General features: G+C 46.2%; 7 protein-coding genes across 12 annotated transcripts; 3 read left to right on the top strand and 4 right to left on the bottom strand.

Annotated features, from left to right (window-relative positions):
* Positions 1 to 2725: 2725 nt before the first annotated feature.
* APTX (aprataxin) lies at positions 2726 to 13939 on the bottom strand. 6 transcript variants are annotated; one of them, XM_031507316.2, is made up of 8 exons: positions 13832 to 13939; positions 12241 to 12377; positions 11493 to 11539; positions 9755 to 10066; positions 8334 to 8393; positions 4957 to 5183; positions 4028 to 4131; positions 2726 to 3730 (listed from the first exon to the last, which is right to left on the bottom strand). In XM_031507316.2, the coding sequence occupies exons 2-8, from the start codon at positions 12368 to 12370 to the stop codon at positions 3576 to 3578; spliced, it is 1035 nt and encodes a 344-aa protein (XP_031363176.2). In that variant the 5' UTR covers positions 12371 to 12377; positions 13832 to 13939; the 3' UTR covers positions 2726 to 3575. The 6 variants fall into 6 exon arrangements, with proteins under 6 accessions (XP_031363176.2, XP_021392793.2, XP_021392794.2 ...); XM_021537118.3 differs by lacking the exon at positions 13832 to 13939 and adding an exon at positions 13564 to 13802; XM_021537119.3 differs by lacking the exon at positions 13832 to 13939 and adding an exon at positions 13489 to 13551.
* A 93-nt stretch (positions 13940 to 14032) lies between these two features.
* On the top strand, positions 14033 to 22487 carry LOC110474047 (dnaJ homolog subfamily A member 1). Its single transcript, XM_021537113.3, has 8 exons — positions 14033 to 14312; positions 14424 to 14601; positions 15667 to 15771; positions 15868 to 16095; positions 17446 to 17560; positions 19245 to 19360; positions 19927 to 20027; positions 20795 to 22487. Exons 1-8 carry the CDS (start codon positions 14181 to 14183, stop codon positions 21011 to 21013), a joined length of 1194 nt encoding a protein of 397 aa, XP_021392788.1. The 5' UTR covers positions 14033 to 14180; the 3' UTR covers positions 21014 to 22487.
* A 6620-nt stretch (positions 22488 to 29107) lies between these two features.
* SMU1 (SMU1 DNA replication regulator and spliceosomal factor) lies at positions 29108 to 36654 on the bottom strand. Its single transcript, XM_021537101.2, has 12 exons — positions 36536 to 36654; positions 36168 to 36378; positions 35908 to 36060; positions 35142 to 35252; positions 34676 to 34804; positions 33593 to 33712; positions 33099 to 33215; positions 32782 to 32909; positions 31858 to 31984; positions 31341 to 31508; positions 30918 to 31070; positions 29108 to 30453 (listed from the first exon to the last, which is right to left on the bottom strand). Exons 1-12 carry the CDS (start codon positions 36559 to 36561, stop codon positions 30355 to 30357), a joined length of 1542 nt encoding a protein of 513 aa, XP_021392776.1. The 5' UTR covers positions 36562 to 36654; the 3' UTR covers positions 29108 to 30354.
* A 26672-nt stretch (positions 36655 to 63326) lies between these two features.
* B4GALT1 (beta-1,4-galactosyltransferase 1) lies at positions 63327 to 90022 on the bottom strand. Its single transcript, XM_021537120.2, has 6 exons — positions 89690 to 90022; positions 77567 to 77802; positions 70366 to 70553; positions 68782 to 68904; positions 67201 to 67305; positions 63327 to 66631 (listed from the first exon to the last, which is right to left on the bottom strand). Exons 1-6 carry the CDS (start codon positions 89958 to 89960, stop codon positions 66496 to 66498), a joined length of 1059 nt encoding a protein of 352 aa, XP_021392795.1. The 5' UTR covers positions 89961 to 90022; the 3' UTR covers positions 63327 to 66495.
* Positions 90023 to 103270: 13248 nt separating this feature from the next.
* Positions 103271 to 105492, top strand: SPINK4 (serine peptidase inhibitor Kazal type 4). The gene is made up of 4 exons (XM_031507453.2): positions 103271 to 103337; positions 104281 to 104315; positions 104627 to 104739; positions 105438 to 105492. The coding sequence occupies exons 1-4, from the start codon at positions 103271 to 103273 to the stop codon at positions 105490 to 105492; spliced, it is 270 nt and encodes an 89-aa protein (XP_031363313.1).
* Positions 105493 to 112861: 7369 nt separating this feature from the next.
* HEMGN (hemogen) lies at positions 112862 to 117833 on the top strand. The gene is made up of 4 exons (XM_021537103.3): positions 112862 to 113019; positions 115284 to 115377; positions 115797 to 116068; positions 117222 to 117833. Exons 1-4 carry the CDS (start codon positions 112938 to 112940, stop codon positions 117329 to 117331), a joined length of 558 nt encoding a protein of 185 aa, XP_021392778.2. The 5' UTR covers positions 112862 to 112937; the 3' UTR covers positions 117332 to 117833.
* An 11149-nt stretch (positions 117834 to 128982) lies between these two features.
* Positions 128983 to 129852, bottom strand: FOXE1 (forkhead box E1). Its single transcript, XM_021537102.2, has one exon. The coding sequence runs from the start codon at positions 129850 to 129852 to the stop codon at positions 128983 to 128985; it is 870 nt and encodes a 289-aa protein (XP_021392777.1).
* Positions 129853 to 133455: the final 3603 nt, after the last annotated feature.

Genomic DNA, 133455 nt, shown 5'->3' with positions numbered 1-133455 from the left:
CTGCTTCTTACTACTATTGCAGTTGCTGAACCTTAGTTTCATCTCAACAGCAGCACAGGGTCAGCTTTCCCTTGATTTCTGTTGCCATGTTCCTTTGTTTTCTTAGTGATGTGTGTAATCTTGAAATATGCTCAGCTTTAATTACTGTCATTACAGACACATTGAATTTGCTCTTTTGAATTCTGTGGGGGCTCCTACAGTTACCAGAAATGGAAGCAAACTATTAATGCAGAAATACGGAGTTAACTTTAAAAATGTCTCAAACTCTGAGCAAATATGGCTGTATGGATGCCCCTTTCTCTTGTTAGATATTTCTCACCTGTCTGCTGATTAGCTTCATTAAACACAAAAGGAAAATAAATCCATCAAGTTCAGTAGAAACTTTCAAGAATAGATCCACAAGTAGTGTGGTTCATTGAAGCAATAGATTATAGTTCTTGTTAGATTACCAGTGATAAATGCACTTGCAAAATACAAGTGTATGGTGCTTTGTAGAAGTGTTCCCAGGTATGCTCCAATGGTGTCACAGTCACAGATCTTTCCAAAGAGACATCCATGCTCTGGAGAAGAGACAAGCAAGACCCTTGATTTGTCTGCAAGGTGGTTATGTTCTTATCCTCTGCCTTGGAGGCTTTCAAATAATAAATTTATTACTTTTGGGAGTAACTGCAACTCTTAATATGCATTTACAAAGGAAGTTCTCTCCCACTCCTCTCCATTTACAATTGCAAAGAGAACAAAGGCATTGGGCTGTTCATAAGGGTGAAACAGAACTCTTGCACCATGGTCTTTTCCATCTGGATGGCTGCAGGGGCAAGGGCATTTGCCCTCCATCTGATAACCTGATACCTGACCAGCCCATGTTAATCCCTTCACCACTTACCTTGTGGCACATGCATGGAAAGTCCTCTACCACATCTTCCTTGGGTTTAGGCCTCATTCCTATAATATCATAGAAGACAATACAGCTCTTGAAGAGATATAATTACAGCCAGGGATGGAAAGGAGATGCTTTATCATCACTGGCTGATGAGTGTTAAGGTTATGCTGCTATTCTGAAGCTCTCTTGGAACAAAGATGTCATAGTGGTTGCTCTCAGTCTTCTGTATGGACTTAACAGCTGTAGAGGAAAGATTGGAGGAAGGCTGTGGGTCCCCTGCAAAGCCACACATAAAGTAACTTGTCACAAAATCTACGTTCTCTGTTCATGGCCTTGAGGCTACCCTTAGAGGTGGCTGCCCCTTGTTGGCTTCAGAGAGCTTGTGCCCACTGCTGCCATTCCTGTGGACCTTTCCCGTACAGTGGTGACCTCACACGGTGAGTGCTGGACATGCTGCCATCCCTCCTCCTGGGGTCAACCCCGGTGACAGTGGTTCTGGTGATGCTGCTGAGAACATCATACATAGTCTTGTCCCTCTGAATTATGCTCTGCATTTGAGTGTGTGGCAACTGTGACTCAGCTGCACACTGTCCCCAGACAGATGGATTGCAGGGGTTTATGCTTCACTCTGACCTGCTCTGAGATGTATTAAAACCATAACTCCCACCCGGATGTGATGGGCCATGGGCCATAAGCAGCACATTTCTCTGTGAAGAAGCATGGCTTCCCTTTCTGGGCTGTGTCTGCTATGTAGGAAGACCACAGCTCTCTAGCATTTGGAACTGACTTTGGTTCAAATTAGTTCCCATTGCAAAGCATTAGCACTTTACCTCTGCAGCCAGCTGAAGGCCAATTTGTGTCAAGACTGAATTCACAGGCTGGTTGTGCTATTGTCATTGTTCCTTACTCTCTTAAGTTTTATTTTGTAATTTAAGGCATATTATTACTGATGTTAGCAATAGCTGAACTGTGCTGGTGTTTTAAATTAGGCAATGGCCAACCTTTCACCTTACTGTACCCCATTCTGGTAAAAGATTAATGGTTTAAGAAAAGATTTCGCACAATGAGTCATAGGAGAACAATAAATACTTTAAACACCCAGAACAGTGGGAAATGGCAAGGTTTTGCAGAATAGTTTTGAAACAAGTAGAGAACACAAACAGAAATCTTGCATAAGATACTGGACACTGCATTTGGCAACATTCCAAATGTTTTACTGAAATTAATTAAATCAGCTAAAAAAAAATACTTTAGATGAACTTAGCTCATGTGAAAGCCATATCTCTAAAGCTTAGATTACCACCTCCAAATGAAGAATCCTACCTACTGAACACGCACAATAAACTCAAAACATATTGTACCTTTAAGTTGAAGCAAGCAGAAGATTGTCCAATAGTTATTGAGTAGGCAGTTATTTCGACATTAGGTAAGTGCAGACTTAGATATTTTGAAAATATTTTAGCTCTACTGCTTAGCTAGAACTGGTTGTGCTAGCTCTGTGGATTCACCACCCAGCACCCATCTCTGCATAAGCATGAAATAAACATGATCTTCTGTGGATCAGCTTCTTGCATACCAGGTTGAAAGAACATATTTTTAGGGACAACTTTACAACAGCAACATCTTTATTCTTTTCCAACAACATCAACTTCTTATTTGCCCCATTTGAGTGGGTACAGCAACATGCTGCTGCAGGGGGAAACAGAAGAAGAGGACACCCTCTCCCCACAGAATGTGTTACTGTTAGCAGCATTTTGCTCTGTGCACTCTTACTGAAAGCCATTTCACCCAGAGAGTGTCTTAAAGCTGAGCTTAAATTGAAAGATGAACTGTACAAACCAGATCCGGACTGAAGAGATTTTTTATTAGTACCATCCTGCTGCTTCTGGAAGTTCACATCTTGACAACAATCAAATTATTAGAGGCTCACTAAAATCCTGAGTGGAGAAATAGCGTGAGATTAAACCAAATAATTTCTGTACCAACTTTAGCATATGCAGACAAGCAACTGCACACCTTGATAGTTTTATTACTCTGGGAAGCAGGAAAGCTTGTAATTGTGTATTACAAATATATTTCACAAAAAAAATGTTTAAATACATTCTTGTACCCGAAAGAGATTTTTGGTCCACTTAGAGCCTGGGCAGTGGCCGTCCCTTAGCTGAGCAGCACTGAACTGTCAAGCCTTTCAGTGGCACAGCAAAGTAGGGGTGATCAGCTGCTGCTCCTTCCTCTGCACTGACAGTACATTCTGTCAGCCACACCAGTGCCTGCAACATTAACACGTAGGAGGAACTTCAGTGGTAGGCAGAAAATGTCAAGAGAAAGACCTCCAAATCATTGTTTCTTTCCTTTTTCAGTAGAAACCTACATCAGGGCTCAGTTCAGCTTCCAAACAAAGCACTTCTCCCAGACTTCAGTTCACTTACAGATTAGTGTGGCTGTACCACAATAAAACTGCAATCAAAAAAGCTTCCATTTCAGAAGTCACTTTATTTATATTTTTAGTAGGAAAGAAGAAGAGGGCTTAGGTTTTTGTTGAAGCTATTACTAAATTAGTATGCTGCTGTTTCCAAGCCACTTTTTTCCCCAAGTTACATTTGTCATTCTAGTTAATAAACATACATTTCCATTAACATTTTGTGGTCTTTGTGTTGAAATCAGAAGACAGATTGAAAGATGATTTTTTGCAAAATCATTTTGGCCAATGTTTCTGAAGATGTTCCTTTAACTGTGGGATTGTGGACAACTGTTGTTTACAGCAATGGCATCTGAGGGGAAGTTTGAGAAGTTCAGAGGTATGGTCTTTCACCATCACTTTTCCCTTGCTTCTTACCATCTCTATGACATCTGGGGATAAAAATAAAAAATACCATAGGTATTGAGACCACGTAGCATCATGAAACACATGACACCGCAATCTCGGTGCATTTGTTTGCATGCACATGTCATTGCTGCATTCTAATTTAAACCAGCCACAAAATTTGTTGACTTTTACTCGGTGCTACTCCCCAGTATCTTAAACTAAATAATACCTTTCACTTACTGCAATAAAATGTACAACTTGCACATTTGTTTGGAAGAAAAGCCCAAAACAGAACCTGCAAGCAGGATTATGTGTTATGAAATACTTTCTCTAATCATTACCTTGAGAGTTTAAGAAGTAGTCTGTAGTAAAAGAATTCCAGTGCTTTTTGGTTTTCAGGGCCGGAGAATCAAAATCCTGGCTGATTACATGCAAATGTAGGTGACTGAAAAAAATATAACATAGATATGAGAAAAAAAAGTCAAAGTTGTTTTGCAGTTTTATCAGTTGCAAACACGATTCAGCAGGGTGCCAGCCTTGTGGGTCAGTCCTGACCCTGTAACAAGAAACAAGAGTCTGTTCTGGAAGCACTGTCTCTTGTCAAGCATTTCACTTATAAACAGTCAGGGTCACTAGTCCATTATATTCCATTGGTCCCTCACTGCAGTTTATATTCCTGCTAGTTTCCAAAAAAGCAGAGACAGTAGTGTTAGCAAACCACAGGTATAGTAAAGGTTTAATAATAAACCAAAGTTTTATTATTTCTAGAGTAAGTGAATGGGACTTGATCAGTGCTCAAAAGCTTCATTCAAGAACTGGAGAACAACTGACTGCAGTATCCACAGACATTTGGACACTCTAAGGTGTGGACTTGGACACAAGATTCAAATCCTTGCTCAGTATTAGGCAGGACTTGACAGGTCTACAAGTCAGTCTCTAATCTCATGCTGGTGTGCTGGTGGCCTGGGAACGGGATGCCCCCAGCAATGGCAGCAATGCTTCTGTCACTCAATGCCTGGGGCTGGACCAAAGGCATCCATAGCCCCAGGCACCAACCTCTGCTAGAGAAGGCATTCCCCCCCATGCCCAAGATGGCCATGCATCAGGATCTACACAGTAGTGTGGGGAAAAGGACTGCACACCAAGCTGTCTGTAGTGTTGAGGAGGATTGCTGGTTCTCTAGCAATGCTAAATCTCCTCATGGATTTAGCCCCAAATCTGTGTAACTGGAAGAACAGCATGTCCACCATATGACTCCTCTAGGTCTTACCTCATGCTGGGGATAGCATGGTAACCCAGTCTGAATTCAAGGCTGTCTCTGGCAGGGCACTGTTCAATCATTTTTTGCCCAATGGCATGCATATGTTCCAGGAGTTCAAGGTGGTCCCTGGTGACTGACTTCAGGCTTGAAATAGGGTCCCATGGTAAGATAAGCCAGTGGTAACGCGCTTTGGGAAATTTATCCTTAATGACTACGGTCTTTTCATCTTTGTAAACCTTGCAAAAAATGAAATAACTAGATTACTTTCTGATTAAATAACTAGATTACTTTCTGACTGAAAGTTAAATATATTATTCCTATAAGTATGGAGAGATGCTATCCAATGAAAACTTGCTGGAATTCAGCTGCTCCAGGATAAGTACCCTCTTCCATAACATATATTAGGCACCTATGGAGAGGTGTTCCAGCATCCTTTTTCATATACTTTATTATAAGGCAAAAGCTTTCTAATCTTACTTTGCAGTAAGTTAACTATAACTACAGGGGTATATGAACTCTTCAAAATCACCTGGACTGAGATAGCAGTGAGGCCTAGGGAACGCCACTTCCATCAGGCTATGTTCAAGCTCTGTAGTCATAAACAAAACCAGTGTGCTAAATACAGAGTATGTCAGAATGCACTAGGTAGGTTGCAGATTTCCAGAGTGAAGCACCCATCTCAGATGTGCTACCAGCAGTGTGCTGTGGACCTCCACCAGCATTATTAAGATAAAAATATTCAAGTTACTATTTCAGTTTGTCCTACCCAGTATGCTGCTTTGTAAGATCACTCACAAGAAGGAGAACAGATTCCTGTCTATCATGTCCTTCTTCCTGTTTTTATTTTGTTTTGCCTTCTACAACAATTCAGCGCAGCCGAGGAAGAGAAATGGTTGGGAAGCTTGTGGACAACAGTGGGAAGAATCCAGCAATAAAAAGCCATCAGTCAGTGTATTGTGTCTCTGGTGTCTTAGCAGTGCACTGGCTGATAAGAGATGGATGATGTCACCTTTGCTGATTATTCTTGTATGTTTATATACAGATCAGTCTTACTCTACAAGAAAAAAGATCTATGAATACACAAATCATAGGACTGACTCCTTAGCAGCATACTAGTATCTGCTCCTGCTGCCAGTAGGAACAGGATCATGTTCAAGCTTTTTCAGAAAAAAGAAATATTTCCATTTAATATTTGATTAAAAAGAAAAAATAAGAGTTCTATTGTTTGTGTATTCAGATTGAAACTACAACTAATAAACAAACAGTTATTTGTGTCTAACATTAAAAGAACAGTTTTAAAACCTGCTTACATTTTGGGTCAAGAAACCCCTGTTTTGGTAAGTATATAGCATTCTGCTTCAGGGATAAGAATTAAGTTTCATGTTTAAGAAGTATGGAAGAATTTCCATGGTTTTATCATCCCCTATACATAGACTCATTTGAAAGTGCTGGCAATTATAGGACAACGGGCATGCAGTTCTCCTGTAAATCTATGCAGTTCAACGTTTCATGCTTGTATTAAAAAAAAAATCAATCGAGAAATAGGAGCTTCTGTTTAGTTATCAGCTAAGCAAGGAACTGGTTCACAGGTTGGGCACAAAGGGTTACAGTGAATGGATTGACCTCAGACTGGTGACCTGTCACTGGTGGGGTTCCACAGGGCTCCATCCTCAGACCTGTGCTCTTCAAAATTTTAATAAATGACCTGAACATAGGACTGGAAGGAATAGAAAGCAAGTTTGTCAATGACACCAAATTGGGAGAAACTGTCAACTCCCTTGAAGGCAGGAAGGCCCTGCAGAAAAACCTGAACAAATTAGAGGGCTGGGCAGAAGTTTAACAAGTTCAAGTGCTCAATTCTGCATCTTGGACAGGGCAACCCTGGACATGCAGAGAGACTGGGGAGCAAAAGACTGGAGAGTAGCTCCATGGAATGGGACCTGAGGGTCCTGGTCAGTGGCAAGCTGAACACGAGTCAGCAGTGCCCTGGCATCCAGGAGGGCCACCCGTGTCCTGGGGTGCATCAGGCAAAGCATTACAGCCAGGCAAGGGAGGGGATTGTCCTGCTCTGCTCTGCACTGGGGCAGCCTCAGCTCAAGTGCTGGGGGCAGTTTTGGGTGACACAATAGGAGACTTAAAGCTCTTAGAAAATGTCCAAAGAAGAGCTAAGAAGATGGTCAAGGGCCTTGAAAGGAAGCCATATGAGGAGTGGCTGCGGTACTTGGTCTGTTCAGCCTGGAGGAGACTGAGGGGAGAACTCACTGCAGCTCCACCTTCCTTGTGAGGAGAAGAGCGGCAGGCTGATCTCTTCTCTCTGGTGACTTGTGACAGAACTTTAGGAAATGGCCTGAAGCTGAGTCAGGGGAGGTTTAGGCTGGATATCAGGGAAAGGTTCTTCACCCAGAGGGTGTTTGGGCACTGGAACATTCCCCCCAGAGAAGGCCTCATGGCACCAGGTCTGTCCGAGTTCAAGAAGCGTTTTCAGGTACATGGTGTGATTTCTGGTGATTTCCTGTGAGGGCTGAGATTCAATGATCCTGATGGGTCCCTTCCAACTCAACACACACTATTGTGGATGACAGCCTGGTCAGGGAGAGAGAAATGGCAATCGTTTCTCACAGTGGCTTGTGAGAATTTTTAGGGAGTAGTAGGAATGTGAGAACTTGTTAGTATAAACAATCTGCAGGTGGTGTTTTTCCACTGTGTTTTTCTGTTCTTCTCAAGGACGGTGTGTGAGAAAGTTGTTTTCATTAACTAGCCAATCAAGTAGAATTTATCGTATCAGTCTATATAAACCAGAGAATCCTATGTATTAAAGCTCCTTTTTTCTCCTCTTGCAATTTTGTCTCTCATCTGTTCTTGTGTCACTCTTAATTATCTTCAGCCTAATGGGGATCATCACCTGAAGGGGCCCAGTGAGGCCAGGGGTTAGATCTGTCAGCTGACATAAAAGTGTAAAAGTTAAGAATTTGCTGGAAACCAGGAAACTGCACTAAGAAATCAGACAGCACTGACTGCTGCAGAATGGGAACCTCTGTGGCTCACTCAGCTTCAAATGATACCTCCACTTCAGTTGGTTTCCCTGAGGAAACAAAGCAACTGCATGGCTTGCCTGCTCTCCCTTCAACCTTTTTGAAATCTGTTGGCCAAATCTCACAGTACAGAGATCTCAAAGATAACTAACACAATAAGAATCTGCAAAGTTAGTAAAGGAGAGACTCACAAGCTAATGTTACCACAGAGAGAGATCCAAGTACATTTCAGCCCTTATGCAGGACTCCACTGATTACCCAGATTGTTAAAGCTAATTGCAGAAGGAAAAAGAATAAGAAAGTAAGCTCATTTAGCTTTGCTAGACAGGATCCACTGTAAAGTACAAGTCTCACCTGCATTTTTGGATCTTGCATGGAGCTCTTTAGACCCTGACTCCAGTGTCCTAAATGTTCCTATACCACAGAATTGGAAAAATAAATTATAAGACCATTCAGCATCCAATTATATACTTCAAAGGATTCAGAAAAGAATATTTATTTGTAGACAGCAGTACAATAACAGCTTAATGACAGCACAATTATTTCCCTTCTATAAAATTCCAACATACCTCTCCAACTGCCCCCAAAAAGCTACTGTTGAAAACTTTTAACAAGATACTGTGAAGATGTAAAGTTCAATCTTCCAAACACTGGAAATTCAACAACAGGGAGATATAAATGTGCTTAATAATTTGCCTGCACGTGTCATGGCACAAGGCCCTCCACTTCAGGGATCACAATAACCAAAGAAAGAACAAAGATGTCCATTAACTCTCCTATCCCATACTGCTCTGCAAAGAACAAAGTAGTTGCAGTGTGTGGCCTTATTCTTAGATGTATTTATTTTTTTATATTGTCCAGTGGCTAAAATAATAAAGGCACAGGAAGATCAAGGCAACACAAGCTATTTCTTAACTGGTTACTGAACACCTAATAGGTCTGTCTTGAGTGCACCTTTTTCAAAACAGATGTTTTCACTATTCAGAACAGTAATGATATTCATATTCTTACAAAGGAATATGTTCAAACCTTATTATAGTGCTGGCAGGGAAACAGTGTAAGTTGTCATCTCCCTGCTCATTCCACCACAAATCTAACCCTAATATAACTCCTCAAGTCCACAAATTAAATAAATAGTTAACTCCAGCAACCTGAGAATAAAATTTTGTCTTAAGGGGTCATTTATGTGCCTTCTCCTCCAGCACTGCAATAGTTCCAAATGCATTAAGGACTTTTATTTTGTCCATGGTCACAGGGCTAAAAACTCCCTTTCAAAGATTCTGGCTGCTAACATTCACTAATATAACCATGGTTCTGCCATATGAAGTGAACAAATAAGGAGGAGAAAAAAGCCCCATGCAATTACAAATAAATAAATCTTAAAAACGAAAGGCTCACATTGTTCAGTTCTCTGTGCACTTGCTTTTAGATAACCACTCAAGAGCCAGGACAGTGTCCTTGGGTGACTGCAGCTAAGTGGAGCTCACGTGGACAGTCCTTCTAGCAGAAACTGCAGCCAAAACCAGAGATTAAATCCTCACTTGCTACAGGGAAGCCCCCTCACACACACACACCTAACCTTCAGGTCAGGTTAGAATGGGTCCTAAGTGACTTTCCCAGGGTGTAGGTGATGTCAGGATCTTTATACTTTGAGGACCTGTGTTCACCAGAGATGCCTGCCACCAGCAGAATGGACAAAAGCAAAAGACAATGTCTCCCCATGGAGGCGACAACCCCAGGAGAAACAGCACAAGAATTAACACCAGCACACTTGCCTTTTGGCTCAAAGCTCCTTCATGTGTAGATACTTTGGTATTGCTTAGCTTTGGATTTGTAGAACTGCCTTGTGTATCCACCACCTCCAACTTCATTGTTTTTCTGGGCACAAGCTCTATATCATCATTCTCACAGGAGTCCTCATGTGGCATCTTGTCTGCTTTTGAAACAGTTTTCCCAGACTCTTCGGCAAATTCCACCACATAGGGGTAAAGATTATTTACAATATGCAGAACTTGGCCTGGCTTCATTTTTACCACTTCATCCTTGCCAATATTCACAAGATCAACACTAGTTGGGTTGACCCCTATCTTTGGTAGACAGGAAAAGGAAAAAATAGTAGAAAATTATGTTGTAAGTGGAATCGCCAACTTCTGCTCAGTTCTCCTGGAATACCATTATCCTAGAAAGCAAATGCATTCTGCATTCATCGCCCAGCCTGCCCACATCAACCCACTTTAGCCAACCAGGCAGTGAAGCACTGTGGACGTCTGTTTCTGTCCCAGTCTTGCAGTCACAGCTGTCAGCACACAACCTCAGGGCCTGCCATCAGAAGGAGCCTGGGTCTGCAGCAGCTACACAGTTACAGCATCACTTGTGCTGCACTTCCCTCACAAATTAGACACCTATGAAACAACTAGTTACAACTGTTACATGTAACAACTGTAACAACTGTTACATGAAGTAACAACAGCAACTATTTCTGAAGAGCAACTGTAGTTTTAGCAAATTATTTTTGTGCAATCAAACTGTGTTGTAGGCAACCTACAGAGATTGCTTGACAGATGGATTTTGCATCATCATGTAGGTGACCTTACAAAAATTAGGAGTCTTCAGCAAAATGCTTTTGGTTAATGTATATGCACAAAACGGGTTTTAGGAAATCAGCTCTCTTCTGTGACTGATGAACTCAGAGTTTTTGCTAGCTTTGTCACTGCCATACCTGCATGCTTCACAAGACAGTACTATACCTCTCACTTGGAATTCACTGCAATGAAGCACACACCTGATTCCAGCCAGGATCTCTTTAGTCTACAGCTATGCAGTTTCCCTCAAGTCAAGGATGCTTCCCATCAGTGAATAAAGTATCAAACAACTGATCACTGGAACCTTGTGCCACACATCTCTCACCTGGGGAGCAACTCTTCACACACACAAGCAGCAGTACCAGAGACCTTTCCCTTCCTATTCTCTCAGAGACTGGGTTTTGTAAAGTGTGAGGGAATAGGCCTGCCTCCATCCATCTGGTAACATTCCTGCAGGGCTGTCTTACATCCCATCCCTTCCTATAAGTAACCACATCTCTGGCCCTATCAGTCCACCAATAAAAATGTTCTACAACTGCATAGTCCCATTAACACAAGAACTTCAACCTTAAACAAAGGGCTGCCTCAGCTTATGAAGTTTAAGGCTCAGGAAAAAGATAAGCAAGTTTAGTAGAAGAAGTCCAAAGTCTCTCAAATGCAGCACCCAACAGAACTGATTGAGTACTCACAACAGCATTCCCTGATGCTACAAATCTGGCTGTGTTAGACTGGAATGTATCTGGAATGAATAGTGCAACCTCTCACTGAGGTGCACAAATAAGAAAATACACTTGCTGTAACTTCTCTTGGTGATAAGAAAACTTCAGGTCCCTCAGACACCGTGATTAGAATCACCACTTGGAGCAGTTGTGGAGTTAAGTACAACTGTCCCAGTACCAGAAATATTGGAGATCCATGCATAAAAACATACCTGTTTAACTGTGACATAACCCTTGTTACAGTCTGCTTTTAACTGAACTGGAAAAGAAAGAACAAAGTGTCACAAAACCATGTAAATAAAAAGAACTCTGCTGAACCACCCAGTCCAGAAAACACTCCTCTTTTTGAAGAGCCATATCTTTCTGGAGCTAATCTTTGTGAATGCATGCCAAGAATATTTCTGCCTCATCTCTTCATACCTCTTCTCATACCACAGGTAAAACAGAGTCAACCCATACACTGAGCCAAGGGTGGAATTACTTTGGAACAAAGGTGGATTCTGTTGATATTTATACATATGCTTGACATTCTAACCAGCCCACTGGGACAATAAGGCATAGAGCAAGACTGTGTCCAGAGGCACAGAATATAACACAGGGAAGATGTGCAGTATTAAATAAGTGATAGGTATTTTCATATATTCTCCAAGATCACATTATTTTACATATTAAATAATAATTATGCTAAAAATCAGTTGGTGGAATACTAGGGAGAAGAAGTGCTGCTCATGAAGTGAGCAGTGAAACACAATTGTGGGCCTGGGAACTCACAAAAAGCTTTTGTATGTGGAGGCGGACGTCCTGTCTCTGATTTTGTAGGCCCCAGAGATCCCCATAAGTGCTTATTAAAAAGGCTTGATGACTTCAAGAAGCAGGCAACACTGCAGAACACACAGAGGAACAAGGCACGCTCAGTTGCTGCTGCACGTGGAAAGCAGGATTTGAGCTAAATCACCTTACCTTGCTGACGTGAACACTTCTTATCTGTTATCCCAGTCTCTGGGCCACGCCCAATTACCACAGGTTCCAAGTGTGGCAGTTTCACCCGCTGAGTGCATTTCTCTTTGCTCACAAGCCAGCACATACGCATCACTGTGCTATAGAGCAAAATAAACAGTGTGTTACCAACACGCCACTTTCTGATGGGCTACCTTGCTGTGGAACATGGTCCATGAATTCTGCTACCATTAGGTTAGCCAATTCTATTAACTTGGTTCAAGTTTCTGAAATGCAAAGCAAACCATGTCACCAGCACTTGCATAATCCAAGAGCAGGTTGCTGTTTGAAAGGGCAATACTGTTTTCCTTCCTACACTACCATACATTCTCACATCTGTGAACCATATATAGGAAAAATCAATTTTATTGACAGTTCCATCTGACAGAAGAGCCTAACCACAAAAAACGTCACTTTGTTTCCCACTGAATCAGAGTTCACCGAAGAGATTAATTTAACAACCAAAATAAGAGAGAGCAGCAGAAGACAACACATGATGAGAGAGTTGTGACAGCTTCATCCAGCAACAGTCAGCACACGGACCATGCCATGTAACCTTCAAGCTTACATCAGTTTGACCCTGGTAAAGATCCCTCATGAGCTCTGCACTGGAGAGCTCATGCCTGCGGAAAGCAAGGCTCGGTCCCCAGTCTAACGCTGGCATGCCACACACCCATCCCCACGGCACACGTCCATCCCCACGGCACACACCCATCCCCACGGCACACGTCCATCCCCACGGCACACACCCATCCCCACGGCACACACCCATCCATCCCCACGGCACACGCCCATCCCCACGGCACACACCCATCCATCCCCACGGCACACACCCATCCATCCCCACGGCACACACCCATCCCCACGGGAACATGCCCATCCCCACGGCACACACCCATCCCCACGGGAACATGCCCATCCCCACGGCACACACCCATCCCCACGGGAACACGCCCATCCCCACGGCACACACCCATCCCCACGGGAACACGCCCATCCCCACGGCACACGCCCATCCCCACGGCACACACCCATCCCCACGGCACACACCCATCCATCCCCACGGCACACACCCATCCCCACGGGAACACGCCCATCCCCACGGCACACACCCATCCCCACGGCACACGCCCATCCCCACGGCACACGCCCATCCATCCCCACGGCACACGCCCATCCCCACGGGAACATGCCCATCCCCACGGCACACGCCCATCCCCACGGGAACACGCCCATCCCCGTGGGCCCCGTTCCCATGGCAACGCCTGACCGACCCCTCCCCCTTACCGCGCGCGTGATGTTCGCGCCGCCGCAGCCGCCACTGCAGCCAATCAGCTGTGGCAGCGTGTCTCCCACGTGACTAGAGGGAGGCGCCCGCCGCGGCGCGTAGCTCCGCGCAGGCGCACTGGGCCCGCGCACCCGGGGGTGGGCGCTGGGCCCTCACAAAGGGGCAGTGCCGGCCGGCCTTGCGGCGGCGGAGCCAAGTCTGCGTAGGGTGAGGGGGGTAAGGCGCGGAGCGTTGCCGGAAGGCGACGGCCGGGCCGGCGCTGCGTACCCGGTGCTACTCAGAGCCTTCGAGGGCGGGAGCGGCCGACGGCGCAGGCGCAAGGCGAGGCGGACGCTGGGCAGGGACGGCGCCGCCCACGCGGGGCGGGGCGGGGCCGCGCTCCAGATCGGCGGCGGAGGCGGGCGCAGATTGGCCAAGCGCCTTCCCCTCCTGAGCAGCCATTGGTGGGCCACTCGCCCGGGCCCTGCGCGCGGCGGGGCAGGACTTCCGGGGCGGGGCCGGCTGCTGAAGCGGCGGGGCTGCGGGCCCGGCCCGAACTTTCCAGAAGAGTCGGGATCGGAGCTGCGCGGAGTGGGATCCGCGACCGCCGCCCCGGGACCCCCGTGCCGCCACCGCCATGGTGAAGGAGACCACCTACTACGACGTGCTGGGCGTGAAGCCCAACGCATCCGCCGAGGAGCTGAAGAAGGCCTACCGCAAGCTCGCACTCAAGTACCACCCGGACAAGAACCCCAATGAGGGCGAGAAGGTCGGCGGGACGGGACGGGCCGGGGCGGGGGGGGCCGCGCGGGAGGGGTCGGGCGGGAGGCCCGCCGGGGGTGCCGCGGGTGCCTGAGTGCCGGTGCTGTTCTTTCTGCAGTTCAAGCAGATCTCGCAAGCTTACGAAGTGCTGTCGGACCCGAAGAAGAGAGAGCTCTATGACAAAGGAGGCGAACAGGCTATCAAGGAGGGTGGCTCCGGCGGCGGCTTCGGGTCACCCATGGACATATTCGATATGTTCTTCGGCGGTGGAGGAAGGATGCAGAGGGAGAGGCGAGGTAACGTGTTGGCGAGGGTATCAGATTCTCTGAGGGGAATGCCTTAGATGTAGGAGTTTAAACAGAAATTATAGACTTAATCTGAAAATTGGAGAAAACTCTTGTCCCTTAACACCTGAAACACCAAGGGAGGGCCCTTGGTTGGTGTGGTGGTAGTTGGGTATCCCTGTGCACTGTCCCCTGTTAATCGCTAAAGCAGGTGTGTTCGGAGTACTTTTAGCTTGAGTGTAAGCCCAGCTGCTAGTAGACAAAATAGGAAATGGAAGGGTAAAGTAGCTTAAAATGGTTTACTAATTAAGTTACTGTAACTGTAGTATCTAAAAGCAACTATCTAAATCAGATATCAAGATCCAGTTCAGTCTGTGAAATTTTTCTGTGTTCCTGCACTGTGCAGTGGAATTAAGTTGAAACTGCGGTAAAATGCTACCCAGAAGTTAAACTCCAGTTTAATCACGCTGGGAAAAACTTTAAAGCTGTTAAGAGCAGTGCTGAGCCTGTCACCTCTTAGTGAAGATCTGTTGAAAAGATGAAGAAAAAATGTTTTGTATCAAAATGTTAAGAGTGTCAAAGTACTTGTAATAACCCAGAGCTCAGCATCATTTACAAAACTAGGCCTACAGCAGCTGAAGTGCTAAGGAGTTCTTGAGGGTAAAAATATAATTGCTTATTTTTGCTTCCAGAAGGTCACCTGGTGAGAGGAAGGAAGTGCTGAAATGGAGATTCCAAACAGAGTCTCTGCCTTGTTTGTAGATCTTTTTGGTGACTTTGTTGAAACCTGAGTCCTGCATTATAAAACTTAAACGTTTGAGGTTCTGTGTGTTCTGTTGCTCATACTTGTTTGTACTTTTCCAGAAGGTCTCTTCTGACTTTAACAAAGTCAAAGTCATGACAACTGTTACCTAATATGACAGCACCTGGGAAGAAGCTTTTGACTAATACAAGCAAAACAAGACAAACCTCTATCGATACAAGATACTGAAGCCCAGAGACTTAGTTTATCTTGGCTTGGCAGGGAGATGTGCCAACCAAGCTTCTAAACTTTAATTAAGTTCTGTTCTTTTACAGGTAAAAACGTAGTCCACCAGTTGTCAGTAAGTTTAGAAGATATGTACAATGGTGCGATGAGGAAACTTGCACTGCAGAAAAACATTATCTGTGACAAATGTGAAGGTAATGTTGAAACTGAAATTAAAGAGATGTTTCTAAAGCTTTGGGGGATTTTTTTCTGGTAGCACATAACCACCTAACTCCATTTTTTGTTCTCAGGTCGTGGTGGTAAGAAAGGTGCTGTAGAATGCTGCCCTAATTGTAGGGGAACAGGCATGCAGATCAGAATTCACCAGATTGGGCCAGGAATGGTGCAGCAGATCCAGTCTGTGTGTATTGAGTGTCAGGGGCATGGGGAGCGTATCAGCCCCAAGGACCGGTGTAAGAGCTGCAATGGCAGAAAAATTGTTCGAGAGAAGAAGATACTGGAAGTTCACATTGACAAAGGTGAGGTGTCTTACTGAGGTGAAGTATTGAACTTGAATGTACTGACTGACTTTGCAGCACTAAAACAAAAGCTTTAGCAAATGTGGTGTTGATTTTGTGAGTAATAGTGCTGAATACACAGTAAAATTGCTTACTGCTGCCTTACAAAAGTAGACTTATTTTCTAGGGAAGGTCCACTATCTCTGTTCACTTCTAAAGCCTGGCACATAACTAAGAATGAATTCTGAAACCTGCGTTATTGTAAGAAGTGAATTATTTTTCAGGTCCCTCTAAGCCCAATTTGTGATCAGGTAACACAATCAATTTTCACTGCGTGCAGCAAAACTGCAGACTGATCACTTCCGCTGTGTTTCAGTGTGAAGGGGAGCCAGGTCTGCTATAGTGGCAGGGTGCACAGACAGTGCTAAGGCTCTCATGCTTAAAGCTCTGTTGACTACGCAGCCCTGACAGTGCTGCCCAATGCAGGTACCACTTCCTTGCCTGGCAAAATGCACCTCAATACACAAACCCTCAACGTGATGGGTGAACGGAATGGTATTGAATGACAAATGCATCTCTGTTGAGGGGGCTGCCCAAAAGCTGGTGGGAGAAGTCTGGAGTAATGCAGCTTGTAAGGCAGAGCACGCTGACAAGTACATGACTTAAACGGTCTTGCTTGTGATTATGGCCTGCAGCTGTTACATGTGTAAGCAGAGCTTCTGCAGCACCTGAATTTGTAGGGGAGATCCATAGTGGTAGTAAATATAAGGTCTAGAAGGGATGTATTACTGATATTTTGAACAGGGAAGTCTTATGAGAAGGATGTTTTTATAGAAGTAAGGGAAAAGATTTATGTAGGATAAGAAAGCTAGTATTTTTGTTCAATCGATTTCTTGTGTGGGTGAAACAAGTTTCTTATGGGAGGTTTTCAGTCCATAGGGAATGCTTCTTGGACTTGGCAGGCAATCAGATCATTCTTCATAAGGAGATGCGCTACATATTTATGAAAGTGAAGAAGCTGACTGGTCAACTGCTGTTGAAATAAAGTTTGTACACAGTGTTTGATTTCCTTTTTGTACTTGTGTGTATAATGAAAACTGTTTTGATTATATTTCCCTTTAGGACTTTATGTTGGTAGCTCTTTTGTCGGTGCAGTTAAACCTGATGGTTTTGAGACTGCATTCATGTTAGCACTGCTAAGATCTGTTAAATAAGTGAATGGATTTTAAAAAAAAGTTTCAAGGGAAGATCCTGATGTTCTTACTTAAAGATCCAGAGATATCTTGATACCAGCTCATGCCTGTAAAAGTGTTAGTTGTTGCTGCTTTTATCTTAAAAATAAGAAAATGGTTTCTTTGTTTTGTACAATAGGAATGAAGGATGGCCAGAAAATAACATTCCATGGTGAAGGGGACCAAGAGCCAGGTCTGGAACCAGGGGATATTATTATTGTCTTGGATCAGAAAGACCACTCTGTATTTACAAGGTAAAGATGCTTGAATTCTCTTGTGATATCTCCCGTGATGTTTTTCCACATGCTTCCTTGGTTACCACTCATCTTGTAGGTACTGGAGTGTCAGGAGATAGGATCACATGACTGTCACTCAGCCATTAATTTGTCTGGGTGGTCAGAGGAGTGCTGAGGTGAGTTCTGGTGCAACTAGTCTGTCCACTTGTGTTCTAATAGAATGAAGTGATCTCTTGCAAGCTTTGGCAGCAGAAGGGTTAAAAAAGCAAACGAAAATAATTACAGTTAAGAGTTTACAAATTTTTAATTTTAAGAACTCATTGAAATAATGAGATTTTTAGTAGTTTTGAATATTTGTTTCCTTGCTTTCAATTACTTAGCTCAGAAAATTGCCATTTAATGTAGTCCACTGTTATCTACATGGCCTCAAGGCACAGAAAACTTGGAGCATGTGCACGTGTTCATGTATCTTACTTAGGACAAACTTACTCGGTATAGCGTGCCCCATTGCGATCAAACAGTTTCCCACACTTCATTTCCTGCCCAAGTGCTATGGGCAGGATAATCGGTCCTGTCTAGTTTTTATTGTGAAAGCAAAAGTAACTTAAGCAGCACTGACCATACCTCAACTATGTCATGTTCCCAGGCAATACTGCTCAGTGTTGGACGCCTCCCTCTTTCATGTTACTGTTTATGGAATTAGTCTGTCTGGTATATTTTAGTCCAGTTAAAAGCACCATTGATGATCTCACAGAAGTGTGTTGCATTTGTTGTCTCACTGCTGCTGCTCAGAGCAGTTACAAGGGAAATGGTGGATTTAGAGAAAGCACTTAGCACTGACCTTGTGCTTGTAAATAGGAACGGTGAGCCAAAGGTTCTTGGGAAATCTGCAGCTGGTCTGCCTGACTATCATGTATGGTGCTGAGCTCTTGAAGCTGGTGCCAGAATTCTATGCCAAGGAACACTGAGCTCACAGGTTAAGAATCATTTCTGTTTGCTTTGGATGAGCTTACTCAGCTGATTTTTCTTAACTTCCAGTGAAACCAGACACTGATTCAGCTATGCCAAGCTGTTCTCATGGTTTCCTGAGACCTGAAGTCACAATTCTGCTAGATTATTTTTGTTTATTTTTCTGCCCAATGCCTTCAGTTCTAGTGTCCTTCAGTAACCCTTGATATTACTGGTCTTGTGGGGTTATGCTGAGGTCATGCTCTCACACAAGTGGGATGTTTCTCCTCTCCTATCAGAGTCTAAAATTAGCTAACTTCCCTCGTAATAAATCTTCAGGGTGTAACAGATCACCATAGTGCAAGCTAGTGAAATTAAGAAGGTATTTATCTATGCAAAGAAACAAATTAATTGTCACAGTTTCAGTATTTATGAGGCTGAGATTTTTTTCTTTTAATTGGGAAGGAGCAGTGAAGTGAAACTGGATGCAAGTGGCCCTTACAGTATTTATTTCTTTTCAGTAAACACTTGTAACACTTTAGAAAGCTTGACAGGATCATAATGTATCTGAGCAGGTATCATTCTAGTAATTGAGGAGCTACATTCATATTTGCAGCTCCTTATGTATTAATTGTCTGGGTTTCTGTTATAATTACAGCTTATTGTAAATTCCAGATTTTAAATATTGAAGTTGGATATGATCCTTGTACTATTTCTCTCTCACTGTGACTGTTGTTGATTGGGTCTTCCTTAGACGAGATGAAGATCTACTTCTGTCTATGGATATTCAGCTGGTTGAAGCACTTTGTGGCTTTCAAAAGCCCATCACAACGCTGGATAACAGAACTATTATTATTACCTCCCATCCTGGTAAGAGTTGGTTTGCTTTCTCTTGGAAGTTCTAGCATACAGTGAATGTAAGCTGGAAATCTAAAGGAACAGAAGCACCCCATCTTGATGTAAGACGGATGTTTGCTGGTGTCAAATTCTTTGCCCCCATCTTTGCAGTACGAATATTAAAAAAGGATTTTTGCATAGCAGTCAGCAGTAACTTTCTCTTTGCGTGACATGGTAACAGACCTTACCTCATGGACATACTTGCATCCTGAGGATATCTCATGAGAATTGAATGCCGTGGGTCTCTGAAAACCACTTTTTCAGCCTTGGAAGCGATGGAGCACTTAATAAATTTGTAAGTATGCTTCCTTTGGGAAGCATAACAAGGTTTATAGGAATGTAATGTAGACATCAATCTACTTTCCTACTTGTTTGTTACCAGGCAGTAAGTTCCTGTTAGACTACTACATGTTGACGTTGCTGCCTAACCACAGTGTAGAAAGCTACCTAAATCTTGAAGGGAATTATAACTAAAGCTGATTCTGTTGCTTGCATGGCTCCCTTCCTTTTTTGGTTATTTTTTTGTTTGTGTTTTTTAGGCCAGGTTGTTGAGCATGGGGCTATTAAGTGTGTGTTGAATGAAGGTATGCCAATTTATCGCAGACCATATGAAAAAGGACGTCTGATTATAGAATTCAGGGTAAGTGAATCAACTCACTTCCACAGCATTTCAGGACTGAACATCTATCCAAAATTTAACCAATAAGCACTGCCTCAGTCAAGAAGAGATACGCAATAATCAGATATCTTGTTTTGGTATTTGTTCTTTACAAGGGTGGGAACATGCAGCCCATGAGAATTACAGTTCAGAACAAAGAGAAAACTTACGGAACGCTGTGTACTCAAAGTACATTAGGTACCAGCGGAGTTCCTTTAGCAACCTTCTGAATTTCCATTTGTTTGACATATTCTTTAGTTTCTATTGTCCTGTAGGAAGAATACATGAGTAACTTTTGACTTCTGCACTGGGAGCAGAAGAGTAGGTTGGAAAGTGTTGATTTTCTTCTCTGGGGAGAAGCTAATCCTGGGAGCTATAGTAGTGGGCCCTGTCTGCAACAACTTAGAATATATTTAACCATATCTCTAATGTTGACATTTTGTTTATATATATATATATATAAAAATATGTAGTTGTGTGCACTATTACATACATACTTTGCTCTTGTGGTTGATTCCAGAGGACAGCCTGAGGAAGAGGAAAGGCGTTGATTGAGTTAACAGAATTAGAAGCTAACTTCATGCAGGCATTAAAAAACAGCTTAGTGATGCTGATAATTTTTTGTGCTCTGAATTTAAGTGATCTATGACAACAAACCTGACTTTGGCATATATTTAACCTGTAGGTCTATCTGACCTAATGAAAAAACAGTTCAGATAGACTTGAGTAACCTTAGTTCTTGATTTCAGGTGATCTTCCCAGAGAGTGGCTTCCTCTCCTCAGATAAGGTGTCCTTGCTTGAAAAACTGCTACCTACAAGGCAGGAGATAGAAGAATCAGAGGAGATGGAACAGGTGGAATTAGTGGACTTCGATCCATCTCAAAAGCGAAAACACCTCTATAATGGAGAAGTGTATGAAGATGATGAGCATCAGCCTAGAGGTGGTGTTCAGTGCCAGACATCATAAATGGGCCAGTGAATAACTTGTGATGCTTGTTTTGTATGCAGTGGATAAGTGAAGGACTACAAGCAGTTTGATATCACTTGCTATGTGTTGTTTTATCCAGCCATAGTCATTTCTAAAAGCATAAAGAAATAAACTAAGTAATTAAACTGACTTTGCGATTTGTATAAAGCTGCAAGCTGAAATGAAGTTGACTGCACTTCACCCCTGCCTCTTGGTCCAGGAAACTCCCTTACCTGCTTGTCTTTTATTCCAAACCTTGTAATTCCTGTATGTGTGCAATTGCCCAGGCTTAAACTAAGATTCTGTGATGTGCTTTTTAGGAATTCTAGATCTTATACTCTGTGAATGAAGTATGCACTAGTACTTATAATACATGGTAAGATGTAGTAAAGTTTTGTACCAATTAGGATAATAATATTTGGGCTTGTGCTGTTTTGTTAAGCAGGGCCTGACTAATGCACCCACTTGGTAGATGAGGCTGACACAGATGTGGTTGATCTTCATAGGCCCATTAATGTAATGCTATCCCCAAGCTCTCCACGCTATTCCACATGAGGTCCTTTCCTGTGCCAGCACTAGTCCTGACCCCAGAGCTAGATGTGGAGCTTGCTTTGTTTCATAGGTGACTCCTGTTTGGTCCTGTGTCACACTGCCTGTGGAGCCAGTGGTTGCTTGGAGCTACCTTGGCTACTGTGTATTAATAAAATCCTGTGGGCTTTGTCAGCATGCAGGTGGCTTGGAAAGTCAGACTGCTGCTAAGCGAAGCTTGATTTCCACCGTGATTACTGAAATCAGATACCCTTGGTGTGTTGTAGAGAGCAGTCTTCTTAGTTGGGTATATGTGCTCCTGCAGAGGAAAAAAGGCTAGTGAACACAACCAACCAATGCATCTAGGATATTCTGAAATTAATGTATTGTGTGCATTATTTCAAGCTGACTCTTAAATTTCTGTATGAATGTTCTAATTATTGTAGATGAAGTGTTTCTGATATAATTACAAAATTGTTCATCGCCTCTTTTCTTAGGCCAGATGTTGGTTCAAAAGCACCAACCTCTTCTTTTTAGACAGCTATTCACAGAAAAATCTTTAAAACCTTTCATATGCTGAGAAGATACATGCAGATTTAACCTGTAGTGTGGTAGTTTAGTCTTGCTCAACCATCTGGCTTGGGACAGAGCTTATGCTTTTCATATTGCTTTGAAACAAAAATGTCACAAGGAGAAGTCATCTAAATAGCTGCTGCATGGCAGTACATGTGTTGTAATTTGAATATCTGGAAGCTCTTAGAAAAAGACATCTCTAGTTTATCTAACCATTATAAGTTTTATTGTATAAAGACATACCATAGTTTTGTACCTCAAATGTGGTCCCTTTCAGGTACCTACAGAACTGTGGTCTTTCACCTGCATGTTTCACCTACTTTTCTGTTTTCTTTCTCAACAGAAATAAAATTCTGTAGGCTGTTTTTCCAAATTCTACTTGAGTGAGCTCATCAGCTGAAAAATGTGACCTGCAGGTGCCTATGCTCCACCAGTAGGATGGCTTGAGTCAAGGGGAGAAACAAAGTAATCTTCCTCTGGCTAGGGCTCACTCCTGCACAGCTGGCTTGAGACTTAAGCAAGAGTAAAATAAGCTACCTTTTTTAGCTCAGTGGACCAAGCATCCTTGGTTTTGGTTTTTTGGGTTTTTTTTTCCATAACCGCTAGATCAAGACAGCAAGGACAAACAATGCTCCATTCACAGCCTTGAGCTTGACAGTGAGACATGATTTTGCTTCAGATGACTCTGTGCTGGTTTGGAAGCAAAACCAGTGAGAGACTCCAAGTCAAAAATACAGTTTATTAGGATAAGGGGAAAAACAAAACCATGCAATAATACAAAAGGAAGACCACTGACAGAGTCACAATACAAGCTGCCACCCCTTTGGCCAGCGTGTTGGTAGCAGTCCAAATTGGAGTGGCTGCAATACTCCTGGAGTGGGAGATTTGGTTCTGTTGGAGCGGTGGTCCTGTAGAAGTATGTAGTCTTCCTCTGAAGTTCTAGTGAAAAACCCCAGATGTGTCCTCTTGGAAACCTGTGGGAAGGCTGACTGCTCTGTCCCAAACCCAGGATATATCTAGGTCGGGATGCTTAGCTCTTCCCCCCTGGGCAGAGCATCTCACCATGGTCTGATGTCATTCTGAGTCCCTGCGTGAGTCCTTGATCATCTGTTAAACAGAAAATGGCCCTGGAGGGAGTTACCTCTGAGTCATGTGTTAAGACATTGATGGGCCTATGAACAGGAGATAAGGAAAACTGCCAAAGGGCAAGTGCTACACAGATGGTAATAGAACACATCTTGCTTTTCAATCTGGGACACTGTCTTATATTAAGCAAGCAAACAAAAATATTCTATAAACTTACTATCTCAGGTTTTCCTTTTACCACAACCCCTCCACAACTGCATTGGCATAGATGAGGTTATATTATTGACTTACTCTGGAGGCCATGACAATTCTGCTTCGTATTTGATTACCCCACAACACATGGGCTAGGTTCCAGGAGGGTGGCTGACCAGGAGCTAGCTGCCTGTAGAAGCTTTAGCAGAGCAGTCCAGGGAAGGATGATCTGCTAGTGGAGGAAAGGCAACAGGATCACCACCAGGTTAGTATTCTGTTTTGAAATGAACTGGTTACTGATACAGAAGCTGTGCCCCAAAAAAATACTGGCAGCAGTAGAATAAGCTTTCAGCAAAAAGCACTGGCTAGCAAGAGCTAGTAGAACTTTGTTGTTCTGTGATACTCTGGGTATCATAAAATTAGAGCAAGCAGCTAGATGTGTTCCGTGACACTGAAAAATGAAGATTTTTTTCTGACTTGTTGCTTTATGTGGGATACATAGTTTGGGGAAATAAACAGAATGGACAGCTGTTGAAACTGAGGGTACAGTAGCGGAAAATAGCTGTTTCTGTAACTACCAGTTAGTAACCTGACTTATTTTCAGGTTACATCTGAGTTTGCAGTTACTTCCAGTGTTTCAGCACCACCTAATTCATATGATCAAGATTATATTTTAATATGTTACAATTATTCTTTTCACTGTGCGTGAGGCATTTAGGAGTTCATATTTTTCCCATAAAACTAGGAGCTCCACTGTTGCAGATGGATAGATTAATATAATTATTCATAAATAACACATTGGGATGAGAACAGCTCTCCCAGCTAGCCAGATGACACCCCTGCCTTTGAATGGGTCCTGGGGTGAAATGGACTGTTCCACCCCCCAAAATATGTATGGTTCACCCCACACCTCTATCCCTCCCTTCAAGCATCAAATGTCTGTAACCCCATTGGCCCATGCCTTATTCCAACCCACCCAGAAGCCCCTGATAAGGAGGCTTTGAGGGGCCACGTGGTCTCTTGGAACCTCTTCCCCTCTCTTGGAACTTCCCCTCCCTTGGAGCTTCCCCTCTCCTAGAGCATCCTTTTGTCTCTCCCCTGCCCCACCCTCTCAGGCCCGGCCACGTGCTGCGCCTGGGAGCACGAGGCAGGACCTTCCTGCACCCCCAATAAACCTCTTTCCCCAAGAGCAAACCTCAGAGATCTCTGCCTCCTTTCATCAACACCGTGCTGGAGCGTGCTATTTTCTGCACTCAGCTATTGCACAGGTTGGCTGTGAAAAAACTTACTCATTTTTGCTTCTGCTTTCAGAGCCCTTAGATTTCAGGCCCTCTCCTTCCCATAGTTTTGAATATCTGCTAGCCAACAACGGTGGAAAAGGCTGGTTCAGCCCAGGTGTGTAAACTCAATCATCCCAAATCTGCTCTGAATTTGCAGTATGATGAAAGGTCAAGCAAGCAAGCAACTTGCCCTATCATTTTTCATTAGCAGCTTCACCTGGGAAGACATTGTGACTGATTCCTGCTCAGAGCATTAGGAAAGCACACTAAGAAAAGTGAGGTTTGATTTAAGCCACTCTATTAGAAAACAGCACATAAACAAATGCTGGGCTTACTGTTTTCTTAGGAAGTAAAATGAGCACTGTTACAGTGCCCAAATAAGGGGACTTCAACTACCCTGTTAACAGCTGTCAGGAAAACAATAATAATAATAATAATAATAATAATAATAATAATAATAAGAAGAAGAAGAAGAAGAAGAAGAAGAAGAAGAAGAAGAAATCCATAGATAAGTGGTAAGTGCTTTAAGTCTCTGCCATAATGGTGGGCATTCCTGAGCCAAAGCCAGTATGTCCATTGAGACAGCCCCTAAGAAGCCTGATGCTTCCGTGCAGACAGAACTGGTGAGGAAGGTACAGGTCAGTACAGGTGGTACATTTCAATGGATGCCCAGATACTTCTCCTGAAGAAAAGGCTGGTGCCTGCACAGAGTGTGCACAGGTGGATGACAAGAGACAGTTGGCTGTGCAGTATATAGAGGGGCTGAAGCAGAGATAGGTTAAGTGGGTTCAGAAACACATCTGCAATGGATACCACTGAGCCTAAGGCACCTTGCATTCTGGGGACCCACAAAAACAGGGATCCAATTCAATCTCCACCCTTCAACTTGCAGTCAAAAAATACAGATCTGATGCTTTAAGGCTTTAGATGTCCATGAGCAAGGCCAACAAAGAGAATGTCACCAGCAGTGCATCATGATTACTGTAAAAAGAAACATCAAGAGGTTGTAGTGGGCATTGAATTGTCCATTTGCCAGCCTAACAGACAATCACAAGGGGCATCCTGCCCTCCAGGAACTGGGATCCATGGTGTCACTGAGAGGGTACCCTGACCTGTCATAGACCACTACCCCATCACTTCTTCATACAAGCCCAAAAATAAGTGGGATCAAGGAAGAATATAAAGCCTTGGTGAAGCAGGTGAAAAATCCCCATGCCCAAGTCATCTCATCTGTCCTCCCTGTTAGAGCAATCAGGACAGCCAGACACATTGTGCAGACCAATATCTGTGTTTGTGGCTGGTGCTATTGAGAAGGTTTTGGTTTTTATAACAGTGGGTTGTGTTTTTATGATTTTTATTCTGTTACAGAGGAACGGGATCCCCCAGCTAAAAGGGGCAGAGAGTCTTTGGCAGCAGGCTGGCCAGACTGGTGAGATGGACTTTATACTGAAGGACTGGGAGCTAGGGTGCAAATGGCAATGATTGGACTTTAAACTGAAGGACTGGGCAGGTGCAAATGGCAATGACTGTGCCATTGCTTCCTCCTGGGGAGCAGGTCGTAGCAACCACTGCAGAGACAGATGTTCCTTGGCTGCCCCTGAAGTTGAGGATCAAAACACAAAACACATCATAGGCACTTATGGATATGTTGAATCCTCTCACATTCCTTCTAGGAAACCCCAGTATACAAAAAGATGCAGCACAGGTAATAAACAAGAACTATATATATATATATGCATTCACAGGGCCATGATCTCACTGCAATGCTGAATCATAGTGGGATAGCTCACATGACTGGAATATTGTGATGGATGGGTATGTCCTTTTTAGAAACAGACAAGAAATGTCGGAGAAGCAAGGGTGTAGAATTTCTCCTTATATGACAGAGGAACTGGAATGTATCAAGCTCTACTTGGGGACAAATTAACAAACTGAGAGTTTGTGGGTGAGAATTGTCCAGTGTGCCCTGGCAGCCAGGAGGATCAATCCTGTCCTGGGTGCATCAGGCACAGCATTGCCAGCTGGGCGCAAGGGAGAGGCTTGTCCCACTCTACTCTGCACTGGGATGGCCTCAGTTCAAGTCCCACATTCAGTTTTGGGTGCCACAAGGTAAGAAAGGCATTAGGCCAATACAGAGCATCCAAATGAAAACAACTAAGATGGTGAAGGGCCTTGAGGAGAAGCCATATGAAGAATGGCTGAGGTCACCTCAAGATGAGGAAGAACTTCTTTTGAAAGTGGCAGAGTACTGGAACTGGACATGGACTCCCCCTCCCTGGAGATACTCAAAAGCTACCCTGCCTTGGGAGGGGGCTGAATTAGATCTCCAGTGGTTCCTTCCAATTCTAACAATTCTGTGATAATCAATCCAGGAGGCTCATGGAGTGCATCAGTGAGAACTTCCTCATCCAAGTGATAGCCGAACAAACTAGGAGAGGTGCTCTGCTGGATCTTGTACTCAAAACCAAAGAGCTTGTTGGGACTGTCAAGGTCAAAGGGAGGCTTGGCTGCAGTGACCATGAGATGGTGAAGTTCAAGATACTGAGAGGAAGAAGTAGGATGAAAAGCCAGTTCTCAACCCTGGACTTCAGAAAAGCAGACTAATCTCTTCAAAGATCTGCTTAGAAGCACTCCAAGGGATAAGGCTCTGGAATGAAGAGCCCAAGAAAACTAGTCAAGGCTCATATCCCCCAGGCTCAAGAGCAGTCCATCCTAGTGAACAGCAAGACAGATGAAAATGGCCAGATCTGTGGGGATGCACAAAGAACTCCTGGCTAAACTACAGCACAAGAAGGAATTCTCTGGAGGATATAACCAAGCCTGGGTATATTGGGAGGAACACAGATGTGATGTGTGGGCATCCAGGGACAAAGTTATGGAAGCTAAAGCTTAACTGGATAAGATGGGCTTCTGTAAGTACAAAAGTGGAAAAGGGCAGAGAAAATGTGGGGCCGTTAGAGAATTAGATGGGGTATCTTGTCACACATGACATGGAAAATGTTGAGGTGCTGAGTACTTTCTTTTGGCTCAGTCTTATTTAGTGACAACATAAGCTCTGAGAATTCCAGAGATCAAGGAGAAAGTCTGGAGCAAGGAGAATGTTCCCTTGGTGTAAGGATGATGAGGTCAGAGAAAACTGAACATACACAGAACCATGGGCCCCAATAGGATGCACCCACAAGTGCTTTAGGAGCTGACCGATGTCATTGCAAGGCAATCTTTGATTGATCATGGTGACTAGAAATTGGTGGAAAGTAAATATCACATCTGTCTTTGAGAAGGGCAAGATGGGGGGGATCCAAAGAAATAGTCTGTCAACCTCACCTCAATCCCTTCCGAGGCACAGCTAAACAGAAACCATTTGCAGGCACATCAAGAGCAGGAAAACCATCCAAAATTGTCAGGAGGGATTCACCAAAGGGAAGTCATGCTTAACCAACCTGATACATTTTACAGTGGAGTGAATGACCTGGTGCATGACAGGAGAGAAGTGGGTATTGTGCCCCTGGACTTCTGCAAGGCACTGTCTTCCATAAGATCCATGCAGAGGTGTTGAAGTATGGGACAGGTGAAAAGTGAAGTGGATTGAAAACTGGCTGAATGCCAGGCCCAAAGGGTGATGAGTGCAACAAGTCCACTTGGAGGGCAGCGTCTCAGGGTTAGTACTACCTCAGCAACTTTGCAGATGGCACTGAGGAGGGAGAAGTAGCTGATAAAGCACAGGGGTTTGTTGCCATCCAGAGGGACCTGGGGAGGCTGGAGAAATGAGCTGGCAAGAACATAATGAAATTCAAGGGAGAAGTGCAAAGTGCTGCACCTGGGGAAGAGCACCCCAATGCAACAAACAGCACATGCTGGGGGGCACTCAGCTGGAAAACAGCTAAGAAGGAACCTGGGGGTCCTGGTGGACACCAAGCTCAAGATGAGCCATCTTTTTGTAATTAAGGCAAATGGTGTCCTGCTTGAGAACAGTGGAGGGAGGCAATCCTTCCCAGCTACTCAGCAAGAGTGAGGAAATACCTGGAATGCTATGTCTGGTTTTGAGACTTCCCATAAAAGAGGGACAGAGCTGTACTAGAGAGAGACCAGCCAAGGGTCACAAAGATGCTGAAAGAATGGGACCATTTCTTTTATGAGGAAAGTACTGTTAAAAATATTTTGTCAAGATCTCCCCCTAACAGAATTCCCAATTGCCCATGAAGCTTGTCAAATATCACTGACCGATACTTCAGTTTTTTCAGGCAGGAAAAATAATCTTTTTAGTATCTAAAAACTCCCTCTGTTAGCGTATCTATGGAAGTAAAAAACAACCTGGGAATTCAGACATCATAGCTCAACAGAACTGAACACCACACTTGTAGTAAAGGTGTTGTGTGAGAATTCCAGCTGAGCATTTTTACATTTCCCCACACCACTAAAGACACAGACAAAATACTTAAAGTGGAAGTAATTTATTAAGTTGAATACAAATTATTACTATCTGAAAGATTACTGCAGTAGGAAAGCATTCTACAAGAGATGAGGACATAACACAGTGTAGCAGATTCAAATCCACATGCATTTGATTCACCATTACAGGAAAAACCTAATTTTTCTTCATCCTAGAAAAGACAGTCAGACTTTAGAAGACACTGGTGTACATTAGTCAGAATCTCTCAACAAAAAATCATGTGCTTCAAACTGAAGAGACTGCAGGTATCTTTTTATCATCTTGTGGGACCTAAGCACAACCTCAGCTAGGTCCACAGGCATATGAAATTTTTAAAGTCTTAAAAATATAATTATTTAAAGCATTATCACAGCACTAGGAACTCAGCCTATGTAAACACGCAACTTTTGCATGTTTTAAAATATTGATCCCCTGGAGCCTGTTTCAGTCATAGCTAGTCTGATAACATTTTGCATTCATAGAAAGAGGGCCCCGGTAACAACTCCTTTTAATCTGGAAGTAACGTAAAACAAAACAAAACAAAACCAAAAACAAAAACAAAAAAAACCCACAAAAAAACAAAACAAACAAAAAAAAAATCCCCAACAAAATCAACTGTATCTCACTGCCACATTAGGCAGGTTTACAGTCTATAGCAGAAGTGCTGGCTAATGGGGAAGGATCGTTTCATTATGAGGCAGCTGTGTGACACTACTTTCCAATATAATTGGAAAAATGATAGTGAAAATTGAACACAACAAAACTCAATGGCATAGAAATAACCCCATCTTCAAGCTGATGATACTGTATCCTCATCTGCATTCCAGGAAACTATTCCTGTTTCAGCAGTGGGGAAGAGACAGCTTCCCATTCCACATTTTACTTAAAAAAAAAAAAAATTAAAACAGCATTTTACTGTATTCTAGGAAGTCAGCAACCACTCATAAGCGTGTAAAGCTGCTGGCTCATAGAACTTTTACAAACATTGTAGCAAGAGTACAGACTTCAGGAGGCAGAAAAAGCGTTCTCACTGAAGTTGCTTCAACTACTCTAGTAAAAATAAAAGTATATGAAATTAACTGATGCAATATTTATGCATCAATCCACTCTAGGTAGGTAAAAACATAAATTCTGTGGAACCTGAACAGAAATTTGAGCAAGTATCACACTCTGCATATTTAGACCTTGTTAAAGCACAAACACTAGTAACCTGCAACTAACAGGCATGCTTCAGAGCTTGCTGCAAAATCAATCTATGGCTTCCAGAGCTTGAGGAGGCCATCTTCACTGTAAGTAGCAATCAGGTTCTGGTGGGGGTGATGAGCAATGCCAATGACATCTTTTTCATGGACCTAGAGAGTAAGTAGAAAGATGCATTAAGAGACTCCTACTTCAGCAGATTCCAGACAAATATTCTCTTTAAAAAACAACTGAAGGAAAGCGGGACTGAAGGAAGGAAAGCGGGACTGAGGGTTAAGGTGCTTTGTGCATAGTGCAAAAGCAGGGATACACACGCCAACATTAAATTCCAGTCACTATTTTTGTGACATGGCAGTTCCTTTTTGTCGGGCAAGGGAAGGTCCAGTTAAGAACCAATTCAGTCTTTATTTGATGGGTAAATATTTCCCTCATTTCTACAATTAAATAGTTCTAAAAACCCCAAACACATTCTATGGCAAAATTCTTGAAATTCATTTGTTACCAATCATGTCTGCTAGAGACAAAAGATTGCTTAGTATGAGAATGGACTTCATAATGCACATTTACATCATCCCTGTGTTTAAAACTCTGGAAAAGCTCAGAGCTGAAAACTTACAGTCAAAGTTCTCTCCAGCTTGCCTGTCACTGTGCTGAAGCAATACAGCACAAAATCTTCACCAACACAGTAGATCCATTCACCACGAGGTGAAAGTGCACAGCAGACAAAGTCACCACCTTCTCTCTTACCAGAGCTAAAACTTCTTACTATCTGTAAAGACACACATTTAAACAGCAGGATTAAACAGCAGCACTATTAATACCATGTTTAGGGCAAAAATATTTAAGTACTACTAGGTCTGCTCAGAACACAGATCTCTCCATAGCTTCAAGAGTTTTCTGTGTTCTGTAAACTCGAGTTCAGAATAGTATGTCATGCAAGCAAACCAGAGAAATCAGGTTTAGTCTTGCTAGGTTACTATAGGTTTTCTGCATTCTTGAAATGACAGTGACCTGAGAGGATACCAGTAAGATCACATACCTGTCCTTGCATATTCATGATGACGACTGTATTTGATCTGTTGCAAACAACAAAGTGTTCTGGGTTTTTAGGCAGCAGAATGACACTGTTCACAGTAATGTCTGTCCCAGCAGTGCTACCAAGAGACTTGAAGGTGTTGGAGCACTCTGTTGTCTTAACATTCCAAACCTATTGTAAAAAATAAAATTAGCTTTAAGAATTAAAAAGAAAGAGCTTATAAGCAATTATTCCAGACATAGGAATCCCCACATCATAGGACAAGAGGTGTCACAGTCAGTTCTGTGCCTAGAATAAGGCAGAACAGGCAGTAAGCACTGCACTTATGTCCCCATTTCTCTGCAAGAGACTGGAAGCAGAGTAACAAATTTCATCAGTTCTCAGAAATCTACAGCAAAGTCACAAGCACACTCATTACTGGATATAACCCCAAGTCCTTCTCCAATGACTGCAACAATTGTATCAAGGGACCGATAAGATAGCAATAGTCTGAAGGCATTAAGAGTAAATATCATCTTACCTTCACTGTGCCATCGGAGGATGCACTGATAATATAGTGGCCATCCTGGGTAAAAGTAGCTTCATTGACAAAGGAAGAATGACCACGGAATTCCTTTAGGGTCTTCCCAGATTTTAAACCATGAATCCTGTCAGACAACATAGGTGGAAATGAGTGAGCAAATTCCACTCAGTAACCAAATATGTGCAAGATCAGAATTTTGCATTACACAAACATTAATCAACACTTTCCAGATGCTAAGAACTGCAGGAAAAAGGGTTTGATGAGGATCCTCTTGCCTATTACGCTTAGGAGAGTGTTTGAGTATTTTTCTGAGTATATTTATTCTTACTTCTAACCTATCCTGCAATGACCCTTAGGAAAAAAAAAAAAGAAAAAAGAAAAATAAGAAAAGAGAGGGGAAAGAGGAAAGGAGAAAGTATATTTTATATATATAAATATAAATAATTTTAACACCTTAACACCTAAAAAATTATGACTATTGGAACTAACATCACTACCCAACAAGTCTTAAGAATAAATGGAGCTAGAGTCCTCAAAAGGTGTACAGCTGAACTATAAAAGGCAAAGCATATTAAACAAAAAAAAAAAAAAAAAAAATCCCACCACACCAAAAAACTCCAAACAACCAAAAAACAAACAAGCATGATCAAACCAACCCAAAATATCCCTCCCTACATCCAAACAGGATTTTTCCCAAGAAAAGCAGTGGGATCTTGAACCCTGGAGATTGTGAAAACGCAGCTGGAAAAGGCCCTGAACAGGCTATCCAAATTGAAAGGCGGCTGTGCTTTGAGAAGCATAGTAGACTAGAGACCTCTACAGGGGCTTTCTATATTACATCATTTCATAGTTAAACTGCTTAATTAGAAAAATCCGTTTTCTTTTCTTCTACTGTAGCTCATACATTCTCAATTTATTTACCTGATTGTCTGATCAAAAGAAGCACTAAGAATTTGACTGCTGTCTTTAGAGAAACTGAGGCATGTAACACCTTTACTGTGAGCTCGTTCAAATCTTCTCAGACACTGGCCACTCTGGATTTTCCACACCTGAAAAGTAAACAGCAAAGTGATTACCTGGTTATGAGATCACATAAGCTGAAACATCAGAGCCAATACATATGTTAAATACATGTTAAATTTCCTTTTAATTTATAGAGAATAGGAACATTACTGCTATTGCAAACTGATCTTTTTGGTCACCACCTCTCCCTACATACCATACAAAAAGATTTGTACCTTAATCTTTCCATCCTGTGCTCCAGTTGCTAGCATTTCTGTATCTCTACTGAAGCACATGCATAGCACTGCATCATCCATCATCATGAAGTTATCTTGTGCCTGATACTTCAGATCCTAAACAAAAGTAGAAGATTCATCAGTCAATGTAGTAAAATCAAATGAAATCTATTTTAAGGCAAAGTGTAAGAGTATTAACCAGTTTAACTTCAGTTATATTTTATAACTTATTGTAAATCAGACTTCACAGCCTTGTAATATAAGGTACTACCACTATCACCATTTTAACAGCAACAGTACAGGAAGATAAAGAAGTCATCACAGAGGTAAACCTATGACAAACCCAAAAACTACATCCACATAAATATTCCAGACTCATATTTGAATAATCTAAACAGAATCTTCTCAGGTTCACAATCCCTATGAAATTGAAACAATCTCATTCGGGCACTCTGACAAGCCAAAGTCACTGTGTAAAATAAGGAGTAACTTACCTTCCTAATCTTTCCAGTAGTGAAGTTCCATACTTCAATGAAGCCATCAACTGAGCCAGTAACCAGATACTGTCCATCTGGAGAAAACCGAGCACATTCCACATGCGACTTCTGCCCGAACTGTTTAAAAAAAACAGTATAAGCAAAGCTTAATAAGCAATTTAAAAGACTCAACTCATTAAAACAAAACTACAGTGTTGTTCTCATGGTAAAAATACAATATCTTCAAGAGGTATGTAGTCACAAATTTAATGCTGAAATACCAAAAAATGTGTCAACACACAGAGTTGCATTTTTTTAAAAAAGTGGTAAAAAAACCCGCTCCTTTTGGTCTGGTAATGTCCAATGTTAAAACAGACACTGCACAGTTACATGAGAAGCTGAGCTGGTTTCTTTGCATTTGTTTTTGCAGTGCTTTCTCTGTTAACAAACATCTTTTCAATACCTAACATACATTGCTGTCAGACTTCAGAACTTAATGAATTTCTGGAGTTGCTTCATTTGGAGAAATGTTTCTCCAGTGTAATTTTTACAGAGAATGTTTGCTTGGTCTTTCTCAATGTCAGTTTTTCAATTTCTGAGTTTTTAAATACAAGTGGCCATGCCAACTAAGTACAGGAAATAAACTTCACCAGCCCAAACAAAAACACAAGATGGGCAGTGACAAACAAAACAAGTTCTAATAAAGCATTTTTAGCAAGTTGTTACTGAACATCACAAACCGATTTGAAAAGCTGCAGCTTATGTCTTCTGAAAAACAGTTTAAGAGGCAAGTACTTCCTAGCACAAAGAAGGGGACTATGCCAATCCCTGTAAAACGATTGTTTGTGAACTGTGAAGTCAAAGACGCCATTATCTTTATCACAAATACCGTAAGTACCCAATCTTGTTAAAAGACCTAATCTCAGATTACCAGGAAGAAAAGTCTTCTGATAAGGGAGGCAAACACACACGTGCAGAGTGGGAGGGGTAGGGGAACGACTACCAAAAAGGGAAAAAGAAGCGTTCAGAAGATTTCCTCTTATCTCCCAATATGAAACACAGGAATTAAAAAAAAACAGCAGAAACACACAAAAGCATTACCTTAATATGCCTGCTCAGCTGCGTGGGGAACTTTTCTTCCTCTACATCTTTCACAGCTGCTTTGCCTCTGAACAAGTCAATGGTCATACCGGGAGGAAGCAAGCCCTGGTGCTGCTGCCATTTCAGGGCCTTTAGAGGTGAAAGCCAAGCCATTAGCCACCAGTTAACACAGATCTACCACAAAGAAACACTGTCTGCACGAAGGATTCTGAGACAAACTTGTGTTACAGAATGTTTTTCTCAAAGTGCACGCTGTGCTGCATATTTATTCTACTGGAAGAAACCTACTGCTAAAGTGATGACTTTTTCTACAACTGCTAAGTCCTTGCTATATTGGAATTTTTTTTTTAAATTATACCACGTTAAAACTTTACCTTTATACAGCTGAAGACTCGACTACATCATAACTAGTTTTATGTAGCAGCAACCTAAAGACATAGCTACTAAAACTTCTTTCAAGACTTACCTGCCCCAAGAGTGCCATAAGACGAGATGGAGGCACCACACTGACTTCTCCAGCCAAAGCTTGTGCAATAGCAGCTCTCCGCTTCTCTTTGCTACTCCCATCTGGGTACGCCTAGAGAAAAGTTATTTTCATGAGGTCAGTGTTCTAAATAACAATTTTTCTTTCCAAAAAGACCTCTGTTGTTCTGACATAAAAACCCCCTTCCATATAAATGTTCTGTTAGACCTCCAAAAAAAGCTCTTCTCTTTAACACCAAACTTAAAAGCAAAGAATCATCACGGTTGGAAAAGATCTCTAAAATCAGTTCCTTAACTAAGCCAGCTATCAAACTAAGATGCTCTCACAAAAACTTTCAGAGTGACCTAACCAACCAGAAATAATGCCCTGTTTTTACTGTCATTACATATTACTTACTATTTGTGTTAAATATTACTATTTCTGTTCACAGAACTTGTATTTTTTTTCTGCTGCCTACATAACACTGAAAAGGCAAGCTGAAGATATCCATCCTGTGGCAGGACACAGGGCCAAACCCCTAAACTCCCAACAGCAGCACAGGTCAAAACCACTGCTCTGCTCCGTTGTGAATAAAGTGACATACACTGCCTCACGAACACTTCACAGAAGGTGTAAAATAATGAAACTGAAATTGCACATTCCCACTCCCCAAGCCAAGGAAAAAAAGACCAAAGCTGTCAGCCATTAGCAGCTTCCAATGATGCTGAGGCTCATGCAGGAGAGGTCTCCAAACAAAGGCAGAACATACCTCACGAGGATCAAAGTAAGATCTGGCCAGAAGGTTTTCGAGGTGGATGTACCGCTCCGGCTGAGTTTGTTTCAGCATGATCATGGGATCCGTCTGCCTCAGCAGAGACCTGGCAGCACCCAGCTCTCGGAGCTCGATCAACTCCAGCACAACCTGCACCCAGAGACAAATGTCCGCATCAGCAAAGAGTTAGTAGAAAATACCACACAGAGGTTTCCACACGGACCACAAGAGTCCGTAGGATCCCCGCGCTTGCTCACCTGCTCGTAGAGATCAATGAGAGTTTTGTCGGGCAGCTTTAGAGACTGTATGGCCTGCAGCACCGTGTCCCAGTGCCCGCTGTTGATGTCCGCCACGAAGCTCTCGATGCTGTCCACGGTGTTGAGAGACACGGTGGTCTCCTCCTGCAGGGTGGCGAGGGCCCGGTGGAGGCTGTTTTCCTTCAGGTACTGCATGATCAGCCGGATCACGCTGCGGGCGGGGCACAGCGCACGGTCAGCGGGAGACACAGGGCCGGGGAGAGCACCGCCCGCAGCCCTCGGCCCCTCACGGCCCCGCGGCCGCCAAGCCGCTCCCTCCCCTGCGCCAAACCGCTCCCCCCCGCCGCCCGTGCCGCCGCTATACGTACTCGGAGGACTCGATCTCGATCGACATCTTGAGGCGCCGCTGGTGCTGCAGCCGTCAGCAGCAGTCGCGGTGCTGTAGCTGCCGCTGCCGCTGCCGCCGCCCGCCCTTCCGCCGCGGCCGCCGGCGTCACTTCCGCTGCCCGCCCGCGCCGCCCGCACAAAACCGCGCGCGCCGCCGCCCCGCCCCGCCGCATGACGTCACACGGCCGGCACAGCCCCGCCCCCCGGCGGCGGCGGGGCTGGCGCGCCCCCCGGCGGCGGAGCGGCGGGGCCGCGGCGGCGCTGGCTGTCCCGGCACTCGGCACTGCTGAGGAGGGCAGGCTCCAGTGCTGTGTTGTGTTCTGGGCCGCCCGGTGCAGGGAGCACATTGAGAGGCCAGAGAGCGGCAGAGCTGCTGAAGGGTGTGGGCACAAGCTTCAGAGCTGAGAGAGCTGGGATTGCTGAGCCTGGAGAAAAGGAGGCTCAGGAGAGACCTCGTCTCTCTCTACATGTCCCTGAAAGGAGGGTGTAGCCCAGTGGGGTTTGGCCTCTTCTCCAGGCAGCCAGTGACAGAACAAGAGGACATGGTGCCAAAAGTTACACCAGGGGATAATAAGGTCAGACATCAGGAAGAATTTCTTTACGGGAAAAGTGATTGAGACATTGGAATAGACTTCCCAGTGTGAGGAACTGCATTGACTTGTTTGTTCATCAAAAGTATGAAATTAGGATAAAAGGGGGGGAAGTCGGGACATGGAATTTGCAGGCTTGACTGGTAACCACCAAAAAAGATTGTGAAAGATTTTGCAGGACTGGCTGGAACTGATAACCGCAGTGGAAACCCATTGTTGAAAACTGATAACCGCAGTGGAAGGAGACACACCACCCCACTTGTGAAACCCATTGTGCTGGAACTGATAACCACGGTGGAACGAGACCCATCACCCCCACTTATGCAGGATAAAAAGGGACTGAAGAGAAGGAAAGGGTGTCAGCTTTTGGCGGAGCCAGGCTCCCAGCTGAACCCAGCGCTGTTTTGCTTGCTATCGCTTGCTGTAATTAATAAAATTATTAATTGATCTTAAAAGGCTGAATCAAATTATTCGCCTCAACTTATAACACCAGGGAGGTTGTGGAGTCACTGTCCCTGGAGGCGTTTAAGGAAAGAGTGGACCTGGGTCTTAGTGCTGTGGTGTCGTTGACAACACGGTGTTTGGTAATAGGTTGGACTCAATGATTTCAGAGATTTTTTCAACTGAATTGATTCTGTGATTCCACCCACTGTCATTCATTCATAGGGATCTCAGAAGATTCCCTGCGGTGACACAAGCATGGCAGGCTGCAGGTCAGACATTCTGGCAAAGACACACAGCAGTTCCTTGGCCATGTGTTTCTTTGCATCTGCAGGTTTGCAGGTGTTACTTGCAGTTTGCAAGCCTTAAAAAGCCATTGTGAGCTCTGCTTCTCATAAGTGTGGTCATGTATGAAAAATGTCAGTGCACAAAGCAATATGAGTAGGGAAATTAATAGCATGACTTGGTTGCTCTACTTATGGACTAAGAATCTTAAAAATTATGGTCTCCTGGGCAGAACTCTTCAGTAGTGCCTGGATGAGCATGAGAATACAACTTGCCTTGAAACACATTGAAGGCGGCTCTGGCAGGCCATCCATCCTGCTTGGATTCTGACTGAGACCAAAAGTCTTGTAGCCCTGGTTAGTGCTACAAGATGAGTAAAACTCACTGTGGCCCTCCTGGCTGTACATAAGCTTCTTTGTCAGGAAGAGAAGCTCTTTGTTCCCTGGGTAGCACCAAGATCATGCGGCTCATGGCTTTCTGGCATCTGTACTTCTACCTGCACCCAGTGATCCAGTCATACCACCCAGCCTGATCCCAGATCTAGACTGCCAGTACATGGGGATGGAATCTATAGTATTGGCCCCTCTCGGATGGACTTTTTCTTGCTGTTTTTTCAGGCGTGTGCATTTTGCTAGATAAGCCATGGAAAATACAGGGGTGTGTGAGAAACTTCCTCCCTTTGCCAAGGAAAGCTGTTCTTTGCTGTCTTTGTCCCCAGAGTACTTAAGAAAATAATCCAATAGCATGAAGTTGAAAAAACAGTGAGCGAGGAACATGGCTAACATTCTGCATTCTGTTGTTTCCTCTCTGTGATCCCAACTAATTTTTTTAACTTCTTTTCTAGAGGTGCAGTGATTACTTCACAGAAATGTTTAATTGTTCCAGGTGTATTGGTTTTCAATGACAGGTATATTTATGTTGTTTGAAGGTTGTTTTGAAAACAAGTCTGATCCAGACTCTGACAAAGAAAAGCCATAAAATCTAAAGATGGCAGCTATTTTTGTGCTGGCAGCACATAGGAATCTGGCTCAATTCCTCAGTAAATTCAACTGGTGCTCTCTTGCTGCTCTCCCTCCTGTGTTAATGACCTCTAGCAGGAAAAACTTACAGGCAGGCAACCTAGTCCTGAACTGTTCAAGTTCTCAGGATGGCATTTTTCAGAGAGGTGAGTTCAGCACAGGAACCTGCTAGCAGACTGGACCGCATGGTGGTTTACTTAGCCCTTCTGGCCCTCCTTCCCTGAGAGATGCAAAGGGAGGTGGACACCCCAGGTAAACCTTCTTATGCTCTCCATCTGAGAAAAGGGTCCCAGTGCTCCAAGCTAGCACACAAGAATCAGACTAAACTTTGCAGCTAGACACAGCTACTGCCAATCTCATCTGGTGCTGGCAGCAATCCAGTGTCTGGAGACCTCCAGAGATCCTTCCAGCCTGCACTCACAGGATGCCAGCTCTGGCAGAGTATTACATAAGGGAAGAGAGGTTTCCATTATATATTTTTGCTCCATTGGGCAGTGGATGCAAAGGGATATAAACAGTTGTGATTCAGTTAGGCAGCACAGTTTTCTGTAATAATACACTGGAGCTGACCCAGTCCTCATTGGTCCCAGGCCCATTCTTCAAATGGAAGATGAGTAAGCACCTTGGAATCAAAATTTTTAAGGCAAGATGTTTACCTTTCTTTCTGCCAGAAAATTTAATAAAATATTTTTTTTTCATTCTGCCTGATTCAAAAGTAGTCAGTTTCCTGCTTTCCCCTCCTCATGCATCCTGCTCTTTTGCTTCTCTGGGAGAGCAGCTTGAGCACCAGGACTGAGGTGTGCCTTTTGCCAACCATGTCACCAGTCTGCACTGGCTGTGGAGCAGGATCCATGAAGCAAATAGGATCCAGAATCAGAGCCCACCTCACATCCATGAGGACATCACATTACCCACCAGTCAGACATCTGACATCTGACATGTCAGACATCTGACATGACTGTCTGCTGCCCCACAAGCTGCAAGGCTTGTTTCCCATGCTCCAGAGCTGAGCTATGGCACCAGAAGGCCACATAAGTTTACAGTGACAATGATGTCCTTTCCCTGCTCTCTGAATTACTTTAGTGATCTACAGTGAAGTTCAGCTTTTCTCAGCTTTCAGGCAACAAGGCCAGAAATTATTCCTTCTGTCAAAGTGCATTTACTGCAGTCTCAAAATAAGATGCACCTCTCTGAGGCCAGCCTCTTGAGAGAGGCTGTGCAGGGGAAACAGCTTGTGTGGTTTCTGTTTCTCAGTTCTTGAGAATACTTTTTGTGGATCCCTAAAGAAAAACCCCACGCCAAGACCTGTCTCACAGGGAGAGACCTGTGAATTGAGATTGAGTTGTGGTTCCAGAGAGTTGTTAAACCTGTGTCCAAAACCAAGTTTTATTTGTCATTGCTGGTGAAGCAGACTGCTGGTGAAGCAGACTGGACCATGTGAGGAGACACAGATAAAAGGATATTATTATCCCTTCTTCTGGGAATCCAGTAGGGAAGGATGTGGAGAAGCTAGAGGGGGACCAACATGGAGCACATAGTTTGCTAGCAGGAGCTGGGCTTGGCTTGTCTGGATGAGGTGAGGCAGGAGAGAGGTTTAAAATCAGTCTATAATTGATGGAAGGATAATTCCAAATGGCTGAAGGCTCTTTGATAGCCTCAGCTGACATCTCTGCTGTTGTTAGTCACCTGCAGTTGCCAGCAACTCTGGGGCATGCACCAGGGAGGTACATTGGAGAGAGGGGATTTTAGTTGTGGAGACATTCTCTGTCCTGAAGAGGGGATTTTTCTTGTGGCCACAGAAAGCCTGGAGGGGGCTGGGAGAGCCTTGTATCAGTGGGACTTAAATTGAAACATTTCCCCCTTCCCCCAAGAGCTCTGGTGATGCTGGGGCCCTGCAAACTGTGGACCACACTCTGGCTTCATCTGACCCTCAACAGCACAGCAGGGAAGATTGGAAATTTAGGCCAATCTCTGAAAGATAGCCAGTGAAATGTGTCTTGGAATAATTAGGCCTTAGGGCTCAGGAATTCACTTCCAGTTGCCTAGCCTCTGTTTTGACCCCTCTTTCCTTTGAAGTTCACAGAGGAAAGAAGAAAGGAAATGAGAGGAGAGGCCCTGCTTTTCCTGTAAAATGCCTCATTCCTTATAAAATCGTTTGGCAAAAATCTCTTTCAGCTGGACAAGCTGAATACTTTAATACATGCCCGCAGTCATTTTTCCACTCTTGTTTCAATTCCCCTGGCTGCTTCGTCACTGTTCTGTATCCGTAAAACTGAAGATGCACAGACACAAATGCTTCTCAAAGAGGTAATGGAGAAGATCTGCACAGGCGTGTTAAAGGGCTTTGAGTTGCAGCATTGTGTTATTTCCTGGGCCAGCACAAGTGCATAGCACTGTGCAGTACAGTGACTCCTGTTCCAGCTCAGCTCTGGGTTTGGAGACCTTTCTTTCAGGACAGCTTGCTGGGACACAGCTTCCAGCCTTTCTCAGGCTGCAAAGAAACCATTCTGAAAATCCTCACTTCCATGTTAGCTTTGCATAAGGAGGAAAGCAGCCCAGGAATGGTGAGGGAGGATCACATAGTGTCTCAGATATGTCCTAGCCACTAGGGATGTTTCAGAGCAAGGGGGAACCCAAAGTTACAAAGGAAGGCAGCTGTATTCCATCTAATATGAATTTTCTAGGAGGTTTTGGTAGGAAGGCATCTCTGGAGGTCTGCAGTTCAACTCCCCAGTCCAAAGCTAGATCAGATTGTGTTTGGCTGTGTTGAATTCTGCATACCGCAAGGATGGAGAGCTAGTCTCCCGAGTTGTACAACCCTCAGTGGAGGAACTTTTTCATGTCCAGTTGGAATGTCCCATCTTGAAGCATGTTATCCGTTTCCCCATGTCCTGTCCTTGTCTGCCTCTAGAAGAATCTGTCACTGTTTTTTCCATGACCACCATTCAGGAAGTGGATGAGTCCTGTGAGAACTCGCCAGTTGTCTCTTCTCCAGCCTGGAGAAGCCCAGTTCCCTCAATGTCTCTTCATGCACCCTGTGCTGCAGCCTCATCACCATTCTGGTGGTCACTTTAGGATTCTTTCTAGTTTTTTCAGTGTTTTCCTTGTAGGCCCAAACTGAAGGATGCAGTAGTGAGATAAGTCCTCAGCAGCACCAAGTGGTAAGCAGGAATCACCTCTCCTGTGCTGAAATTGATGAGTTTGCTTCTGGCCCATTCCTCCACTTGCTAAAATCCCATCAAGTGACAGGCCTCCCTCCTGAAACACAGCAACCTGTTGATATTAGTTATGGGCTTTTTCTTATCTCTCCTTGTGATTGAGTTGAAATCCCCTTTCCACCAGATGCCTGTGCAGTGGGTTGGCATGGGTCCAGACAACTGCCCAGAGTTTCTGTCTCTCTTGGCCAGGGATCCAGAGAGAGTAGTAGGAACTACTGCTGTTTCCAAGGAAAGTAACCTTAACTGCAAAAGGTGACTGATAGAGATTGTATTTAGAGCTAGAGTCATTATTTTTTCTCCTTTTGAGAGGTGAAAGGATGGCCCAAGTGTGGTCAGAGGTTCCCTACACCTACATTTAGGGACCACCTGCAGTCCTTAGGCCAGGAGTTTTCATATCCTGGTTTATACCTGTCCGAGATTGAAAGGCAAGATGTTTTCTAGTACCATCTGTGTAGCACTTGCCCTTTGGCAGTTTTCCTTATCTCCTGTTCATAGGCCCATCAATGTCTTAACACATGACTCAGAGGTAACTCCCTCCAGGGCCATTTTCTGTTTAACAGGTGATCAAGGACTCACACAGGGACTCAGAATGACATCAGACCATGGTGAGATGCTCTGCCCAGGGGGGAAGAGCTAAGCATCCCGACCTAGATATATCCTGGTTTCTAGACAGAGAAGGAGCCTTCCCACAGGTTTCCAAGAGGACACGTCTGGGGTTTTCCACTAGATGGACTACACCTTTTCCACAGGACCACCGCTCCAACAGAACCAAATCTCCCACTCCAGGAGGACTGCATCCACTCCAATTTGGATTGCTACAAACACGCTGGCCAAAGGGGTGTCAGCTTGTATTCTGACTCTGTCAGTGGTTTTCCTTTTGTATTATTGCATGTATTTTGCCTCTTTTCCCTTTTCCCAATAAATTGTATTTATGACTTGGAGTCTCTCACTGCTATTGCTTTCAAAACCAGAATAATACCAAACCTCCCCCATAGCTGCAGGGAGGAGGACCGAATTGGGCCACAGAAGGGGCTGAGCTGTGGTATGGGTAAACAGCTGGTGATAGATAGGGAATCTCTAGCTTGCCTTATGTTTTCATATTTGTCTACATGGGGGGCTGCAGCAGCGTATAAAGGAACCATGCTCAGACTGCCCACTGGCTTTATCTGAGTTCATCTGCCCAGCTGACTCCTGGCTTGGGCATCTTGGAAGCACTGCCACCTTTCCCAGGCTGCAAGGAGCAGCTAGATGACCTGAGGCTGGTTAGACACTGCTTTGTGTAGGTTTCTTTACTGCTCTTTGCAGTGAGGGGCATGGGGAGGCCCAGCACAGCTCACAGATAGTAGGCAGTCACTGGGGTTGGCAGAGAGGACAGCTTCCAGGTAGTGTTTTCACATGAAATTAAAAGAAAATGTCTGCAGAAACCAGTGGTGCAGTGATGCACCAGTGCAGGGGCACTGGATGCATTAAAACCAATAGAGCCACAGGTACCCCAGCACAGTTTTCACAGAGGTGGCTGCTATGTTTCTAATCAGCATAATTTTTAAGTCCTAAACCATCTTATGATGCGAGGATTGATAGGCATTGATTTGGGTGCATACAGAGCACAGGAGGCCTCATGAAAACAAAATGTGGCATGGTGTACTTCGGCTTTATTGTCTTGGAGGGGAAGACCATGCCACAGACTTATGTTAGAAGCTGGATTTTCCAACCCATTTCCATGATTTTAATGGGTGAGTCTTGTCAAAACTGCTTCAAGGTTAGAAGTGAAATTAAAAATTAGGCTGAAAAGCTGTTATTTACAGGCAAAAACTGTAGACATTTATCTTTCTTTTTTATGGACTTTAGAAAAGACAGAACTGTGAGAAGACTAATTTCTGTGTAACTGTAGACTAATCATGAGTAATGACACTCTGTGGCGACGTTTGATAGGATTGAGTGTATTTAATTGTGTTACATTTCCAAGCTGTAATCTTGGGTAAGGCACTTGGATGCTTATAAAAATGAGGTGAGGGGCAAAAAAAATGAGCAGTAACAGTAAGGAAGGAGCAGGAAATTGTGTCTGTGGCTTGGCAGGCAACAGCTTTTTTTTAGGGCTAGCCCCAGCCCCAGTCCTTGCCTTGAGATCATCAGCACCAGCAAGATAGTCTGCTCTCCAGGAGCAGTGGTCTCACTGTTCTGTCAACAGTGTGAAGTGCTTTTTGCCTGTGATGGGGCTTGGCTTTGGAGAAAACCAAACTGTCAGACAGCACAGTGAGGCCAAATCTGCACCCAGTTTGCAGACTTGGAGGGCTGGGGTTTGATAGCACACACTGACCACCACTCTGCCCTGTGCACCATGGCAAGAAACCATCCAGGTAGCTGGAATTTCTTTTTCTTGGAAGAGCTCTCCCTTCAGGCTGTTCCTTCCTGGTACTCTAAACACAAGCAGTCTTGGTGCCTCAAAATGTCCAAGCAGCTTGCCCTTCATTTGCCCATGTCTCCACCTCTGGGTGTTTCTTACAGGGTTCAGTGCAGGAGACCAGCTGCTGTCCCTTAGGATGGGCAGTGTCCAGCTGGAGAAGGATGCTTTCTCCCAGATTGAGGTAGTCCATAACAACTGCTGCTCCTCTCACTTATTTGTGTAGAAGCCTCGAAAGGGTGGGAACTTAGCAAGTTTTTTTTTCCCATTTGGCAAGAGAGGGATGGGCTGACAGGTGGGACTGGCACCAGACCAGAGACACTCCAGCAACCTGTACTGCTGCTTGGCTGTGAAGGCAGCATGGGAGCTGGTGTCCTTGTTGCTTGGTGTGTAGCCTGGCCATAACAAACCAGAGTGGACAAGGCACAATTGGTTGACTAACATAACCCTTCAACTACAAGTGGTTTATTTGGTTTTTAATCAATACGTGTATCATCATGCAGCAGGGTGGCTGGATGAGATCCTTGAGTATTCTGTCCCTATCACTGGGAAGCATACACAAACACACCTTCACACACCTCACAAGAGACTGAAGTCAGAAGTTTGAGAGTCTTGGAAATATCTGCTGGTACCCTCCTTTTACAGTTATCATAGTCAGAACCCCAAGCCGAGTGGTGGAAGCCGAGCTCCTCCTGGAAAAGTGAGGAAAACCAACTATTTGGAAAAACAAAAACAAACAAAAAACCATAAAAAACAAAACAATGCAAAAACAAACGAACAAACAAACAAAAAAACCCCCAAAAAACAAAAAACCGAAACGAAAAACCCCCAACCAAACAAAAAAACCTGTTGCCTGCAGAATCCCTTGTAAACCAAGGTGGGAACACACAGCTGCCAGGGTGGGTCAGTTTGCACTCATCTCAGAACAAGGACAAATTTTGCAGGCATTTGCACCTAGGTAGGATTTTCTTTTATCTGTGTAACTTGAGAAGCTGTAGGCAGTACCTGGTGATTCAGTCTCAATTGTCTGCCGCAGACCGCGTTTTACGCTTCATTGAGTAACTTCGTATAGCACCTTCACCATTGCTTTTATGACCAATTTGCCTCACCTGACTGGTTTCAGACCCCCGGCAGTGCTCATGGTGGTGGAGCCTCTGGAGTTCTCCAGTTCACACCCCCATTGAAACCAGGGATAAGTAATCTGAAGCAGCTCAGCTCGGAGGTGACAGGGGCTGGAAATATCCCTGGGGTGGTGGAGGTGAACACCCGGGGTGGTCCCTTGTACAACTCTGTGTGTACACAAATCCTCTTGCTCTCACCTGCCCAGAATGGCCAGGGGCTGCAGCTGAGCCCAAAGTGACATGTAAGGTCGCCTAAGACCCAGCACACAAAAACCAGCAGGGCCTTCTGAAGGTCTCCTGCTCTGGCATACAACAGGTCTCTTCCCGAAATGACATCAGGATAGCTGTGGCTTTGTGCAGCCATGTCCAGGTGGAGACCTTCTCCCTCCCTGGTGCACTGTACATTTGCCTGTCCAAGTTGTGGCCGCTTTGGTGGTGGATTCCTGTGCTTGCAACAATGGCAATAAGCACACCCACAATACCTACCTATGCTGAGGGTGTCTGAGGAGGCACACCATGCAGTGGGTGTTGGCTGCAAGTCTGATGTTTGCACTACAAGGAAAGGAGACCTACTGGAGACCTTTGAGACTTCCCAGCTTGGTTGTGCAAGCTCCTTGAAGCTGTCCTTGCTCTGAGCATGGCTTTGGAGCTGGACCTCTCCAGAGATTCCCCTCCAACCAAAATTTTCACAGGATTCTGCTGTGATGGCACATTTACTTAGGTTTCATTTATTTTCCTCTAAACAAGAACTTACTGAGAACAAATTTGTCATAGCTGGACTACTGTTGGGGTGGGAAGGTTGTACAAAGCCTTTTTTTTTTATTGCCACCCCAGAAAAGCTTTACCAAAAGGGCAAGTTGCCACCTGGTATCAGTCCTTTGATCACCTGGGGCTTTTTGTGCTTGTTGGCCAAGTCACAGCACCACTCCAGCACACACAGGCCATGGATTTGGCAGAGGATCCAATAAAGATCCCAAGTGATTACTGGCATCTACAGGTATGAACCTCAATAAAACTTTGGCTCCTGTTTTGTACTTGTTTTGTTCCTTGAATATTTTTATATTTATTGCTTTTAGTGGAAGTGTTTCTGTGCCAGGGAACATAAAACTCATAAGTGCAACAGCAGATGTCTGCAGAAAACTGAAATGTTGCATGATTCTTTCTCACCACACATACATATATATGCAGATACATACTTATATATTCTTTTTCTGTTTTTTACAGTGCTGGAAATAATCATTATGAAGGAGAGGCTGACATGGTGAAAGACAGAGCCTTGGTCCAGAGTGGTGTCTCTGAACAGGAGGATTGGACCACCAGGAGTTTTACACAGCTCAGGAAGCAGAAGTGTCAGTGGCATCTGATACACAGGGGCAAGGGAGGAATAGCCCTGAGGATTGGTTCAGACTGAGAAGTGACTGGTGAATAGGACTTGGAAGTAACTGTGAAAAGAGCTTGAATATGAGCCAAAAGTAATTCTCATTGTGTATCATGCAAACTGCTTACTAAGCTGTACAAGGAGGACCACAGCCAGCCCAGTAGAGGGGTGTTGAAGACTCTTGTATAGCTGCAACTCCAGAAATCTTTTCAAGATAATTCATTACAGTGAGGAGAAATGGACAATGATGCTGGCCAAGTTCAAGATTCTTCTGCAGCCCTCTGCAAAACTGCTGAGGTTACAGGTAGTCAGACCAGTGGAAACCTAAGTGTTTAAGCAGGGAGACTGAAGCGTGCAGGCATGCTAGCAGAAAACACCAGCCAAAATGTCTTGCTGTACTTTAGGCACTGGAATGAACAATACACAGGCTGCTGGCATGGCCTAAATAATTCACTGCCTGGATGGGGCAGCCATGAGAGCTGTGGCAGCATGTGGGGCACCAGCCACACGGTCCTTTTTGCTTCCTCCCAGCGCCATCGCTTCTGGTATGCTGGTGAGATAAAAGTTAAGGTGAGTCTTGCAACACAGCCTGTTCTCTTCTCAGTCAAAATGGCAGTTTTTTGGCACTGTCTACTGTCCCTCAGCTTGTTCTCATGTTTTTCTGCTGCTTGGTGGCATGTTTTCTGAAGGCCTGGGGTCATTGGCCACAATGTGTTTCCAGTGTTGCTTTCCTGATCCCACTGTGGTTCCTGGTGGGTGGGTTTCTTACTATCAGACCATCTCATATTGCATGAAGCAGGGTTTGCTGAAATGGCTGGAACAGTCTCTGCCCTAAGCTGTTGGTGCAGCAGCAGCCATGGTGTTAAACACTAGCAGAAGTTGCTTATTTCCTCTGTAGGGAAATCTTTATAGCTGTGCCCTTATTTTCTATTGTAGTCCCACAAATACTGTAACTCTGATGGCAGGGGTTAGAAATTTGATTTGTTAAGACATTGCAATAGCATTATGTCTTGGGTTTTTTCAGAGTTTCCTGGATGTTACTGAAACACGATAATCACTTACTCATGTGCAACCAACAACCACATGGAAGCTGCTCACAAAAGAAACAATAGTTTCTTTGCTAACAAAAGAACTCCTAACTGCTTTATTTTTCTAACAAAAAATTTCCAAACATATTAATTAAATGTATCCCTTTGTTCAGTTTTCTGTGTTTATTCTCACAAGCAAGCCCGGTGAGGGGATGGAAGACAGGGTTCTTTAGTATTGTAATAGGAGCCGTGGTCTGAAGTTTTTTCTGTGGGTAATTATTCTTAGCTCAAAAATGCTGGAATGGTGAAGATTGTTCTTCTTTGGACTCCTTTGTCTAGTGTGTTCACATTACCATAGATGGAATACTTTGGAGAAACTATAAGATTTCAGTTTAATCAGGTCCAGGCAAAAATTTTGGACCAGAAGCTAGTACAGCAGAGCATCAGCAACATCTGTCTCCCCTCTGCACAAAGATAGGAGGGGACTCAAGGGCTAACCAGGCATGACAGAAAGATTTGCTTATACAAAAAACATCTTCCCTTTTCTCCTCTTCAGTCTTTTTGTTCTCCCAAATGTAAATTTGTAACACTGATTATTAATATCAGGTCTGAAAAAACATTTCTATGTTTAAATATGTAGACAGATGGGTACTTGGTTTGTGGGATATTAGTCAACCAGGAATGCATAATCAGCACGAATAATTAATTACAGTCAACACATCAAACGGCTTGGGCATCCCTGGGTCAGGATTCCTAGGACTGAGAGACCTAAGAAGGAGCAGACTGGGATGGAGTCAGCTACCTGAGGGGAATGAAACTCTGGTGAGCAGGGGTAGAGCGGTTTGCCCAGGGGCATGGCTGGGACTAAGGAGATGTGGCAGGAAGAAATGCTCATGCAGAGAAATATTGTGTGGTATCTAAACAGGTCTGGAGGATGATGATGAGGGGCTCGGTTGGGTCTGTGTCCCCACGTGGGTCTGGTGCATAAGCTGGACCTGTGCTGGGGAGCAGGGGTAGAGAGTGTTGCCTGGGCATGGCTCAACTTGGGTCACACCAATGGGAGACACCCCAAAGTGAAGGGCCAGGCCACTTTCCTACTACCATAATTCTGGAAATGGAGCAGAAAAACATGTGTGGGACTTCACCCACAGTTGCCTCTGCTCATCTCCTTTGTTTTCAGGCAGGACACAGCACCTCTAGAAGCAAAGGGGAAAGTGCCGAGACGGGGGTCAGGGGCAGGATGGTTCAGTCTTCCCTAAAGGCTGAACCTTAGCTTAATTGTATTTGGGAAGTTCCCAGGTTACTTTTTCATAGCCTCAGTCCTTGAAGTGATGTTTATGTGTCCTTTTCTCTCTCCCTGCACCCGCACATTTGAAGATGATTCACCAGCCCCTTGCCAGAACCAGTCAAGACTAAATCAATCAGATGTTAGTGATCCACCTGCAAGCTGGACTTTTGCAGCTGCTGTGATGTAATTCTCTTTCTTGGTCACATCCCCAAATGGTGAAATGGTTATTTAATCTGACATCAGCTGTTGTCCCTCATTTGTCTCTCTGGGGAAGGCACCAGGCTAAATCATGAAATCCTCTCTCCTGGTCGGTTTGCTGTGGCTGGTACCTTCAGCATCCACCAGAGAACAGTCATTCTGTAGTTGCTGCATCTTTGCAGTGTTAAAGTAGCATGAGTGATTTATGCTAAGACATCACAGAGTCATAGAATGGTTTGGATTGGAAGCACATGGAAAGATAAGTCCTGATGCGCTTCCCCCCATCACAGCCCCACCAAGGCAGGAACATCTTCCTCTAGATCTCACTGGTCAGAGCTCTACACAGACTGACACTGAACACTTCCAGGGCTGGGGCATCCACAACCTCTCTGACCAACTGCCAATGCCTCACCACCCTCACAGTAAATAAATTCTTCCTCATATCTAGGCTAAACCTGCCTTCTTTCAGTTTAAAGCCATTTCCCCTTGTCTTATCACTATGTGCTCTTGTAAGAAGTTCCTCTTCGTCTCTCTTGTAGCCCCTTTAGGTACTGGAAGTCTGCTACAAAGTCTCCTCAGACTTCTCCTCTTCAGGCAGAACACCCTAAGTTGCTTGGACTGTCCTCATAGCAGAGATGCTCCATCCCTCTGATCATCTTGGTGTCCCTCCTCTGACTCACTCCAGCAGGTCCATGACCTTCCTGTGCTGGCACCCCAGAGCTGGGTGCAGGGTTCCAGGTGGGATCTCTCTCACCAGAGCAGAGCAGAGGGGCAGAATCCCCTCCCTCCCCTGCTGCCCACGCTGCTTTGGATGCAGCCCAGGACACGTTTGGCTCTCTGGGCTGGGAGTGCTGTTGAGCCTCTTGTCAACCAGAACCCCTAAGTCTTTTTCCTTGGCTTCAGTCATGGCAGAGGGAGAAAGGGTGCTGGGTCTTGTTCAAGTTACAGTTCTAAATAAGACTAAATAAGAAGGGAGGACTGGAGTGTTCTTAATACATTCCCTGCTCAAAACAGGCTAACCCAAATGCCAGGTCCAGTTGTTCTGAGCCTTATCAATTTATGTGTGTGGTATCTCCAAGACTGGAGACTCTACCAGCCCTCTGGTACTTGTCTGCATCCTTTCTGCAGGGAAGCAGCTTTTTCTTCAATCCAAACAGCAGTTCATCTGTGCCAAGTCTTTGCCCAAATGATGGTAAACACATGCCCTTGCCACACACATCCACTTCCTTGGGCACACAGCAGTGAGAAGTGAGGCCACAAGCACTGTCTGCCACAAGCACTCCTTCCCATTGGAAAGGAGTCTTGGGGTGGGAAGAAATCTGTGAGTCAGAGTGCATGGGGAAGTAGCAAGGAATCCCAGTACTGGAGCCTGTAGTGGGGCTGGAGCTGAAACAGAAAAAGCACTTCCTGAAGTTGAGACCAGCCTCATTTGCCCTCCACACAGGGCTGGTAGGACAGATGCTGACAAGGACAGGGCTATCTCACTGTCTCCCCCAGGCTGCAGTGCCACAGTGAGTCTCCCCCTGCAGTTTCAGTGGCTGCCAATGGACTGAAGCTGTGCCTTCCAGACAGGGGCTTGGCCCACAGCTTACTTTTGCGCTGGTTTTAAGGGGTTTGTTTGCAGAAGGGAGTATGATGGCATTTCAGGCATGATGACTATGGTTTCCACAGCAGACTGAAGGCCTGAGTCAGCATCTCCCTGCTGCTGTGGTTGGAAGATTTGTTCCAGGTATGGACACAAAAACACAACACTAGCAGGCAAGGGTAGTGTGTATAAAGTTTGAGCTACCCTGAGGGCAAGAAATATACCAAAGGGAGGATCAAATCAGTTTTTCTCACAGCTAAATGTGGGGATCCCTTTTGAAGAGTGGGAGTTGCCTGTGCCCACCTGAAGGGTAAGTGCTCTCTTTAGCATGAGGCTCCTTTCAGCTACTTCCAAGCACATCTGCTTGTGCTCCTGCCATGTGTTGGCTGGCGCTGTGCAAGTGTGCAACATGCTGTGTCCAAGACATGCACTGGCTCAAACTTCCTGGATAGCAGGAGAGCTGAAGTTTGGTTCTCATGCTTCTTATCCCAAACACAGAGATAACTCTGTTTGTCTTTGCAGCTGCAATTTGAGAGCAGGAGTCATCAGTGTGAAGGACTAGCAAGAACCACTCTGAGCTCTTCGTGGCCCACTGCAACTGAGGTCATGCACTGAGCAAGGACTTGCAAATTGTTACTAGCACCAGCAGTGCAAACTCTGCCTTCTGCATCCATGGACATCAGAGGGCATAAAACTCTCAGTTCACCATGAGCCCTGGCCTCTGATCATCTACTTCTAATGAGAATGGTCAGGAGAAAGTCTGTCTGGAAAGGCAAGACTTCATCCATCATACACACACCCATGTTGGGCCCCTGGCCAGGGTATGCAGCCAGTGAATATTCTCAGCACTCACTGTGCAGAGTGTGGGTGTAAGAAAAGATTCAGTGGCTCTGCTCAAGATGGCCAAAAGCAAGCCAATTAGAAATGGAGAGATAATTCCCCTCCCTGGAGTGGGAAAAGACATAACTAGTCATTTGAGCACTGTCAATGTTTTCTGGCATTCAAGTTAAAGTTAAATCTTACAAGTGCAGCAAAATATATTTTCTTCTGATGGGGCATTCTTCTAATTAATGTGTGAACAGATTCAAATTACCAGCTCACTGTGTCCCCCTGTACAACAGGACCAGTGACAAATGGCACTGTAAGGATGTGGGAAAACCCCCGGTGTTTCTTTAAGTGCTCTATTTTGAGACCAGTAAGTGCTGAGTAAACACTGGTATGCTGGGAGCAAGCTGTGCTTCAAACATGAAACTCCTCTAAGGTCATTTGCTTCCTCTGGGTGCATCATAGGATTGTTATCAGGAACCAGCTCCAATCAAGCACATTATGGAAAAACCTGTCCCATGTCCATTCCTCAGGACTCATGTCCATCCCCAACCCCCTATCACCCTTCTTGGCTGTGTGTTCCCTGCCCCTCTCTGCTGTAAAGGAGTTGGCACCTCCTTCTAACAGACCCTTGCCTGGTTTCACACCTCCTCGCATCCAAAAGTGTGTCAGGATTTTGAACTCCTGTAACCTGCAAGCAGGCTCCTTGCTCCATCTTGCCAGTGAGAATGTCTGTCCAAAGCAGTAAAAGAACCTGATCTTGGGGCCAGAACAACCCAAGCTCCTCTCCTCAACACAGCCAGAGTTCCCAGGACTCATCAACTGCCTCACAATGTGTTTGTAAATCTCTGTGTGTGCCGTAAAGTGAATTAGAAGTAGTGAAGCTAATTTATTTTTTAGAGGTTGCCAAAACAAATGTTGCAACTCAGGCTTTCTCTGCCATAGGATTTTGGTGTGCAGGATTGTGTTGGTTCTCTTCTATGCATTGACTCACAGGACTAACATTCCTATAATGGGATTTTGACCTCCAAAATTACCCAGATTCGCCTGGAGCTGTGGCACCTCTGCAGCCCAGCAGCCTTATTCTTTGTCCTGTGCTCCAGTGCAAGATGTCTCCACTGCCTTTTTATATACAAGGACCTTGCAGAACCGCATGTATGAACAGAGACATACGTGACCCTGAGGATGATGTTTGACAGGTACAGCAGGCCCAGGGTAAGATACACAGAGCTGTTGCTCCATGCACAGTGTGGACCCACACCACAATGCGGTGTTTGGGCAGGAGAGCAAGAGTGTGGGTATGGTCAAAGATTTTCAGCTTCTGGTCCAAATCCATGCTGCCTTGTTTTGGGGTGCTCTGCAGGCTGTTTCCCACCTCTTTTTGCTCACCCATTTGGGTCAGTCTGCAGTTCAAAGGACTTGCTCTCTTACTTTAAGGATCTTTCATGTGGATGAAGTGCTTTCTGGTCGAAGCAGAAGTCCACTGCCTGCTGGCAGCAGTAGCAAGCAGATTTTGGGGATCCCGACAGCAGTGCCTCCAGGTGGTCTGGCCTGCAGACATCTGCACAATCTTTGCTGGCACGAGGTGTGCACTCATTGCATGTACATAGCGACAGACCTGGTTTTCCGTCCTTCAGCCTGTCCAGGGTCTTACAGGTGGGAATGAGTTCTGTGTGTGCTGTATCATGGCACTGTCCTGTGCATCAGCACATTCTGTGCCTTCTGCTCCCCAGAAACATGTCACACAAGCCCCTGATCTGTGACACTGATCTGCTTTCTAGTCATGCAAGCTATTGCTGACATCGGGCTAAGGTTAAGAGCACATCTGCTCAGTTTAGTGGCAACAGCCCTTTTCCTTACAGTCTTCTTTGGGTCAGGATGTTCCCCATGTCTTGGTTTGCAGCTGACTCTTGAGGGGACCAGGACAACAACCAACTGTCCAGGGCTGAAAAGCATAAAACTATGCCACATTCCCATTTCCTCCCTTGATTTTTCCAGACTTCCCAGAATGCAGTTTTCAGCCCAAAGACTACTCTTCTTGCCAGCATACTCAAACACAGGCCAGGAGCCCCCAGCTAACCACCTGGCTGTTCTCTGAAACACCTGTGCTCACAGACTCACCTGTGATTGCATGTCTCCTCTCACCCAGTACAGATATGAATGATTTAGTGGGCAAAACATGAAATACCATATGGTGGCCACCAGAGAGAGCAAAGCATGCCAAAGGGCTTGGCAGCACTACTGCCAGATCCCTTCTGCTGAGCTGCAGCACTTTGGCCATAGGAGGTACATAGTTTTCCTTTGGTTCGCACAGTCCTGAAGCCAAGGCAGAGGTTGGGAGCTGGAGCAGCAGGTTTGGAAGGAATGAGCTGCTTTGCTGTGCCACCGCTGCTGTGCAGCAAGGTGCTGAATCAGAGGGCCTGTAAGTGATGGGACAACAAAAACATAACAAAAACATGACATACTCAGCAGCTGCCAGACTGTGGCATTGCTTCCTCCCAGGACCCCCTGTGGGTCCACACGGGCAGGGCAGCCTGTCACATAGATCCAGGGTAAGCGCAACTTCTGACACCAGACAGCTCCTGCATCCTCAAAGGTTTCTAGCCTGAAACTATGGGGGAGAGGAATTTCCAAAACGAGTATTGCTATTCAGGGAATGCAGCAGGGGGAGGAAATAATCTCAACAGAGATAAGGAGAAGTTGGTTGATTTGACAATCGTGCAAGTTTCTCTGTCCCCTGTCTTGTTTAGGATGGTACTTCAGCCCACCCCCTTCTGTGCCACATGTGACACAGTGCTGCCTTAACATCAGCTCTGCTGGTGGGGCTGGGGAGGCAGCTCTGAGGCAGTTGCAAGGGAAGATGAAATACAGCTATAGGGGTCAGGGTGGTAAAGGGGCATCTGTTCCCACTCCACTCTGCAAATGAGCCAGCCAAGTTCCTCTCCTTTGCAGCCATCCACTGGGCTTTCTCTGCCTTTTTGGTCACCAGACGCTTTCAGTAAGAGCGTATGCAGGTTTCAGGCATTTGTGTGGAAAGCCAAGTAGCTGTGCTGCACTGTCGCAGGGATTTTGGGGGCTTATCTGCTTTTCTCCCTGTCCTGGGCTGTGTTGCTCTCAACTGCCAAAATTCCCTGTCTCACCACCAATCCCTTCAGGGTCCAGCTCTGTTTAACATCTGTCTGGACATGTGGCACTCCTCTGGCAGACTGCTGAAGGCTTTATTGTATAAGTGTTCTGCTGCAAAACATCTGGGGTCTTGTTCTCTCCTCCCAGGGACAAAGAAAAAGCTGCATTGCTCTTGGCTTGGGGTTCAGGAAGAATTTGTTTGCTAAAGCCAGATGTCTGCATCCACTTTTGCTGACCTCACGCTGGGGCTTTTGCACCTGACACTTGCAGAGGGGCTGTTCTCTCACTGACAGGCAGCAAGGGATTTGTCAGAGCTGAAGTCGATATGCCACCATTCTCAGTGGCAGATGGGGCAAAGAGACTGTGCGCATCTGTACCTTGGAAAATAAGTGATGTGAAAAAACAGGTTCACAGGTTGGACAACCTGCAGAAGAAAAGATGGACAGACAGTGCTTGGGTAGGTGGATGCAAGGCATTCATCTGGCTGTCCCTAACACACTCAAGTCATGGGGCTTATACCATACACATAGAAACTAGGGAAATGCCCTGAGTATTGAGACAACATTTGGAATAATTTCAGCCCTTTAAAGTGAAATTATCCTCCAAAAGGAATGGCTTCAGATCTGCAGTTCCATCTCAGCTCAGAGGTATGCTCAGTTTTGCTTATCCACCCTGTGCCATTTGAGTGTATTTCTTACACTGATCATTTTAACTCACTGCTTTTCCAAACTTGCTCAGCACTTTTATCTCTTACAAAACACTTGTGAGGATCTAAAATACAAAATGCAGTTGGCATGGAGTCATTCTTCCTGGCTCCTGCTAATGTCCAGATGTGCAGCCTGAGCCCTGGCTTATAGTCTTGTTGCAGCACCGAGACACAGAAATTTCCTTTAGAGTTGTCAGTGCCTCCTCCCCAGAGATATACCCAGTGTGAGGGAGGAGTACAGCAGAGACTTTATTGACCTGAGGCTAGAGGGGAATATTACCGCTTTCTCCCTTTTGCTGTGCTCTATCTCTGAATAGGGCTCAGAACACTCTTTCCATCTTGGAAAGAGTGCACAAGGAAAATTTTTGTAGCACTCTTTCCTCATTTCTGCAGTTTTTTGACTATGCATGTGTCCTTCTTCCTCTGGAAATCAGACAGCAACTGAGTGCTTTGCCTACCAGGGCTATGCACAGAAGCAAAAGCTGTTTGTTTATAATGCTGTTACCCACCTTCTTACAGCTGGGGGTTGCATTATCCTTATTAACTGCAGCACAAAAAGCTCATGATGTTGCCCACAGATACACTTCAATCTCTCTGCAACACTGCTCAGATCTCACATCTAACATTATTTGCCTCCAGTTACGTTTCTGTAATTTATTATAGTTTATTTCACCAAACTGTAATGATTTGGTTAGATCCAGAGCCTCCTGGAACAGAGACATCATTTGCCATGCCACCGTGTTTCTGCCATCTGCAAACTTTTTAAAGGTTTTGTAACAGCTACCTTTTGAAAGCTCACCTGACCAGTTTTAAATTCTTGTTTCTTTTGTATAAGGCATGGGTCTTACCAAAGCATCATGTGATATTAAGTGAAAAAATGCTTTGAGGAAATCCAATTATGTAACAGAAACAGCATGCCCTTGATTGGATTGAAGCAGTAATCCTGTACTGCTTGCTTTTTATTCTTTTGTGTTGTTTTTATTTTGTTTTGGCTTAGTTTTTGTTTTAAGGAAGAAAAATAAAAGGAAGCAAGTTTATTTGACAGTACTGTGCTTCATGGGTGACTGCCGTAGCAATCTTCAGCCTCTTTGTTGATCCTGAGTGTCAAACCAACATTTGTATAAGGCGACAACTGTTCCCTTATCCTTACTTCTTCTATCTTCATGGAAATCCTATGCTGGTTGTTGTTATTCTGCAAGGAAAACATTGACTGGATGGAGAGTATGTGGGTTCAGGAGCACCTGCAGGAACAAGTGGCAGAGCAGCCACAGGGCGAGCAGTCATGGATGGCGTCTGCATTAGCTGACTATGGGTTTCAGCTGCTTTCCAGACTATTCCAACCCCCAGGATGGTCTCAAATATTTGACAGGATAAAACAGGATATACTGAAGCCATTAAAAATAGTGTTTGGAAGATGAGATGTAAAGCATCTTGATAAAGAGACAAAGAGCAGTGAGTATTTCTTCTTGGTTCCCAGAAGAGGAGCAGAGATTAAGAAAATGGAGAGACAAGATACCACAGTCACCATCAGCTCCTAACAGGTACCAAAAGTCAAGACTCAAAAGCAGCACACATTTCCTGAGGTAACAACCCAGAAGCCATCATAAGACCTCAGTAGTGAGTGCCCCTTTAACTCTGCATCAGCATTCAGTGTCCTTGGACAGACTGCTTGCATTTTGGTGCTTTCATCCTAGACAGACCACTCAGATGCTCTCAGCTTGAATACCCTTGTGAATAAGGGGCAACTGGCTTAGTTTCAAAATAAGTACTCCCTCTTCCCATAGGGTTCCATAGTGAGCTTGCTGTGATCTTCCAAGATGAGGTTTTGCTCTGAGATTTCTGATTTGCTTTTTTGCCATCTGCTGCTGTCACCTGGGGCTCCACAAGGAAGGACATTGCTGCTGCTGGTAAGAGTCCCAGTCTTTACACTAAAACAGTGGATACACACCATACCAAGACCCTGTTGTGGCCTGTTATACATGTTGCCAGCTCCTTATGAGTGCCTGGTGTGTGAACTGGCCTGTAGTGCCAGGTGTCTCTTGTTATTAATGTGCGATGTAAGCACTCTAGCAGCTGGGGCCTTGAGAGTTTTGGAACAGGCCAGAAGCAGAGGCTCCAGGACTGTAAATAACTTACTGGCAGTGGGTTAGGTGTACAGCCTCAAAAGCTGGGCAAAGCCTGTGTTAAATGTTCCAAAGAAAAGCAGCAGCAGCTGAGCGATGAGAAACACATCTGAGCAACACGGCCAGGCACCTGCTGTGGTCTGGGAAAGCAACACCTGTCAGTGCTGTGCAGGAAAGGGGTTGGAGGACAAGGGCTCAGAACTGTCTAGACACTCAGACACCTTGAAGAAGTGCCAGGATGGGATGCCGAATGTGGTGTGATTCTGGGGGCTTCTGTGCCACAGCTGTGGGGCTGTGGACAGCTTTGTCGCACACATCTCTGCTCTCCTGGGGACCACATGCAGCTGAGGTTGGAAGAGAACTTTGGAGGTCCTCTGGTCCAAGACCCTTGCTCAAGCAAGGCCACACAGAACCAATCACCCAGGACATGTCCAGATGGCATCTGAACATCTCTAAGGGTGGTTTTCTCATCATCTGCCTGGATGCAAAACCTTTTTGAGCTGGCAATAGCAGGTGCATGGTGCCATGAGTGTGTCTGAGCACAGCTTTTTGTGCCCATCTAATGCTCCAGTTCTCAATGGGTTTAATACATATGTGTCAACGTGTCTGATCATGATTTTGGGCAGTATTAAAATTAGCACCTAGCAAAATGCTTCAGAGGTGGGCCAGTGACAGTGGTTTAGGCATGCTGATTTTCAAAGCAGCTAATTTTGCAGTGAGCAGACTCTCAGGAAGAGAGCCACATTAACAAGTCACAACCTTACTGCTTGCAATAGCCAACACTGACTCTGATATTCAGCAGCCCATTTCATATTAAAGGCCCTCACCACCTCTGCAATCACATGTCATCTTGTCCACCAGAAATTCTCATTGCAGTGAGATCACAACTTGGAGGGCTGCTGAGTAGATCTGAGAAATCCTGGTTTCCAATTCCTGTTTCTGTGTCGTCTGGGCAATCCTTACATGAACAAGGTGTGCTGAGACCTTTTTTCTCCGGGATTCTTGCTGAGAAGTACCACAATGTTCATGTAAGGTAGAGGTAACCAAAACACAGTCAATTTATCCCTCTGTAATTGTGTTTTCTAAGGGTATGATGGTGGTTTAGAATGATAACTGCAGGGGAAAATCTCTTGAGGGCTCTTGCTCAATCTCTTTGCTCAAAGCTAGTGTAACTATGAATTCATACTTTATCATCACTCAGGGATTTGCCCAGTGAATGTAGGCTTCATCCTCCTATTGCTTCAGAGACATCCAACTTGTCCCCTTAAGTGTTTGCTTCCTTGTAGGATGCCTGCTTAGACCTATGTTTGGAAAACTACCCATGCCTGGTAAATATGTGAGGGAAATTTCTAGCAGCTGGGTGAGAAAGCAAATTTTAGAGACACAGGCAGGAAGTCAGTGCTTTCCACCTGGAATGAGCAAGACTTGGCAATTCTGTGGAACATAGCTGTTATCCACCTGAACTTGTGTGTCAAATGAAGGGTTTGACACTGTCTCATGTGACATCTCTCAAAACTGCAGAGACATGGATACCCCAGTCCTGGAAGTGTTCAGAGTCAGGTTGGATGGGGCTTTGAGCAATCTGCTCTGGGGAAAGGTGTCCCTGCCCATGGCAAGGAAGTTAGAACCTTTCAACCCCAGACATTCTATGCTTCTGTGACATTCTGAGGCTGCCTCTGTGAACTTGTTTCACCAACACAGCCCACTGATATCCTTACACAGCCTTTGCACTTCCCTATGTCAAGCACATTTTGAGGCATTGATGGCTGATGAGTGGCTGCATTAAATTCATGAAGACACCAGTGCCAGGGCTGACCATACCACTGCCCCCTCTGTAAGAACACATCAGCTCTGGTTGTACTACAATCAGAAAGACAAAGTTTGGACCACAAACAGAAGAATAATCTCTTTTCCCTTCAATACAGATTTTTCCCAGTTCTGGTCTCTTCTCTAGCACATCTCACCCTTCTTTGATGTGGGAATCTAGAGCATGTATCTCTGACAGTATTTCTGGAAATGGGGAGAATAGTTATGCTACAGAGACATCTTCTCCCACATTGCTGGAACACATGCTGCTTTGGAGTCTGTGACCTCAGACCCAGACCCGCTTTAGTGCTGCTTTTCCTTGTGAACACTTGTCAGCACATTTCCCTTAGAGGGGTCACTAAGTCCCATGGGAGAGAGAGACAGTGGATATGATTTTTTTTCCCATTAAAAAAAAATTGTTTCTGTTCCAGGTTGTATTTTTGGAAAGAAAAGGCATTTGCTAGGTGGGGTTTTGCTGGATGGATGACTTTTCAAACTCTTTTCACATAGGAATCTACCAATGTTTTGCATTTTTGACTTAGTTGTGTCACTCCCTCTTGAGAGACAGTTGGAAGATGTTAAAAAAAAAACAACGTGGTCAGTGAGCTCTTAATGTGATTTTCTATGTGCCAAAAGTCAGCAGCACCTCCACATGCTTGCAGACATGGTCTTAACAGGTTTGTCAACTCTGGATGAATTGGACACAACTTTGGAAAGTTTCACAGCTCCCCCCTTTCACTCCTGCAGCATGACAGATGGTCACAGTGTAAACACGATGTCAAGTTCTCATTAGTAGAATATAATGTAAAGCAGGTTTGGAAATCACAGGTATTTGTGTGACTCCCTGCTCTTTCCCTGGAAGTACTCTGCAGGCTTCTCCAGCTGGTTGGCATGGTCCATGACCTTGGTGCAGCAGTGTTCCTTCACAGAGGGATTGCACTCCTGGCTCTTCTGGCTCTGGCTTGGAGCTCCTGAGGGGATGCTTTTTCGCTGTGTCAGTCACAGAGCCCAGGAACCACTGATCAACCCTTGAAACCTCCCAAGGTGTCACCTCAGTATGCTGTTCCAGGACTGCGTCACCCTCCTTGGGAAGTGTTTTTTCACAGTGTTCATCCTGAATATCCCAAGCCTTCCCTTTGGCAGGAAAATTGGGAATTTCACTAGAGTCCTGCTTGACTAAAAAGGGCACTTCTTGTAGCAAAATAATAAATAAAAACCAAACCAAAAAACTACCAACAAAAACACAACAACAACAAAGCAGTATGTAAGAATGGGATAGCAAAAGAATGTAGTAAACATTGCTTGCTTGGGTACTTAAAGATGATATTGAGCATGGCCAAGTTCCACCTACAACTCAGACTAGAAAGGATCATTAAAGGTAGCACAACAGGACCCTACAGGCATTCAAGAAATTGGGGAAAATGCACATCCACTGGCAGATGGAGAAAACACTGTGGTACTGGACAATATGGAACAAAACCACAAAGATCAATGGATTTTTGTAGCATCTTCAGAGGCAAAGCCAGCTCCCAGATTTCTCCCATTCACCAGGTTGATTTTGGAAGTGGGTGGGAAGACCAAACGTGAGGCTTGAGGACTGCTTAAAGAATAGAACAGATGACAGTAACCCAGATGAGTTATCAGTTCATGCCAATGAAGCTGCTGTAAGCCACGGTGGGATATCATAGAAAAGGCTGAATGAAAAACCTAATATGATGCCCACCTTTAGGGAGGGCAAGGAGAAAGACATATGAAACAGCAGTAGTACCTCCATTTTGTGTAGTAATTACAAAATGTAATTACAAAGTTATTATGACCAATACCTCTATACTTGGAAAAATCATAGAGCAGAATTCTTGGAAATAATTTTCATGCATATGAGAGGCAGGAAGGTAATCAGGAAAAAGTCCACTGGTCTAGCCTTTGGATTTAACCCAAACCCCTTATTTTCCCACTTAGCTCACCACTGCAAGGTCTAGTGCAGACTTGGGAAGTCAAGTCACCACTGACTCTACAGAGATCTTTGTGCACTCATCTTCATTGCTGGTAGTTATATTTAGAGTAGTGGATGGATAAGGAAAACGGGCTTCAGTAGTGAGGTTGCCGCCTTGGGTTGACAGAAAATATAGGTGTCGTATGAACACATATGACATCCTGAGTATATAGACATTCTGCACATTGGATGTAGTCAAATAAGAACAGATCCAGCAATCAGCAGTGCTGTGCTAAGACACAAAGCAAGAACAAAGGACAAGCACACCTACTTAAACTCCTTCCAAGGGTGAAAAGGTTTAGCAAACTGCAGCTTAGAACTTTCCTTTCTTTTAACAACAGCTTCTTTTTGTTGTGGGTTTTTGGCTCTTTTTTCCCCACCATGGGCTGGAGAACAGTGAAGTGTAGCTGGGTAAACATGTGGGACAGATGTAAGAAACCTTTGCTCCCTTATCCTGGCTCTTGGCAGGCAGGTGGAGCACAAGGTGTAGAAAGCTCTGCTAGAGCAAATATGGTCTCACAGCAAAAGTCATGGGATCCTTTACTAGCCACGTGCTGATCTTGTCCAGAGAAGCCCTGGTAACTAGTGAGGAGAAGGGTGAAATCCTGGTGACACTTCTCAGCTGCTGCTTTCAGCAAGGGACAAAATTTTCACACATGGTTTCTTGCAGCCACCGAGCCTCACCCACTCAGGGTGTAGAAAGGAGGAAGAGCTCAATACTCTGAGGGCAGAAGTATTCTGCCCAGAGTACTCTTCCTGTCTGCAGGAGGAAGTGGAAGGTTACTCTTAAGACTATTTTTCTGCCTGTAGATGCCAAACTTGGAAGCATGAAAAGGTAACAGCCATGATTCCTGCATATTTCATGGTTCAAGAGTCAACAGAAGATGCAACTGGAACTATGAAGACTGCTGCAGCACCCTAGTTTGCTGGCAAGTTCCTTATAGTGATTGTCCTGCATTGTCCCCAAAGCCCTTGGAGGCAGTTGGGAAGGGACAAAGCAGACAGAGCCCACTGCTCTCTTCCAGATCCCTCAGTCAATACAGACTTCAGAGCATGCCTGCAAGCAACTGCAGGTGCTTGGGGATGTTCTGCCCACTGTGCCAGCCTGGGCCCAGAGCTGGTACTTGGTCTCAGCTGGAAACAAGCCTACCTTTCCCTGGAGAGCACTGGGGAGCTCATGCCTAGCTTTAGCCACAGTCTGGCCAGAAAGATCTCTTCCACAGAAACTGTTTTTGTGAGAAATTGCCAAGGAACACAGACAAATGTTTACTTCAGTTTCCCAGGAATTACTCCTCCATTTCCACACTCTAGCCAAACCCACAAGCACTCAGGGAGCAAGCAGTGGCCTGTTCGCCCAAGCAGTCACAGCCTGAGTGAGGGTTTGCATTCTCTGCCTGGTTTCAGGATGGATTGCATGCTGTCCCCCTACCCAGATACAGGAAACACCTTACAGTTTTCTGGTGTCATCTGAGGACTCCTAGTTCTGTGTCTCTAATGGGTAAAAATTTTGCAGCACAGAGAAATTAATTCAGGGGGTAGCCAGAGGGAGGAAAACCTGGAGAAAGTTAATGTAAGGAGATTAAGGCCCAGCCTAGTCCACCCCATGAGCCAGAAACCCATCAAGACAGAGGGGCCAAACGGTGTAACTGAAAATATTTTTATTTGACATCAACAGTAAAGAATACACATTTGATTACACATCCCTTTATATATAAATGATAAGAATGCAAAAGCAAAACCATCTACAGGAAACCCAAAGGCAGTCCAGCATACAAATAGCGTCCTGGGGAAAAGCAGCATATCAGGACCCTTCCTCATGCTAACAAGCAGTCAGTCATCCCAAAGAATTCAAGCATTAGCGTTTTCTTTGAAGCTGTTTTTCTGGGTTTCAACCATTAGTTACAATCAGTATCACTTTGAGTGTTTTCACCAGCAGGGGAGAGGAAAAAACACCATCCACCATAGGACACAGTCAGAATTGGCTCTGGTGCAACGTGTTTGTAGATGTGGCCCCTGAAAATCCCAGGGAGAGAAATTTCATGGCCAGGTCAAGTCAAGAGCATTTAATGAGTTTGACTGATACAGTTTACCACAGAGACAATGAGATCTAGAAATCACAGGTCAGCACCAAAGGGCAACATGAGCTACGAATGGTGGCTTCAGTTCTTTACATGGCTTGTGGCTTTAGCAGTGGAAGAGAAACTTAGGCAGCAGCTTCTTGCACTGCTAATATCTCTCTGCTGAAAAGGGTTTTCAGGTTTCCTGACTTTCCAGTTTCCATTCTTCCCTCTTTCAAAGTGCATGTTGTAGAAACCTTTGATCACAACAGCCAGAAACAAGCGCTCATCCCACCTCCATGACATTGAATAATTTCAGCATACAGCCAAACAATGTGTTGTTGCACTAACTTTTTTCTAACCATCAAAGAATTTCAATGCAAGGAATGCTGTCATCATCTCCACCACCCACCTGATAGCAGAAACACACCACTACAGAAGAAGGTCCCAACTCTTCAACTTACAAAAGGCTCAGCACCAAACTGAGGTGCTCTATGCAAAGACATGGCATTTTCAAGTGCAGCCTTGGTAAATTTTTGGTTATTGGCAGCTAGCTGTGGAAGTGGAGCCCTCCTTCTAAGGCAGCTTTATAAGAAAAATAAAAAACAGTCCTCTCCTGTGTTTCCATTACTGCTACAGACTACACCCATGCCAGTATTTTACAGGGAGATATTTGACCTGATTTCCGTAAAACACATCTTCTTGTACTCCCTTGCATCTTTAAGACCTGAAGCCTGATCTGCCATAAGGACTATTATATTGTTTGGGGTTTTTTTAATATTCGATGATAACCACAAGGGATAAGCTCTTAACCACAAGCCTCCTTTCTTGCACTTTGCTCCTGCTCCATGCAAGGCCATCTTTGCGCAGCTCCCACCATGACTGGAGCAGCAAGCCTAGCCAGACAGAGCCTTGAACCAAAGAAGATGAAGACTTTTCCAAAGTGAGACTGAAAAGGCATCTAGTAAATTAAAGCCCCTATGCATCCTGTGAGCCACTGCTGGCCTAAGAAGAAATGCACTGTTCCCTCGTCCCTGCAGGATCCCACCCCTGCAGTGCAAGGGTTCAGCAAAACCTTCAGGTCTCAAAAAATGTAACAAAAACACCAAACAAAGGAAGAAAAAAAAAAAAAGTGCAGTGCTGAAGATGATCCCCAATACAACAAAGTGTCCCTGATTTTAACAACCTTCAGCACAGGCCAAGGAAGTGCAAATTGCTGTGGTCAGAGCTGGTGGCTCAGTACTCACCAGAAGGAATTCAGTTCTGAGTTCTGGCTAAGTGCTTTAAATCACTTAAACCAGCTCCCTGGATGTCAGCGCTTGAGGTTTTCATACATACATGGTCAAGGGAAGGAAAAACAGGATGTGTACAGGTGGTGCCCTGGTGCACTGACAGAAAATAGTACTGCAGAATGTGCATGCTCCTCAAGCCTGAAACAATCAGAAGGGCGGTTCCAGATAGAGGACACACATTGCAAACAGGCTTTAGGCAAAGAAAAATCATTTGGATGTCAGCCCTGCTGTGAATATCTCAGCACCGCAGGAGATTTAATAGACAAATACACAGAGTAAACAAAATACATGGCTTATATATAATGACGCACATGAAAAGCCTACTAGTCTAAAGATAAAGGAGGCTTTGAATCACATCCTATTACACTGCACTCTACTTTAATCTGGTATTAAATATACTGCTTATGATACACAAATTACTTTTAAGAGTTATTAAAATGTTACAACAACAGAAGTAAGAAAATATTTCAAGTTTTATGCACAACCTTGCAAGAAAAAATTTTGGTTTTAGGAAGCTTCAGAAAATGCTTAAATAGCGTGGTAACCTCCTACCACTGCTAACAAGTGTTAGCAAATGTTAAGGCCATAATTTATTTGTGCAATTAAATTAATCTTTATTTAATTGGGAAAAAACCCCAAAAGACAGATCAACACCACAAACCCCTCTCTGAACTCCTCCACCCCCACAAAAAATCCCAGGTGGTGTTGAGCTGAAGCACCAGAAGTAAGGTTATCTGAAGCCAGCAGTTTTTAGAGAGGTCATTCGTATAGCTTCCCACCCTATGCAGGGAGCTTACCCACAAATTCTGGCAAACTGTCTCATCTCTCTCAAAGCCTCCTCTGAGACTAAAAGAAATAATGACATTCATTGAGTCCAGACTTGATTGTTCAACACCTGCTCTACACATAGAGGAGATGTTTGTTTTGGTCACTCTGAGAAAAAAGTTGTATTATGCTGTCTCCATTAAAAAAAATCTAATACAAAGCATAAACTTGGACAATTTTAGCAGCATTTTACAGTCCTTCATAAAGTAAAACCAGGAATGAATTAAAAAGAATGCCTACATACACCTCATTCAAAATACCAAATATCATGGGCAGTAACTGTTGATACATCACAGTTGTAATCAGAAAAAATTGAGTCCAGGAAATAATTAAACATGGGGACTACTGTAGCAAATAGATCAGATTCAACAATTTCTGGCAAAGTAACAATTTACAACTCCTATGTACAGCTTCTGGACTTACAAAACAACGGAGATCTAGAAAGTTGTGTAAAGTCAAGTTTGAAACTTTTTTTTTTTTTTTAAAAGCTCTTTTCCAACCAATTTGGAGACACTTTGGCATGCCAAAAGAGGCCTTTTTTTGGTTCACTGCAACTCTTATAAAACCAGCACATACAATGCATCAGTGAGGCCAGATATCCTGGGCAATATAGGCAAGTCTGTTTTGTCTCTTATGTTAGCTGTTGGGGGTGCCAATATCCACTGTGATTTTTGTATACAGAGGGTACTTATCAGTTCTTAACACCTTGTACGATAGCGTATTTAAGCCATCAGAATTCATTGTCTCCCGTGTGTGAGCAATTCGATCAAACCTGCAGGAGGGGAAGGGAAAAAAGTGGGGAAGAGGGTAGAGACAACAAAAAAAGAAAGAAAAAATGTTTAAACAATCTGATCTTTGCATACCTCTCAGGCAGCATCGCAGGTGTTTCAAGAAAAACCTGAGCATCGGCGCCATAAACTCCCAGATTTGGCCAGCCTGAGCAGTGGGCCAATGCATCCCTATGGGGTCAAATCTTAGCTAGGAAGAAGCAGCCAAGCTTTTAAATCACACAGGTCGTTTTCCAGCTCTGCACTAGAGCGCCCAAAAACAAGCTGGAAACAATTGCTCAGAATCTAATTTTCTCCATTTAAGAAATAAAAAAAAGGAAGAGAGGCCTTCGTGCCATAGTGCAATGTTTGGGAAAAGGTCTATAAACACATAATAAACTGGCAAGGGGAAAGTGGCTGCTTACAGGGAAGGAGCAGAGAGCTTAGTCAAAGAGGAGATTGCTGCAGCCTTTCCACTTTGGTCCTTTGTGCCCAGCAAATAGAAAGCCAAGCAGTCAGAGCAGCAAGGGCAGAAGGCACCCTTAAACCTGCTGTGGGAAAAGGTCAGACACACCTCTCAGGGTTGGGTTCGTTCTTCCTGTCCCGGGAATGCCGGATCATTCTGCACTTCCCAATGACTGCATCTGGACGGGATATCCCCATGCCTTTAAACACCAGCCTGTAGAAAGAAAGTACATTAAACACCCGACGGATGTGGGCTTCTTTGCTGCACCTTCCACAAACAACCACTGGTTTTACCTACTGGGTTTTTTTTTTTTTTTGAGGAGGGAGTTACTAATGCACTTTCAAGCTTGCCAACAAAAGGAAGGAAAGCCAGTAGTTTTCCACACAAGACACTATCATGCAGAGTAGAGACCTCACTCTGCTAACACCAAGATACTTCACCACACCCTCACTTGCACCTCCATCTTCTTTAAACACACCCAACGCCACATTAAGCCTGGTCCAGGCTGTACACTTGAATTTGAGTGGAAGTCATCTAGTTTTTAACACATCTGGATAGGAGCCAGAGGAGCACTTATTTCTTGTGATGTGAAAGCTGCAGTGCTGGGGGAAACTAAAGTGAATGGTGGTGAAGCAGTATAAAGGAGACACAAGGTCAGAGTCACAGTGGTCCCAGCTGGGACCTATTGGGTGAGGGGCAGCCTGTCTTTTGTTGGTATGCTCTCTATAAAGCACCTGCAGAGTTTTTTTCATGGATATCAGTGATGAAAAAGTCTTTGGTTTCTTCTTTGCCTCTTCCTTTTCACGTCTGTATGGCATCTTCTGTTCCTCAAAATCCAAGCGCCCCAAAAAGAAAGGACTGCCACCTTGCTCTGAATGTCCTACTGGAATGCTGTCCCTCTCTTAGTTTTTTAACAGAAGTCCAAAACCTCAGGAAGGTACAATTTTTTTTAACACCTTTCCTGAAGCCTAGAAGAGCTCAGAAACCCCAGAGAAAAGATACAGAGTAGTTTTATTACCAAGAAACATGAAGAAGGCCTCCAAATACAAGGCCCTCATGATGATTTCTCTCACTGAATGCTGTGGATACATGAAGCTGTAAGGTAGCATGTTCCTCCTCTGCCCTGGTCTTCCCAGCCTGCCCTGTGAGTACAGCTTCATCCCCTCCTGAACTTCTGAGCCTTGTTCAGCTTCCTTCCAGTCAAGCTTATATGGCTCACAGCGTTACACAGATAGCCTGACAAATGTAACTCTCCTGGGAACAAAGGGATCTGCTACAAGGCTGCAGACCCAAGCAAATCTTGGGTTGAATTGGGCAAGGTGGGTCAAGGTCTCATCCACCTTCAACTGCATGTCCTGAATCTCCTTCTCTGAGCCAGTACTGGGAGACCCAGAAGCACACTTCTCCAGCCAGTGCACTGGTGTGGATGCTGGTGAGACTACAGGGAGAATGAACAATGGCAAAGGGACAGGGTCCATGTGTGACTTTTCCAACTACACGCTCTCCCCACCACACCCTGGGAGCTGAGAAATAGGTGAGAAACCCAGCAGGAAGGAACATGCTCTCACTGAGCCAGCAGGTTGCCCACACACCACCTTCATGTCCCCCACACCCAGGTGAGAGCAGCAGGTCTGTGTTCATCCCCACCCTGAATGCATCCCAGGGTGCCAAGGAGGAAAAATTATTTACCTGTTATAAATGTCATCATCTTCACCACCCCAGCCCCAGTAATTGTTTGGGAACCCATTGATCTTTGTGAACTGTTCTTTGCTCAGGGCAGACACACCTCCAAAATACTGATTGTAAGGCAACCTGGAAACAGAGAAAAGAGCACATTAGAGAAGGTGTTAGCCAAGGGGCAGACAGCCTGCCTGCCTGAAAAGGGCTTGCTGCGGTCCTTCACCCAGCCCACACACAGCCAGCACCCACTGCAAGGCACCTTCCTGCCACAGGAAGCAGCCATGTGTTGTGGTACTCTGGACTCAGCTGAGGGAGAGGGAACTAGTGGGCTCAGTCCCAAATATATCTCAGAAGTATTTCAGAACTAGAAGTAGCTGCAGCCTTTTACTAAGCAGTACACTGTCCTCAAAGGACAGGCTGAAATGCATATCACCTCACCGAAAGTGACATGAATGCCACAGGAGTAGCAAGAGTGCAGACAGGCATTGGATGTGCCATAGAGCCTTCTCCTCCTGCAGCTCTACTGCTCACCTCCACTCCTCAGTGCCCCAAAAGGAAGCTTGCAGCCCAAAACTGAGTTGGCAGTGTGACCTTGAATACAGAAGGCCAACCAGCTCCCACCTGAAAAGGGACAATTCACCAGGAGATTTGGGACAGATGAAATTCAGACCCAGAGCATAAGGAGAGGGTCCACATAGGGATCACCAGCACCTAGTACAGACTTATCTCTGCTTTAACAAGCAGAGAAATCCCCAGGGCTATGCATTTCTGTTTTAAGTTTCACCTCTGTGCAAGAAAGAACTGCAGCTGTTGCAGTGCCAGTGGCAGTCCTACTCCAAAGCAGGGCTTGAGTCTGGAGTGGAGACATGTAAAGACCCTGCCAACATCACCACTGCTATAGCTTTAGCATTACTGGTCACCACAAGGTCATGACTTCACTTTAGATGACCAGTCTTCACAAAAGATGAGCTTTTAAACACCTCCTTAGGGATTTGGTACAGGGAAAAAAAAAAAAAACAAAAAACAAACCACCAACCAGAAAGGAAAAGCAAGACATGTTTTAGTTCAGAACAGCTTGCTAAACCCAAATGTATGCTGCAAGAAGTTTCACTCTGTGCTGCTCTCATGTACCAGGGCAGTTCTCTCAGTGGCATAAAACCAAACAGCCAAAAAATTTTTGTCTTGCTCTTAAAATAGTGTCTGATGCAATCTTTTTAAAGCTGCACATAATTCTCACTGTGTTAGGGTGTCTCACTTTTCAGACTAGTGGAAACACTAGCTGTCTTCCAGCTTTCAGACTGAAACACAAGAAGGGATATGTGGGCATCTGCAAAATGAAGGCTACTTAGCTCTTCCTCACCCTTAGTTTCACTTCCAGAAGCTGTGAATTTTAATAAACTGCTCAGCTGCATTTCTCCGCCTTTCTCCCCTGCAGCCACCCACTCCCTGCAGGGCTGTGCACGTTAAGACAGGCTTTTGGGAGAGATGCTTTCCCATGCTTTCAATGGTGGGCGGGGATGTGTAACACTGCGCCTGCCCTGCTAGGCTGGCAATGGTATTAGGAAATAGATGCCACTCCAAAAGGTGTCTCACCGAAATCCAAATTTATCCATGGATACAGAAAGGTGCCGTGGCTGGCTGTAACATTTGTAGGTGTTCCTGTCATCCATTGGAATGAGGTCTACATCACTAAACACAAAGCAATCATAGTCATATTCCTTCAAGGCCTCTGCAAATCCAATGTTCAGCAGTTTAGCACGGTTAAATTCTTCTTCTCCATCCTAATTTAAAAACAAATAAAAACAGTTAAGTGACTTAAATTTGACAGCTGACATAAGCAGTTTCTTACTTGTTGCCACATGCCAGTGTTGCTGCATTGGGCTGTCATGCCCTGATGGTGGACTGAGCTCGAGCCCAAGCACTGCCCTTGCAGCACCCATGGCACCTTTGCAGCAGAGCTCCAGTGACCCCAAATGCTGCCTGAGGGACAATGACAACTGGGACAGCTGCAAACCATGGAGGCAAGAAAAACGACTGAGGAAAGGCTAGACCCAGCTCAGCTCCCATCTCTTGGTGGGAGCCCCCCCAAGAGGGCAGGTTTGATACAATAGCAAGCAGTTCCTATGTCCCACTCTATGCCTAGGCATTTAAGGATTGAGTTTTCTTACACAGGGCAAGCAGGTGGGGCTTCCTGGAGCAGCAGGAAAAAGTAAAAACAGAGGAGCTCCTCTAGAAGAAGGGACTCTTGCTAAAGAGAGAAACATTGGCAGTGCTTTAGCTTACAGCCATGACCAGGACCATGGACCAAAACCTTGCTGTGGCCAGAATTTCAGCACCCTCCTCCTAAGCTTTGCCACAACATGGCTGTAAGACTGTGGCACAGCCACTGCTGAGCAATGTGTGATCACATGCCAGACCTGATTTGCAAAGCCCAAGATGGCACCAGGAGCCAAGGAGCAGGAGCTTTGCTGTTCATCTCTGACCCTCTGCCAAGCCCTGAGCAGTCATGAATGCAGAGGAGCAGGATGCTTCCTGGGCAGCAGGTTCGGCACATGGCTGTGACAGACAGCCTTGGTTACGGCATGGCAGGCCAGCATGAGCTGCTTCCTGAAAGGGCTACAGCTTGAGAGATGGATGCTGCCATTGTGGTGGCAGCATCCCCTTAGCTGGTGCTCTTCCACCCCTTTTCATCTGTCCTGGAGGCCTCGATGGCAAAATGCAATCAGGAAGGCTCTCACCATGATGGGAAAGACTTGAAAAGAGCTGACACTACAGCAGGGCATATTTATCCCAGGGCAAGCATAGCTAATGAAGGGACTGGCAAAAAGCAGGGCAGGAAAATCTCCACTTTCCTCCTCAAGTAATGAAGCATTTGAGGAGAACCTGTTCAGCCTTTTTCAGGCAAAAATATTCAAAAGCACATATGGATTTGAGCACGAGTACAGGCTCACAAAATGCTGAGTACTTTAGCTTTTTAGCTAAAAGTTCTTAGCCAAACCCCAAGAATACTGGTGGTTTGAGAGTAAGGATTTCCAGTCGAAGACCCCACTCTGCAGCAGCAGCTTCAAACCCAAACCCTGTACAAGGGAACAGAGCAGGTAGAAAGAAATTCACAGGGCATTGCTCAAAGAGACTGAAGGTTTTTGCCAGCCTGGAAACCAAGACTGCCAAATCCATTCCACTTTTAGTCCTCTACACTCTCTGAGCAGTATTAAGACAAAGGACTCCTCCACTGTGCAAGCTGTCCCCCCAGCCTGCACTACCCACACCCAACATGGGATGCAAATCAAGGATGGATAAAATACTGTGCCCAAGGAACAGCAGCATGAAACACCACACTCTTTGTAATGGCTTTATCTGGTTAATAAGCAATAATTTTGGTAACTGTTTAATCCAGACTGATTAACAGATCTGCTGCTGAAGAGCTAACACAGGTTCTTGAAACAGAGTCGAGTATATTCCAAATGAAGGTTTTAAAATGCAAGTGTCAAACCAGTTTTCAAAAGCATTCCTCACCTGCCTCAGGCATAAATTACTTCACAGGGAGGAGTAAGCTTTCATGGAAGAGGATCTGAGCAAATTCTCAGTATCCTCACCCAAAACAAAAGGGTTCACACAACAATAAGGTGGGCAGATGATCACTATCACGCATAAAGCAAGAGCAGTGAAAACTCAAGTACAGAAAATGAAGTAAAGTGGAAGAAAGAGGCTGGGAGAGGAACCTGCTGAGGTCATGAGATTGGAGGGTTTTCTTTCCCCAGCAAAGGCTGCTGTCCAGCACTCCTCAGGTCCCACAACCCCAGACCCAAACTTGGCTTCAGGGTTCTGAGGGGAACTCATCCTGGTACTGGTGCAAAGTGCAATGTGCTCACAACTCAAAGTAACTGCTGGGGTCAGTCTAGGAGAGCAGCCTCATTTCACACCCTTTGGCTGCTCTTTTCCTAATGAAATTCAAGGCCAATTTTGTTACCAGCAGAGACTCAGCTGTAATTAACCAGTGCCTTTGGGTAGCCTCTAATATTTTGGGTGACACATGAGGATTAACAGTGCTACAGGGAGCTGTTGTTTTTAAACCTCTCCCCAAAAAATCTCAAAGCACAAAGTTTTGCACCAAGAGTATGCAGGACCCTTCCTGCCACCTCACCTGCAGGACCCTGGCAGAGCTCACACTGGAGCCCTGTGTATGGAGAGGGACAGGACATCAGCACAAACAGTTATGTGCTGATGCACTCTCCTCCCAAATGGCCACAGCTTCACATTCTGACATCCAAAAGACTAGGAAGAAAGGAATCACAACCTATACAAGAAAACAAAGAACCCTCTCCAAGCCATTTTTTACTAACTTTACATGAGCATGTAGCTCATGCAGCAAACTTTGCAAGGCTGTTACCAACTGTGACTGCTTTGACAGCAGAAGGCTGGTTTTCTGTCCCAGAAGGTATGTGGGGCTTTAACACAATATATTGGAACAAAAAAAGACTGACAAGAGGTTTTGCTTTTTGCAGAAGCTCTGTTTCTTTACCTAAGGCAATGTGGAAGCACTGGTCTGCTTGTGGTATCTCAGATTCAAATCTCTCAAAACTTGCATGCTGCAATCTTTGACTGATCCCCAACATTTTGGAAAAACAACCAAACAAGAAACCAGAGCTGTGAAAACTTCCTTCCAGGTTAGCACAGAGTGCGGTACCCACCGGTGACCCCTGAAAAAGCAGGTAAAGCACAGCTGAAAAAACCTCCATCCCTTGCCTCTGCCTGGTACTTGTCATCCCGTGAATGCTGCTCTTTGTCACAAAGAAATAGATTTGTTTGGACTTGCTCGAACAGAGGAGCATTATCCTGAAGAGTGAGGCAGTGCACAGAGGTTTGCTACTTTGACAATGCAGTCAAGCTCTAGACATAGCCTCCATGCTTTCCTAGGCTTTCAGACAGAAAATATGTAGTCCACGCACATTTTCGCTATTTTCTTTCTCCTGACAATTTTGTCCCAATGTTCTCTTGCCCTGAAATTTAACCCACGTCTGAGTTCAGTGCTGGTGCCCAGCACCTGCTTCTGGTTCCTGAATGAACTCTCTCTGTCACTCCTAGAACAAATTGCTGCCTCAGTCCTCCAAGGTCGGACATTGACACTGCTTGCACCTGGAGGTGAATGATCAGCCTGAGCAAAACAATATGCAGGCTTTTTAATTCCCATCCCTTACCTTAGCTAAATCTAGTTTGTTCAGCCAGACCTGCCAAGGGAAGATTCCTTTTTTTTTAGTGCTAGACACAAAAAATTGAGGTTTTTGGAAACTAAAGGAGTTGTAAACTAGCAAGAAGCCACATGTTCTGACTTTGTTCTTCTTCCCACGTCTATACAGGAGGCAGCTCTGTGATTGCTCCTGCAGACAGCACAGATGAAATGTGGCTGCATCTCTCTCCTGAATCCTACGCTCTTCAGATATCATACAGGCAATGGTGAGGATGTATGTTTCTGGCCAAGGAGGAGAGCCATTGCCTCCAATGGGAGTTTGCTAGCTAAGTCAGGGACACACTGAGATAACTTGAAGCACACACGTAACATCCATGGGGAAGTCCTTCCTCCAGTGGACTTGACCAGGTAGAAACAAATTTCCAGATCCATAGAGAGATATCAGGAGGTACTTTGGTGTTTCTCTGTTACAGGGTGTTTTGAGGCCTCAGCAAAATTACACTGGACAGTGGGAGAGAGCAGACACAGTGGGAACCTGCCTCCCTTGCCACTGCAAGAGTAAGCAGGAGCTGAGTACAATTCCCTCCTTTGCCCACCTACCTGATAACCCCTGCAAAGTAACACGAGCAAGAGTGATGCCCCAACCACCTCTCTCTCTCACACACACACACAAACACACACACCTCTCTGGAAAACTACTACCAAGAGACTGCAAATAGCACTGGGGCTAGTGGAAAATCATTGAACAACTGCCCAGTTTTCAGGGAATTGGCCGAGTCTTCCATGTCCCAAACTTTAGTCTGGCTGCATGGGCATTTGCATGGGCTAAAATACAGTGAGAAGATTAATTTCTAGACCTGAGCACCCACGTGGCAACAGCCACAGGTGTGGGAGAACACACAGATAACAGTGGGAGTGAGCAAGGCTGAGGGAGGCGCTGCAAATTTGTCACTTCTGTGGCACTGACGGGCCCTGGGCAGAGCGTGCCTGGCCATTGTCCTCATCTCAGATTTACCTGAAAAATCCTCCAACACACAGGGTTTGGGTTATTCTAGGGGTGGAGTCTGGAAGGTGAAACATAATATGTTATTTTCCACTGGCTCCTGTTACATGCTGTTACATTTTACAAACATCATCTCCTTGACTTCAACCCAGTCCTACTCGAGGCATTCAGGCACGCAAGACCAGCACAGTGGAGACACAATGGACTCGTGACAGAAACACATTGCGCTGAAAGGAAGAAGTTTGACATTACCAGTGCAGCAGTAGCAGGGCTCAGCACTCCTCTTTCTTTCTATGAGATGCGGAGCACAGAAGAGCATGTAGACAGCTTGTAAGAACCAGATCACACAGTAATTCTCCTTGCTTCAGTGATTGCTTTGATATAGACAGGATTAACAAGTAAGGGTAATATTTCCCCACTAGAAGGAAAAATAAAATAAAATAAAAAAAAAAAAAAAGGAGGGCAGATGCAAAGGGAAGGACAGACAAGAAAAAGAGAAAAGCAATTGTCAAGATAGCAGAGAAATAGGACTGTTTTCCTACTGTATTTCTGGAAGAATTAATACATTTTCTGCATCTCTCTCTGTTCAGTGTTCCCAGTCACCTGTGGGAGATGCATCCAGTGATTTTACTACGACCACTCCACTTCTTCTAGACACGACTTATTAGAGGCATGCAGAAGGAGAACACTTTTTTACAAATTAAGTAGTCTAATTTGCTAATCTGTATCTGCTGGGTGTGGTCAGAGCATATATACCTGCCATATATACTTGTAATATGGCATATATACTTCTGTAAGAGTTAACTGTAAAGGACACAGCCCTAGTGCTGGAGAACAGGCCACAGAAGAGGAGAAGCCAGCAACACAGGGCAATGCAAGCCAGCACGCACCATCACAGCAGCAGCAGGAACTCCAATCAGCCTTCAGACACTGCCTGCCTTTAGGGGCACCAGCACTGCTTTCCTCACCCTGAACACCACCTATGGGGAAAAACCCCTGCCAGCTGCGCTGCCAGCTCTTCACAATGGGGGCGGTTGCTCTCTCACAAGCAATGCCCCAAACCACATGCAGGCAGCTCTCACAGCTGGCGGGTGACTTCACCTGCCTGGGAAAGCAGCAGCCCCCAGCGCAGGACCACTGCTGGATGCCACACCACCCTCCTGCTTCTGAGCTGTGCTCAGTGCAGGGAGTCACCACCTGCACCCCCTGACCAGCAGGGTCTGTGGCTCAGCCAGCCCTGTGGTAACTCACGCGGGCAAATGCTGCATGTGCAAGGAAATGCAGCCCGAAGCACGGAGGGCTGCATCTAGCCCTGCGCCACTGCACCACAGTGGCACCAGCTGCTCCTTGTTTTACACAGGATGGGTTTCCTTACAGGGCTCAATTCTAGGGCACAGCATGCCAGTCCTGCTGTGCAGAATGCTGCAGAAATGCCTTGTGCCCTCAGCACTGTGACTGCCAGGTCACAGGCACAGTCAGATGCAGACACCGAACCATCTTGGCTGCTGCGCTGGGGAACTACTGCTAATTCCCCACAAATCTCTTTTGTCCTGATCTCTGGCACTCTGGAAATGAGCAAAGCAAGAGAAATTGTACTAATGGAGTATCAGTTTCTCTCTTGGGATAAGTCTCCCCCTACTTTCAAGTCTGTGATGAAATTCATTGCTTGGGTGACCATTTTAAATATTCATGGTGTTTGATGTGTCCAAACACACCAGCTGATCCAAGCAGAAGTTTAAGGAGTTAACACTTAAAGAAGCATGTTATTTTATCTCAGTTCTTGCTGAGCTGAGAAAAGAGGATAAAAATACATATCCAAGAGAGAAACTGCAGTGCAATTGTCCAGAAGGCTCTCAGAATTGCATCTGCCCTTTCACCCTGCAGCCTGTACATTTTAAGCCTTTTCAGGTGCGAACAACACTCACTTATTTAAACACCATTACATTATAAACTAAGACAGCTTGTCCTGAGTGAAATGTGCATTTTTATGCTTTTCTTTTTTTAAAAGGCAGATTGAAGGCCACCAGATATCAAGAAAAAAAAAGCCCCAAAACCAAAAATTCCAAGAACTTCCCCATGATTGCTTGTTTCTTTTCTATTCCCCTGAACACAACCACATACCTGCCCCATTACTACAGCTTTGTTTTCTCCATCCTGACTTTGTGCACTAGCTTAAACAGAAGGTGCTTGATAAAGTGAAATCCTACACATTTATGGCACATCTACTAACAAACTAGGCATTAATACCAACTTGTCACCTTAAAAATCTCTGCATGCCATTCCTGGAGAAGTTGGGAAAAAGGACATTTGGAAAGAGATCATTAATTGGGTTGTGATATTAGGAATTCTTTCCTCCTCACCAAGTGGTTTCTTTAAGCAGAAACTCATAAGAGTGAATTGTACCTGAGCAGAAGTGGGGATCTCAGGTTCTCCATCAAAAGCATTGAAGCAAAATTCTTCTTCCTTTTTTTTTCTATTTTTAAGTAACCTTACAACCTGCCTACCAGCCTATTGCTTTTCAAAGCAAAGCAACCATTCCTCTATTTTAAGGGGCACAGACACTGTTGTGACAGCTGTGTAAAAGCTTATCTCTAGCATCTTACCTGGTTGATAACATACACTCCATAATCTAGTTGCTGCCTTTGGAGAATTGGGTGCAGGTAATAGAGCCAGTACTTCAGATGCTCCTCTCGGTTCCTGAATGGTATGATTATTGCTACTTTCTGAAGTGCTATACAGTCCTTCGGAGCAAAACGACCTCCTGCTTTGACCTGTGGGTTTATTCTTGCCACTTCTTCCAGGTTTATGGGCTGGGAGAACTCTACACGTAGTGCACCAACTGGAAGAGAGTCATAACACAAAGCAAATTAACACACACAATCTACTTCCCTCAGCATACATCCTTTACACACATTAGGGTTTTGGTTGGGTTTGGTTTTAAGGAAACAGAGCTTTTGGTCCAAACACAACCCCATCAGTGCTTGGAGGTAATGAAGCTTGAACCATCCATACCCAAAGCAACCTCACACCATCAAGTCAGAGCAAACCCATAAGCAATGTGTCCTCTTGGTATCAGAACCCAAAGGAGTCACTGACACTGAGACCTGCAAATCCTACAGTCTGTGTGGCCAACCAAGACATGTGTTCCCACTGGCACATGCACCACAAAGCCAGCCTGAAGAATTGCCTTATGGGCTCTCACATACCTCAGGCAGCCCAAGAGCCAAAAACTTCAAAAATAGTTCTGTTCTCCTACCAACAAAATTACCTATGGCTAGTCACATGCAAAGTGAATAAAATCCCCTTCCTGATTTTTTTATTAGAGATATTTTCCATAGACATGCTACTTATTTATTAGAAGTTCTGTACTAGAAATGCTAAAAAACCCCATATCCAGATTTGCATTCTGGTTGGCAATTCCTGCAGATGGTTTCAAAAGCAGCAGGTTTTGAAACCACCGAAACAGTGTGTCAAAACCAGGTTAAAAGTGAGAAGTCCAGGTGGCACCAGAGAAACCCTTTCAGAATGGCCAGGGTGGCCCTTCTGTTTGCTTCCAGCTGCTCCAGCACCAGTGGAGGGACTCACCACAAAAGCCCAAGGTAGGACCTCTCCTGCTGCTACATCCTGTGTCCAGCACCAGCCAGTCAACAAACTACACTTGGCACAAACTCTGCAGCTGGGGGTTGCTGAGGGCCCCCTGCATAAGGCATAAAGCATCAACCATAAATTGCAGTCTGAGTATCACCCCTTAAGGATTTGGCTGCTGTACCCTCCACTTCTCCTCCATTTGAGTGTCCTACCTTGTGAATGCTACCACCTTACATTTGTTGCAGAGACCCCCAGGTCCCCAAGACAGGGTACACAGCCCTTGGGAAGCCCCTTGAGAATGAGTACAAGTGACTTACGGAGCTCAAAAAGGCAGCAGCCATCACAACCAACCTTGTCCATTCCACAACTTGTGACTAGGAAAAAAAGCAGGAATAATTCTCCAGACTCATGGCTCATTACCTGGTTATTTAGGAGAAGCAACTTCTGTGCTGCTTCACTAACCTGTGCTCACTCACACTGGAGAGAACGAAGAAGAGACTGGCCAAGCTGGCAGAGATGCTCCGTGTACCTCCAGAGGCAGCAGGGAAGCTTTGCTGCATAGCAGCTACAAAGTCGTAGGATGCAAAGGGACCTCCTGATGTCTGCATTTTGCACTGGTTAAATGGGCAAGTTTCCCTCTAATGTGAGGAGAAGGCAGTGATTTCTCAGACTCCAGGGACACTGGGTTCAGTCTGCTCACACTCCCAGCACTCCAGCAATTCCCAGCACTGCTGACACCTGTGCCCAGTTCTGCACCCTCTCTGCCTCATGGTACAAGCTGAGCCCTGTGGATGCTGCCCTGCAGCTGCAGAGCCAGCTGCTGAAGCCTCTCTGCTCTGAAGTCTAAATGTGGCTTGGCAGGGAGAGCTCAGAAGGTGCTCTGCAGCAGGAGGAAGAGGCAAAAATCAGAGGAACTGGGGCAGGAAGGAACACAGAGTGGAATGACCGGGAATGGGGCTCAGTGGTGACAGGATCAGGGGCCAGGCACAGCCATCCTCATGCCTGTGGGACATGGCCAGAGGTGGCAGGAAGGGAAGGCAGTACACTTCATGCTTCTGCTGGATTTGGGGCCTGCTTCCACACCACGGTGGCAAGCATTTTTCCAAAACAACCTCTGGCCCCAACCCACTTCCCCCAGCCATCCCTGTGGCCATCAGTGTCACATCCATTAGGAGACTAGCACTCAGAGCTAGGATGATGCTACACTTTTCTGATTTTAAAACAGCAGAGGCGTTGCACTAGGCATGGTTCACCTAACCAGTCACAGCTAGCAAACAGGATTATGTTGGGCATCTATGCCCAGGGACTTTATTTTCCCAATCCTTCTTGCACCTGGTTGCCAGCAGCAGGACCTGTTGGGATGCTGCAGGAAGCATAGGGGCAGAAGCAACACATCCCTTTACAGGACCCTGCCAGCCTAGTCCATTGCCAGGCACTGGGTGTGGCTGCTGTCCCATTAAACAAGCCTGCTCCTTTTGGGACAAACTGGGATCTGTGTTCCCAGTTACTGGACTCTTCTCCCAGCTGCTGCTCTCAAGAAGCAACTGCAGCCCCCATCAGACTGAAGAATGCTTTCTGGTTTAACAAACAAAGGTTCTTTTAATATCTCGAACCCACTCAGAGTAAGGCAGGAGGAAATGAAAGTCTGCCATTTAGGTGAACTTACAGAGGAAATCTCCCACTGGTGACTTGTGAGTTCCAGCTGGGCAAGGACAGCCACAAGCATTTTGAACTGCAAACAGCATTTTGCTGGCTGGCATCCAGCAGCCCCCCCAAAGCCAAACATAGACCACTCATCCTGCCAGCACTCACTCTTGCTTGCTTTACAGAGACTGGAAGATTGTCAAGGAAAACATGGGAGCAGAAAGCACATTCATTGTAAAAAAACAGCTGCAGAAGGCAGTGATTTAACAGTTTCATTGTCTTGAAGGTCATTGGTGAGAAACAATCTTTACTGCTCCAGCCTCCTGCTTAATGCATCAGTTTTAGGGCAGCACACCTTCTCACAAATATTGCCCTAAGGGATGCAGCCAAAGTGTAGGTCAGTGAGAAGTCCCCAGGCACCAGTGACATCCATGTGTGGAAAGGCGAGTGCTTCTGAGACAGGGTGGACACAAATCATTCAGTTAATACATTCACCAAATACAAAACTAGAAAAAAGCTGAATAGGCTGTTTTGAAATACAAAATGACTAAAACAAATTTACTTCATAAAGCCATGTGGCTGACACAATGCAGCAGCAGTGTATGACCCACTGCAAATTGACACTTTCAGTTCACTTCCCAAGCAGGACAGGCTAAAGCTAAATCCACAAGCACACAGGCCTTCCAACTGGTTAACAGAGTCATAGTTCCAGCTATAACTTTAAATAATTTCACTGAAATTTGACTGTCTGGATAGCAAGCAGCCCTAGGGCTGCTGTTTCCCAAGGATGCTGACTCAGGATGTAATCTGGAATGCCAAGAAAACATGCAAAGTCTGCTGCAAGCACTGTCCCACCTGTCAAAACTGTGTCCCTATCTATGTTTACTAGGTAAACTTTCCAGCTCGATTCACTCCATCTGAATCTTTTCTGACTCTGTTCAAGCTGACTGTCTGACATAGGAATCACTGTATAAGGAGTCCCTTCTGAAAACAGACAGGCATGACAGTGCTGTGTGGACTTGCAACTCTGATCACCCATGCAGCACAGCATCCATAGGCAGATGCCTGTTGGGTTCAGCATCACAAAGCTCCAACAGAGCAGCTTCATGAACTCCCACTGTGTATTTTTAGCAAAAGAAAACCTCGAAAACATAAATAAGCAACTGCAGGAAGCTTGCAAAAAAAAAAAAAAAAAACAAAAAAACCCACCCCAAAACAACAACAACAAAAAAAAAAAAAAAACAAAAAACACAAAAGCACATCATCACATCAAAACATCAAAACATTTCAGAGTTTGTAAAAGGAGGCTTTAGCTGGCAATAGCAGGGTAAGAGAAAGATACACCAAAAAAAGCGAACCCATTCCTGCCCCTCACTTCTGACCCCCAGGGAAGGTGTACAGGAAAAGCCAGGGGCCATGACAAACTGGACACAAAGCAAAAAGTGAGGCTTGCAAAAAGCAGAGGCAGCTCCGTGCTGGAGCCCCAGGAGCCTGTCTCACAGTGCCAGTGATTTTCCCATCCCCACTTCCCAATGGCCATGTCTGCCACAAAACCTAAACCTCCTGCCATTTGAGGCTGCCAGAACACAGCCTTCCTGCTGCTCATCCTGCTGAGCCAAAATGAGAGAACCCTTACATAAGCAGCCCAGAATCCACTCAGCCTGACGTTATAATAAATCTAGAGACTGCTCTAGCCTCCCTAGACCAAAGGGAGTGATATAGGGAGGCTCCACAGAACACCTTCCTAATACTAGAAGGCAGCAATGCCTGGCAGGGCCAGAAGTGTACCAATGCGTCCCTACAGGGGCTATAAATGGGATGACACCACACCCCATCCAAGAAGGTAGGAACAGGTGATATAAAACAGGGCTGCTGCCACAAAGGGCAGCCCTGGAGGGCTCAGGCAGGACAGACTGGGGGAAACTTATGCTTTAGGAAGGCAGTGTAACCCTGGGAGAAGGAAATAGGAAGGACAGAAACTAGTCTCTTGGACAGGCTTGAAGAGTAATCCAGCCATCCGAATCACCCTCCTGAGAGCTTCACTGGGAAAAAAAGCAAAACCCACCTGCATGCTTTAAGCCAGGCACAAATCTCAGACATTTAGTTTAGTGAAAATGAAAGCAAAAGCTGATAGCAGGAGTTGGAAAAAGGCTGTCACCAAATAGAGCTAAAAAGAACATTTCCATCACCCTTGCTGAGAGCTGGGTGCTGCTATCCATCCGCTGAGCCATGTGCACACACGCACTGCCACACTCAGACAAACCTCATGTGAAAGAAAAGCTGGAAAAGAGAAGCAGAGCTTGCAAGAGAGAAAAAAAACCCAACAACCCTCTCTTTGCAGGGGGCCAACAGAAAAGGGAAGGAAGGGCCCATCAGCCACACCAAGCCTGCCTTGGCTGGGAAAAACAGTATCAGCTCCAGCCCAGACAATGTGAGAGCAAGTTCTCCCACCCTAGGCTGTGAAGCAGGGCTGGACCCCAGCCCCACATGGCAGCTCCAGGGCAGGCAGGCAGATGCATCCAACAGTTCGGCAAAGCAGTAATTTCCTCTTAAGGTAATTAAAATAATTTCCCATCAGCTAAACTTCAGAGCTGTGCCAGCAGCTTTTCAGATGGCACCAGACAGATTCAAGTCATGGCTCATGCCCATGGTGGGGGGACGGGGCAGCCCCCATGTCCCTTGCCCATCTGGGTCTCCCAAGCAGCCGTGTACAGGCATGCAACTCACTGGTCAAAATGGCCAACTGGCTGGCAGCCACTGCCTCTTGCTAACTGCAGCCGTTGCTCCCCTAGGAGAGTTAAAAGAAAAAACTCCTTGAGTCTTTCTAGAAATACCCTTGTCACAAAAAAATATGCCTTCCCAAAGGCTGGGATACATTTAATTTGGCTGATCTACACTTGTGAAGCTGCATACTCTGCAGATGTTAGCTACACCAAGGCAAGGAAAGCCTGTGACATGGGCTCATCTCTTGTCCTGGGCAGGCTTGCATATGGTCTGGCATCTGCAACTGTGGACCCTAAAGGAAAACAGGCTGAAAAAAATGAGGATGCATCACATGTGCTGGCAACATTGGGTCTGTCTGATTAACTCAACAACTACAGCCAGAGAAAAAAGTATACTAACCCAATCCCCAGCACTGACACTAGCACATGGCATCTTTAGAACAAAAAAAAAAAAAAAAAAAAAAAGACAATCTCATTGATTGAAGGTACTTCTGGGAGAGAAGAAAAGTCCTCCTTAGTGGCTCAAATCCAATGCACAGTCACTGAGGCAGCTTTGAACTGCCCTCCTTTGAGTCAGGCAATCTGCATGTTATTAGCTGTTCCTACTCGCCACAAAATTAAATTCCAGGTTCTCTTACCAGCAAACAAATAAACAAACATGGATCAGAAAAAGGCTGAGCAGACATCAGCCACAAACCTCCCACTATGCAGCAGGATGGGATGTATGGACAGGAGCCCTCCCAGGTGGAGTGGCATCTCAGGCATGTCTCTGCCAGGGGCAGAGCCAAATCCCAAATCATCAGGCAATCCACGCAGCTCCTCTCCTAGTGCTCCATCCCATCCTGCCTGTGGCATGTGCACCTGGATTCCAACGCTGCCCGGGGGCTGAGGTGCACTCCTCAGATAGGTGGGGGAGCACCAAGTGCCAGGTGGTGTGGAGGTGTGTCTGTCTGGCTGAAACTCTGCCAGGGCTTGTGCACCCTAAAAGCATGGGTTGCTGCTGGCATCAGGAAGTGCAGGAGGCCAGGACAGCAGGAGGACATTGCATGCCTGGAGAGATGGCTGCTGCTTCATGCGCTGCCCTGGAGCAAAAAGATTTGGGCGGATCCATCCCATAAAGGCCTTTACAGGCCTTCCAGATTCTGCAAGACACGTTTGCAGGTAACTTGTCTCTGCCCTCAAAGCAAACCCAGTGACACCCCAGGGGGTGGTGACAAAAACAACTCTTTCAGACAAATATGTGCAGTGACTTGGGGACTGCCCCAAGCTCCCTGCACTTCAGCAGCTGCTGGAGAGGCTGTTTGCCATGCCCCCAGCCATGGCTACTCCTCAGTGAAATTAGTACCTGCACTGCAAATGCAATCCACACCTGGCTCACCAGGCACCTGTCCTTGCAGGCAGGGGCTGAACAAAAGAAAACACTGATCCAGTGGGGACAGGCTGAGCAGCAAGACAGTCTCCAACCCAGAGAAATAGAAGCAAGCTGGACATTGACACTGTTTATCCACATGCCCAACACCCCAAATCTTTGGCCCCCTCTCTGCAGTATTGCTGTGGACTGGCTGGGGTTGTCCCCAAAACCAAATTCCCCTTCTGCCCTGCAGAGAAGGGTGTGCAAGAGGGAGTGGAGCAGTGGCTGGCTGGAGAGCCGTGTCCTCCGGTGAGGAAAGGAGGTGAGCTGTGGAGCCCAGCACCTCTTGCTTGTATGTGAGGCCATCAGACCTAGAGCACCTCCCTACTGAGGACTGTGCACCTCCAGCACCCTGCCCTTTGCAGTGAGGATGGCCATCAAGACAGGGACAATGCTCCCTATCTGCTGAATGAAGTCAGACTAAGATGCTCCACACCAGAGGAGGAAAGTGGAAAAGCTTAACTGAATTCTGCATCCAAGTGCAGTTTTGAAAGCTGCACATTATCTCTTTCCAAACACAAATTTGGCCCAATTTCCAAAGAAACTAGCTATTGCTTCAGATCAATGCTGGAAGAGAAACAAGCATGTTATAAAACACTGCATGCATGAGACAGAAAACTTTCTTTTTCTCCCATTGCGCTTTGTCCCTGTAACAGCTGCTCTCCAGCACAGCACAGTACCTTTCCAAGTTACTGTGTGAGCCTAATTAACACTCCTTGACCTCCACTTTGCCCGGATAAGAGGAATGCTAGTGGTACTTTCCTCACAGAAGCTGCTCCCTGCCTGCCAAGGAAGCCTGTCCTTCAGAGGTATGATGTGCTCCCAGCCACACAGATAGATAGGTGTGGAGTTGTCGGTGGTGTTGCCAGAATCACACATCTGCTCCCTGCCAAACATCTTAAGCATATTCTTTGGAGAAGTTTAGCAGTTTCTCAAACCCTCTTCTGAAGCCAAGAAAGCTTAAATTTGAGTAAACTGATTCACGTTTTATCTCCCACTCCCCCTACCCTCTCCATACTCTTCCCTGAACTTCTGTTTTACTTTTTCAAAAGAAGGCAGTGGAGAGACACTGCACAACCCCAGCTTGTGCCTGTGAGCAAAGCAATGCCTCCAGCACCCAGGCAGGCAGGAAGAAGCAGAGACTGATTAAAAAAAGGCAGGTCCCGATAAGAGAGGAAAGGGAGATGCTACATGTAAGGCAAATGCTTTCTCCACTGCCTGGTATTGCAAGTGACCCCCAGATTCAGAGGCCTGCAATTCCTGGGGTAGAAACTACCCACAGCAAGATGAGAGCCTATGACTGCAGGCGGCCAATATGACAGGATGACCACATCCCAGGCATGCCAAACCTCCCAAATCCCTTCTGCACTGTCAACACTAGAATTCTTCCTAAAAAACTGTGGGTTTAGCATCTCTTAGGTTTTCACCCTCTTACCCCAATTTTGTCCTGCTAGGATTCTGCCAGCAGTAAAACTCCTTCTAACTTGCCCACAAAATGTCCACATTAACCTACACTTTTGTTCTGTGAATATCCATATATTACTAGTGTACATAGTTATCAGTTTCCTAATTTTGTATATGGGCATGAAAAGCTATTAAAACAGACATGTGACTGCAATATTTAGGACACTTGGGTGAACTTTCCCAGAAGATACTCACAGCAAAAAGGGCAAGAGTGCATCTTTTATGTTTGCTCTCCCAGTCACACCTGGTGTCTAAACAGGGGTAGAACTGGCTAAGGAGACAGTTGTACTCTAAAATACCTCCAAAAATACATGCTCTCACCTGGGCAGGACTTGAAAATTGCATCCCTGAAATACAGCTAAGCCTGTCTATGAAATTCTGCTTTGCAAATTTCTAATGCTTTAAAATGAGCTCTTTTGGAAAGGGATCTTTCAGCTGAAGAATTTGACCCTTTGTGCATACCCTCCTTAAACCAGCAGGCATGTAATACCAAAATACAAAAACCACATAATTATGGTAGAAGAAACACATTTGATTGGTTTGAAAGTGCTTAGGCCAATACACATACTACTTCTAGAGAGCAATTTTTATTAAAAAAAAAAATCCAATACCACAATACTGTTCAGCATCTCCTAAAGAATGTAACAATTTGGAAAATGGACACCTGCAGGAAATACCTGGATTTACTTGCTTTTGGACTTCTCAGAGAAACCAGAATTTCTTTGAATTCTTGAGATTTTACTGCAGCAAGCAGGCTGTGCTTCCTGACACCCCATTTAAGATATTCACTAGCATGCAGTTTTAAACTGGAGCATAAATCCAAAATGCTTATATTGTCTTGTATTAAATAATTGCATAGCTTTTAAGTACTTTCAGCTCAAAGCTGAATTATAGTATTACCCCAGTCCTGATTTATTCTTTTAAGTTATAAATAATAGCAAGTGAACCATAAAAGCACATTTTAAAACTGGCAGCTTATTTTAAGAGATTAAACCTCATTCAGCCAATGCATTTGTTGCTGAGCCAGACAGCAGGGATTGTAAACTACTCTCAACAGACTGCTAGGAAGAAAACTGTGGGCCTCTGAAATTAGTACCTGGCTATTTTACCATTCAAAAAGCCTGAGCAGTTCAGTCACACATATCCTGTGTGAGTCATCACATGCTTCCCAACAACGATGGGGGAGGGGTAGGCAGGAAATTAAAAAACCCAGAATCATGTGTTACAATAAACGTAGGCTTATTGAGGAAACGGAGTACTTGGAGCTACCTGTTCTCATCAGAGCACTTCCCATGCCTTTGGGAATACAGGACTCACAGGATAATTCCCACTTCTTATGCTCATATTGATAAGTGAGTTTTGAGTTCAAAAAGGAGTATTTCTGAGTTCTGGGTGAGGAAATTACATGTCAGAAGTGTCGGAATCTGAGGTATTGATGATCCTGAGATTATAAAAAGCCTCTGTCTTTCTGCCCCGTTGCCAAAGAATAAGTCATAATTTGTCTGTGCTGGTTTTCAAGGTTGTTTATTCTTGCTTATCTCTAACATATTCTGCTGCCCTGCCACAGGTCTGTCCTGCAGGGCAGAGTGTGCGGCTCTGCCCTCAGTGGGATGTTACAAACATTATATACCAGAAACTACCTGTGCTGTATTTACAATAATGTGCCAATATCTGTCACCTACGTTGAACAGTGTGTCCCCAGCCTAAACCAATAGAAAAATGCCAACACTACAGTGAAACATGGAGGGCATGAAGAAGGATAAAAAGGACAAAACACACCCAATTTCCTCCATCTTGTCCCCTTTGAACCTCTAATCTAGAAACCTAAAATTTTACTCTTGCACCCATGCCACACTTAATTATTACTCATATCAAACACTCAGAGCTTGTAATTCATCCTGTAAGATTGAAAACTCTTCCATGGACAGAGATCAGAGACAGTGTCTCTTGGGGCTCTGCACAGGGGGGTTCCTGGCCCCCTGCCAGGGTCCCAGGCCTTTCAGGGCATCCAGAGGGAAGCTCTAGATTCCCACAGGAAGTGCCCACAAAGTGCACATCCCCTATTCCTCAGTGGCCTTAGGGACATATGAGATGCTGATCAGGGCAGACTCACCTCTGACCAACATGCGAGGCATGACACAATTGTTTAACAAATGCTGTTTCCTACCAAAATCTGAAAAGAACAGAGAAAAAAAAACAAAACAAAAAAAAAAAAAAAAAAAAAAAAAAAAAAAAAAAAAAAAAAAAACCACACAAAAACCCAGAACAAACAGTTTCTCACCTACATGCTGGCTATAAATCTTGATGCTGTGACAGTGCCAGGCTGCATGTGACTGCGCCACCCCACAAGTACTGAAGGTAACAGAGCCTACCCTATTGTAAAGAGCTACTTCTTCCTTGGTCTGTAACTCTCTTGACCATCTGTAACCACTGCCAGTACCCTCATAAGGCTTTTGGAAGGTTCAGTGAACAGCACTGAAGATGTTACAAAGATGATTTAAAACATCTTAAATAATCCTTCAGCAATTAATTCCAATAACACTTTGAATCCTGGAGTCACTAAGAGCATTTCTCTAAACTCCAGGCATTTCCAAACCATATGACTCACTCCTGACAGGATCAGACTAAGTGGAGACCATTCAAAGCAAAGACATAAAGGGTTCCCACATCCACTCTCTGAGGACAAGCTCGCACAGCCACTTTCAACATAAGTAATGTAGGGGAAAAAAGCGAAAGAAACTAATCAAAAACAACACAAAACACAGGACAGTTTCTTTTAGTGACCTCAAAACCACCTTCCTAAAATAACAAAACAGTAATTTCTAATTCAGATGCATTGATCCATAAAGAGCTGACCAGCAAGCACCATGAGAAAAGATGAATTTTTTTTGTCGGTTCCGTAAACGGAAAACCACAGGTAGCTTCTCTTAAGTCTCTTCCCCAGTTGTGATCTGTGGTAACAGAGGTACCTATGCTGAAATAGCACACTTGAAGGATGAAGGAGATTATCCCCAGGCTCAAGGGCCTAAGGTGTGGCCAGGCTACAGTCAGCTGGGATGCCAGCAGGTCACGGTATCAACCCTACCTACACTCTGTTCAAGGAGCAGCAGTTACAAGCAACAAGTTGGGTGGGAGAGCCTTTTAAAGGTACGAAAAGAATCTGAAATTCCTCTTGTCCCTAACTCTTTGGATTTGTCCCAAATCCAGCAGATCAAAACAGCCCCAGGTCATCACATAGTAAAAATGAGACCACCAGCAAGCTGCAAACCCGCCGAGATCCTGCTAGCATTCCTTGTGCCAGCCTTGCACACAGCTCCAGTGCAGATAAAACACACGCCAGGCTGCCACGTATCACGGTACTGCATAACAGGACCAGTCCAGTTGAAAGCGCCGCTGGGATACATAACAACTGTACTCATGACCCTGCCTCACAGCTCATTTTAAACCCGTGCGGCTCATTCAGCAGGTCCGCGAACAGAGAAAGGCTACGAAAAGTCTGCACATCGCAAAAAGCCCTCCTGAGCTTGGCATTGCGCAAGAGCAGCATTTTGTGTAGCGTTCCGAGAGGAAATTACCCAACCTCGACGACAGCCAGAGAGAAACCGAGCCCGGCGGGGTGGGAGCGCTTCCCGAGAGCAGAGGGGCTCCGCTCGCCGCTGCCGTGCCTGCGGCAGCATCCGCGCCGCGGTCCTTGCGCACCGGCTCCCCGGGGATTCTCCCACAATGCCCCTCCGCCGGCGGCACACGCGAGGGCAGCCGCGCCGCTGTCACAGCGCCCGCTCCGCGGAGAGGCACCCACGGGCGCACCGGGACCCGGCGGCGCCCACCCGTGCCTCCTCCCCGGGGCGGCGGGGCCCCTGCCCGTCCCCTCGAAACCCTGCCGGGACGGCACTTACCGAGCAGCGGGGAGGGCTCGGGGCAGGGGCCCGGCGGCGGCTCGGCGGGCGGGGACCGGGCCCGGGCGGCGAGCGGCGACGGGCGGGAGAGCGGCAGCGAGAGGTTGGCGGGCGGCGGGCGGCGCGGCGGCGGCTCGGGGCTGCCCGGCGGCCCCAGAGCGCTGCCCGCCAGGTAGTAGAGCAGCGTGGCCGAGAGGTGGAGGGCACAGAAGGCGACGAGGAGGCGGCAGGCCCGCTGCAGCGAGGTGCCGGGCAGCGACGCCTCCTTCATGCCGCTGCGCTGGCGGGGAGCGCCGCCCGCCCCGCGCCGCGCCGCCGACGGGGGACGGGGACGGGGCGGGGGCGGCGGCGGCTCCGCCCGCCGGGGGCGGCCCCGAGCCCCGCGCCCCGCCCGCCTCCGCCGGGAGGGCCGGCGAGACCCCCAGCGCTACCCGGCTTCGGCATCCCTCTCCCGTCCCCAGCCTCCCGCCCTGGCTTCCCGCCCGTGTCCCCCGAGCCCGCGCCGCTCCGGCCGGCGCTTGTGAGCGCATCCCGCCTTGGATGGCTCTCCTACACACGATGCCCGGTGGCAGCATGCTGGCCCGGTCGCTGTAGCAGCCCCCAGATGCGCTCACCTGTAGCAGACGGTGTAAGCGGCAGGAGCGAGCTGCTGAGGGGCAGCGACGACTATGTTTGTTTTCATGCCCCTTGGAGAACTAGCTACACGCTGTCTTCGCTTGGGGCAACTCTTCATAAACTAGCTTTTCTGTCAGCTCGGTGGAGCTCGTTTCAGTTTTCAGCTCGTTTCCTGAAAAGCATCATGGCTAGATTTTTGTTAAATATATCACAACATCCTAGAAGTGCCAGTGGCAGGGTCTTCTGGAGGTCTCCAGTCAAACCTTGCTTGGAGTATGACTGTTGCCAGCAACATGTGAAATCAGCTGTGGTTTTGTCCCACTGAATCTTGAAAGCTACCCAGCATGGCAATCTACACCTCTCTGGTGCCCTGTCCCAGAATTGATCCACTTTTCTGAGGGAAGATTTTCCTCATGTCTATCATCCAGCCAATAGTAGTGCCTGTGCATGCAGGTCTGGGCACCATCCAACAACCCTCAAAGTTAGTTACACGTGTTTCTTATAATTAGTAATTCCTTGAGCCTGCAAAGGGACTGCCTTGGTTCTACAGGAAGAAACCTATCCTGTCAGATAGATAGGTGTGGAGTTGTCGGTGGTGTTGCCAGAATCACACATCTGACCAGCAGAGATGATGGTAGAGGTTTTATAGAGTTGCCCTACTGCAGGAGCAGGGGACAGTCAGGAAGACAATACCAACCTTGCTGTTCCCCTGGGTGCTGCAGTCATTTCACTCACAGCTGACTGGAAAGTAATCAGTGGGACATTGATGATGCCCCAAAGGGTGATGTCGCACAGGGTGAGACTGATGGCTCACTAGGCAAAATCTAGTTCGTGGTCTGGCAGACTTGCATGTATCTGGGCTGCAGAGTGCTTCACATACACTGTGCAACACTCAAGTGGTTTTCAAGTGCAATAAATACTCCTGCCAGTAGCCCTTAATGCTGCTGTTCATTTGGTCTCATGAAAGCAAAGTAACTGCAAGGAGAAAGTGTATGTCATCTTCTCATTGGTAAGAACTATTGTAATACACACACCCCCACACCCACACATGCACACACACCCACAGCCCCATGTGCACGTGAGCCACTGGTACTGCCCTCAGCCCTTATGGATCTGCTGATTTCAGCGACCTCTGGTGCTTCCTGGTGGGCTGCCAACGTGATGAGAATGAGCCATCCTGCTGCCAAAGGGCGTGACCAGAGACATCTGCTTCCTCTTTTCTGTTCACTTAGTTGTTTCTCAGTTCTTCCTGAGATATTCTGCAAGTCAGTCCAATAGTCACCTTGTGCTTTGTTTAAACATGATGCTGTGAGCAACATGATGGCAATGCTGGTGTCCATGACGCTATAATGACACCATCACTGATGGCACTGATATTCTCAGTCAACACTTAAACAAGCATCAGCTCAATAATTGCCTTCTTCAATGAGTGAACCTATATTTCAAAACGTACAGGCTCTTCAGACATCTTTTATGGATCAGTTGGTAAAAGGCAACCCACAATGTGAGCCAGCAGAAAATCCATTTTTCAGGGCTAGCAGATCAGTCCAAAGTTTCTATGTTTCTCTACTGTTAGAAAATACCTGGAGACTTGTGCTAGTTAAATTTGTCTTTTTCTTCTTTCAGTTTTGAACCTAGCACTTGTAGGGAAAGTGGTGCATTGTGAACTAGACCTCAGCTAAGACTCAAGGCTGAATCAATTTGATTTCCCATGACACTATCATATATGCCATCTTCCAAATTTGTCTAGCAACAGCAAAATAAGTGACAGCACAGTGTTCAGTAAAAACAACAGTTAGGAAATGTCTGACACATTTTTCCATGGGTCCATTGTAGCTCCCCACTGTGGATGCCTGCTATGTTTTATGTGAATCCTATAAAAATATTGCAGTTTTTTCCATAAGACCACTGTCTTGGTTGGTCTCAACATGTCTCTGGAAGAAGAGCAAGGCTTTGTGATTAAAGGCCCTGTTACTGGAAGGGATCATTCATTCTACACCACTCAATTGTGCAATTATGTGTGAAAGGGTAAATACAGACTTACAGATCCAAGCAGGTAACTGCACACCTATTTTTTACATAGAGGTAATGTGTCCTAATGAACCCATGAGTGAGGGAAGAAAAATATAGGCCTTACAGGAAGAGTAAAAATGAGCATGGGTTTGTGCAAGATCTGGCTACTCACACTGCATTCCAGCCCTCTCCAGCTTTTCACCATTGCAGTCTACACTCAAACCCAACCTCTAAGGAGTCCTTGGAAATCTCACTTTTCCAGTCACACCATAGTCCTCTCCGACCTCATCATGTTGTGATATTCTTTTTTGGCAAAGTTAATTTTCAGTCTTTTTCTCCCTACCAAAAAAAAAAAAAAAAAAAAAAAAAAAAAAAAAAACACCAAAAACTACTGCTTGACTATAATACTTCGCTACACATGAATACATCTGTCCATCCATCATGCCTAATGACTTGTAACTCTGATTGTAATCAAAGTTGGCAGTTGGAAGAGATTGTAAACATCTAGAATACCTGCTGAAACAAGCCATCAGGTTGCAACAGAATGAAAGTTCACCACATTAAGGTATAAGGAGGAAGAATGAAGTTATAAGCTCCATATTCCTAGAAGAAGAGCAAAGTTCTCAAGGAGCATGACAGAATCCAGGAAAGGAAGTGAATATTAGTCAAATGGGAGGTTCTCAGTCAGGCAGCTCATATGCTGGGGTCAGTATTTTTGCCAGAGCAGTAGCAGCATGTATTTCCACTGGGTAACCACGTCTCAGCTGAAGAGCACCACCAGCACTGCAGGGACATATTCACATGAAATGCAGTGCCACACAGCAAAACACTATTTGGGTGTTTTGTATCTGGCCTATCTAGGTGTGTGATCTTGTGGAGTTGAAGATGGTTGGGACAGTGGAGATGCAATAGCTGTTCTAGCCCTTCTGAGTCAATCCTCATAAGACCCTTTCTGGCCAGGGAGGACACAGAGAAGCACAGCCCCACAGCAGCTCTCCTGTCTGCTTATTCCAAGCTCAGCATCACATCAGCTCCTTCAGGAAAAGTGGGAGTTTGGGCTTCTGACTCTGCTCTTCAGTGTAGTTATGGCAGCCCTAAGCATCTATGGGACAAAAGCAGACCTGGATTGTGCTAGGCTGAAGCCCACAGCCCCAGGTCACTAAAAAGAACAAAAAATATGCAGTGCATGTCCCCATGGCATGAGAGTGCTGCCTGGGATGAGGACTACTTGGCCAAGAAGGAAGCAAGAGGAAAGGTCAGAAGATATTGCCAGGATTTGGGGCTCAGCCAGATGAAGAAGGCTTTTGCAGATTGGTGAGTGGCAGTAGAGCTGTGACTCTGGGGAATGCCCTGTGGATGGCGGCATTCCTGCCGCACACTGCAGCACCCTTCAGGCACATTCCTCTGGCTTTCTCCTAGCGCTGTCGTGGCAGCAGGGCAGGGCAGGGCGCGGAGGCAAGGGCATGGCCCCGTGCTGCCTGCAGGTCACCCTGCTGCGGGGACATGAGCCTGAGTGTCACAGCACAGCCCCCTGCTCCTGCCACCCCACAGACTCGCTGCTTGCTCCTGTGTGAGCTGAGGAGCTCTTCTGCCAGGGCGCTGGATTAGGGGAAGGATTGGTAAGGGCTGACTTCATCTGGAGGGACAGGTAGCAGCAAAGGAGCAAGCAAAGAGAGGCAGAAAGCTCTGGAGATCCAATTGCAACATCCAGCTGCCTTTTGCTGAGAGCCCAGAGAAGTCAAATCAGGAGCAGCACTATCTCCATGGGAAAAAGTTTCATGACAACCCAGGCTACAAGCTTTGTCTATAATTTGCAATCATTGTTACTTGAAATAAAGATTTGAAGACTTGAACAAAGAAACTTGAATCCCTTTTGCACAGTTCTGCTGCCAGCATTGAACTGTCTTTGTGGGGTGGTTTTGCACAGTGGGAAAGGTCCCAAGCAGCCCTGGTACAGTGAATGTTGATACAGACCAGCTCCCAGTCCTAATGTCCTTGCCTCCTGAATGATTCTGGCTGGTCTTGTTATGAACTGGGGGGGCCCATAGGGAAAGAAGGACGCATGAGCTTGTACCTCTTTACCCAGCCACACCAGGTCTATTCCCTCTTTCTTCTCAGTTGTATCCAGTCCTGTAAGGTCTTCATCTTTTTAACCACATGGTGCTAAGCTGTGCTTCATGTCTCAGGCCTCATTTTGTGTGCTTGTCTTGGAAGTGAAGTGACGATAATCTTCTGCACGAGGCATAAAGTCAGGCCTGCCAAAGCAAAGGGAGGTTCCTGCAAAGCTTTGGTTGTGTGTAGGTTGACGAGAACAAGGCAAAGAAATAGCTTCCTCTGCAGAGAAGCTCATCACCAGGCAAGAAGATACGTTCAGTTCATGCAGATACATTCACCTAGGTGAAGAAAAACATCTGCCATTTCCCAGTTACAGTCTTTGATAGCTTTTAATTTGAAAGTTTTCTTTATCTGTTTTGGGGTTTTTGGTGTCATACACAACTTTTTCTAATCACTAGAATAATGTTAAATGGGCCTTGCCAAAATCTGGCTCCAAAGCCAGCTTGCGTTTGGTTACTGCTGCATGTTCCCAGTTCCTTGCTCATCTTCTGTTGGTTTGGGTGGTTCCTGCTGAAGTGCCTAACATACAGCCTGATTATTTGTCATATCAATGTAATGTACAAATCACAAAAATCTATTTGTTATAAGGATGCTCAGCCTTTGTGCCTATAAGCAGTTCATTTCTTCTCTATGCATTTCTTTGCCTCCCTGGAGGTGCCAGGACCTGGCTGGACCCAGCTTGACCCTTGGGCAGTGTATTTCCTGGAGGAGAATCTGGGATGGCAGTTTGTCATGGTTTAACACGGAAAAAAATTTTTCCAGAAAAAAGAAGTCAATTTAGATATTAACCAATTAAAAATAGATATGCCTCCGAGAACACAGAGGAGTTAAAAGCAAAATTCCCAAGAAAACTCACTCTCTTTAGTTCCAGTCAGCGTACAGTACAGAACTCTCCCCTGCCCGGCTGTGGCTTGGTGGGGGAGGGGAAGGCCCATGGCCGAACTAAAGTAATCCCAAAGATAAAAAGACTGGAACCAAGCTAGGCCCCTGCAGATAGAAGGGTAGAAAAATCTGAAATGTCTCCATTCCCCCCCACCAAAGTTTCTCTCCCAAAAGAAAAAAATAAAGACAGCGGCAGTTTCGTCAGCAATTTCACCGTAGAAAAGGAGGAGCGGAGGCGGGGGGGCCGCAAAGTGCCCAGCACTTAAGAGCACCAGAATCTGAGCATCAAACCATCCTGGGAGTTCAGACTTTGAACCCTCCCTTAAAAAATAAAAGCTTTGTGAATTTTTCTTTCCCCTCCTTAGTTAAAAAAAAAAAAAAAAAAAAAGACACCTTAAACCCTAAAATATTAAAAAGAAAAATTCTAGATGGGAGAGCGACAAAAAATAGCTTTTAGCTACACTTTTCCATATTAGCCACAAACTAAACCAATCTTCTCCTTCAAAAGAGACTATATTTTAAGAAAATGCCAGTAAATCAAGAGACCTACTTCAACTAAGAAAAGACAAAAGTAGAGTAAACAGAGAAAAGTTAGGGGGTTTGTAGTAGTACTCCCTGTCCTCAAAAGAAAGAGAAGAAAAGAAGATCTCTATTCTTAGACCCTCAGCCCCAGAAAAAATAAGAAAACAGGGGGGACTGTGGTCCCAAAAAATAAAATAAACTAAACTGTTATTTTCTCCCCTCTTAGCAAGACATCCTTAAAAAAAAAAATCCTAAAAAATGTCTGTCCATCCATACATTAGTAGTAAAAACACTATACATTAAAAAAAAAAAAATCACCATAACAAACTTTTCTCCAAGCAGTGCCATGTGTAACATAGAAACACAGAATGTTCCAGCTGTGTTTCTTTAGAAGTCTGTAACACAAAAAAAACCTCTGTTCCCTCAATAAACTAAATATCAGTTGTCTAAAAAGTAGAAACCTAATTAAAATCCAGATTATGTCTCACTGTAGTTTATTAGAATTAAGTAATAAGAAGAAAAATGTTTAGCAAAGTTTTCATTTTAATCTATATTTTTTTTACCCCTTCCTTTCTTTCTTTTATAATAATAACTTAATAATTTTTTCCCTATTATTAAACTTAAGCCTACTTTGCTCTGTTCTCAATTCCACTTCACAGTATTCAGTAGAGAAATTACATTTTCATAGAAGCCCTGGCATTGTGCCAGTGTCAAACCATAACACAGTTATACTCAGAGGTATACTACTGTCGACCTGATTTTATGTGACGGTTCCCAAATGCAAAGCTTTGCATTAGCATCTGGCTACTTAAGAGTAAGCTGCTTTCAGACCTTCTAGTTCTGCTCTGATGTGCGAGTACACATCTAGAAAACTGCGAGTAAAAAACAGAGCTTCTGTGAGTTAACAGAGGATATCACTGTCTCAAAGCAAATGAGATCTCTCAGAGACTACCAAGTTCTCTACAGCTTTTAAGAGAAATGAAAGCAAAGGTTGCAGGAATATGTTCCAAGAAACAGGATGGGTTTCACTGAGGGTGATTGATGCGCTTCTGTTCAGTGGTATTTGTTGTGGCTCCCTCCTGGTGTTAATTCATACATATCCAAGTAGTGAATAGGTCATTTGGAAAAAATTACACCTGCACAGTAGGTGGGCTCTGAAGTCAGAAGTAGCAGGCAACACCAAGGACACACATTTCTGCTCTTAGTGTCAGTGTGTAAACCTGCATCTTCCTTCTCTGGCTATTTAACTAATGGGAAGTGCTGAGCAGTTTGTTTGCCTGCACACTATCAGAATAAATTTACTGGATAAACAGAACACTAGAGAGAATTTTATTCCCTGTTTTTTCTTCAGCAGAATGCTGCACCTGCAGCAGGAGAAAGTGGAGAATGTAGGAGAAACATTCCTATGTCTCCACTTTCTCCTACAGAGAAAGTGGAGACATATGAATGTTAACCAGCAGCAATGTGAAAAGGTGGCCAGGCACAGCTGGGTGACACTGCTGTCAAGGTTCTATGTGAATGCAATACCACAGAACAGTATCCCCTCAAAATGCAAGGAGAAAAAGAAAGACTTCCCCAATTCTCTTACACTACTGCATCCTTATTGTGTCCCTTATTACATTAATTCTTTAGCAATTGGCAGTCTGGGAAGACCAGGCCTCCCTTGCAGAAGTCAAGGGGCTCCTCCACAAAATCTCACCAGGAGCAGCTGTCACTTTGACAGGGGGAGCTGGCATATGTGATACCCCTTTTTCTCCAGCATGGTGTTAAATGCAGGGTGATGACAGCATTCAGACCCACACAAAATGGAATTAGCAACACTGTTCTCAGAAGGTATAAAAAACTGGGGCCCAGTACAGGTTTATTAATTCAGAAACAAATTCCAGGAAAAAAAAGAGACTGAGAATTTTTTTTTTTTTTTTTTTTTTTTTTGTAAATTACAGTAGGTGTGAATTCTTGGATGAACAAGACTGAATATCAGTATGCTGGGGACAGCATTCCTGCTGCTGCTGCTAGCACCCAGGTTATCTGTGTTAGCTCAGAGCAGGAGAGGACAGTTCAGCAGCAGCAAGGGAACTCTGCCTACCCAGCCCAGTCGCACAGCCTCATCCTATCCCTGACACCAGCACTGGGGCTTGGTGTGCCTCAGGCCAAGAATTTACTGGGCAAGAAGTAAAACCATGTTTTTTTGCTGTTTTATCTGCTGCGCTTGGAATTTGGTCACTCAGCTCTTAAGTGCAAGCATGCGGAAAAATGAAGGTCAAGGCCATCCTTAAGCTGCCAAGGAGCTGCAGAGCATTTGCAGACTGTGGGTGCATTTAGAGCATGACTTGCAGAACAGAGGTCTGAACAAGTAGTGGTCAACACAAAGGAGAAGAGAATTGGGTGCCCATGGGTCAGGGCAAGGTGCAGCAACTTCTGCCCAGCTACAGCTGTAAGCTGCAGTGGGAGAAAATATATGCAATGGATACTCCCTTAGGCTGTTGAACTTCTGAGGTCCGCTGCACAGCCTTGCCTGGCAGGAAGCTCTAGTCTTCTCCAGACTGATGGTTCAGAGTGCATCTGGTGAAAGTGCCAGCTGATAGGATTAATCTGTGTACTCACAATCTTCTGTTCTCCCAGATGACAGTGTCACAGGGTAATTCTTCTATCATAAAAGAAATAATGAACACTACTCACTTCCTGATATACTGCAGTATTTGCTCACAGTAATAAAAAGGACGAAGGTGGCCAAATATGTATTCTGAATCCTGAACATCTGGCAAAATTGCTGGGAAGGGCTGATAGCTGGTCCCTTCCGCAGTTACAGGGTGAGATTTCAGATGTTGAGTTTTGAATCCACAGTATATCCAAGGGCAAACCTCTGGTGGTCACTTGCATCTCTGGTGTTGCTTTTGGTTTTCAGTTTTCGTTTGGTTTGTTGGGATTTTTGGGTTAATTTAGTTTTTTGTTTGGTGGGCTTTTTTTTATTTTTGGGTTTTTTTTTTTTGCTTTATTTTTTATACAAAGGAGAACAAATTGCTCCTTCTTACTCTTACTTGTCTGGAGACCTCAGAGTAGTAAGAGGAACAGAACCGAGTCTGTTATTCTCTCTATAAAAGCCATCTAGATGCAGGGACTGAGCTAAAGATGAAAATGAGTGTGGCACTTGCCCTCCACTTTTTGCCTTGCCCCATTATGCAGCAGGAGAGTAGATGGTGGGCTCTAGTTTGGGCTGCACAAGCAAGGCAGTGCTCTTCTCTCAGGGCACTGTAGTACTTGTGGGACCCTGGTGTCTGCTGGTCTTCCAAAGCCCTGGGAGGAGCAGCAGAGCAGGAGTTAAAATATCAGTATGGGTGCAGAATGTGAGAAGGCCAAGAACAGCCATGAAATCCAGGAAAGACAACAGATAACAGCAAGGAAACAGCAGGTGCTGGGTGGAGTGGTGACGACACCAAGGCCACACCACTGATAAGGCCACCAGGCAAATGTGGAGCAAGAGCAACATGATGCAATCTGGTCTGGCCGGCTGCCATCTGTGGTCACTCAGATGGAAAGCCTGCAAACAACTGCAGTCCCCTAGGAGGGGAGAGGTGTAATAAGGGTTCATGATGTGATGAGCAATCCCGGATGAGTACATGGATGTGGGTACCACTGGTGTGGCACAAGCACAAAGGCAGGGGCAGTGCTGCAAGAGAGTAGGCCTAAGATTAGTTTTAGCATCAGAAATCTCCTTGCTTGTTACCACTATCTACAACAGAGTTTATGTGTCTTGCCAGTGATGACACTAGATCTCCAGCTCCTCAGACAAACCCAGAGCCTTCACATCTCCTCATCCTATGTCTTGAAGCCTTCCACATCACCATCTTGCTGGTGTAGTAACAGGGAGAAAATGCAAAGCCAGCTGGAGCTCCACAGCCAATGTGAGGGAAGCAGCCACCAGAAAATCTCCTGCCTCACCTGAGGAAGAATTTCCCTACCTCTTCTTCAAGAGGTACAGTAGATAGGGACTTCCATTAGGAGTTGCAAGTCTGTGCATGGCAGAAAAGCTTGAAAAAACAAAAACAGTTTGCAAGAAGTCTCTTATGCTTTGTCATCTCTTAGCATATCATTTTAGCCTGCATCTTGAAGGCACTGGAATTTGAATACCACTAAGGAATGAGGTGGAGGAAGATCAAGCCTTGTATCAGCCAACAGCTTTGATACAGCACCACTGACCTTGCTGCCTCCAGCTCAGAAGGGAAGCAGACATTTCTTTCCAACCTCTATCCAAGGAGAGTGATCTGGAGTACACAATGTGTCCCAGCAGCACAGCCCCAGCTTGCTGCTCTTGTGCTGCTGCTGGCATGACCAGAGAAACAGGCCATGCTTGGAACCAGAGGCAGTGGAGGTGGCACCAGAGGCATTACAATCAGCATTTGGATGTTTTCCTTGTTAGCAAAAACTTTTGAGAAGACTTTAAAGGTCCAAGATAGCCCTCATCTGGAGCTGTGAAGTCTGTTGGTGTGTGAGCAGTTTGCAGGAGGGGGCTCTGTGTTGTTCATATTATCAAGTGTTGGCTAGGACCAAGTTTGCCAATGTGAATCTAAGGTCATACATCCATGTGTGCTGGAGACTGACAGCTGCTTGTCCCATGGACCCAACCTGCTGGAGGCAGGGTCCTACAGGGCTCACCCAACAAACCTTGTGCAGTGAGGCTTGGTTAGATACATATCCCACTGAGATGTCTCACCTCTCTGCTGGTTTGGGTTGTTTACCCTTTGGGATAAGGTTTCTTTCCTGACTCCTGACCTGATAATCTCAAGGCTCTAGTTTATGAAACTTGCTTTATATATTTCTGTCGTCTGGCACCACTAAAAAGAGATTGGCTCCATCAGCTTCCCTTCCAGCAGCTGTAGGCTGCTATCAGATCCCCCTTGGCCTCTCTTCACTAGACTAAACATGCCTAACAGGACCCCATGTGCCTTGGGAGCAACTGCTAATGCAGTTAAATATTTACTTTAGTTAAAGGATTTCCAAAGTGGAATAATAATGAAAGCCAAAGGTTTTTGAACTGTGTAAACTCCGTGAAGAGGGAATATAAAACGTGTGCAGCTGCCTTGGCAGAGCAGACAAATGACTCTGTCAAGGGAGCCCTGAGCTGGTTATGTTGCCACTTCCCAGAGTCACAGACCTGCTGAGTTGCATGAATGGACCTCCAACAGAAGGACGCAAGCAGCCTCTGGCAGGGCCCATACCTCTCTGGCCCCAAGGGATGTTCAGGCTGTCCGCTTTTGATTCAAACAGAGAGGGCCAGTGTGTATCTTCCTCTAGGGAAAAAACATCCCAAGCACTAAATCCTAGTCAGATCCTCAGTGACTGCAAATACTCCATGTATCTGGAGCTCTGAGAAAATAAAGCTTCTGAGAAAGAGCAGATAAGAATGTTCACTCTGACATAAAGTGTCCAGTCTTGCAGGCAAAGCAGCTGGGATATTCTGGGGTCGTGATTCTTTTTGAAAAGATGGTGTTTCTTGCCACTGAGGGTCATCTCCGGCCGCTCTATCCTCTCCTTGCTCTGTGTGCTACCTCTGTGTATTTAATCTGTGTATCCAGATTATCTGGTTTATCTGGTTACCCCCTTCCAACACACTGGATCTTATGATCATTTTGCTGTGGCAATCTCAGCTGCAGCCAAGAGCAAGGAGTAGAGTAAGAGCAAGTGAGTGGAGTAAGGTATTAGACCACCTCTGACTGTGTGGCTTGTCTGAGCTTAGGCACTGACTGCACCTGCAGCTCCTTGCCCCCAGGCAGCTGAATTTTGTACCCTCTAGACCCTCTGCTAAACCCCCAGCCTGTCCCATCCCATCCCACCCAGTGACTGTATGGGCTTGCTGCAGCATGGTGACAGGCCTCCCATTGTGTTTGGGACCCTCACCAGTGCATCAGGCAGATGAGTATCCACCTGGCTGGGTCTCATGGGATAACACCACAGGGCCACGACACAAATCACCCTGAATTTCCTGGCTATGTCTAGTCTCACAACTCAAGTGCAGATACCTGTCATGCATGGAGAATAGCAGCTGCAAGGCTGAAGGGATAGTTTGGGTGAGATTCAATCAGAAGTAGCTGGCTGGGGTAAGTAGAGAAGAGCAGCATTGCCCAGCCCTGATGTGTTAGTTTTGTATGGCCTCATTTTTGATAGTGGGGGACCACAGAGGTGGCTTCTGTGAGATGTTGCTGCAAACTTCCATCATATCCAGCAGAGCCAATCCCTGATGGCTCTGAAGATGGACATGCTGCTGTCCAAGGCTGGGCCAATTGAAGAGGTTGGTAATGCCTCTGTGATAACAGATTTAAGAAGAAAATCAAGACAAAGTTGGGTGCGCAGTGTTAATTCCAGTCAGAGAAGAGGTGAGGGTGAGAATGTGTGAGGGAAACAACATGGTCAGTGGGGAAGGAGGGGCAGGAGCTGCTCCAGGCACTGGAGCTGAGTTCCCCTGCAGCCTGTGGTGCAGCCCATGGTGAAGCAGCTGTGCCCCTGCAGCCGCTGGGGATTCACAGGGATGCAGAGATCCTGCAGCCCATGGAGGTGCCCATGCTGGAGCAGGTGGATGCCTGGAGGAAGCTGAGATCCAGTGGGAGACCTGATGGAGAGAGGGACTCTGCCCCCAGGCTGGAGCAGCCTGTCCTTGGAGGACTGCACCCCGTGGGAAGAGAGCCACACTGCAGCAGTTTTGAGAGGATTGCCTGTGGGAGAAATTCACATTGCAACAGCTTTGGGATTACTGCTGCTCCTGAGATTTAGGCACAGCTGGAGAACTTCACAGAGGACTGTCTCCCATGGGAGGGACCCCATGAGCTCACAAGGGAACAACTTTTTCCCTGTCCAGCAGAAGAAGACCTTGGGTGATGAACTGACTAAAACCCCCTGCCCTGTCTCCCATGCTGTCAGTGGGAAGGAGGGAAGTGTTGTGGAGAAAGAAAGGTGGTTTTTTATGGCTTATTTTACTTCTCATTGTCCACCTCTGATTTTGTTAGTAATAAATTCATTTTGTACATCTAAGCTGAGCCTCTTTTGCCCTTGGAGTGTTTTCTGCCAGTCCTTATGTCAAATCATGAAGCCTTCATGTAATTTTTCTCTCCTCTGCCCAGCTGCAGTTGGGGAGGGTGAGTGATTTCTGTGGCTGCCTGGTGTTCAGCCAGCATCAAACCACAATATCTGACTACAGTTCAAAGGGATTGTAAAGCAGCTTCCGATGCTGCCACCTGAAGCTGATAAGTGGGAAGCTTCAGGGAAAAGCTTATCTTATATGTGAGAATGCCTAAGTGATCCCTTAGGGTGTACAGTCCAGCTGCACCCAGCAGGAACAAAACACTGCTTTTCCCAGTGCTCCTGAGATAAGACTGTGCCTCTGCCCTATAAAGGCAGCCACGAGCAGAGCAAGGTGCATGAGCAGTTCTGCCTGAGCTGACCATGCCTGGGAGAGAGCTGCTGCTCCTGCTGCTGCTGGCAGCAATGGTGACTCTGGCTGCTGCCAGAGGTAAATCTGCTCTGCTGCTGGAGGCTGGTTCATCAGCAGTGGGTTGGGAATGGCAGATGAGTAATGGGATGGAGGGGAATGCATGACAGGACATAAAGACCCAGAAATTCTGGTTTGGAGAGGAGGTGAGATTAGGGTAAACAAACAGTGGCAGCATGGTGAGGAAGAAGGATTGCATCAAGCACACTGTGCCTTTCTTATTAGCAGTTTGTGGCAAGGGTTGCAGGCTGGTTCATCAAGTGTATTGCACTTGGGAGCCATCTAGGAGAGGGGAGAGTCCACAGGTGCTGTATTTTCTGCCTCCATGTGAACTGGCAAGTCCTTGCAAGAATAGTATGTGCTCAGCATATTTATGAGGGAATCACCTGTTTATAGGCACTGGAAAGCCACTTCTGCCTATGTGCAGGTAGTGGTGGTCCTGAAGCTGCCTGTGTGTGTGTGAGCCTCCATGCTCCCATAACATTTGTGCACTGTGCAGGTGGGCTTGCCTGGGAAAAAAGGAGCCCACCAGATGCTGCTCTCCCTAAAGCAGTTGTCCAGCTGTGCAATATGACCAAGCCTCATCCCTCTGAGGATACCCCACGCCACATGCTGCATTTCCCATTTCCATGTTTTGGGTGCTCTGTGGAGCTTCTGACCCAGAAACTCAGAGAGAGGGCATTTAGGAGAGGGTTTAGGGAGTGGGGAACAACCATTCACAGGTTTCTCCCATCCAGCTCAGCTGTGGATGGAAGCTGTGGACTGTGCTGCTGTCAGGGAAAGATGGAAGTGGCATGCAGCAACAAGCTGATCCCTGTTATGAAACCCAGAGCTGATTCAGTCTTGAGTGGGCTCTGCACAATACTGCTTTCCCTTTGGTTTGGATGTGATCCTCTGTCAACATCTCATGCTTCTGCCATCAGGCATGGGTGTGCCATGCTCATGGGTTTCTGCTTTGTTTCAGAGGCAGAGCTAAATGAAGGGGGTGGCCTGAGAAAGGTAAGAGTCTTCTGGTTTTCTTTGTTTGTGGCTGGAGATGGGCATGCCTGCTGTGCCTGGGAGAAAGACTGTTCCCAGAAATCATCCCCAGCCTCATGGCAACTGGTGTTCTGACACCAAACCCACACCAAAGCCCAAGCCACGAGTCCCACTGAGAGATTCAGTGGCCCCTTCTCCTCTGTGGGCACACACTGCTCCAAGACAGAGGGAACCAGGTTTCCAGTGTCACTTGCTCCTGCATGAGTGTTCCGTGGGGGGAAGAAATGGGTGCTGCTGGCACTGAAATGCATGCTGTGGTTTCTCCTTTCCAGCCAGTGTGTGAAGACCTTGTTTACCTGCAGGCCTGCCCCCTCCTGTACTTGCCCATCTGTGGGACCGATGGGAATACCTATGCCAATGAATGCCAGCTCTGTGTGGAAAAAATGTAAGCTCATGCCCTTGGCAGGGACCTCCTGGGTCTAATTTTGGCTGTCTGAAACTGGGTGCTTGTGAAGTGCAGTCATTCATGCTCCCTAGAGCTTGGGACAAGCCATGGGAGGCTGCACTTGCATGGCAAGTAACACAAATCGTGTGCTGGGCTGCAGGCGGGGAAGGATGGCCAGCTCGTCAAGCAAAGCTGCAAGGAAGTGCAGAGGAGCTGTACCCAGCCAGGCTGAGGAAGGGGATGCCTGGGGGTATCCAGCAGCAACCTACAGCTGCAAGTGGGATGGAGCCTCAGTCATCTTGGTTCAGGCAATACAACATGGGGCAACAGCCACAGACAGCAGCCACAAGAGGGTGAAAATTTGACACATCACCACAGAGGCGTGAGGGTGGGGATCCATTCTTGGGGATGGTGGTTGGGGCTCAGATAGAGCCATGGCTACCATAACTTCATGCTGGGGACAGCCCTTCTGTGAGCAGGTTGAGCATTGAGCTGCAGATGCACCACTAGTACCACAGGCCCTGGGAGGGAACATCCATGAGCCAGGATGTTGCAGTGACCTCAGCTCTTTAGACAGAAAAATGAGCAGGTCAATTTTGTAATAGCTCCATTCCATTTGATGGTATGCAGCCAAAGTATGACTCACAGGAAGTTTTTTTTTTTTTAATCTCTTACTCTTTCTTCCTATATTACTCTAGGAAAACCAGGCAAGACATCCGAATTTTGAAAGATGGGGAGTGTCAAGATACCTGAGCTTTCTGATAGCTTTTCTGAACCTAAAACCAGGTGATTAATTGATCCTGTGTGCTCTGTGCTGATTGCAGACTTAAGCTAGCTATGGTGAATAATAAAATTACATGCACAATCTTATTTCAACAGAACTTCTTTTTATGTATGGCTGGAGGAAAACAGCATAAGCCAGTTCCCACCAAGGGCTACTAAAAGTGCACAGTCAAAACAATAATTTAAAATCCACATAACGAACTGGGGTGCTTTGCATAGAGTATTATCTCACCCACACTCCTGCAAGAAAGGTCATGGGGGAGTAGCAAGAAACGCACCCATCCTGATGAAGAAGATGCTGAACAAGCACAATTTTTTCTCTGTAGGAGGCAATTGAGTGAAGGCAAAATAAAGTTTCTCTGACATAGGAGAAGATGACTCCCTGGATTCCTAGTAAATGGCTTCACTGGTTCCAGAGCTGATGTAAATTGAAAATAGTAACATCTGCACTTCCCATATTAGATGTTATTCTGCTTTTTATCTAAGGCTCTTTCATAGAACAATCAGCTCAGATAACACATGGGAGCATGGAAAGAGCCTAAGCGAAGATGGTGAGCATCAGAGATCCCAGATGTCTGCCCCAGCACTCGAGAAAAACCCCGAAGTTAAGAATTTTCAGGTGTAGGTTGCTCCTGGTGTCAGGGCCATCTTTGAGATTGTTTCAGGGTTCAGTCCTGCCAAGGTAATAGTGTCAGTGTGTATCAGCAGGTCTTGGGGATTCCTCTGCTCTTTCATGTCCTGCTTCTAGCACAAGGACACACAAAACACCTGCAACAAGGCAATACAACTTGGGCAGGCAAGGGGCCCCCTTTGCACACAGTGGCGGAGATCAGAGGGCTGATGCAGGGCTTGCCTCCTTAGGTCATTTCAGTCCCTCACCAGATGTTGTATTTGTACAGAATTACCAGCTGAGATTTCGGATCAGCTTTGAAGAGTGCTTCAGGGTGAGCTGAAACCTTCCAAGGACAGGTCTGTGCTCACTCACAGGAGATCATGTTGCTCTGACTTGCTGCTATACTAGTAAAGTATAGTATCACATACAGCTCTAATTTTCAGGCATCTGATAGGAGTCTGGGGTCTACCATTTGGTCAAGTGAGCTCCCCAAAGTCAGTGGCCATCCTCAGAGTCTGGGAGATGTACCAGTGTAGCGAGAGTTCTGAGAGAGAGAGGACACCATTTATATTTAGAGTGGAGGTTGAGCTACCTAGGCCTCAGATATGGGCCCTGGCAAGGCCTTTGGAGCCTCTGATGCAGTAAGAAATTAGTTGTGGTGTAGTCAGAAATTATGTTAAGGTGAACACAGAGCAATGGGCTTTCTGGGTGTGAATTGGTATAGGGCTGCAGTGTGAAACTTTAGCCACCTTAACACAAAGACAAACAATGCTTGCTGGCCAATGATAGTGTGCTCACAATTGTAAACTATATTGAAGTGTATATAAACTGCCATCTTACAAACAATAAACAGAGAATGTATGATTAACCATATTGGCTTGATCTGCATTTGTCCTGTCCAGCACTCCCTATTTTATAAGAAGTCCCTTGCTTCTTACCAGTGTCTGCTATGACTATTGTGCTGGGTCAGCTGGAGTTCACCCTGTCACCCAGTTCTGCACCTTGCTGGAGCCACCAGGTGGGACACCCATAGCACCACAGTGCACAACAAAGCCATTGCTGACAGACTGAATGCTGCAACTGGAAATAGTATTGAGAAGCATAAAACAGCTGTGCTCTGTCAGATGGATTATATCCACTATTTTCTGTCTCAGAGGGAGCTGCTGTCATAAAAAACTTTATTCTCCTTAGGCTGAGAAGTCGTAGTATGACTAATTGCTCAGGGTTGTCACAGAGCTTTGATTTTCCCTGTTTTCCTTTCCTGGACCCTTCCTATTTCTGCAGAGGAAGGGACACCTGTCCATGGCTGCTCCTATTACCTATTCTTTGTCCCAAGGCTCTGCAAGGCTGTTTGTTCCCTTCCAGTCCGCAAATAGCATGGAAGAGGTGGTCTGGCTGTGTGGTACTCTCTGTGTTGCTAGCTCTTCTCTGCAGACCTTTCTGTCTCCCCTGTGCCACAGGGAAAAGCTTTGGTAGGGCCAAAACACATCCACGGTGAGCAACACAAATGTATTGCTCACTTCTGTCCTGAGGTTTTCTGCTCCTGCTGCTGCCAACTCAGCCACAGGCAGGATTTATTTGGGCACCTCTATCCCAGTTTTCTGCCAGGGCTGCGTGGAAAGTTATGCCCAGCTTAGCATAACTGGGTGTTGTTGTCCCTTGGAGTGGACAAGTGTCACCAGGATCTCAGCCCCATGCCATGGCTTGAGCTGCACAGGCAGAGTGGCTGCAGCCCAAGAGAGTGTGTGTGCTGTGTATGCCCCGAGGGCCACGACTGTTTATGTGCAGAGGCTAGGAAAAACAACACAGACCATCCAGAAAGCTCTTCTGAAGAGGGAAACCACATGCCTCCAGCACAAAGTGGAGCATTTATTCAGAAACTGCAGAACTAAAGCACAGACTAATAGGCCAGACCTGCAAGGTCAGAGCATGGGCAGCCACAGGACAGGGTGAGTGTTGACTCTACACACAGCAAATTCAGAGATACTCATCCTCCCCAGGGACTTGTGGATTTGGATGTTTATTTCACATGGCTCAAAAGCAAGTGGCAGACCAAGAGAAGGCTGAAGGCAGTGATTGAAGACTACCACAGACCTCAGGGCCTGTGCAAGACCAGCCTGCTGCAGAAAGCCTGACTCTGCAGCCCAACAGATATGTGTCTGCCAAGGCCAGGTGAAACTCAGGGAGTAGCTGGTGGACAGCAAGATGCCTGCAATGCCCTGACCTGTGCCAGAGAGTATGCATATGAAATTTGCACTTTTGCATTCTCTTTTCCTATTCAATTTATCTGCGTGTTTCTCATCTTTTCATGCTTCACTCAAGGCAGGGATAGAAAGGGATTATCTGCTTTTACATGCACTTTCACAGAGCAATGAGTAGTCCTGCTCTCAGAGCAGTGTGTTGCAACCAGACAAGCTTCCTCAAGTCAGAGAGTGAAGGACAAGCCTGCAAAGTTGCTTCTTTGTCATGTCTTGTGAGACAAAACTGGAAAAAATGCCTGACAGCCTGCAAGAGTGGCAGCAGCATAGCTCCCCCAGCTGTCCGTGTTGACCAGGGCTGCCCATGACTGCAGGGAGGGATATGTAGGTCTCTGGATAGTGCTTTGCAGTAGCCTTGCCAGATAGGGGGAACAGATACTCTTAAGGCTCATGAAGACCTTTGACTTAAACATAGATCCAAAGCCTGGTGGTGTGTCTACAGTAAAAGCAGTCCAGCTAATGGCTGGATCCTGTCCTAGGAGTGTTTGTCCCTTGGACAAAACTCTCCTAGGATATTTGTGTGTTGAAGGCTGTGTGGGGACATGGTGAGATGTACCTAAGGTTGGTGATGTTCCCCCACTGAGCAGCTCCAATGACATTTGAGGAGTCTGTGACACTGGAGATGCTCAGGTTGCTGAACTCTCAGTTGACATCTTCCAGGGCCTCAGAAACTGAGGAAACTAGACACATCAGTGAAAATGGCCCAGGGCTAGCTGAACTGAAATGTGGAAAGAAAGGGGAGGAAAGCAGCACTTGGTACACTGTAAAGTGTCCAGGTACAACAGTTCATGTAGCCAAGACTGGCCATAAAATTTAACCTACTTGCACAAATTTCTCTGCAGCAAAGTGGATGCAGCTGTGACCACATCTCAGTCCCTCTACTTCAGTGCATAAACAACCTGAAAGTAAGTGGCTTGTAATTTCCACATCACTAACCATTGAAGTTTTCTGTGGGATGCTGAAATTGCGTCCTTGGCATTTAAAGCACTTTACAGTCAAGGGACAAATGTCTTCCAGAGATTTCCTTCCTGAGAGATGCAAGTGCAAGCTCTGTAAGATTTTGAAGTCCATCTATTCCATTAAACACCTCTGAATAACCTGGGGGCACAGTGACTCTCTTTCACAAATGCTCCCTTCAAGGTCAAAGACAGACAAAATGGAAAAAACATTCACAGTACCATCTCTTCAATGTGTTACGGCAAAGGTTTGCTGAGTCAAGAGTCACTTATCAGCCCCCACCAGGCTTTGGGATGACTACGTAGATGGTTGGCATGAGAAGCTGAGTTAGCCACAGCCTGGGCATGCGCCAAGTTCCTGTGGAGCACTGAAACACACAGGGATTTCCACCCTTCCTTCCATGCTTCATAACACCTGCAATCATCCCAGAATATAGAATCATTTAGGTTGAAAAAGACCCTTAAGACCATAGAATTCAACCATTAACAACCATGTCCTGCAGGAAACCATGTCCCTAAGCACCATGCCTAGATATCTTTTAAATACCTCCAGGAACATTAACTCCACCACTGTCCTGGGCAGCCTGACATCCAACCTAAACCTACCCCAGAGCAATTTGAGGTCATTGCCTCTTGCCCTATTACTTGTTACCTAGGAGAAGAGATGGACCTCTACCAGTCTACAGGCTACTATCAGGAGGCTGTACAGAACAATAAGGTGTCCCCTCAGGATCCTTTTATTCAAGCTCAACACCCTCACCTCCCTCAATCACTCCTCAGAGGACTTGTTTTCTAGACTTTTTGCCAGCTTCTTTTCTCTTCTTTGAACATGCTCCAAGCACTTCAGTTTCTCCACCTGGGACTGGGCAGTCCTGCATGTGTGTACAGACTGGGGAATGAGAGGCTAGAGAGCAGCTCCACAGAAATGCACCTGGTCAGTGGCAAGCTGAACACGAGTCAGCAGTGCCCTGGCATCCAGGAGGGCCACCCATGTCCTGGGGTGCATCAGGCAAAGCATTACAGCCAGGCAAGGGAGGGGATTGTCCTACTCTGCTCTGCCCTGGGGCAGCCTCAGCTCAAGTGCTGGGGGCAGTTTTGGGCATAGGAAAGATATCGAGCTCTTATAAAATTTCAAAGAAGGGCAACAAAAATGGTGAAAGGCCTTGAAGGGAAGCCATATGAGGAGCAGCTGAAGTCACTTGGTCTGTTCAGCCTGGAGGAGACTAGGGGAGAACTCACTGCAGCTACAACTTCCTTGTGAGGAGAAGAGGAGGGATGGGCACTGATCTCTTCACTCTTGTGGCGAGTGACAGGACTTGAGGAAAAGGCCTGAAACTGATTTAGGGAAGGTTTAGGCTGGATATCAGGGAAAGGTTCTTCAGCCTGAGGTTGTTTGGGCACTGGAACATGCTCCCCGAGGAAGTGGTTACAGCACCACGTGTGTCAGAGTTCAAGAGGCATTTGGACAATGCTCTCAGGCACACAGTGTGATTTTGTGGTGTTCTGTGCAGGAACAAGAGCTGTACTCAATGATCCTGGGGGGTCCTTTCCAATGCGATATTGTTCCAGCGTGATATGGTTCTGTGATATTGTGTTTTTTGTAATGAGGGGACACAAAACCAGAAACAATGTTAAAGGTCTGACATGTTTGCCCCTCCAAAAGCAATGCCTTTGCACAGTGAAGTATCCTGCCAGGATACAGTTTCCAGATGTCTGCATGACCAGGGTGTCTCTAGAGTTTTGCATCATCACACAGTGCTGGAACATGGACACCCTCACCAGCTTGGCACACCTTGTCTTCATTTGCGACTGAGCAACAAAATTCTGTGAATGACTGGGTAGCCCCACATCTCTTTATGACATCCGTGCTCCTGGCCCACCCTCCCATATCAGAGCCTTCCCATATCGGCTATGCTGCCACCACCCTGTTGCTTCTTTTGGGCTGTTAGACCTACCCCACCTCTCTGGAGGTACCATGTAATCTGCAGTGGACACAGGGCAGGAGCCCTACAGCAAAATTGTAGCTCAGGGGATAAGAAGAATGGCAGCACTGATGACCACGGACCTCCAAGGTTTCATCTTAAGAAATCTACATGTATGAAGTTTCAAGGTCTGGAACTTCCAATGACTTAGACAGAGATTCTGCTTAGAGTATAGGATGTACACTAAAATAAAAAAGATTGGCAAAGATTGGAGGCAGACAGATCTGCTCATCCCTGAGAAGTTGCTTTCCACAGGGCAAGTCCTCAGATTGCTCAAGGAAGTGGGATCATCCCTGCCATGAAAGGCAGTCAGGCCCCAGAGGACCTGGGGGTAGACACATTATCAAGTCCTTCTACTAACCTTTGAACCACTTTTGAATTCATGGTGGGCAGGGAGGGAAGGGATTAGCAGCACTAGCATCTAACCGGTGCATAAAGACTTCTCATGGAGAAAAGCGCTGACAGCAGCTGAGTGCACAAGAAACTGGCTAAAGAGGCATCTTCGGTCCATCAGGATTGTTACACAAAATATGCTCTTGAGCTTTTCTGTGCTATCCTGGCATAAGAAACTATGAAGGCAGTTTTCAGGGAGACCAAGATTATCTCCTCATTTCCCATGCACTGATCTAGGGGCCTGGCCACCCCACAGAGCAAGGAACAGGCTCTTAGCATTGAAGCCATTGTACCAGGCAGCAGCTTCCCCTTTGCAGTGATTCTGGCCCTGCAGATGTCCCTGCACAAGCCTGCAGGGCAGGCAGGACCGAGGCTGCAAGGGGCTACAAGCTGCTAGGAACAGCCACTTAAACAAATCATCCTTTGGTGGCAAGGGAATGTCTGGGTCTTCCCATTGGTTTTTCTGGGGCTTCCCATTGCCATCCTGCTTCATCAATGAAGTGCTTTGTTCATAGTCCTGATCCACTAGAGACTGGACCAAAGAATCATTAGGAAGTCCTCAACATGCACACCAGGCTGGCATGGATTTATTATTCTGTCTGGATCCCAGGAAGCTGGTGCAGCTCTTGGACAGGTAGCATGACTGTGACAGTCTCCATCCTTAGGGGTTTCCAAAGAGTATGACAAAGCCATCCTGACCTTGTGAAGCAGCCAGTCCTACCATAAGGGAAGCTGAAGGATGTCACTTCCTACCAGCACTGCTAGGATCCTATGCAAACACCTTCAGACAACATATGTCCCATTTCAGACTTCTCAAGGGGTCCTTAAGGACTAACAACATGTCCCTCCATCTCACTCTGGAAAACAGCAGTGAGGCAGTGCCACATCCTGCCCTGCCATGTCCACTACAAAGGAGAGCTTTTGAGTCACAGTTTAGCAGCAGTGAGTGTAAATTTCCTATCTGAACTAGAATTGTTTGAAGTATAAAAGCACTAATATATTTTGCAATCCACACAGTAGATCCTGGACAGAGACTCACACACCTTTGCTCTCTGATAAGGAGAATAGTATTACCCTCCTAGTGGCCTGGCCAGATAAGAGGTTTGGGGCGGGCAGTCTGCATTTTTTTCGAGCTCTCATTATGCTGCACCAGTATCTCCAGATGCTGTTTCCAGGGAACTAAGCTGCTTTCTAATTAAAACTGCAAAGAGCAATGGAGAGTTTAGGCAACGACCATGCTTCTTCGGACTCTTCCCTGCCACCCTCTGCAGCCAATGAGGAGTATGCTGTGCCAGGTAATGATGAGAACATTCCTAACTTGAGTTTTTGGAGAGAGGAAAACATGATTTTTGTTACCAAGTGTTTCTCAGAAAGGAACTAATAATTATTAGTCTATGCTTGGGCATAGAGGATGCACATTTAACTGCAAATGCATGTCTTTTTACATGTTATGTTCCAGATCCCAAAGACAGAAGCAGATATAAAGGCTTTTCAAATTAAGTCCTTCAGAGAGCATCAGTAGATTGTTTGCATACTGGCAGTACTGCTTCATTGTTTTTATAGCTTGATTTTCTTTTACCTTTTAATTTAATTTCTGTTTCTTTGTGCCCTCTAGTAAATATTTTTTTCAACAGGATGCATATGCTTAACTGTGATCTTTCCTGCTTAGTGCTGGCAGGTGACAGCTTTGGAGTTGTTGTGGGAGTGCTTCCTTTGACCAGTTAGAAGTGAATTAGGGGTGTTTTCTTAGAATGGACTTGGAAGGATACTGATTGCAAGCAACTAAAACTGCCTTTACAACTCACAAGACATTTTGAAAGGAAAAGAAAATTACCTTGGCTGCAAATGGGATGTGCAAGGGATTATGTACTTTAGTAGCTGAACTGAGGCCCTGTGCAGATCCTGCTACTGCAACTTGTAATGTCATCTTCCCAGGGAGTTTATTGCCTTTTTCTATGTGGATGGCAGAGTCGTCTCCTGCTGGCTGAGTCCTACTGTCTCTGTTACTGACTCCTGTCAGGGAACAACCTCCCACTTGTCTTGCAGTTATTCTCAACTTCCCTGGACAATGTCCTGGGCACTCAGATGTAATTTTAAAGTTGACTTGCTTTGATGAGAACTGAAGCATAGACTAACATAAATACTCTCCAAGCTAAATTTCTGTAAGATTATTATTAATTATCAGAAGTGTCTTATATAAAAGTCTACTTTGAGCAGAGACTGACTCCTCTTGTCAGTCTTTGCATTGTCCTGTCCTGCACTACAATTTTTCTTCCATTTAATAAATACCTGGGATAAAAGAGCTGTAATCCCAGCTCAGCCTGAGAAGTCTTTCTCACCTTGACACTTCTAGCACCTGATCAAGGGAATGACAAAATGACAATTATTCACTGATTTCACTACTTTAATATGAGCTGGGGCTTTTTGTGAAAGGAGCTGTATCCAATTATATCTGGAAGGAGCAGGTCATAGTTTTGCATTTCCACTTGTGTGGGTTTTGTTGAAACGATGAAAATCAGTTCTTTTGTGACCTCTTCAGTATACTTTTGGGAAGAATTCTCTCTCCCTCAAGGCCTCAGGGTAGTAGTGTTGGTCCCTGTGTCTCCTGGGATTGGATCTCACACTGCTTGATTTGAGACAAGTTTTTATTATAACAGCTTAGAGTCTACACTAGAAATCATCAGGGATTGCTGTCTTTTAGGACTAAGACATGGAGAAATGAAGTTCAAACCATTTTTAGGCTGGTCTTTGTCTTGGGAAGCCATTTGCAGTCAGTGAAATAGACATTGCTGACCTTGGCCAAGGAAGGATGGTGACTGGGATCTGGGGAGTCCTCCTCTCTGCTGCTGGCTGTATGCAACCTGCACATTCTGCCCAAATAATAAAGCCAGTGTTGGAGCTTTCTCACATCAGTTAGTCTTCCTTAGGCCCTGCCATGGCCTTCCTCACAGCTGCAGACCAGCTTGGGGCTGTTGGGTGGTGTTTGGGACCAATTTTCTCAACCCCAGCAGTGTGTACTAGTCCTGTCTTGGTGTCTGGGTGGATCACCATCTCCCCACGAGCTCTCAGCCCAATGCATGTGATCATCTATGTGGGTAAGGCTGTGCCCTTTGGCTCATCCTTGCCCCCACAGAGTTCTTCCTTTTTTGAAGGACTGTCTATTCTGTGGGTCAAGGCTTTCTCTTTGTTGTTAGATAAATATCTCAATTTCAGTGGTGGCCAGTTCCAGCTCTCTGGGAAAAAGGGTAACAATGGAGCAAACACGAAGAATTATCTTGCAGTCTGTACTGATGCCTGATCAAAGGCACCACACTCCAAGTCCCTACAGTGGGGAGTAGGTTGGACATGGTCACCCCAAGGAATTTTAACTGGAAATCTAGAGTAATTGTCAGGCTCAGAGCCTGGAAGTTTTGGGTGCTGTGTCATCAGATCCTACCCACTGAGGCTGTGCTGGAAGTACAGTGCTCAAGGAGTTTCATCATGGCCTCTTGCATCAGTGCTCTAGTACCAGGCAGGCAGGGGTCAGAATGTCACGTTAGCACTCACTTTATCCTTGTAGATGTCATCATAACCCGTCGCTTGAGAGACCGAGAGTTGCTCAGGAAAAGAAAAGCAGAAGCCCTGGAGAAAGATTCAGCTCAGTGGGTTATGAGGTAAATCTTACTTTTTCTGTCATATTGCTTTTGTGGTGCACTTAACCTGAGCCCAGACATGGCCCATCCCGTCCATCTTCATCCAAGGACAGAGCCATCAGTCTTCAGTGGGGAAAGGGGACCTGCAGCTAGTAGCTGCTCAAGGTCTACAAAGGCACTGTGGGTAGAGATGGATGGGTAGCAAGCAAACCTCAATCATAATGTGGGGCTGAGGAAAAATTTGTTACCCAAGCTCCTGCCCACTGGTGCAGCTGCAGAAGGCTGTTGTGCAAGGCTCAGGAGGGGGGGCTGAAGATATGCAGCTTCCGCCAGGATGAACTGGGTCACAATCACAGCAGGGGGACCAAGCAAAGCTGCCTTAGGGCAGAAAGTCCTTTGTCCTATTCCCAAGTCATCACCCCTGTGAAATCCCCTGGCAGAGACTATAAGAACGAACAGCAAAGGAGAGGCAGAAGAGCCAAAAGAGGACGGGGCCGTCAGACGGTGGTCAAGGCTGTCCTGGAGTCAGAGCCAGCAGTGGACCCCCAGCCTGACCCACAGGAGAAGGCTGAGCCAGTGCCCTCTGAGCCAGCACTGCCTGAACCAGGCTTTCAACAGCAGCCATCTGTGCTGACCATCCAGAACATGGTCAGTGGGATGCAAGCAGTGGCAATGGAAGGGGAGCTGGCAGACAGGAGCTTGGACCCTGCTGGTGAGTTGCTGCAGAGCTGCTGACCCCATGGTGGCTTGGAGGGCAGTGCAGTGCTGCCTCCTGAGGATTGTCAGCCAAGGGTGCCTACTTTATCGACAACAACACCACACCATCTCTAGGGCTTGGGTCCTTACCCCAAAAAGCTTGGGTAGCTGAGAAAGGGTGGGGGGATGGGATGGTGGGACTGTGGGGACTGACAGCTCTCTCTGAGTCCAGGGGAGTGATCACAAGTCCATTATTGTCAGTCATTGGGATGGGGTTGTGGACCTGGTCCTTTAAAACTCCTTGTCCTAAGAACACTTCTGTGGCTATGCTAAGAGCCATATTAGTACAGGGTGAAATATCTCTGTGAAGATGTCTTCTCTGTAGAGAGAAGATGAGGGTTTTCATGGTCACAGCTGGTTGGGGGAGCCAAAGTCAAGACGTGCTCTGTCCACAGTCCATCCAGTTTCAGGAATGACACTGGGATGGTGGGAGAGCAAAGTGGGCACTGGGAAAAAAGGTGGGTGTCTGCAGGCAACTACACTTTTGAAAACTGCCAGGACTGAGGCATGGAGGAAACTAAGCTGGTCTGAATGGCAGGCTGGTGTGTGGGCTCAGAAAATCCATTTACAGCCATTACAGCAGGAGTTGCTCCCAGATCTGGAGTGGGGAGAGCAGAGTACATTCACTTGAGCAGTCAGTGGGTCAAGCATGCAGGTTGCCTCAAAACACGAAAACTAAGGATCTGCTTCAGAGGAAGTTACAATCCTTTGACCATCAACTACTGCATTTCCAGTAATGTCTGCACAGGGGGAAATAAAAGGCCTGTTGATGCAAGGCATGTGGTGCCAACATGCCATGGAAAACAGCTATTTTGTGTCCTGGACTCTGGGATGGTGTCCAGCCTCCAGCCCTGAGGTCTTGAAGTGGGCAACTATCAGGGTTGTGGTTATTGCCTCTGGCTTTAAACCTGCCAGTACTTTCTTTACCTTCTCCAACTCTCCTCCACAACTGCGACTGCCCTTGAAAAGCAAGCAATCCACCCTAATCTACCTAACACCTTCTCCAGGCAATTGCAAGAGACTGGCCAGGGGGGCTTTAACATGGGACAGAGGGGTAATGCATGAGAGGCCCCCAGTACAAAATTATCTGTCTCTTACATGCCTTATAGGTGAAGAGGATGTTCTGAAACCAGCAGAAGCAGATATACTAGAAGCGTTGAATACTCCTCTGGAAAATGACCACCAGGATAACGAATTCATCCCACATATTCTGTATTAACTTTCTGATTTTTTGGGGATATTTTTTATTTTTACTCTCAAAAAAGTATGGCACAGTACTTTGATAAGTATGGGACAGTGATTTTGAGCAGCTTCTTTCTTGGGAGCCAAAAAGCCCATACTCTCCTTGTCACTCTGCTTTCTGTGCTTCTTCCAGGCTAGAGAGACAGTCCATAGGGAGTTGCCTGTGGCTTATGAGCCTCCTGCTCTCTCTGCAAACAGGCTGTTTTGCTTGGGCCATGGAAGGCTTCACAGTGCTCTGCCTGCAGTTCAGTCATACAGTCCAGCATCCATCTGTGTTTCTGAAAGTAATTACTTATTTGCATAAATGTGAGTGGCATTACAAAGCTAACACTCAGTGTGAATTTTAGCTGGCTGGAGAAGCCCAGCTTGGGCTTTTTACTGCACCCTATAAACCCCACCACCCTTTGCACTAGTATCTTTATCTAAAAGTGTTTCTCATAGCCTGTATTCATCTGCAATAAACACCTTGCTTTCCTAAAGCTGGAAATATTTTTTGGTTTTAATTTCTGGGCGGCTTCACTCTGACCTTGTAAGACAAACAAAAGATGGTTGGAAACAGCCAAGAGCATTGGGCTGAAACTTGGCTGAATTATACACTTTTGTCAGGAAAATGCCATTTGGGGCAAAGACAAGAGACATTCTGCACAGTCATTGTCTTCCTATCTCCCCTGTCTTCACGTGGGATTTCTCCTGAAGCCAGGAGGTAATGGGGTGCCCTGTGTCTCTCCCCATATTTTGGGTCTTGTGTCCTTGCTCCTGGAAGGGAAAAGTCTCTCTTAGATTCCTGTAAGAATGCAACAGAGGGAAGAGGGAAGAGGCTCTCTTACATTCCTGTAGTATCCTGACACAGAGGATCCTTATCCTCTTGAGGAGTGGAGGTCATATTGCCATTGTCTGACTTCCCAAGGGCCTGTCTCCCAGAGCACAAGGCTGGCCAGATCCTGCGGGCACCCCTGATTTGGGGGATATTTTTATGTCTCTGAACATGCTGCTGCTGCTGTCCCAGAGCCCTCAAGGCTCTGTGCCACAGCCCTGAGCTTGAGCCACTAATACTGGCGACAGCTGAACAACATCTCTCAGCCTCTGCCATGAACCACTCAAACCTCACCCACGACCCCAAATATCTAAGGTACAAGAGGGCCTTGTGGAAGCCCTGCAGCATGGAAGGAACTTCTATCTGTGAGGTTTGCTCTTAAACCAAAGCACTGGGGGAAGGCAGCTGAGGCTGCACTGGCCTGAAGTAGAGCCAGAGGCTGGAGGTCATGTTATGGATGAGCAACACAACACAGTTGTGCTGGGGTCCTCCTGCAAGTGTGGCGCCCACACCGTGCTGCCGAAAGGCGGGGTTGTGGCTGCTCCAGGCAGGCCAGGAGACCCTTCCACCTGCTGGAGCCCCGCATGTGCCATGGCTGAGACCAGCAAGAGCCAGTGGACCTTCCCTGTTCTCTGATCCTCTATAGTGCTGACAGGGATAGGGAAGCAGCCATGCTACCCATATCTGCAGACATTTAAACTCTCCTGGCTTCCAGAGCCCTTTAGATTTTGGAGAGAAGAAACTTCTGGAGGGCTTTAGACTCATCTTACAGCTCACATCAATCAGGAGGCCACAGAACAACCGCATTCCACCTTCTCCATTGTGAAGTGGAGCTGTAAGAGGTGGTGAAGGCCTGGCAGAGTGAGGTGTCCATGAACATGGGGCAACACTCACTCTTGAAGCACACATGGGCAGCAGTGCTAATCCTTGCACTGGAAGGGCTGGGAGAGCTTCCTGAGGGCGGAGATGTGCCGGAACCAGAGCAAGCACCTCTGTCCATCTCTGTGGAGGTGCCTCTGGTGGCTAGAAAGTCCTGGAGTCATCCCAGGTAGTGCACGCTCTCTCTTAGAGCTGCTCGTATGTACCTTGTCTTCTCTGGCAGACAGTAAGAAAGGTGTGCCTGTGCAAACAACAAATCTTATCACAAACTGAACAAGAGAATGATAAAGTAATCCTAATCAACACTTTCACTCACCATGCACTGGTTCTTTCTCTGTTGAGAGGACAGATAACAGAGCTCATTCTTATACAGACGGGGTTCAGGGTGAGGCTGGAGTCATGGTGGTCCCTGTGTACCCCTAAGGCAGGTTCTGCTGCCTGTATCTGGGACAGGGAGGCTGCTGTTTTGTAAGTGCAACAAGTAACCTTCTCCAAGGCCACTGACAGAGAGTCCAATAAAGTAAATTTTCACCTTTTGGGTGAAAACTGGATGACAGCTATGATCTGGTTCTGACATGCAGGGGAAGTCTGGGGGAGGCCAGAGACCTTTAACTGACTGCAGCCTCCTTACTGGCAAAGAGAAGGATATGGATGCAAGGAAATAACTTCTGAGCTATGGGGCCGGCACAGGGAGCCAGGTAAGTGCCTAACACAGTGATCCTTGGTGTACTGTAAACTGGCAGGGCTGTCTGAGGCTCCTCCAGGATGCTCTGACCTGCTCCTTGAGGCACAGAGATGAAGGTATATTGTGGTACACGGTGGACACAAGCACTGTAGTTGTCTCCTCAGTAGTGAGATTCAGCAGGATATTAGTTAAATGTCAACTGGGCTGGACTGAATATGCTCCTGTGAGCTTTTCTCAGGGTTTCAGGTCCTGACCCCCCTCTGCAGAGCACGGGAAGCCATCCTGAGTGCTGACACCCATGACACGAGTGCTAAGGAGAGGAAACCTAACATCATATCCTGGAGAACCAGAGTCTCCTCTGTCCCTGTTGATTACCTTTTAGTGTCCTTTCAGTAAATTTGCTTCCAGCTCTATGGGACAAGGGAAGTTGTTTCATTTGTGCACCCTGGCTTCCCACTTCTCAAATTACTCTTAATATACGGGGTCCCCCACATTTGCTAAAAGTCAGGGGTGATCTGTGGCAGGCTGTTGCTCATGTGTGGCGTTTTGAACCAGAAGGATCTTCCTGTCCTTAGTAGAAGTGAAGTTGTATCTAAACCTCAGCAGAAAGAAGTTGGCAAGCAACTTAGAACCAAAAGCCACAGGTCAATGAAAGCCATTCCACCCCATAAGTGCCTATTCTTGCATAATAAGAAACATTTGCTAATTAATTTACAAATATTGACTTTAAGCAGTAAATCCTGGAGACAGCAAATACCCACTCCCTCTTTGGCAACCACTTCCTGCTCAGAGCTTGTTAGCTTTGCTCCTTCCCATCCTGTGTTCACTATTTAAAGAAATACTTTTATAATGCTGCCAGGGCTGCCACAAACCAAAGATGTGTGTCGAGCTAGGCTCATCAGAGCTCCACCACCTGGCCTGACTTTCCTGTTCCACCAGGAAATTATTTAACTTAAGGAAAAGTTAAGTGAGGAGAGATTTCTGGAGATCTTGATCCAACCCCTACTCAGAGCATGGCTAAGTCTGACCAGACTGCTTTGGGCTTTCTCCAATCAAATGCCGACCAAGACGTGAGATCATCCCTCCCTTGTCCTCATCCCAAGGCTGCCTCACTTTCAAGGAAAGAATGTTTTTCCTTTATGTGCCACCAGGCTTGCCCTCAGCACAGCTTTAGCTCCTTGACCTTTCTCCATCTTAGTGCCAGCTGGACTCCAGCTTCATCCTCTCTGTAAGCCTCTTTCAAACTGCAAGTTAGACTCCAGGCTCACCTGCTCTCCATGAGAGCAACCCTGATCCCTTCAGCCTGTCCTACACACCAGCTCCCTGCCTTGATGGCCTCAGCTGAGCTCCAATATAGGAATGACTTTCTTGCACTGGGTTACCCTAACTGAATCCAGTGTTCCTGCTGTGGGCTCACATAAGGCAGGGGGAATGTCCTAAGCCCACTGCATGAAATTCAGTGCATCCAGAGGGACTCAGGGTGCTGAGCATGAACTGTGCCTGTGTCTTCCTCAGACAACCTGAGGTTTTCACTGACAGGACACAGAAAACATGAAGAAACCAGGATATCGCTTGTGTGGTAAATAGTGAGACTGCGCTTTGCAGGCTTTATAATGACGCTTTTATCAACTCTCTCCTCTACCGACCCATCTCCCTGGAAATTCATGAAAGCGCTAAAGCGGAGCTTGGGTGCAGTATGAATCACATGCCCCTGGGCACGGCTGCTTGTCGGCCCCAACTCGGACGGCGGTCCGGAGGCGCAGCCCCCGGGCGCGCCGCGGGAGCTGGGTACCGCGCTCCGGCCGGGCGAGCTCCGCCCGCCGGCGCCCGCTCCGTGCGGCCCGCAGTGCTCCCCAGCGGCAGCGCCGAGGAGTTTGCACTGGAAAGCACCTTAAAGAGCATCCCTTCTCCCCCGTGACTGCACACTGACCCATCCAGCCTGGCTTTGAACACGCCCAGGGATGGGGTATCCACAGCTTCTGTGGGCAACCTGTGCCTGTGCCTCATCACCCTCACAGGAATTTCTTCCAAATACCTGATCTAAATCCACCTTTATTCACTTTGAAGTCATTGTCCTTTGTCCTAGCACATGGCTCTTGTCAAAAGTCCCTTTCCTGTTTTCCTGTTGGCCTCCTTTAGATAGTGGAAGGTTCTATGAGGTCTCCCCAACTGTGTAAGGTCTTCCTGGATTTAAGCTCAGTTCCTGTTGTGGCAGAGAGGTACTATATCTTACATCCACTTAAGTGGGAAGGCATGAAACCATTTTCCCTGGCTGCTTCAAGAGAGCTTTTCTTTTGCCTTTTCTCCAGAAGGGAATTGTGGAGAAAACCTCCATGAAAACAAAATGGAAAAGAAATTACCCAAGAAAGAAAATTTTTTTGTTTTCAAACAAATGTTTCCTACATAAAGGACAAAGCTCTGAATTATCCTCTGTTTCCTCCATGAAAAAAACACCAACATCAACAATAACACTCAGGCATGGCCTCTCACACTGTAACAGGGTGGCACTTCTCACTTAGGCATTTATTTGGCGTGGCCCGATCTGTCTATAACTCCAGGGTCCAGGTCTATTGTAGTTGTTGAGCATTCATTGTTACAGAAATGCAAGACTTTATTTGAATAATGCATGTTATTCAAATAAAGGCAATTTTAGAGGAAATAAGAAGAACAAAAAAAAAAACCCAAACAAACAAAAAAACCGCCCAAACCACCAAAACAATTTGAGAACTACTGAAAAAGAATACACATATAGCAATAAACTTTAGTGTACCCAAAGGTGGAGAAGGAAGAAATCATCATCAGTATGCACCTCCTGATGAAGGGAAGGAAACCTTCTCTGAAAACATCATGGTCTGCCCATTGAAAACATCAAATGCTGATACTCTGTAAGTCTTCCTCCCCTGTTATTCTTGCCACTGTAAACCTGAGAACAGATGAAGAGTGGCTAGGGAGCCCCTATTTAATTGGCCAATTCTAGGGCCAGCACTCCAGTGAGCCTGATGACAGGACATGTGTTAAAACATATGGCTGTAGAAGTGATAGGAGGCCTTGGACATCATTTGTTAGCCTCAGAAGCTGACAGCCTGGATTCATGAGCACCTTTTCCAAGTGGAAGAGGTCAACAGGAGATGCAGATGGTGTCCTTGCAAGAGCCAACCACAGGGATAATTGACTCAGAGTGGTTCATGCACCGCGCAAGCTGTGTCTCAGCAATTGGACCAAGACTTCTGGTGCTGATACTGAACAAAAAAGGTCAGAAGCTGTTTCTTAATCATTTAGGATCTCTTTGCATGTTCACATCCAGACAACAGCTTTCTAAATTCTTAAATGGCTAGTGACTCTTAGCTTCCTGGCATCAGAAAAGGGATAGCAGTGAGCTCAGTAAGCTCTTCTGTGCCAGCCCACAGTTAATATTCCTGCCTCCTTTCCATGGTGATTTTCAGCCAGAGCACATAATAGTCCTTTTAATTTCCTGTTAATATCCTAGCCTCAGAGGAGGCTAGGATACAGCCTCTTTTCCTCTTAGCCCAAGCAGTGTGGCCAGAGTACTTCATGTTGGCCAGCTGCACCCTGTGTTCCAATGTGGCAGAAGCAGTGAGAGTTCAGTCTGGCAGCCCTGAGCTGGGCTTCCCTCCCACAGGTTTGCCCACACAAAGAGGGGTTGATGACTGCACCACATCCAAAAGTAACTCCCAAAAATAACACCAGCTTCCAGGTATAGCACTTGCCACCATCTCCCACCTTGACTTCTTGACCTTGGACATGAGAAGACATACACTTCAACTGGACTGAGTTAAAAAATCAGCTCTGCTGTCTAGAGAGGGCTTCCAACAAATCAACGCTTCAGGATTACATCAAGACAAGTGTGTAAAATTGTTTTTTGTGCCAACATGGACCACTGTATTCTCATACACCTTACTCTGTAAAGTCAGAGCCCCATCAGCCTTCCTGTGCTCACATTAGCTCACTTCCAGGTCCCATGTGAGTGGGATGTCCCTTCTGGTCACTGACATGGCAGCTCTAGGTAAAGGATACAGCCCAGCTCCAGGTACACAGGACCGCCCTCCATTTACAATTCACAAAGCTCTGGATTCCCTCCAAGGTATGCCCTCCTTGCTAAATGGCAGGGGCCTCCCCTGCCTCCTCTTTCTCATAGATTTGATCCACTTCTTTTCACTTTCAAAGGCAGATAAATCATACTTGGAAGTCCCAAAGCTATTGAAGATTTTCCTATCTGCTCTTTGGTAACTTGGCAGATTAAATTACCTGTTCCCATCTCATTCATTGCCCTCCAGGCAGCTTGGGCCGTTGACAGGGCAACAGCTGCAGAATTCACTATCCCCCAAACATCCTCAGGAAGCCAGTCATCACCCTCTCAGTGGGAGAAGGGGCAACATCTGCCATCATTTTACCCATGTGCAAGCCAGTTCATCATCCTGAGGTGTGGAGTTACCCCTCAAGGCCTGTTACATCCCCCATCAGCTATGGTTGCTGCTTGATGAATTGTTCCCACAGATGTTGCCATTGCAAAAGGTGAACACAGTGTCAGCCTGTGACTGCAGGAACTCCATCTCTGCAGCCAAAAACACTAACTAGCCTGGCATGCAGGAGGCAAGATGAAGCATTTCTGCTGCTGCTGCCACAGGACAGGCAACGTAATGTTTCCAGCAGTAACATCTTCTCTAGCTAGCCCAGCTTCATGTTGGAGCATCAGAGAGTAATTAATGCCAACCACAATCCCCTTGCCCATCTCTGAGCTTCTGTTCCTCTCACAGGTAGTAGTCTTCCCTTCCTGTCCTTTTTCTGGTAGAGACATGTGGCTGGGACGGAGCCATGCATTGATGTCTAGGGCATGCTTGTGGCCTGACAGGAGACCCTCAAAGCAGACGACTCATGGGGTTGTGGATATTTGATACGCCACTTGCGGCCTGGTGCTGCTGGCTCTGATGGCTTCAGCAACCCAGAAGACCAAAAAATGCCAAGGTAAGACAGGGTGAAAAGCAATGAGTGAGTGGCACAAGTCACGCATGTCTCTGTATGTCTCCCAGTCTCAAGAGTACAAGGAAGTCTTGAAAGAGTAAACTCAGAGACATTTCATCACAAACAATGCAAAGATTTATTTCCATTTCAAGTGAAATAGAAGAGGAAATACAAAAAACTAAAAAATCTCCAATACAGAATATAAAGTTCTCCTAGGCTGTACAGTCCACTTCTTTCTCAAAATCTGCTCAGGGCCTGGCTATACCAGAACCTAGACAGAAGAGGAACCAAGAGGCTCTGTCCTTTGAGGAATGAGCATTTTCAAGGCCTCTCTCTCTTCTATCAGTGCTCATATTTAAGACTTTCCTACAGGTTTATAATGCAGATTTATTGGGCTCTTCAGACAGAAAACAAAAAAGTAGTTTGAACCTTAGACTAACTTTGCTAAAAAGAAGGCTCTCAGATATTTACAATAAAACTTACAGAAATCAAATCTTTTTCTTATTCTTGGTGGTGCCTGAGAATTACAAGCAATGTGCCAGACAAAAAACACATTGAGACCCACATGTTTAACATATCCCCATGGCACAAGCATACACTGAGATCCAGTTGTGTAAAGTATCCTCTTGGCATATCCCCATATCCTCACAGACAGACCCAACCCCATGGCTCCCCAAGGATGCGACAAGTGTATTTTCCTCTGTCAGTGCTCAGGCAGACCCATGTCACACATGGGCACAGGGGCAGCGCCACAAGGCACAGCCTGGACAGACCCGCAGTGCTCAGCACACCCTTGGCACCTGAGCCTACAGGACAGCTCAGAGAGGTTCCAACAGCCACAAAACCACAGCAATGCTGGTGGGAAGGGATTGCTGGAGTCTCCAGGCCTGCTGCAAGTGGGAGGTTGGAGCACTGCCAGCACTAGCAAAGGGCTGGTACAGCTGTCTAGTTTTGCCTAAAAAAGCTTGAAGCACAGAACCCACACAGATATAGAGTCCCTTGAATGGTCCCAGTAGCTCTCCAGTTCTGACCAGGGTTTCTAGCTGTTTGTGACCAAAGTTTAAGCAGTCTTTGACCATGTCTCAGGTTCTTAATGCAGCAAGCTCATAACTGTACCTGCCGCAAAAAAATTACCATCTAGATATGCCCAGTTTCCCTAGTTTGTAAGTATAAAAGATCTGGAGAGAAACAAGAACAAACATCTAGACCTTCTCTGCAAACAATACACAACTGAACCTACCCAATCTGTGCATTCTAAGTCACCAAGATCTGTCAGGCCTGTCCTTCAGACACTGAGTTTTGCTCTCTGAACTGCCTACAGATGCCAACTGAGTTCAGAAAAATCTTCCTCAAAACCTGTATCATCACTGGTGACCTTTTTTTAGACTGAACTCTAAACTGGCATGAGCCTGAAGCAGAGAACAAGATGAGAGAAACAAGGGCCAGAAGACATCTAAGCTCTTCACTCTTGTGACCAATGACAAGCTTCGCAGTGGCTGAGCACTGGAACAGGCTTTCCAGGGAGCAAGCACCAAGGCTGAGAGAGTTCAAGAAGCATTTGGATTATACTCTCAGGTACATGGTATGATTCTTGGGGTGTCCTGCACAGGTACAGAAGCTGGGCTTGATGATCCTGATGAGTCCCTTCCAACCCAGCACTGCTATGATTCTATGAAAATTATCTGGTCCACATTGATAACTGCTTCTACAGGAAGGAAAGAAAGGCATTAAAAGTCAAGACAGCTCTTCTCCCAGCTACCCTCAAATGAGCAAGAGGTTGGCATGGCTTTCTGTCAAAGTGACACGGTCCAGTCTTTGCAGGCAATGAAAGCAGAGCCAGCAGTTATCAAAAATACTAGGAGCTGGCACAGCTAAGTGTACAGATCCTCTTCCAGATGGTGAAAGGAGAGTTGTGAGAGGTGTTAGCACAGCTGCTGGAGAGACCTGCCCCTGGCTGAAATAGCTGTCTCCAGGATGGTAGCAGCTTCTGGATGTTCCAGAACCAGGAGGAATAAGGAAGATACAACGTACTGCTTCAGAAAGGATAGAAAGGGAAAAATCTGACTGACTCAGTATGCCAAAGAGTTGAGTGGTGTTTGTGCTTGCCCCACACTGGCTCTGTACATGAGGCAGCCTCCCCAGCTCTGTGTATGGACAGCAGCTTCCTGCAGTGCCACAGGCAGGTACACAGACAAAGGGCAGTGCTATCAGGTCACTCTCAGCCTCCCAGCCCAGACACTGCCTCACCACATGCCATCTCTGGTATTCTGAACCCTTGAATCCAAAACTCATCTCCTACCTCACAGCCCCACAGAAGGTACAACTTCTCCTGCCCACCTACTAGAGAGGGCTTTACTCTTCACACCAAGCTGTGCTGTGAGGACACCCAACAACCTTCCTGCTTCACTCCATTTCCCCCCTCATGTCCCACCTGGATATGTGGACCGCAGCACACACAGAAAGCAAGAAATCTGCCTCTACACAAATTTCATCCTGCTGAGGACCTCATCTGAAAAATGCAGAGCAGAAGATATAGATGTCTTCAAGGGATCAAAAACCCTTTGCAGCAAAGCACAGCAGTAGGACAAGAGACAGTAAACATGAAATAAGAATAGAGAAGTGTTAAATGGAGGGTACAAGGAGAAACTTCTCCCCAACAGGGACATCCAGGTTGCCCAAAGAGACTGTGCTGTCTCCATCCTTGGAGGTGATGAACACTTAACTACATAGGGCTAAGCCTACTGGTCTGAGTCATAGCTGACCCTGATTTGGATACCTGACTGGAACAGAAATTTCCCAAGATATTTTCCAACCTGAGTTATACTACGATCTATACCCTTCTCTGGTGAGAGAGACTTGGTGTACATGCACCCCATCTGTTCTTCCAAAGCTCCTGTTGAGGTCCTGGCTGCACTTTCTCATTTCCTCTCCCCATACAAGGCCCCACCACGTTGCAGGATCTTCTCACCAGCCTCCTCCTGGCCCTGGACACACAGGTTCCCCACCTCTGTGGTTAAAAGGAGTTGTATAAGAAGACCTGGGAGCAGGGCTGTGTTGACTCCCTCTACACCCAGAGCCCCAAGCAGAGCCCTAGGTACCCACTACTGTTCCAAACTCCTTTCCAGGGTGGTGGGATCTGTTGGGAGGGGTATGCTTGAGTTTCCCCACAAATGTAGTTTCAAGCTTTTATCTCACACAATTCCTATTAGTTGTTCCCTCTCCATATCTTCTCTAGACTTTTTTCCATCCCCAGAAAGTTTGAAAGTGGAACAACTGAAGATGAAAAGGCAACATATCCTGCCTCTTGTGTTCCAGAAACAAAAAATTTCTCCTATATATGCCAATTTCTCTAGGCTACATACAGAGCTGGGCTGATCTGGGGATCAAAGTAATTTAGGCTGTAAGTACCTCCGCAGACCTCAGGATTAGGTCTCCACTCCAAACAAGTCCAGATTCAATGTTGGCTATGACTTCAGAGGCAGATCAGGCTCTGTCCAATCAAGTTGGAAAGACCTCCAATGGCAGAGGTCCCACAGCCTCCCTGTGTCCCCCCTCCAGGGGCTGGGCATGCTCATGAGTAGAAATTTTTGTAGTTCCAAACCCACCACTGTTCCCACCCCTGCAGCACAGAGCACAACACCTCGAAGGATATAACTTGATGCTTTTTTCTGTAGACATGGCATCAAAACCTTCTCCAGTCTTGGCCACACTGCTGATGGAAATCCTGGGGCTAAAGCAATAGCCATCAGGGACATGCCACCACATCAGTGCCACCATTCTGCTTTTACAGCTTTGCCTGGATGAGGCCAGGGAATGCTTCCTCTTGCCTCCCTCCTTCACCTCATCAACAGACATTTAATTCTCTTAAAAAAAAATCATCAGCAGCAGAGAGACTTTTAAATGTGAAATCTTCCTGGGTAGACCAGAGGAGCCCGGTTGGTTGTGTGGGAGCGTGGGAGCCTAGCAGGAAGCTTTGTGCACTTGCTCCAGTAAAGTCTGTAGAAGAGACTGTTTGCCCCATCCAAGCACTTGGGAGTCCCTAGGACTTTTCTGCCGAGAATAGACAGGGCTGGACAGGACACCCCAGGTCCCCAGGGCTGAGTGCGACACTCCTCCCCAGGAAGCCTAGGCAGAAGGCAGAATGCATAGGTGCAGACCAAGGTTCTTCAGCATCTTCCCGGTCAGCGCCGGGAGCAGCCGTGCCGGGCAACCCCCTCACTCCGTCATCTCCCGGGCTCCAGTCCGCTCTGTCGGGCCCCTCCGGGATAGGTTAGAGCGCCGGGACGAACCTGTCGGGGCCTCCAGAGTAGGTGCCGTGTCGCGGTGCGGGCTCGGCGGCACTCAGCTGCCCTCCGGCGCCGTAGACGTGGGGCAGCGGCGGGAAGGGCGCGGGGGAGCGGCGGCCGTAGAGCGCAGCGGGGCCGGGCGAGGGGGCGGGCAGCACGATGCGCCCCGACGGCGCGTACAGCGGCCCGTGGCCCCCGGGCGCGTAGGGCCCAGCAGCGGTGGGCAGCGAGGCGTAGGCGTGGGGCAGAGCGGCGTGGGCGCAGCCCTGCGCGGGGAAGGCGGCGGCGAAGGCGCAGGAGGCGGCGGCGGGGGCCGGGGGCAGGTCGGCGGAGGGCGGCGGGGCGGGCAGCGGGAGGGGGCGACAGGGGGCGGCGGGGCGCTCGGCGAGGAAGGCCGGGTAGGTGGATAGGTCGCTGCGCTTGAAACGTTTTCTGCGGCGGAGGAAGGACCCGCTCTCGAACATGTCGCGGGCGTGAGGGTCCAGCGTCCAGTAGTTGCCCTTGCCGGGGCGGCCGGGCTCCCGTGGCACCTTGACAAAGCAGTCATTGAGAGTGAGGTTGTGGCGGATGCTGTTCTGCCACTTGCGGGGGCTGTCGCGGTAGAAAGGGAAGCGCTCGGTAATGAAGCGGTAGATGCCGCCGAGCGTCAGTCGCCGCTCGGGCGCCTGCCCGATGGCCATGGCGATGAGGGCGATGTAGCTGTACGGCGGCTTGCCCCCCTCTGCCGGACGCTTGCGGCGGCGCCGCCCGCCCCGCGCCCCCGCCGCCGCCTCCTCTGCCGGCGGCACCGCGTCCGCCTCCAGCGGCGCGGGTGGCGGCGGGGGGCCCGGCGGCAGCCGGCTCTCGGCTGTCATGTGGCCGTCGGAGTGGCTCCGCCCCGGACCGAGCCGAGCCGAGCCGAGCCGAGGAAGCTTAGCGCGGCACGACCGCGGCTTTTATGCGGCGGTGTCCGGCGGCTCCGCGCCCGGGCGGCCGGCACTCCCCCTGCTACGCCCCGCCGCCCGGGAGGCGCGGGCAGGGCCGGGCGTGCCGTGCAGCCGCGGGTAGGAGCAGCGCCCTGCCCGGCACCCCCGCCCGCCCTCCTCCGCTGGTCCCCATCCCCAGCGCCGTCTGGGGCGCCGCGGAGCCACCGCCGTCGGGAGCGCACAGCTCCGGAGGACTGACGGGCACCGAGCGAAGCTGGGTCGTCTCCGGGATCCCGGTGCCGGCGTCGGGGCGCGGGCATTTAGCGCGCCTCCCCGTAGAGCTCGCCGCCGTCGAGGCCGGCTGTGCTGGCGGCGGCGGGAGAGGGGGAGCAGCGGGCGGCCGCCACTGTCGGAGGGGATGCTGCCGGTCTGCGCGGGACAGTCGGCGCCGGGCACCGTTGCCTGGGGAGCCCAACGCTTCTTTGCGGAAATCAAGCTGTCGAAACAAATTAGGCTGGAAAAAAAAAACCCAGCCGGTGACAGATCTGCGTGGGGAGAGATAGTAAGTGTGGGCTTAGGCTACGCGGTTTGCTTGCCGAGTGATATGTTGAATGCACTAACGTTAGGGCCCTCCCAGCTGGTATGCAGCAGCGATTTGGGACAGGGCTAGGCTCCCGTGCCCTTGGTTTACACTTAAGCTAACCTGCTTGTCCCTGATCCTTATGCCACAGGACCCCACAGCTCCACGATCCAAACACGAAGGATGCCAGGCTCTCTGCAGGCTAATGCTGGAACATACCTGACAGCTCCTTCCGTTTGCTCAGGTATTTGGGGCTGAGGGTCAGACCCCAGCTGAGTGTGCCAGCTGGTGAGAAATGCTTGCCCAGGACTTGAACCCCTGTGACACACACCCACAGGCTTGGAGAGAGCACAGCCTCCTCACCTGCTGGCATGATGCTCCTTGCAAGCCAAAATATAAAGGAGATGGCAGGATGTCCTAAATGTAAGATGGAAAGTGTGTGCAGGAGTGCACAGGCACATGTGTGTATGGAAGGGTGCACATGCACAGGTATGTGGGTGTGCAGGGGCACTGGTGCAGGGGTGAGGATGTGACGGAGAGATTGTGGATGTGCACTGACAAGCAAGTGTTTGTACAAAAAGATGCCAGCACACACAGGTACGTGGTTGGACCCGAGGCTTGCGTGTGGGCATGTAGGCAAGAAACAGATGTAGGCAGATGTGTGTGCAGAGAGGTGGATATGCACAGGTGTGCAGGTGCTGTGCATGGCTGTACATCTGATCCTGCCCATGTCTTGGTGTCTCCTGCCAGTTCTTCCAGAACTCAAGTCATGAGTGCACTGCTGAGTCTATCTTTGTAGGAGAAGCTTTTCCAAAGCCCTCTTGGGCATTACACAAATTATTTTTAAGGAAGAAACACAGCTCACTTGGAGGTGTCCAAGAGAGTTGTTGAGCTATTTATATGCTTAGAGAAAAATCTGGTGTGTGGTGTGTTGTGTGTGTGTTTCTGTTGTGTGTGTGTGTGTATGTATGTGAGAGAGAGAGAGGATCCACTTCTATGCAGCAAACAAACCCCAGCCCTGCTTTCTAGCTAAATAAGGGGCCCAGGATTCACTGGCCACCTGCTTATCTCTGCAGCTTCCCAGCAATTTGGGAGATAGCAAGAAGTCCTATGGAGCTAGCAGAATAAACCATGAAGTGGCACTTGCTGTGGACCACATGTATGTGTAGCGTGTCCAGTAGCTGGATCCAGACACTCGCAGAATTTCAAATCACATTCTGCAGAGTTTGTGTCAAGAGAAAAAAAATCAACCTCCTGTACCAACATCAAAGTTCTTGAAATGTACAGCGACTAGGGTAGTATTACTCTGTACAAACCAAAACCCACCTCCTTCAGTATGAAGCTGCCTCATCAGTAATGAGCTTCTGGCTTATGGGGAGCTGCAGCTGGGAATAGATTTTCCTATCAGATGTTCCCAAAGGCAGTGCTGTAGTTCAGTCACCTCTGGGACTGTCTCTCTCTGTGCCATGCCAATTCCATGCCTCCAGAGGGCAAAGTCAGATCGTGCTTTGCTTTGCACTTGTAGAGGATGGGGAATGACAGAGGTGTGTTTTGTGGAGTGATGGTGTTCTGAACAGCTGCTTTTGCCCTCCCTGCTGGTGATGAAAATCCTTTCCCAAGTAAGCACTTTCCTTGGCAGAGCCCAAAGGAGACTGAAATGGATACCCAAACAGCATGTGCTGGCTCTTATCCCTTCTCCTTTCCACGTCACACAGCTTAAACTGTGGTGCTGATATTTGGGAGTGAAGTGTTAGTTTATAATGTGGTGCCCTGGAGACTACTCTCAATCTGACATTATCATAAACCTGTTTAAAAACACTTTTAAGTCTCTACTTTGGGAGCAGGAGTATGTCTTATTTTAAGCATTGGTGTCTCTTGAGTATCAGCTCCCATGGGGAGGAAACTATGGAGAACACGAAACTCTAACTCACTCACTTGGGTCTTAGATGGCAGATCTCCTCCATCTATAAGTCAAGTGGTGCCTCTTGCTGGAGCAGAACAGTTGGTGTTTGTGTTTGTGAAGCATTGTTTTCTCTTTTGATTCCATCATGCTGCAGGAAGGGCAAGAGTAAGTAAGATGGGAAACACCATGCATTGATTTAAACCTATTCATAATGGAGTTCATCACACAATCAAAACTGTATGATATCTACATGGTAGTACCCATACAGAATCTATAACTTGAATTTTATTTTGTTTTCTGCTGGGACAAAGTTTAGGGTTACCATTTTTTCTGTCTAAATTTCTCAGCTCAGATCCTGCCAACACTTAAGTTCTGCAGCCTTCAGCTGGGCAAAGCAGTAATTGATTTCAAGGTCACTGATTGCAAGTTGTACAACTCACTTGAGTTGCACTGCAGAATTGTACCCTGCACAAGGGCACTGTGCCTTGGCCTCTCAAGAATGGAGTTTGCTAGTACTGGTAGCTGCTGGAGAATTACCCCAACCGAAATCCCATCTGCTTGGATCTCCAAAAGCAATTTCCACCCATGGAAAAAAATCCAGTTCACTCCCCACACAGCTGCCCTGTTACAGACCACACCACTGAGCTCCCTCAGGGGTAGACTATGGGGACACCCTGCTTTTCGTTAGTCCTATGACCTGAGCTGCTTCTTCCATTTCAACCAAACAAAGGGCAGTGGACACTAAATGTGTGGACAGCCCCTTCATGTGCATCACATTGATAGTTTTGTTTCTATGTCAGAATTCCTCTATGAGGTGAGGAAAGCTTTTGTCTTTGTGTCCCAGGAGCTACAGGGCTGTATTTAATGTGCTTCAAGTTAAGGATCTGGCAAAATCAAAATCCCAGATCATATTAGCTTAATGCAAATGAAGTGACAGTACATACCCATGGCATAGCCACCACCCCAACCTCAGCTGTACCTGTAATGGAATGGCAAGTTTGGGGTTTTTTTTGGGTGTGTGTTTGGTTCCAGGGCCTTGCACTTAGAACTGTGGAGAGCATCACAGCCG

This window comes from Lonchura striata, chromosome Z (genome assembly GCF_046129695.1).
Source record: "Lonchura striata isolate bLonStr1 chromosome Z, bLonStr1.mat, whole genome shotgun sequence".
Classification (NCBI taxonomy): domain Eukaryota; kingdom Metazoa; phylum Chordata; class Aves; order Passeriformes; family Estrildidae; genus Lonchura; species Lonchura striata.
This window is presented reverse-complemented; position numbering and strand designations above follow the sequence as displayed.

Excerpts from the sequence above, each read along its gene's own strand:
- APTX (XM_077790248.1), bottom strand. The coding sequence starts at position 13,392 with ATGGGTGTGTGCCGTGGGGATGGGCGTGTTCCCGTGGGGATGGGTGTG. Across the intron at positions 12,378-13,210 it reads GCGTGTTCCCGTGGGGATGG|CACAGTGATGCGTATGTGCT; the intron begins GTGTGTGCCGTG and ends TTTGCTCTATAG. Across the intron at positions 3,731-4,027 it reads CTACTTCTTAAACTCTCAAG|ATGTCATAGAGATGGTAAGA; the intron begins GTAATGATTAGA and ends TTTTATCCCCAG.
- SMU1 (XM_021537101.2), bottom strand. The coding sequence starts at position 36,561 with ATGTCGATCGAGATCGAGTCCTCCGA. Across the intron at positions 32,910-33,098 it reads CACAGGATGGAAAGATTAAG|GTGTGGAAAATCCAGAGTGG; the intron begins GTACAAATCTTT and ends TTTACTTTTCAG. Across the intron at positions 31,509-31,857 it reads CCTCCGATGGCACAGTGAAG|GTTTGGAATGTTAAGACAAC; the intron begins GTAAGATGATAT and ends TTTTTACAATAG.
- FOXE1 (XM_021537102.2), bottom strand. The coding sequence starts at position 129,852 with ATGACAGCCGAGAGCCGGCTGCCGCCGGGCCCCCCGCCGCCACCCGCG.
- SPINK4 (XM_031507453.2), top strand. The coding sequence starts at position 103,271 with ATGCCTGGGAGAGAGCTGCTGCTCCTGCTGCTGCTGGCAGCAATGGTG. Across the intron at positions 104,316-104,626 it reads AAGGGGGTGGCCTGAGAAAG|CCAGTGTGTGAAGACCTTGT; the intron begins GTAAGAGTCTTC and ends TCTCCTTTCCAG. Across the intron at positions 104,740-105,437 it reads CAGCTCTGTGTGGAAAAAAT|GAAAACCAGGCAAGACATCC; the intron begins GTAAGCTCATGC and ends ATATTACTCTAG.
- LOC110474047 (XM_021537113.3), top strand. The coding sequence starts at position 14,181 with ATGGTGAAGGAGACCACCTACTACGACGTGCTGGGCGTGAAGCCCAAC. Across the intron at positions 15,772-15,867 it reads TATCTGTGACAAATGTGAAG|GTCGTGGTGGTAAGAAAGGT; the intron begins GTAATGTTGAAA and ends TTTTGTTCTCAG. Across the intron at positions 20,028-20,794 it reads GTCTGATTATAGAATTCAGG|GTGATCTTCCCAGAGAGTGG; the intron begins GTAAGTGAATCA and ends TCTTGATTTCAG.
- HEMGN (XM_021537103.3), top strand. The coding sequence starts at position 112,938 with ATGGAGAGTTTAGGCAACGACCATGCTTCTTCGGACTCTTCCCTGCCA. Across the intron at positions 115,378-115,796 it reads TCAGCTCAGTGGGTTATGAG|AGACTATAAGAACGAACAGC; the intron begins GTAAATCTTACT and ends ATCCCCTGGCAG. Across the intron at positions 116,069-117,221 it reads CAGGAGCTTGGACCCTGCTG|GTGAAGAGGATGTTCTGAAA; the intron begins GTGAGTTGCTGC and ends CATGCCTTATAG.
- B4GALT1 (XM_021537120.2), bottom strand. The coding sequence starts at position 89,960 with ATGAAGGAGGCGTCGCTGCCCGGCACCTCGCTGCAGCGGGCCTGCCGC. Across the intron at positions 77,803-89,689 it reads CGAGCCCTCCCCGCTGCTCG|TTGGTGCACTACGTGTAGAG; the intron begins GTAAGTGCCGTC and ends ACTCTCTTCCAG. Across the intron at positions 66,632-67,200 it reads AACGAACCCAACCCTGAGAG|GTTTGATCGAATTGCTCACA; the intron begins GTGTGTCTGACC and ends CCCCTCCTGCAG.